The 142,290-nt window shown below is 39.8% G+C and overlaps 11 protein-coding genes and 1 long non-coding RNA gene across 12 annotated transcripts in view; 7 read left to right on the top strand and 5 right to left on the bottom strand.

Annotated features, from left to right (window-relative positions):
* The window catches only part of LOC115799924 (vascular cell adhesion protein 1-like), a 24,776-nt gene extending 10,338 nt beyond the window's left edge, over positions 1–14,438 (bottom strand). The window contains exons 1-6 of the mRNA XM_030757212.1: positions 14,420–14,438; positions 14,226–14,301; positions 13,988–14,055; positions 13,423–13,794; positions 12,642–12,947; positions 12,270–12,530 (exon numbers count right to left, since the gene is read on the bottom strand). Of these exons, the coding sequence (XP_030613072.1) occupies positions 12,270–12,530; positions 12,642–12,947; positions 13,423–13,794; positions 13,988–14,055; positions 14,226–14,301; positions 14,420–14,438 (1,102 nt within the window). The remainder of the gene's footprint in view (positions 1–12,269; positions 12,531–12,641; positions 12,948–13,422; positions 13,795–13,987; positions 14,056–14,225; positions 14,302–14,419) is intronic.
* LOC115799744 (vascular cell adhesion protein 1-like) lies at positions 3,047–8,391 on the top strand. The gene is given in 8 exon segments (XM_030757017.1): positions 3,047–3,119; positions 3,308–3,646; positions 3,649–3,675; positions 4,153–4,458; positions 4,566–4,766; positions 7,922–7,990; positions 8,114–8,150; positions 8,298–8,391. Coding segments are annotated over 7 exon segments (1,023 nt in total). The 3' UTR covers positions 8,122–8,150; positions 8,298–8,391.
* A 1,587-nt stretch (positions 14,439–16,025) lies between the features above and the next one.
* Positions 16,026–20,181, top strand: LOC115799922 (sialoadhesin-like). The gene is made up of 7 exons (XM_030757211.1): positions 16,026–16,099; positions 16,542–16,609; positions 16,803–17,186; positions 18,405–18,710; positions 18,817–19,077; positions 19,256–19,346; positions 19,439–20,181. The coding sequence occupies exons 1-7, from the start codon at positions 16,026–16,028 to the stop codon at positions 19,518–19,520; spliced, it is 1,266 nt and encodes a 421-aa protein (XP_030613071.1). The 3' UTR covers positions 19,521–20,181.
* A 1,077-nt stretch (positions 20,182–21,258) lies between these two features.
* On the bottom strand, positions 21,259–25,176 carry LOC115799739 (vascular cell adhesion protein 1-like). The gene is made up of 9 exons (XM_030757013.1): positions 25,043–25,176; positions 24,692–24,897; positions 24,450–24,517; positions 23,903–24,274; positions 22,577–22,882; positions 22,247–22,507; positions 21,976–22,063; positions 21,856–21,892; positions 21,259–21,700 (listed from the first exon to the last, which is right to left on the bottom strand). The coding sequence occupies exons 3-9, from the start codon at positions 24,487–24,489 to the stop codon at positions 21,467–21,469; spliced, it is 1,338 nt and encodes a 445-aa protein (XP_030612873.1). The 5' UTR covers positions 24,490–24,517; positions 24,692–24,897; positions 25,043–25,176; the 3' UTR covers positions 21,259–21,466.
* A 13,225-nt stretch (positions 25,177–38,401) lies between these two features.
* On the top strand, positions 38,402–42,154 carry LOC115799741 (vascular cell adhesion protein 1-like). Its single transcript, XM_030757014.1, has 7 exons — positions 38,402–38,561; positions 38,733–38,800; positions 38,994–39,377; positions 40,945–41,250; positions 41,358–41,618; positions 41,797–41,887; positions 41,980–42,154. The coding sequence occupies exons 2-7, from the start codon at positions 38,761–38,763 to the stop codon at positions 42,059–42,061; spliced, it is 1,164 nt and encodes a 387-aa protein (XP_030612874.1). The 5' UTR covers positions 38,402–38,561; positions 38,733–38,760; the 3' UTR covers positions 42,062–42,154.
* A 6,269-nt stretch (positions 42,155–48,423) lies between these two features.
* On the top strand, positions 48,424–57,964 carry LOC115799738 (vascular cell adhesion protein 1-like). Its single transcript, XM_030757012.1, has 9 exons — positions 48,424–48,463; positions 48,714–48,781; positions 48,975–49,346; positions 49,850–50,155; positions 50,267–50,527; positions 51,135–51,395; positions 56,314–56,401; positions 56,540–56,579; positions 56,710–57,964. Exons 2-9 carry the CDS (start codon positions 48,742–48,744, stop codon positions 56,962–56,964), a joined length of 1,623 nt encoding a protein of 540 aa, XP_030612872.1. The 5' UTR covers positions 48,424–48,463; positions 48,714–48,741; the 3' UTR covers positions 56,965–57,964.
* Positions 57,965–59,293: 1,329 nt separating this feature from the next.
* LOC115799745 (uncharacterized) lies at positions 59,294–60,096 on the top strand. The gene is made up of 4 exons (XR_004021619.1): positions 59,294–59,321; positions 59,500–59,590; positions 59,683–59,817; positions 59,919–60,096. It is a non-coding gene; the product is annotated as an uncharacterized LOC115799745 (long non-coding RNA).
* Positions 60,097–63,946: 3,850 nt separating this feature from the next.
* Positions 63,947–68,557, bottom strand: LOC115799921 (vascular cell adhesion protein 1-like). The gene is made up of 9 exons (XM_030757210.1): positions 68,494–68,557; positions 66,937–67,084; positions 66,698–66,765; positions 66,133–66,504; positions 65,098–65,403; positions 64,731–64,991; positions 64,460–64,547; positions 64,340–64,376; positions 63,947–64,180 (listed from the first exon to the last, which is right to left on the bottom strand). The coding sequence occupies exons 1-9, from the start codon at positions 68,555–68,557 to the stop codon at positions 63,947–63,949; spliced, it is 1,578 nt and encodes a 525-aa protein (XP_030613070.1).
* Positions 68,558–76,856: 8,299 nt separating this feature from the next.
* On the top strand, positions 76,857–79,714 carry LOC115799742 (sialoadhesin-like). The gene is made up of 8 exons (XM_030757015.1): positions 76,857–76,990; positions 77,163–77,230; positions 77,424–77,795; positions 78,304–78,600; positions 78,670–78,930; positions 79,109–79,199; positions 79,292–79,426; positions 79,528–79,714. Exons 2-7 carry the CDS (start codon positions 77,191–77,193, stop codon positions 79,371–79,373), a joined length of 1,143 nt encoding a protein of 380 aa, XP_030612875.1. The 5' UTR covers positions 76,857–76,990; positions 77,163–77,190; the 3' UTR covers positions 79,374–79,426; positions 79,528–79,714.
* A 3,772-nt stretch (positions 79,715–83,486) lies between these two features.
* On the bottom strand, positions 83,487–88,050 carry LOC115799920 (sialic acid-binding Ig-like lectin 7). Its single transcript, XM_030757209.1, has 9 exons — positions 87,987–88,050; positions 86,436–86,583; positions 86,196–86,263; positions 85,631–86,002; positions 84,603–84,908; positions 84,271–84,531; positions 84,000–84,087; positions 83,880–83,916; positions 83,487–83,720 (listed from the first exon to the last, which is right to left on the bottom strand). Exons 1-9 carry the CDS (start codon positions 88,048–88,050, stop codon positions 83,487–83,489), a joined length of 1,578 nt encoding a protein of 525 aa, XP_030613069.1.
* Positions 88,051–96,288: 8,238 nt separating this feature from the next.
* On the top strand, positions 96,289–125,689 carry LOC115799919 (vascular cell adhesion protein 1-like). The gene is made up of 10 exons (XM_030757208.1): positions 96,289–96,422; positions 96,595–96,662; positions 96,856–97,239; positions 97,748–98,053; positions 98,123–98,383; positions 124,262–124,567; positions 124,674–124,934; positions 125,042–125,129; positions 125,268–125,307; positions 125,438–125,689. Exons 2-10 carry the CDS (start codon positions 96,623–96,625, stop codon positions 125,687–125,689), a joined length of 1,938 nt encoding a protein of 645 aa, XP_030613068.1. The 5' UTR covers positions 96,289–96,422; positions 96,595–96,622.
* A 1,500-nt stretch (positions 125,690–127,189) lies between these two features.
* On the bottom strand, positions 127,190–137,833 carry pck2 (phosphoenolpyruvate carboxykinase 2 (mitochondrial)). The gene is made up of 11 exons (XM_030757070.1): positions 137,466–137,833; positions 132,932–133,144; positions 132,668–132,852; positions 131,311–131,381; positions 131,028–131,163; positions 130,743–130,930; positions 130,419–130,581; positions 130,072–130,287; positions 129,494–129,631; positions 128,746–128,841; positions 127,190–128,612 (listed from the first exon to the last, which is right to left on the bottom strand). The coding sequence occupies exons 1-11, from the start codon at positions 137,495–137,497 to the stop codon at positions 128,143–128,145; spliced, it is 1,908 nt and encodes a 635-aa protein (XP_030612930.1). The 5' UTR covers positions 137,498–137,833; the 3' UTR covers positions 127,190–128,142.
* Between the last annotated feature and the right edge of the window lie 4,457 nt (positions 137,834–142,290).

The raw sequence follows: 142,290 nt of genomic DNA, 5'->3' as shown, positions 1-142,290 counted from the left end.
ACTACACCAAACAGAAATTGGCTAAGAGGGCTGCAGAAATCGCAACAAACATCACAATTCTATGAAGATATTTTAAGTGCCCAAAAAGCACTGGATTGGTAGGTAATTTCTTCAATTTATAAGCCCTCCATAAATCATGCTGAATGCACTACTAATATAAGCAAAACTGCTACATCCCCAACAGAGGTCTAGGGGTGAGTGGAGTAACATGGCTGGATGGACGAACATGAGGAGGCCTTTTAAAGTGGTTTAAAACTTTATTGCCCAGATAACATTGGGGAAGCAAGAATATGACTTCAAGGCCAACATAAACAAAACAGCCCTAAATTAGGAAAAGAAAAATCCCATCAACTACCTAACTAAATAAAATAAAAACATACACTTCAGCTCCCTGACAAACAAACAAAAACAGGAGAAAAAGGTGGGTCGTCAAAAGAAAATAGCAGTTCTCCCCTACCAGCCTCCACAGGACACTAAAACAGACAAGGATCAAAGAAAGATTAACAAACAAGGCAAACAGTTAACCAAAAACACAAGATAAGCAAACAGAGACACTTCCAACGCAAATGGTGCACTAATCACCACCACATGGCCAAAGGCCCTATGGTACAACTGCAGCCAGTTTATATAGACCATGCAGGGCAGCGATTGGCTGCAGGTCCCAGACTCCAGCCAATGACAGCCTGACAGCAGGAGACAGGGCTGGGGAAGGGCGGATCCCACAGCATAGCAGTTAACACAATGTTAACAAGGGAATATAACACCCCCACCTATAAGAGCAAACTTGTTTGTTAACCATAGCACACAAATCACACTCGTGAGACGGCGTCTGCCACTACATTGTCACATCGCTTTTTATGTTTAATGAGGAGATTATAGTTCTGACAAATTAGTGCCCACCTCATCAGACGCAGGGTACTGTACATACATGACAGGAACACGAGGGGGTTGTGACGCTGAACCCACATAGCCCTTAAACTGTTGAAGTGCAAGAAGCATGGCCAAGGTTTCCTTCTCAATTGTTGACTACTTCTGTTGATGCTTGTTGAACTTACGGGAGAAATAACATACAGCATGGTTCACTTCAAAGGCATGCTGACATTCACTGTTCCAGTCAAACGGCTGCTTTGGGCTACACAGGCTAGTTAACGGTGCCACCACTTGAGAGAAATTTCTACAGAAACAGCAGTAGTAGCAAGCCATTCCTACGCAGCTCTCTTCTAGTGGTAGGTACAGGAAAGGCAACAATAGCAGATACTTTAGCATCAATTGGGCAAACCTAGCCACGACCAACCTCCTTCCCAAGGTAGGTGACAGTGGCCTTGCCAAACTCACATTTTGCTAAGTTCAGTGTCAGGGAAGCCTCTGCTAAACAATCAAAGACATCATTCAGTGTGGCAACATGTTCTACCCAGCTAGAAGAATAAACGACTACATCATCCAGATAAATGTTGCAGTTGGACACATTACCCAGGACAGTGGTCATCAGCCTCTGAAAGGTTGCAGAGGCATTCTTCATCCCAAATGCCATCATGGTGTACTGCAAAAAATGGTCAGGTGTAACAAATGCCGAGATGTCAGAGGTTCTTTTAGTCAGTGGAACTTGTCAGTATCTTTTAAGGAGGTCCAACTTACTGACATGTGTGGCTGAGCCAATACTGTCTATACAGTCTTCAATACGGGGTAGTACAAAACATTACACACAAAAGCACATACAGTAGAAACATCAGAATCACTTTTTTGGCAGACGATCACTTTTTGGCACAACACTGGCAGCAGCCCCTGCTGCCTCAACATAAAAATGACATCCACAAAATGAGGGTAAGTCAACCGTGTTTAAGGGCAGCATTTCCTCTACTACATACTGTCCGACCAACTTCTTCAGCTCTCCCCCCCTTACTGGTTTTGCACCGAAGTCCACAGCTCTCTGCTTCGAACCACCTGCTGGGACTTGCTCTGCAACTCCAAATGTTTCTTCAAATTTGGCGTAGTGTTTTTGAAGCTAGATAGCACTTTGTCACTAGCACAGAGTGCACAACTAATCTTGATGTTGCCATCTTTAGCTGACACAAACTCAAAATAGTGCCTGTATTTTCAGTTAGAAAACGTGTATCTTCTTTCCTTCTGTTGTTTACGTTTGTGTCGCTGTGTGCTATAATTGTCCTCATGCTGAAAATGGGACTTAATTGTCGCATCGGCCAGACGTCAAAGCAAAAAAATGTCTTTTTACTAAGAAAAATGACAAAAATAGTAACGCAGAGTGACTTGGAAAAGTAACTTTAATCTGATTACTGGACTGCAAATAGTAACGCATTAAACTACTCGTTACCGAAAAAGTAGTCCGATTAGACATCACTGGTCCTGGGTTCCTTCTGGTGCACAGCAGTGCCTGGTCTCATGTGGCAAGCGTATCCAGGCAGTTCGTGGAGCATGAAGTAATACCGGATACCAGTAACCGTCGTCTCATTAGGCACATGCCCCAACATTGTCGGGCATGTACAGTATACAAGCACATGGGGGGCATACAAACTACTGAATACCATTTTGAGTTGCTGCAATGAAATTTCAGCAAAATGGACTAACCTGCTGCATCATTTCTTGTCACTTTGAATTAAGCCCTCTGGAGGTTCATAATGTTCATTTCCATCAAATGATGTGGCATCCTTAAATTCCCAAGACATTACCGAATCATATCAGTATAGATATTGAACAACTTTTTATTTTTTATTTTTTAACAGTGTATGGATGAGGGGACTAATGAGAGAATGAGGAAAGGGTTCACATGTGAATCTAGAGGCAGGAAGGTGGGAGTGAGAGCAGAGTGCATGATTGGAACTTAAAAAGCAGACTGAGTGAATAAAGAAAGACAGAAAACCAAAAGCATCACAGGTCTGTTTGCACTAAAAGATAACTGCTGGATTTGTTCTGTTTCAAATTTTATTGATATGTTGATTTAATTAGGGCTTTACAATACAAGGCATCTTCCTGGTTCAAACATTTATTTATGTAATTATGTTTTTGGGGCGTTTTGTCTGTTTTTCAGGTGATGAGTTTTGTGATGGTCCAATCTGTGAACATCATGACAGCCATCATGTTACTGAGTCTCCTCTTTATTCCAAGTGAGCGTCTCATTTCAGTCATTTACAATCTGACAAATCAGTGCAGATAGAGATACTTTACAAAGTCAGACACTTTATACTGAAGCTGCTGATGGCACAAAGGAAAAATACCAGAAATGATCATGGCTGCTGAAATCAATTTATCATTTTCATGTAGATTTTTATCTTTTAATGTTATTTTTTTCCAGGCATTTTGGATGCTTTTAATACATTAGTTTCATTCATATCCATTACTGCACCACCACAGATGGAAGCTCTGAGTGGATCTTGTTTACAAATCCCATGTAACTTTAATGCTACTGGATCACCAGCATTTAACAGCACAAGACCTGTTTTTGGGGTGTGGATTAAATCATTTCTAAATAGTGTGATGTTCAACAGCAGTGGGACAGTTAAAATCTATCCAATGAATATTACAGGAAACCTGAAACAGAAAAACTGCACAACTCTGTTTTCAAATTTAACCACAACTTATACAAACACATACTACTTCAGGATTATGAACTGGCCGTTCAGAGCAACTGCTGTTTTGATCCTCTTCAAATAACAGTTAAAGGTAAGACAGTTTTCTTTTCATCATCAGGGTTTTATCAAAACTAAAATGTCTGATCAGTTGCAGCTTTGGTTTATTCAACAAAGATTTATTAACAGGTCAAATGTTACAGAAATCAGACTCTTAATTATTTTGTATTTATGTTATCCCCAAATGTCTGCACTACCATGATGGTAATATTAGAAACAATACTACGTACTGTATGTTCTGACTTTGACAGTTAAAACAGGGAAGTGCTGATTAGTGTCCGAGTTTCTCCTTTCTAACATTAGTGAGAATGAAAAATCAAGTTAACATTTTGCTTTCTGTGCTGATTCCAACACGTAAACATTTTTACTACATGGAAGAAATTTTAAAATGATGATTTTATGTTATGTTACCTGATTATAGAGCAAAGACATGGAATATGAAAACTATCTGTTTCATGACTGTATTTACTGTATCATCAGTGTACAACCTGTGTTTGATGTGAAACCACAGATTCTCCTTGGAGGCCCAATATTACAGTCTCAGGTGATCTGATGGAGAAGGAGTCTGTCACTATAACCTGCTCAGCTTTCACTCCCTGTCCACACTCCCCTCCTGAACTCACCTGGAATCTCCAACAAGACTCTCACAACAAAATAGAGGAAAACACAGATGGAAGCTTTACAACTAAAATCCAGCAGACCATCACTCTGTCAGACACACATGATGGAAAGAAGATCAACTGCTCTGCCAGATATCCTGTGAACCAAGGAGAAGAAACCAAGACAGCAGAGACAGTAGAGACTCTCAGTGTTTCATGTAAGACTGAATTTTTTGAAGTTGGAAAATTGATAATTGTTTAAAAAAATATTTATGGGATGTCAGCTGTAATGATCAAATGTAGTTCCTGTCACACTTTTCTTCCGATGCTCCTAAAAACACCTCAGCATCCATCAGTCCATCAGGTTTGGTGTCAGCAGGCAGCTGGGTGAACCTGACCTGCTCCAGCAGAGCCAAACCTCCAGTCAGCAGCTTCACCTGGTTCAAGAAGAGCACAGATGGACCTGTGAACGTATCTGAAGGACAGATTTACAGCTTCAATGTAACAGATGGAGGAGTTTATTAGTGTGGCCACTAATGATCTGGGTAATCAGACATCAACAGCGATTCATGTGAATATTGAAGGTAAAGTTAGCCATCAGTTATTTTACTGAATTCAGTCGTTCTTTTCTTTGTGGTATACCTTACAAGACAGCAGAAACAGCAGAGACTCTCAGTGTGACATCAAAGTCTTAATTTTTAAGTTTCTTGAAGTTTAAGATCAAACTTCATTTCCTTTGTTGCATTACAGGTGAACAGGCAGAAATATTATTTGGTGTCCTCGCTATACTGAAGACTGTGGGAATCATAATGCTTGTGAGCACACTGGTCATCTTTGAGTGGTGAGACAAAAGTTTCTATCAAACTCATTTTCATGGACAGACTAACTGGTCTGTAATAAAACAAGAAGGATTTTGTTCTGTGTTTCTTACAGACCGCTGGTGGGGTCTGTTTCACACAGAAAGAAATAGAGACAGGAGACATCAGTTGCATTCGGTCTGCAGGCTCTTCCTCGTCTGAAGCCCGGAAGCCCCACAGCGCCGAATACCACTCGCACTACTTCCCCCTTGTGGCAAAACTACACAATTACATCTCCTCAAATTCAACATAATACCGCCATTACCATTGGCCTTTCCACAAATAACTTCTAAAACAAATTACAATTGTGACCATACACTTGTAGGTGTCACACACTCCCCAACAAAATGAAAATGGCTACTGACATTTGACCTCTTAAACTTTAACATATAACATTTACTCAAAATATTCAGATCACCTTGTACCTTCCCTCCTACTAACATCAGTAAATGAACTCTTTAGTATACCAGGAGGATATATCTCTGTGTACCATGAGATGGTGGAATGGACTGTGGTGTCCAAATGAAATAAGATACTGAGTGATACAGTGGCATACTGGAGGATACTGCGTTTGGTGATTCATGTACATCTGCGAAACTAACTGATGAATGCAACTGGAGAGAAGGCTGGCCAAGTGTTTCATAGGTGAACCGTGCAGCTGGTCACCTTTCTCTCGTTGACCTTCTCAACCCTGGTACCTCAGCAGGAGGGGTCAGGTCATATGCAGACTGCATTTGCTTTTCAGGCGACAGTTCAATCCCCCCCTCTGTCTTCTGTGAGAGCCGCTTCCAGGTCGATTGCTCCCCCCTGTTCTTCTATTACCATGCGTTCCTCCAGTGGCGTTCCCTCTGCCTCCAGCGGCATCCCTTCGCTGACCTCTGGATCCGACTCAGCCAGGACTACACGCCTTGAGGGTACATTAGCAGAGTCAAAGGTATCCACAGCACTGTCTCCATGTCCACCTCTCAGATCGTATCCTAGTCCATAATAAATGGAACGCCCATCCTCATCCGAACTTGACTCGTCGTCTCGTTGCGCCTTTGTCTCTTGTCGAGTTGGTTTAGATTCTTTTCTTTTGACCCCTGAGGGCTTACTTCCTTGGTTTGTGGCTGGTAAGTCCCTGGAGAGCTCATTGACAAGATGCAAGATGTTGCAATGCAACACACACTCCTTCTTTCCATCCATCTCTGAAGCCACCCTATAGACTGGGCTTTCTCCAATCTGCTGCTTCACCACATAGATGGTGTTTTCCCAATAGGACCGCAACTCCCCTGGACCACCTCTTTCAGTCAAGTTCCGTACCAGTACCCGATCTCCGGGTTGTAGCACAATTCCCCTTACATGTCGGTCATAGTACTTCTTCCCACGAGCACTTGACTTTTGACTTTTTTCAGATGCAATCCGGTAAGCTTCAGTCATCCGTTCCTTCCATTGTTTCACGTAGTTCCTTGCTGTCTGTGACTTTTCTCCAGTCTCCAGTTGGAATAGGAGGTCTACTGGCAGCCACGTATGCTGACCAAACAGCAGGAAGAAAGGTGAGTAGCCAGTTGCTTCATGGCGTGTGCAATTATATGCATGTACCATCTGTGGAAGGTAATCCTTCCACCTTTCCTTCTGTTCGTCCCCCAGGGTCCGCAGCATCTGCAAGATGGTGCGATTGAAACGCTCAGCTGGGTTGCCTTGGAGGTGGTACGGAGTCGTGCGGGAGTGTCTAACTTTGCCCAGCTGCCTGCAGAGCTCGGAACAGTTCATTTTCAAACTCCCGCCCTGTGTCATGATGTAGCTTCAAGGGATAGCCAAACCTCAAAATATAGTCATTAAAGATCCTTTCAGCGGCAGTTTTGCCACTCTTGTTGCAGGTCGGATAGGACTGAGCATACCTAGTGAAGTGGTCTACCACAACTAAGATGTACTGGTATCCACCCCTACTCAGTTCTAAATGCAGGTAGTCAATCGAGACCAATTCCATGGGTGAGCTCGTGACAATGCTGGCCATGGGAGCTCGGATACGTGCCACCGGCTTCTTTTGCTTGATGCATGGGCACTGCCAGGTGACATAAGCTTCAATGTCTCGTTTCATATACAGCCAATAGAACCGAGGTCTCACCAAACTGAGAACTCTCTCGACTCCGACATGCCCCACATCATCATGTAGATGTTTGAGGACGACGGATCTGAAAAATGCCATTCTCTGTGCTCAGTCTTGTCCACTCATGCATTATTTTCCTAACGGGTCCTCTTACCTTCTCCTTCATTTCAGGGGTGAGTACTTGACTCTTTCATTCTCAAAATGACACCAATTATGGGATCTGATCTTTGAGCTCGCCTTAGTTCAGCTAACTCGATGGGCGGACCCACCTCTTGGATGCCTGGTTTGCCCTGGCTGTGCTGTGCTAGAGTCAGAGCAGCAATCCAGGCTACATCCCCCCGCTCGCCTGCTCCACAGTGACTCTACAGCATCTTTAACACCTGTTACAGTTGTTTTTAATTATTCAGTGTTGTCACTGATCTCCATCTGTTTCATGACTGTATTTACTGTAAATTTTTAAATGATTTTTATGTTATGTTACCTGATTATAGAGCAAAGACATGGAATATGAAAACTATCTGTTTCATGACTGTATTTACTGTATCATCAGTGTACAACCTGTGTTTGATGTGAAACCACAGATTCTCCTTGGAGGCCCAATATTACAGTCTCAGGTGATCTGAAGGAGAAGGAGTCTGTCACTATAACCTGCTCAGCTTTCACTCCCTGTCCACACTCCCCTCCTGAACTCATCTGAAGGACAGATTTACAGCTTCAGTGTAACAGATGGAGGAGTTTATTACTGTGTGGCAACTAATGATCTGGGTACTCAGACATCAGCAGAGATTCATGTGAATATTGAAGGTAAAGTTTGGCTGAAGCCACTGATGTTTATCTTTGTTTGGTAAGTGTCACATGTCAAATCAGACAGCATATAACTAAAAGCACATAATTCTAGTTAATTTAATTACCTCTTATGTCTTCCAGGTGTTTAAAATCAAAGCATCAAATTCAACAGACTCAGGTAAACAAATGAAAAAATTAAAACAAACAAAAATCTCTGTGATGAAACTGTTCAGGTGATTACTTACTGTACTACCTCTGCCAGAGCACTCTGTTCATTTAATATATAATAACTGAAGAAGAACTCCCTGTTGTTTTAATTCTATAGATTCAAATACATGAAGAGCTGGTTAGTAAAAGAGAAGGAGAGGAAGAAAACATCCATTATGGAGAGATCAGCTTCTCTGTGCTGGGATATGAAGCGTCCTCTGACTCAGTGCAGGACAGAGGACAGCAGCAGGATATGGTGTACGCACAGGTGAAGGTCAACAGGCCAGAAAACAGTTTAACACAGAGAGCTCACGGCCAAGAGGAACTCTACGCTGAGGTCAAAAAGTGTTAAACAAAGAAATACACACACGGAGCCTGTAAATGAATCATTTTCACAGTTCAGTGAAGCTCAAAAAGCAAAACAATTTCCTGCAGCTTTTGTTTCCTTCAGCTTTCTGTGCTAACTTCACACAGCTGTTTTCAGGGGATTTCTTTTGTTCATGACAAGGACCTGGGTTCTACAACAGCAGAGGCAGTACTGCAAAACTGAACCGCAACACACTGTAGGTTTTTTTTTTTGAGTATTTGCATGTTGTATTGTGCAGCCATCTGTCCATCCATTCTCTTCCTCTTATACTGTCCAGAGTTGCTTTTGCTTTTTGTCATAAAAAAAAAGGCAGGGTTCAGGGTGAGGACACAGTGCTGACCACCACACCACCATGCTCCCCACGTTGTGCTGTAAAAAAAAGAAATCAGTTATAAAAAGTAATATAATGGTAGCTGTGTTACCATAAAAATATCATTAAATAACAGAAACTTAACTTTATGTAAAATTACATATTTTAGTGATGAAAAATATCTTTGTTTCTGTGGGACTATAAATTTAAAATACAGATTTTGTAGCTTAAATAAAATTTTGTGTGTATATATATATATATATATATATATATATATATATATATATATATATATATATATATATATATATATATATATATATATATATATATATATATATATATATATATATATATATATATATATATTGTTACATGTGTAACAATATGTTCAACTAGTAACTGGGTTTAAATAATCTACTGTTTCTACTGTTTTGATTATACTAAATATAAAATGAGGTTTTGTGTTACAAAAAAAAAAGAGAAGGAAACAATTACTGAGACTTGAATTGCATATGTGTATCTGATATTTGTATTATTGTATTTTATCAATTATCAAGACCACCTGTTTATACCTGAGTATCAAATTTCATCGCGATAGATGAAAATTTTCACAGGCTTTTAACATTTTTTATTCAAACATGTTCAATTTGTTTATAATCTTAAGAATAATGTAGACATTTCTACTTTTATTACTTTTCTGCAATTTTACCATTTTTGTTCAAAAACTTTAAAGGAAGCACAAATAATATGAAATACAACATGTGTGAAATTACCATAATTATACTTTTTGACTGCTGACTTATACTTGCAGATGTTGTGTACAATAATAAAATGTTTTTCACCATTATTAGACAGCACATCTGTTAACAAAGAAATCCCTGTAAAATGACACAAACTATCCTTTTGTGTCATTTTCACTGGGTTCATAAAATTTTAGATAAATATTTCCAGCATGAAACTAGAATCGAAGTGTTTCATCTTTTAAATAAACATTGAATATTTGTGGATAGAGTGGATTGAGCGCTGTATTGCAATATTTTGCATGGTGATATTGCATCTATACAGGGACACCAAATAATTTGAGCTTCCTCCTAATTCAGAGCAACCTAATGGCTCAGTCACATGAGTGAAAATAGGACAGCAGCCTCCTTGCATCTACAAATAAATAAATAATTATAAAATAAAAAGTCAGTGGCTGCCTGGTGATTGTACTACATTTTTCACATTCTGCAACTGATTTCAACTTGTGGTGAATAATTTGTTGTCCACAGCTTGAGAGTATTGCACACTCAGGGCCACTTTTGATTGCAAGGTGATGGCACAGGTCACCTGATAGTAGGCAGCCTTTCTGCAAACAGTTGCAGTCTGACTGGGACTGACTGCAATCACTCTGAGCGAGATTGTTGAAGGTTTGTGAATAATTGCTGTCTAATTTATAAATGCAGACAGATTGCCAGCATGTTGACATCATTCTGAATGAGTCAATGTCAACGGGCACAGTTTGAGGTGAGTCGACTCAACTGGCTGTCAGCTGGTTGTATTCTGGTTATTTTCCTATAGAACAGGAAGCTTGCTGAGCAACAATGTAATAGTTAAATGTGAATTTTTGTATGTAGACGACAGCATATATGTGACTTTCAATAATTTATCACAGTTAATTACTGTATGATCCCAAACAGATTGTATGTAATTGCCAACTTGAGCCCTTTCAAACACAGTCTGATATCAGACTGACTGTCTTATGGCAACATTTTAGTTGCAGTTTCAGTGACAGTGTTGGTATGATGAGGCTCATTTTGCAGCAAATTCAAGAAAATCAAAACTGAAATGAGAATTTTATCATATTAGATAAAACATACTGACAAAGTTTATCTTTGAGGACATAATTTGCTGTTGAAAAAATGTGACAAATAGTAAAATAAGTTATTGGAGTACTCCATATGTTGCAAAACGTTCAAAATGTTAAAATTGTACTGTGAGTTGGTGCCTATCCCAGCTGTCACAGGGTGAGTGGCAGGGTACACCCTGTACAGGTCACCAGCCCATCACAGGACTAACACAGAGAGACAGATGGATGATCTACCTGTATGCCAGGAGTGAGTGAGTCCACCTCACCACAATACAGTGATTCTTCAGAAATGCTGATATTGTGTTTTCATTTTATACAACAAAAATGAGTAACACATGCATAAGCTTTGTACAGACTTACTGACGTATTGGAAAACTTCAATTTGATTTGTGCTTTTTTTTCTTCCCAAACATGCTAACATTCATCCCTTAATGTGATCTCTGAGTGATTGAATCAGCCTTTTATTCAGTCAGCAGCATGAATATAAATGTGCTCTTTTTTCTGGTTCCTCTTCACAGACTGAAGGAAGAACTGAAGCAGAGCCTGAAGGAGCCTGAAGATGGCGCTGAAATCCAAAAAGTGAGATTAGAGCAATGATGATGAAGTTTATTCAACACTAAAACCAGAATACGAAAGAATAAATTACTGTGTGTATATTATTGGCATTTAATCACCAAATATAAACAAACGATGTGACAATAATAAGTCTGCTGGAAAAAAATGTTTACCCATAGATTAAACTCCAGCAGTGAAAGTACTACACAAAATAATGCAGTTATTAAAAGAAAGAAACTACAATTTTCTACTGTTGGAGTTGATAACTTGACTGGACTCTGGGACAGAAGAGCTCAAGAAACCAAGAACACAGAGGACACTGAATGAGACCCAGAGTTTCTTTGTGGAGATGGAGGAACCTCACAGGAGGACGACCATCACACTGAGCATCATCTCATTAACACCATCACTGCAGTCAAACAAGACGAGTGGAGAAGAAACAAGTCGTGTATAATTGAAGAACTCTACAAACACTTTAAGTTCTCACTAACTAATCCTTCAGTTCTTCACAGTGAATGAAGTGATATTTTGAGGCAGTTTGTCCTCCTGGACTTGCAGACACTTTAGTTGTTGGGCTGTGATGTAACTCTGCTCATCTGACAGCTTTCTGTCTCTGGTTTGTTGGAGCGTTTTGATCTGAACCAGCTGAAAGAAACAAAGAACAAAATCCTTCTTGTTTTATTACAGACCAGTTAGTCTGCCCATGAAAATGAGTTTGATAGAAACTTTTGTCTCACCACTCAAAGATGACCAGTGTGCTCACAAGTATTATGATTCCCACAGTCTTCAGTATAGCGAGGACACCAAATAATATTTCTGCCTGTTCACCTGTAATGCAACAAAGGAAATGAAGTTTGAACTTAAACTTAATGAAACTTAAAAGTTACAACTTTGATGTCACACTGAAAGTCACTGCTGTTTCTGCTGTCTTGTAAGGTATACCACAAAGAAAAGAAGAAAAGATGCAACGACTGAATTCAGTAAAATAACTGATGGCTAACTTTACCTTCAATATTCACATGAATCTCTGCTGATGTCTGATTACCCAGCTCATTAGTGGCCACACAGTAATAAACTCCTCCATCTGTTACATTGAAGCTGTAAATCTGTCCTTCAGATACATTCACAGGTCCATCTGTGCTCTTCTTGAACCAGGTGAAGCTGCTGACTGGAGGTTTGGCTCTGCTGGAGCAGGTCAGGTTCACCCAGCTGCCTGCTGACACCAAACCTGATGGACTGATGGATGCTGAGGTGTTTTTAGGAGCATCTGAAGAAAAGTGTGAAAGGAATTACATTTGTTCATTACAGCTGACAACCCATAAATATTTTTAAAAACAATTATCAATCTCCCAAATTCATAAACTAAATTCAGTCTTACATGAAACACTGAGAGTCTCTTCTGTCTCTGCTGTCTTGGTGTCTTCTCCTTGGTTCACAGGATATCTGGCAGAGCAGTTGATCTTCTTTCCATCATGTGTGTCTGACAGAGTGATGGTCTCCTGGATTTTAGTTGTAAAGCTTCCATCTGTGTTTTCCTCTATTTTGTTGTGAGAGTCTTGTTGGAGATTCCAGGTGAGTTCAGGAGGGGAGTGTGGACAGGGAGTGAAAGCTGAGCAGGTTATAGTGACAGACTCCTTCTCCTTCAGATCACCTGAGACTGTAATCTTGGGCCTCCAAGGAGAATCTGTGGTTTCACATCAAACACAGGTTGTACACTGATGATACAGTAAATACAGTCATGAAACTGATAGTTTCTATATTCCATGTCTTTGCTCTATAATCAGGTAACATAACATAAAATCATCATTTTAAAATTTCTTCCATGTAGTAAAAATGTTTACATGTTGGAATCAGCACAGAAAGCAAAATGTTATCTTGATTTTTCATTCTCACTAATGTTAGAAAGGAGAAACTCGGACACTAATCAGCACTTCCCTGTTTTAACTGTCAAAGTCAGAACATACAGTATGTAGTATTTTTTCTAATATTACCATCATGGTAGTGCAGACATTTTGAGATAACAAATACAAAATAATTAAGAGTCTGATTTCTGTAACATTTGACCTGTTAATAAATCTTTGTTGAATAAACCAAAGCTGCAACTGATCAGACATTTTAGTTTTGATAAAACCCTGATGATGAAAAGAAAACTGTCTTACCTTTAACTGTTATTGTAAGAGGATCACAAACAGCTGTTCCCCTGACGGGCCAGTTCATAATCCTGAAGTAGTATGTGTTTGTATAAGCTGTGGTTAAATTGGAAAACAGAGTTGTGCAGTTTTTCTGTTTCAGGTTTCCTGTAATATTCATTGGATAGATGTTAACTGTCCCACTGCTGTTGAAGATCACATTTTTAATACTGGGATCATTTTTGATCCATGATCCAAAGACAGGTCTTGTGCTGTCAAATGGTTCTGGTCCAGTAACAATAAAGTTACATGGGATTTGTAAACAAGATCCACTCAGAGCTTCCATCTCTGTTGGTGCAGTAATGAACAAGTATGCATCTTGAGGACAAGCAGCCAAAGCTCCTGGAAAACCAGAGATTAACATTAAAAGATAAAAATCGACATGAAAATGATAAATTGATTTCAGCAGCCATGATCATTTCTGGTATTTTTCCTTTGTGCCATCAGCAGCTTCAGTATAAAGTGTCTGACTTTGTAAAGTATCTCTATCTGCACTGATCTGTCAGACTGTAAATGACTGAAATGAGACGCTCACTTGGAATAAAGAGGAGACTCAGTAACATGATGGCTGTCATGATGTTCACAGATTGGACCGTCACAAAACTGAAAAACAAAACACACAATTACATAAATGTTTGATCAAATCAGGAACTTGCCTCATTTGATGAAGCAACAAAAAAGCAAAGTGTCATTGAAATTAGAAACATATTACAATAAAATCCAGCAGTTATCTTTTAGTGCAAATTTAGTAAAGTGTAAAAATGTTTTCTTACCAAATGAGCAGACTGCTACAGAGGAGAGACCACAAAGTAAAAATGTTTAGATGTTGTGATGTCAAAGCAAACAGACCTGTGATGCTTTTGATTTTCTGTCTTTCTTTATACAGTCTGCTTTTTAAGTTCCCATCATGCACTCTGCTGCCACTCCCACCTTCCTGCCTCTAGATTCACCTGACAGCTCCACTCACATGTGAACCTGTTCCTCATTTGTTTATTAGATTTCCAGTACATATACTGTCTGTCTGCTACTTTGTATCTCAACTTTCATGTGTTCTGCTTTTTGAATCTGTGTTCTGATCTTAATCATATTTTTGTGACCTCATATATTTATAATTTTATATTTTTTGTACTTGCCACTTTATATATATGTGTGCTAGTGTTTGTCTGAAATAAAGACTCTTTGCATTTCATATCCAACTCCTGATTTGTGCTCTTGGTTCACAGACCCGCCCTCTCAAGACTGTAAAAACAGTCACATTTCTCACCTTCCTGTGAAGAGAAGTCAGCTCAGTCTGATCAGACTGTAAATCCAGGCCTTACAGGCTGTATTCTACTGTTCTGTTGTATTAATCAGTATTACAGAATTACAAATATATAGTGCAATTATCAACTTGCCTTAAATTTAATTTTCAATTTTGTATGGAAATAAAGCTGAACAGATGCAGCCTTAATACATAGAAATGTTTTCTGAAATGAGATTTTTCTTTTGGTTCTTTTTACAAGAGTTCAGATGGTTCAGCATCTACACAACTGTAGTATTTGAGTCATAGTTACAGATGTAGTTATAGTGAATCAATGAACAACACTGATCAACTTTTTTAATGCTCTTGGTTCACAGACCCGCCCTTTCAAGACTGTAAAAATATGCAAATTTCTTCTCTTTCTGTAAAGAAGGAAGTTTCAGATCTGAACTATTTATATTTTCAGTTTTAAATGTTTTCATTCAGGCCTCCAAGCTGTATTCTACTGTCCTGTTGTATTAATCAGCATTACAGCATTACAAATTTACAGTGCAATTATCAACTCGCCTGAAATTGAATTTTCAATCTTATATAAAAATAAAGCTGAACAGATGCAGCCTTAATACATAGAATTTTTTTCTGAAATTAGTTTTATTCTTCTGGTAGTTTTTACTAGAGTTCAAATGGTTCAGCATCTACACAGCTGTAGTATTTGAGTCATAGTTACAGATGTAGTTATAGTGAATCAATGAACAACACTGATCATCTTGTTACAGTGTAATGCTCTGCTGGGTCTTCACATCCATGTTGGTGTTTCAGACCAAGCAAACAACCCCAAATATGACTGATGCAGGTTGTCAGAGGCACTAATACACAGAATGGCAGATCACATGTTTGAGAAACTTCTGCAGAAATTTTCATGTCTGTACTCACACTGGCAGCAGAAATTGTGTTTGCAGCTTCCTGTGACCAACTTCCTCAGTGTGTTTAAATGTTTCTGCTTTTATTTAAAGACTCATTTATCAGTTGAATCAATCAGCCAAACACAAACATTTAGATGTATTTCTTCATTTCTGGAGTGATTCCTTAATCAGCAAAAATTAGATCGTAAGAAACTTCACAGTAACACCACAGCGAGCACAGTTTGTTGTGACAACTGGTTCTTAAATGTTAACTCACTTCAGCTTTGAATATTTGAAAGTAACTTAACTTAGAAAGTTTATATAATACACGTTTCAAGTTTATATTCTGTTAATAGTTTGAGAATCATCCAGGTGAGCATGTCAGCATTTTGCAGCTCAAAGGACTTTTTCCACCTCACAGAGCTCCTTGCATGGCTGCAGACTCTATTCTTATTGGAGAAAAAGAGAAAAAGCAGAACACTGTGGTGCTGAGAAACAAAGATAAGTGAGGTGTTAATGAGTTGCTGTATTTATGATGGAACCAATGAGAGAATGAGAAACAGGTTCACATGTGAGTGAAGGGGTAGGTCTGGTGAATCTAGAGGCAGGAAGGTGGCAGTGAGAAAAGAGACAGAAAACAGAAAGCATCACAGGTCTGTTTGCTTTGACATCACAAATTCTAAACAGAGAAGTGGTTCACTGGGTCTGTTTCTGCTCAAATCACACATTGATTTTTACTTTGTGGTCTCTCCTCTGTAGCAGTCTGCTCATTTGGTAAGAAAACATTTTTACATTTTACTACATTTGCACTAAAAGATAACTGCTGGATTTGTTCTGTTTCAAATTTTATTGACATGTTGATTCAATTAGTGCTTTATAAAACAAGGCATGTTCCTGGTTTAAACATTTATGTAATTATGTTTTGGTGGGCTTTGTTTGTTTTTCAGTTTTGTGACGGTCCAATCTGTGAACATCATGACAGCCATCATGTTACTGAGTCTCCTCTTTATTCCAAGTGAGCGTCTCATTTCAGTCATTTACAGTCTGACAGATCAGTGCAGATAGAGATACTTTACAAAGTCAGACACTTTATACTGAAGCTGCTGATGGCACAAAGAAAAAATACCAGAAATGATCATGGCTGCTGAAATCAATTTATCATTTTCATGTCGATTTTTATCTTTTAATGTTAATCTCTGGTTTTCCAGGAGCTTTGGCTGCTTGTCCTCCAAATGCACACTTGTTCATTACTGCACCAACAGAGATGGAAGCTCTGAGTGGATCTTGTTTACAAATCCCATGTAACTTTAATGCTACTGGGCCAGAACCATTTAACGGCACAAGACCTGTTTTTGGATCATGGACGACCAAAAAAGAAAGTGGTGACGACTTTCCACACAACATGGTTTACAACAGCAGTGAAACAGTTAACATCTATCCAATGAATATTACAGGAAACCTGAAACAGAAAAACTGCACAACTCTGTTTTCAAATTTAACCACAGCTTATACAAACACATACTACTTCAGGATTGTGAACTGGCCCGTCAGAGCAACTGCTGTTTGTGATCCTCTTACAATAACAATTACAGGTAAGACAGTTTTCTTTTCATCATCAGGGTTTTATCAAAACTAAAATGTCTGATCAGTTGCAGCTTTGGTTTATTCAACAAAGAGTTATTACGGTTTTTCTCAATTGCCAAAACACTAAACCCTGTTGTCTGAAACAAATGCTCAGTGCCCTGAACCCATTTATTGAAATGGTCATATTTTTGGCAGAACCTTAAGCACTTTTCACCATGTTAGACAAAACTTGCAAACATATTTTCACCCACTAAAACACAAATTGCACTGTGATGCACTTGGCTTACATAGTTTTAAGCACAGGTAGCAAAACTGAAACTCAGTGAAAGCACAGGTGTCTCAACTTAAACACAGCAACTCAAAATTGATCACACATGTGGCTAATGATGTGAAGAAACCAGTATAAGCCAGTACAAGGAGCCCTGGCTGTTGAGGTTCCACAATGGACAGAAACTATCAGAGAGGCAGAGGAGAAAGAGGAGTAGATACTGTATTCACTTTTGTTGTTGTAAAGTTTAAAAATAAATAAATATGTATATTATAAACTACTACAATTGCTAGACAGGACTTTTGTTTTGAAAAAGCATTTTTGTGATCAGTAAAGATTATCTCTAAAGACTTTATGATCTGATCGTTGTGTTTTCCTTTTTTCTATGTTGTGCATAATGACTTCAGTAGTGTTTTTCATTTTGATTGACTCGAGGTTTGATCTAACATTGTTTGCTTTTGAGCACTGTTTGAACTTTTTTGAGGCAATAGTTTGTTTTTGTAGGAAGAGTCAGAGGTTTCGTGAAAATAGTTTGAAAACTGAGTTTTGTGTTTACAGTTTAGAGACATGGAGGGATGGTTTCAAGAGGTGTGTCTTGGCAATTGAGAAAAACTGTAACAGGTCAAATGTTACAGAAATCAGACTCTGATTTATTTTTTATTTATGTTATCCCAAAATATCTGCACTAGTGCTGATTAGTGTCCTAGTTTCTCCTTTCTAACATTAGTGAGAATGAAAAATCAAGATAACATTTTGCTTTCTGTGCTGATTCCAACATGTAAACATTTTTACTACATGGAAGAAATTTTAAAATGATGATTTTATGTTATGTTACCTGATTATAGAGCAAAGACATGGAATATGAAAACTATCAGGAACCCACACTGATCTCCATCTGTTTCATGACTGTATTTACTGTGTCATCAGTGTACAACCTGTGTTTGATGTGAAACCACAGATTCTGCTTGGAGGCCCAAGATTACAGTCTCAGGTGATCTGAAGGAGAAGGAGTCTGTCACTATAACCTGCTCAGCTTTCACTCCCTGTCCACACTCCCCTCCTGAACTCACCTGGAATCTCCAACAAGACTCTCACAACAAAATAGAGGAAAACACAGATGGAAGCTTTACAACTAAAATCCAGCAGACCATCACTCTGTCAGACACACATGATGGAAAGAAGATCAACTGCTCTGCCAGATATCCTGTGAACCAAGGAGAAGACACCAAGACAGCAGAGACAGAAGAGACTCTCAGTGTTTCATGTAAGACTGAATTTAGTTTATGAATTTGGGAGATTGATAATTGTTTTAAAAAATATTTAAGGCATATCAGCTGATCAAATGTAATTCCTGTCACACTTTTCTTCAGATGCTCCTAAAAGCACCTCAGCATCCATCAGTCCATCAGGTTTGGTGTCAGCAGGCAGCTGGGTGAACCTGATCTGCTCCAGCAGAGCCAAACCTCCAGTCAGCAGCTTCTTCTGGTTCAAGAAGAGCACAGATGGACCTGTGAACGTATCTGAAGGACAGATTTACAGCTTCAATGTAACAGATGGAGGAGTTTATTACTGTGTGGCCACTAATGATCTGGGTAATCAGACATCAGGAGAGATTCATGTAAATATTGAAGGTAAAGTTAGCCCTCAGTTATTTTACTGAATTCAGTCGTTGCAGCTTTTCTTCTTTTCTTTGTGGTATACCTTACAAGACAGCAGAAACAGCAGTGACTCTCAGTGTGACATCAAAGTTGTAATTTTTAAGTTTCATTAAGTTTAAGTTCAAACTTTATTTCCTTTGTTGCATTACAGGTGAACAGGCAGAAATATTATTTGGTGTCCTCGCTATACTGAAGACTGTGGGAATCATAATGCTTGTGAGCACACTGGTCATCTTTGAGTGGTGAGACAAAAGTTTCTATCAAACTCATTTTCATGGACAGACTAACTGGTCTGTAATAAAACAAGAAGGATTTTGTTCTTTGTTTCTTTCAGCTGGTTCAGATCAAAACACTCCAACAAACCAGAGACAGAAAGCTGTCAGATGAGCAGAGTTACATCACAGCCCAACAACTAAAGTGTCTGCAAGTCCAGGAGGACAAACTGCCTCAAAATATCACTTCATTCACTGTGAAGAACTGAAGGATTAGTTAGTGAGAACTTAAAGTGTTTGTAGAGTTCTTCAATTATACACGACTTGTTTCTTCTCCACTCGTCTTGTTTGACTGCAGTGATGGTGTTAATGAGATGATGCTCAGTGTGATGGTCGTCCTCCTGTGAGGTTCCTCCATCTCCACAAAGAAACTCTGGGTCTCATTCAGTGTCCTCTGTGTTCTTGGTTTCTTGAGCTCTTCTGTCCCAGAGTCCAGTCAAGTTATCAACTCCAACAGCAGAAAATTTTAGTTTCTTTCTTTTAATAACTGCATTATTTTGCATAATATTTTCACTGCTGGAGTTTAATCTATGGGTAAACTTTTTTTTCCAGCAGATTTATTATTGTCACATCGTCTGTTTATATCTGGTGAGGAAATGCCAATAATATTCACACAGTAATTTATTCTTTCGTATTCTGGTTTTAGTGTTGAATAAACTTCATCATCATTGCTCTAATCTCACTTTTTGGATTTCAGCGCCATCTTCAGGCTCCTTCAGGCTCTGCTTCAGTTCTTCCTTCAGTCTGTGAAGAGGAACCAGAAAAAAGAGCACATTTATATTCATGCTGCTGACTGAATAAAAGGCTGATTCAATCACTCAGAGATCACATTAAGGGATGAATGTTAGCATGTTTGGGAAGAAAAAAAAGCACAAATCAAATTGAAGTTTTCCAATACGTCAGTAAGTCTGTACAAAGCTTATGCATGTGTTACTCATTTTTGTTTTATAAAATGAAAACACAATATCAGCATTTCTGAAGAATCACTGTATTGTGGTGAGGTGGACTCACTCACTCCTGGCATACAGGTAGATCATCCATCTGTAGGAGGTGACTGATTGTTACTCCACTCCTGTGTCTGGATTTGGATCCACTCTTTGCAGCTGAGGGGTTCAGGCCCATGCAGAACAGCAGCAGGGACAGCGCATCACCTCATTATATGACACAGCTGATTGTGACTTAGGTTTGACTTCCAGTGCTGTTTTATTTTTAAGCTGAACTTTGTTCCTGATGAAGGTTGTCAGCAGAACTGGGAGATATGAACAAAAAAAAAAGCCAGTATCCATTCAACAGTGGAATCTTTAAACAGCAAGTTAAAGTAAACATTACTAATAACTAATAATATTAATGTTCAACAAATGAGACAAAATAATTACACAAGTCCCTTCAACATTATGGGACATTATTGGTTCTCAAGTATTAAATATAAAGTTCTCAAATGACCTAAAATCCTACAAAAACAGTGCATTACTGTTTAACAGCAAATCTGTTTAAGTACAAGCACAAAACAATGCAAATCAATTCTACATTAGTGGCTGAAATCTCCTCTGCATCTCATAAAAATCTGCAAATAAAAAGTCTCCAAAATAACATGGACTTTCTTCCTGTTACATAAATGAAGCTTCTTTATCCCGAATCCTTTCTGAGGGTGAACTGGGATACTGAGGTAATGCATGCTGCTGCCATCAAATTCATTTGTTTCTTGAAATGTTACATTTCCTCAGTTCAGACATTTGAGCTTTTTTCTGTGTTTTCTCATGAATAAAATGGGTTAAAGATTTGCAAACTGATGCATTCTGTTTTGGGCAGCATGGTGGCGCTGTTGCCTCACAGCTACATCAGTGGGGTTAGGTTCATTGGTGATTTTAAATTGCCCATAGGTGTGAATGTTGTCTGTCTCTCTGTGTTAGTCCTGTGATGGGCTGTCTTTCTTCACAAAAAACCCGTTTACCTGTCAGTGTGAATGTGAATGGTTGTCTGTCTTGCTTTTTGAGCTTCACTGAACTGTGAAAATGATTCATTTACAGGCTCCATGTGTGTATTTCTTTGTTAACCCTTTTTGTTAATGTGATGTTATTTCACAACAGTTCTCATTTTTTCTTGACCTCAGCGTAGAGTTCCTCTTGGCCGTGAGCTCTCTGTGTTAAGCTGTTTTCTGGCCTGTTGACCTTCACCTGTGCGTACACCGTATCCTGCTGCTGTCCTCTGTCCTGCACTGAGTCAGAGGACGCTTCATATCTCAGGTTACAGAAGCTGATCTCTCCATAATGGATGTTTTCTTCCTCTCCTTCTCTTTTACTAACCAGCTCTTCGTGTATTTGAATCTATAGAATTAAAACAACAGGGAGTTCTTCTTCAGTTATTATATATTAAATGAACAGAGTGCTCTGGCAGAGGTACTACAGTAAGTAATCACCTGAACAGTTTCATCACAGAGATTTTTGTTTGTTTGTTTGTTATTGTTTTTTCATTTGTTTACCTGAGTCTGTTGAGTTTGATGCTTTGATTTTAAACACCTGGAAGACATAAGAGGTAATTAAATTAACTAGAATTATGTGCTTTTAGTTATATGCTGTCTGATTTGACATGTGACACTTACCAAACAAAGATAATCAAGCAGAGTAAGATTAAGATTAAGAGTACAATGATCCCGATGATTCCTCCAAGAAGTGGCCACAGTGTGACTCCTGATAGAATAATGAGACCAATAAAAGACATCAAGTAACAAAAACAACACATGATTTAATGGTGATACTAAAACAGCCTGTGTTTGGTTACTGCCTGAAGTTACTTTTAAAGTTTTTGTGGATACAAAAAAGTATGAAAAAAAAGCAGCACATAACACATCAGCGGCTTCAGCCCAACTTTACCTTCAATATTCACATGAATCTCTGCTGATGTCTGAGTACCCAGATCATTAGTGGCCACACAGTAATAAACTCCTCCATCTGTTACATTGAAGCTGTAAATCTGTCCTTCAGATACTCTCACAGGTCCATCTGTGCTCTTCTTGAACCAGGTGAAGCTGCTGACTGGAGGTTTGGCTCTGCTGGAGCAGGTCAGGTTCACCCAGCTGCCTGCTGACACCAAACCTGATGAACTGATGGATGCTGAGGTGTTTTTAGGAGCATCTGAAGAAAAGTGTGAAAAGAATTACATTTGATCAATCTTCCAACTTGATAAACGAAGTTCAGTCTTACATGAAACACTGAGAGTCTCTTCTGTCTCTGCTGTCTTGGTTTCTTCTCCTTGGTTCACAGGATATCTGGCAGAGCAGCTGATCTTCTTTCCATCATGTGTGTCTGACAGAGTGATGGTCTGCTGGATTTTAGTTGTAAAGCTTCCATCTGTGTTTTCCTCTATTTTGTTGTGAGAGTCTTGTTGGAGATTCCAGGTGAGTTCAGGAGGGGAGTGTGGACAGGGAGTGAAAGCTGAGCAGGTTATAGTGACAGACTCCTTCTCCTTCAGATCACCTGAGACTGTAATCTTGGGCCTCCAAGCAGAATCTGTGGTTTCACATTAAACACAGGTTGTACACTGATGATACAGTAAATACAGTCATGAAACAGATGGAGATCAGTGACAACACTGAATAATTAAAAACAACTGTAACAGGTGTTAAAGATGCTGCAGATTTTAATAAGTAGCAGACAGCACTGCTGCTTTGGGGCCTGTAAGTGCAGCGAATGTTGGGATGCAGACAGATTTGTGGCAGGATGCTAGTTTGTGTTGATGCAACATTAACTTGTGTTGTCTGCATGAAACACAGTTTGCGACTTAAACATAAATATGCATTCATCCTGTACAGTTCATGTTCATGATCTAACTGAGAGGTTTTATCAGGAGCCACGACTGTTTCTTCTATAGTGTTTGTTGTTTTTTGTGTTTTCTTGCACTTTTGCTAAAGTCTTGTTCATTTTTAAGGGATTTGCACCAGCAGCTTATGGTTCTGTGAGCAGGTTAGTATTGAACTCTCAGATGCTTGAATAATAAAACTATGGTAAATATGTGTTGGAATAGATAAACATGTAACTGTTTTTCTATGTATCACAATGTGTTCATCATAAACATGCACATGACCATCAGATTGTAAGCACAAAACATACTCTCATACACCTGGACCGTCCAGGTGAGGAAAGCAGGTAACGCCTGTTTCCTGACGTCACACACACATACACACACCCCCCACGCACCCACGTGATGCTAAAATAAAAGCGTCAGCAGAAAGAAGGAAGTCAGACTCTCTTTCAGAGGCACGTGAGTGTTAGCTGACTGAGACTCTCCCTGCAGGTAAAAAGACCAACTACGGGTTTCTGTGTCTTTTTTTATTTAACATGGTAATGGTATGAGAAAGAACCCAAAAGATAGTTTATGTTCTGGGCGGCTTCATTTCCCAAAGTTACATCTAAATACAAAACATTTAAACAGGCTGATTTCTGTAACATTTGATCACAACTGCTTTTTGTTGATTTAACCAAAACTTTGACTTTATATTCTTAATAAAAATGAAAAGAAAACTGTCTTACCTTTAATTGTTATTGTAAGAGGATCACAAACAGCAGTTGCTCTGACGGGCCAGTTCATAATCCTGAAGTAGTATGTGTTTGTATAAGCTGTGGTTAAATTGGAAAACAGAGTTGTGCAGTTTTTCTGTTTCAGGTTTCCTGTAATATTCATTGGATAGATGTTAACTGTCCCACTGCTGTTGAAGATCACATTTTTAATACTGGGATCATTTTTAATCCACAATCCAAAAACAAGTCTTGTGCTGTCAAACGGTGTTGGTCCAGTACCACTAAAGTTACATGGGATTTGTAAACAAGATCCACTCAGAGCTTCCATTTTTGTTGGTGCAGTAATGAACAAGTGTGCATCTTGAGGACAAGCAGCCAAAACTCCTGGAAAACCAGAGATTAACTTTTTGAATGTAGAAATTTAAATGAAAATTCATAAGGAAAAGTCTGACTTTTCCTCTGTAGTGTCAGCAGCTTCAGCATAAAGTGTCTGACTTTGTAAAGTATCTCTATCTGCACTGATCTGTCAGACTGTAAATGACTGAAATGAGACACTCACTTGGAATAAAGAGGAGACTCAGTAACATGATGGCTGTCATGATGTTCACAGATTGGACCGTCACAAAACTGAAAAACAAAAAAAGAACCCCAAAAACATAATTACATAAATGTTTAAACCAGGATCATGCCTTGTTTTATAAAGCACTAATTGAATAAACATGACAATAAAATTTGATACAGAACAAATCCAGCAGTTATCTTTTAGTGCAAATGTAGTAAAATGTAAAAATGTTTTCTTACCAAATGAGCAGACTGCTACAGAGGAGAGACCACAAAGTAAAAATCAATGTGTGATTCCAGCAGAAACAGACCCTGTCCTGGCCTCGCTAAGCACTGTGACTTTTAGCAGTAACTCAGCTATACAGGTAGCTAAACACTTTCCCATCCGTCCACCAAGAAGCACTCCATTTGGTTCTTTAGCAGGGTTTAATGAGAATCGTGTAAAACTGTAACACACAAAGGTACAGAAAATGAATGCCAGCTAGGCTAACACATTGGGCTAACACAAGTAAAAATGTCTATCTTCCCATAAACATGACAACGAGTTACAAATTATGATTTATATGACAAGCAAATTAGAACAGTACTTACAGCCGATGCCGTTTCTTCTTTTTTTGCACTTAGATTAAAGAAAACACAACAAAAAGGCTTCTTTCAGAGCACACGGATCAACCGGCCCTCTTCCTCTCTGGTAAACAAGCCACAGCAATAAAGGTAACCACAAGATGGCGTCAGCGAACTAGCAATAGACAAAGCTACAACATTTGCCACTAGGTGGCCCCCAGCAGATGAACCCAATACTGAACAACATTAAATTAAACAGGTTCCACTACACTCCCCGCCTGGCATCTTTAAGAGATGCCACTAATTCAAATGTCCACCTTACTAGGTGTCAACAGAAGAATCAATTCTGAGATTGGTCAGCTGAATGTCTTTACACCCTGATGTCTTGCAACTTTAACATCCACTTTCCTCACAAGCCCGTCCTTGCTGGGGTATGTCTTATCAACAAGTCCCATGGGCCACTCGTTGCGCTTTGCAGTGGAGTCCTTCAGGAGGACAACATCTCCTTCCTTGAGATTTGTTTTCTTTACGAGCCACTTTTGACGACCTTGAAGGGTGCAGAGATATTCTTTCCGCCATCTTGTCCAAAAGTTGTTGGCTAGTATCTGAACTCTCTTCCATTGACTCTTGAAGACGTCCTTCTCTGTCAGGTTGTCTGGAACTGGAGGAGGCGCTCCTATTTTCTGAGTAAGAAGCATAGCTGGAGTTAAGACCAGTGGAGCTTCAGGATCTGTGGAAACCGGCACAAGGGGTCTAGCATTAACAATAGCTGTGACCTCTGCCATGAAGGTCACCAAGACTTCGTGGGTGAGCTGAGGTTGCTTCACATCTAGGAGTAGAGCATCTAGAATGCGGCGAGAAACCCCAATCATTCTTTCCCAAGTCCCACCCATGTGGGACGCATAGGGCGGGTTGAATTTCCATGTGCACCTCTGTTCTGTTAGATAGTCTTTGATCGTGTTATTGGCATCTTGCGGTGATAGTTTCAGCTCATTACAGGCGCCAATAAAGTTGGTCCCTCTGTCAGACCTGAGTTGCTTGGCTGGTCCGCGGAGTGAAAAGAATCTCCGGAGAGCATTGATGAAGCTTGAGGCAGTCATTGTTTCCACAACCTCAATGTGGATGGCCCTGGTAGACATGCATGAGAACAACACTGCCCACCTCTTGGTGTTTACCTGGCCTCCTCTTGTACGTTTTGTCACAATCTCCCATGGGCCAAAGACATCCAGGCCCACATATGAGAATGGTGGGTCCACTTTGAGCCTTTCTTCAGGTAGGTCAGACATAAGCTGTTGTTCTGACAGTCCACGTAGTTTTCTGCAAAACACACACTTGTGAATGATGGTGCTTATGAGCCGCTTACCTCCAACCAACCACAGTCCACTGGTGCGAACGGCTCCTTCTGTTAGATGCCTTCCCTGGTGTTTCACTCTCTCGTGATGATGACGCACTAGCAGAGTTGCAATGTGGTGTTTGTTGGGTATTATGACCGGATTTGTCTCGTTTCCTTGTAACATAGAATGCTGCAAACGTCCTCCAACTCTCAGGAGCCCCTCATTGTCGATGAATGGATTGAGTCTGAGAATAGGGCTGTTCTTTGATAGACTTTGATCTTTCCTGACTGCAGAGATTTCCCGTGAGAAGCACTGTTGTTGCACTGTGTGAATGATCAGTCGCTCCGCTTTATCCATTTCTGAAGATGAGATGTTGTTGCAGTAATGCCAACCTCGACAGCTGTTACTGTTTTTGTTTGAGAAGCTTTGAGTGATGTGAATGAGTCTGGCAACCGCTTTCAGGAGAGATTTCCAATTGGAAAAATCTTCAAAACGACTTGAAAATGGTTTGTGAGCTGATGACTCTGTTACCACATTGGCGACGTTCACCCTGACCTCTGTGTCATCATCTGGATTGATAAGCAAGTATTGTTCGTCTGAACCAATCTTTGTCGAGTCCGTGTCTGTGAGGAATCTTGGTCCAGTTAACCAGAGGGTGTTGACAAGCTCTTCTGCTGCAACTGATCTCGAGCCACAATCTGCTGGATTGAGTTCAGTGGGCACAAATCTCCACTGATTAGGCTGAGACACTTGTCTGATGCGCTGCACTCTGTTACTGACAAAAACGTAAAATCTTCTTCTCTCATTGTGAATGTAGCCTAAAACTACCTTGCTATCTGAGAAGTACCTGACAGCATCCAGTTTTACATCTACCTCATGCATAATAGTTTCCGCAACTTCTACTGCTAGGACAGCTGCACAGAGCTCTAATCTTGGGACTGTTAGCTCAGGCTGGGGGGCGAGTTTTGATTTGCCAAAGATGAACCCCACTTCATGATGACCATCATCATGGGTGACTCTCAAGTATGCGACAGCTGAGATAGCCTGTACTGATGCGTCAGAAAAAACACAAAGCTCAATTGTCTTGGCTTGACTCACTGGAAATGTGACGTATGTTCTTGGAATATGAAGGTTTTTCAAAACTGAGAGGGACTCTTGCCAGCGTCTCCACTCTTCGTATTTACTTTGAGGCAGAGGAGCATCCCACTCAATATTGTCTGTAGTAATGTCTCTGAGAATCATTCTTCCTCTTATTGTGATAGGTGCTAAAAGCCCAACGGGTCAAACAAGCTATTTACCGTAGACAGCACACCGCGTCTGGTGAATGGTTTCTGATTCTCTGGGACCTTGAACGTAAAAGTGTCTGTCATGAGGTTCCAGATAACCCCCAGGCTGCGCTGTATGGGGAGATCATCTGTGAACAGGTCTAGATCTTTTATATCCTTGGCTCTGTCTTCAGCTGGGAAGTGGTTGATGACATCGACACTGTTTGACGCTACCTTGTGAAGTCGCAGGTTGGAAACGGATAGCATTTCTTGAAGCTGCTCTACTGTCTTTGTGGCCTCAGCTTCTGATGTGAAAGACAGCAGTGCATCATCCATGTAAAAATGTCTCTCCACTAACTCTGTTGTTTTGCTGCCATAGACTTGCTCCATTTCCTTTGCTGCCCTCCGTAGGCCATAAATGGCGATTGCAGGTGATGGACTGTTCCCAAATATGTGAACTCTCATGCGGTATTCGACCACTTCGTTTCCTGGCTGATTGTCGCGGTACCACAAAAACCTGAGCATGTCTCTGCACTCTTCTTGAACCACAAAGCAGTGGAACATCTGCTCTATATCTGCTAAAACTCCGATTGGGCCCACTCTGAATCTCATCAGAACTCCAAGTAGACTGTTATTTAGGTCTGGACCCTGCAGCAAAACGTCATTCAGTGAGACGCCGTCAAACTGTGCAGATGAATCAAACACAACACGTATTTGGCTGGGCTTTTGCGGATGATACACTCCAAAAGTGGGTAAGTACCACCTTTCCTTTTCTTCTTCGAGTGGTGGAGCAAGCTCGGCGTGATGATTATTAAACAGCCTTTGCATAAACTCGAAAAAGTGCCTTTTCATTTCAGGTTTCTTCTGAAGATTACGTTCTAGAGAGGCAAAACGTTTCTCTGCATATTCTCTGTTATTAGGCAGCTTGCGACGAGGATGTCGGAATGGGAGAGGGGCGACCCAGCTATTTGAATCATCTTGGAGAAAGCCTTTTTTCATTATTTCCAAGAAGCGTTTGTCTTCAATAGAGGGAGCTAACTGGTGATCATGAATTGTTCTGGAAAACACTGAAAGTGTGTCTGATGTTCCTGTGTACAAGTCTCTTACTTTTATTTTGTTCTCACACCCTAAAAATGTAGAAGGTCTGCCACTGTCAGATATGTATGTCTTCATGCTACTCACTGTTGGAGGCCCATGCATTCCATTGACACAGACATCACCTACTACCACCCAGCCGAGATCCAATTTTTGTGCAAATGGTTCATTATTCAGTCCGTTTATCTGCTTCCGTACTTTGTGCACTCTCAACAGGTCTCTTCCTATCAGCAGGAGAATCTCAGCATTGGGGTCGAGAGGAGGGATCTCTGAAGCTATTTTGTTCAGGTGCTTGTGGTGATAGGCCACTTCCGGTGTCGGGATTTCTTTCCTGTTGTTAGGGAGATTGTCACATTCAATCAATGTGGGAAGCTGCAGACATGTTTCCTTGTCTAGAGACTCTATGACATAACCATGGGCTCTTCTTCCATAGGCTTGTGTTGCACCCATACACGTTGTGATGCTGTAAGGAGCCTCAGTGCCATGTATGTCAAACTTATCAAAAAACTCACTTCTTGCCAGGGAGAGATTGCTCTGGTCATCCAGAACTGCATACATCCTCATACTCCTCTGCTGTTGGCCTGAGGGATACACATTAACCAGAATAATCTTGGAACACGATTTACCACTTTGTCCTATGCCACAGACTTTAGTGCAGTTTGAGCTTATTTCCTGTTTCGTCTCTTCCTCCCCGCCGTCCTCTGCACACGGTGGGGCCTGACTTGAGGATTGAACAGTGCTTGTTCCACTGAAATGCATGGCACTAACATGTTTGTCACTTGCACATTCCAAACATTTGATTGGAGCTTGACAGTTTTTGGCCGTATGACTTGTAGAAGCACAGCAGCGATAGCAGATCATGTGTTCTTTGAGAAGTTTTTTGCGTTCATCAAGAGTCATTTTAACAAATCCTCTGCACTTACTCAATGGGTGCGGTTTGTTATGGATAGGGCATTGTTTTTCTGGGTTAACAGGGATTTTCTCTGTTGATTTGACAGGAGTGCATATTTGATCTTGTGTGACATTTGTTTTATTGACAGCAACTGGGTGTCTGACTGGTGCACATTTTTCCTTTCTCTGAGGAGCACACGCGGATGAGAGAGTCTTAAAACTTGGATCATTCCTTATTTCAGCTTCTGCGCACACAAATTCTTGGAAGAAGGAGAATGGTGGGAAAGACACGTTATGTTCTCTTTTAAATCTAGAACCTTGGGACATCCAGCGTTCCTGTAGAGGGTAGGGGAGCTTCTCTACAATTGGCTGGACACCTCTAGCCGTGTCCAAATAGGCTAAACCACACAACTTATCACTTTGCTTTGCAATCTGGAGCTCTTGTAGAAGATCTGCTAGCTCTAGAAGTTTGCGGTTATCTTTGGATTGGATTTTAGGAAAGGCTTCAAGTCTTGAGAAAAGACCATTTTCAATTGCCTCTGGTGAGCCATATATTTTGTCCAGTCTTGCCCATATTGCTTTTAGTCCATCCATAGGCCGGTTAACATTAACTGCTCTTATTCTGGCCGCATGCTCACTTGACTCCTTGCCAAGCCATTTCACCATCAGATCGACTTCTTCACTAGGTGTCAGCCCTAGTGGTTCTATAGCACTGATGAATGAAGCTCGCCATGCTTGATAATGTTCTGCAGTGTCATCAAATTTGCCCAGACCAGATGTTATGACTTGGTTGCGTGCTAAAAACCTTGCCAGATCAAATGTGGGATTTCCTGAGTTTACATTAGAGGTAGGGACAGCAGTTTTCACATTAACATTGTGCATTGTGTCACCTCCATGGTTGGAGTTGAAGTTGGGGGATTGTTCGATGTGTCCTCCTGTCATGTTTAGCTGATGAATGGGAAGAGACTTGAATTCATCTGATGCTGCGTATTGTTGCGTAGTTACAGCAACGGGCATAGGTACTGTATATTGTTGCATGTTAACAGCACTGGGCATAGTGTTAGGTGGGTGTGAGTGAGTCCCCTCATCCTTGCAGTTGTACTGACTGAAGTAAGATGACTGCTCTTTTACATAGTCTTCTGTCCTTTTCAGTGTTTGTATGGCTACAGGGCTGCGCTCGGATGTCTCACTGTATTTTCCTTCTTCTATGTCTGCTGCTACTGCCTCAAATACTTTTGCTTCAGCATTAGCAGCTGTAACTTCCCTTTGGAGAGTGAGTGCATGCAGTGATGCCTCAAGTTTTACCTTCTCAATCTGAATATGTGTCTCTTTTTCATGAAACTCCAATTTAGCTTTAGCTGCTTCAGCCTTAGCTCTTGCTTTAGCTGCGGCCAAGCCGACTGAGGAGCATGTAGATGACCGTGAGGCTACGGAACGGATGTGGTACACTGTATTTTGATACATGTCCTTATTTGATTGCCCATCACTTGCCTTCTCTTCATCATCTTTGTTGTCCATGGCTCAGAAGTTGTCTTTTTCCTTTGTCTATTCTGCATGGGACGGCTTTTTACTGTCCTGGCCTCGCTAAGCACTGTGACTTTTAGCAGTAACTCAGCTATACAGGTAGCTAAACACTTTCCCATCCGTCCACCAAGAAGCACTCCATTTGGTTCTTTAGCAGGGTTTAATGAGAATCGTGTAAAACTGTAACACACAAAGGTACAGAAAATGAATGCCAGCTAGGCTAACACATTGGGCTAACACAAGTAAAAATGTCTATCTTCCCATAAACATGACAACGAGTTACAAATTATGATTTATATGACAAGCAAATTAGAACAGTACTTACAGCCGATGCCGTTTCTTCTTTTTTTGCACTTAGATTAAAGAAAACACAACAAAAAGGCTTCTTTCAGAGCACACGGATCAACCGGCCCTCTTCCTCTCTGGTAAACAAGCCACAGCCATAAAGGTAACCACAAGATGGCGTCAGCGAACTAGCAATAGACAAAGCTACAACATTTGCCACTAGGTGGCCCCAGCAGATGAACCCAATACTGAACAACATTAAATTAAACAGGTTCCACTACAGACCCAGTGAACCACTTCTCTGTTTAGATGTTGTGATGTCAAAGCAAACAGACCTGTGATGCTTTTGGTTTTCTGTCTTTCTTTATTCACTCAGTCTGCTTTTTAAGTTCCCATCATGCACTCTTTTCTCACTCCCTCCTTCCTGCCTCTAGATTCACCAGACCTACCCCTTCACTCACATGTGAACCTGTTCCTCATTCTCTCATTAGTTCCATCATAAATACAGTAACTCCTTACCACCTCACTTATCTTTGTTTCTCAGCACCACAGTGTTCTGCTTTTTCTGACAGTTCTAATCTTCATTTTTTGTGACCAGTGGCAGCTTTGGTCTCTGTATCCTTGTTTGCTACCTAAATAAAGACGCTTTGTATTTTATATCTCACTCCTGAATCCTGCTCTTGGTTCTCAGAGCTGCTCTCTCAAGACCATGAAATTACACAAAGGTCTGACTTTCCTGTGAATAAAGAAGTCAACTCAGAGTGCAAATAAACACCTCAAACAGTCTCTGACCCCTTTTTAAACAACTCGAATTGTTGAAGTTAAAGTGTTGATCAACGGTTTTTCTCTCTCTCTCTCTCTCTTTATTATTGCGATCATTAATAAAGTGTAACTTGATAATTATTGCACTGTAATGAATTATTATTTCATTGTTTTTAAACACTGAAATGTTAAGGTGTTCTGATATGTTCATGTCATTATTTTGTGCAATAACTGCCAAAAACCTTTTCAGGTATATATGTGGTGGTTATTGTGGCATGTATGGTTTCATGCCTGATAAGAAACATTTTGTAAAGACGGTTTCATTAATCAGTGACCTCCTTCGCATGTTTGCTGCATGAAATCCTGCTGTTTCATCAAAGCTGCTGACTTTCAGAGACACACGCAGGGTGTCTTCAAGGTTTGGATCCATGACACACATGTGGCAGCAATACTCACTAAACTAAAGTGAAAACAAACAAACAGTCAGTGAAACAAAAATAAACAGTGAGTGTCGCAGGACAGGTTCAATAACGTATATAAATGCAGTGTGTATTAAACACTTATAGACTTTTATAAACACAACACAAGACAAATAAACATAATTGATGGTTTACAAACCAACTATTAGCAGTTAGTGAACTCATATTTGATATAGCATATTTGACTATTTGTCTAGTAACTGTGGTTGGGGTTAGGTTTATCACTCTGTCACACACACATGCACATACACATGCACACACACACAAAGGGGTGGCAGACTCTGCAATGCATCATAAAATTGAATTGCAGCTGCACCTAAATAAACTCGTTACAGCCAATAATAATATTTAAATAGGAAACAGGCTGCTATAGTCCACATTTCAGTCTGAAGTTAGCTTACTTGTGAAAACAGTAGATGTCATTTGAAACTGTAACTGTATCATTGTCCCATAAAAAATACCCACAGACATTCTATAAACAGTTTCAACATTCCCTAAAACCACCATTTTTCCTTTTTTGTATCACATGGATATCTACTGATACCGATACAAATCTGATCTTTTTTTAAAAAAAAAAAAAAAGAACAGTTGATTTCAAATGCCTGCATACATTTTACATAAGTCAACAGTCTCTCACATAGTAAAATCAAAAAAAAAAAAAAATCAGTATAAGACTATGTTCAGCTGTTTTCTGGTTTGTTGAGCTTCAGCTATGCGTACACAGTATCCTGCTGCTGTCCTCTGTCCTGCGCTGAGTCAGAGGATGCTTCATATCCCAGCACAGAGAAGCTAATCATTCCATAAAGGATGTTTTCTCTCCTTCTCTTTTGCTTGCTGGCTCTTCAACAACCATCTCTTTGTGTGCTTGAATCTATAAAATTAAGTAAATAGCAAGTTATTGTCATGGAAGTTATTGTTTTCTCACTTGCTCTCAGCGGAGATGGACACATTTTTCTTCTCTACCCGACCCTTCATTATTCACTCTGCTTTGCTGCTTCGCTGCTTTAGAGCCTCTCTTCACACATCTTCCGAACTGGAAATTAAAATCATGGATCTGGTCAGCTGGTGTCTGAACGCTATTGATTGATCAAATTTTCACCATGTCCGATTGACATACCCAGCTGGCTACGTGATGGATTCCTGTGGAGGGTGGAAGATGACATGCCTGGCTGTACTCTCGATTGAGGACGTGGCATATATATTTGGCTTATTGATATCAGGATTTCTCCTGATTGGACTATGGGATACCTGACTTATCATGAAATTCGGGAAGTCAGTTCGGGCCTTGGTAAGGCTCGAATGGCTGATGGGAATGCAGAGCAGTACAAACTCAAATTCAGACTGGGTATATATCAGTATGTATCGGAACTGAATCGGAAGGGATTAGATCTTGGAGAAGTATCTGTTTCTGCACGCCAAGGAACGAACCAAGAAAATTCAGATGATTGGCTTTTTCACCATTGAGAGGTGCCAGAAAGACTATAAGGCTGTCAGCAAATTAACCATTGTCAGCCTGTACCAAAACAATTGTAGAATCAGAAATTTGGCTCCCTGACAGCCTTGGATTGATTGTTCTCATTTTTCTCCTGGATGTAATTAAAACAGATGCTCTACGCCCTCGCTGTCCCGTCCCCTGATCTGTGTGAACTGATATCCCTAGACCAAGCTACTGATGAACATTCCACCTCTTATCAGGAACAGTTAGATGAGGGGGGAGTTGAGTCAGCCCACAGTGACCCAAACCCACTCGCCTCCCTGGCTTCCTTCCATCCCTGCCTCTCCCCACCCTAGCACTCCCATGCTATATGTGCTTACTATGCAGAGGTTTTTCAACCTCATACTGTGCCCCCATTATGGGGTAAAATAGGAGATGATTTTTTTTTTCCTCATCTATCCTATTGTGTTAGACTTTATAACCATCACTGCTCCCAACAAAAACCACAATAGCCTACACAATGTAGGATAATATATAATATACTGTAAATAGTCCGACACATCATGCACATTGTATATAGTGTTATTATTATTAGTAGTATGTAGCCCGGATGGAAAAATGGGGATTAAATAAGCTTAATTCCTTTGGACATAAAAGCAAAGTTAACAGGAGTGTAATGTACTTTGCATATAATGTGTATTGTGTAATGGAAGAGGAATAATGTTATGTAAATATAATGTTTTCTTACAAAGTTGCTGAATGTAACAGAGCTAACACTCTTAGTTCGTATTTTCTGAGTGGTCAGTGAAGGTGGTCTGTGCATGTCTACCTGTTGTATTTGGCTGGGTGTGTGAGAGAGGAAGGAGAGGAGAAGAGAGAAAAACGGAGAACGGACGCAGCAGTGTTGGCTCGGAGCGCGCTAGCACACGATAAACTAACAGAAGAGAACTGACTAGTAAATACTATCCAGTGACTGTTAGTAGGAGGCGTTGGGAAACCACCTGCCCGACAGCTGTGCAGCCGCAGACGACGGTGATTCAGAGCGAGGCATCAGCATCGGCGGTTAGCAGCTAACGGCTAGCAGGAGCTCGTCGCGGTGACGAGCGCCATCTTCTTTGCCCTGTCGGTGGCGAGTGGTGAGCGGAAACAGACTGCAGACGAGAACTGGTTGACTGTCGTCCGGAGGGGACGAGAGGGTGAGCTGGTTCGCAACGCGGAACTGTAAGTCAGACGTTTCTGGTGCAGCTATCGGTGAGTGAAGAGGAGTTTCGCCACTGTGCTGCAGCACACAACAATCAGGCCTGCAACGTTTGTGTGAATGCGAGCGTGTGTGTGGGGCCCATGTATGAGTACTGTTAAGTGACTGTGTATATTTGAATGACGGAGTAGTCAGAATTAACCCTTATAAGCCTAATCCATTCGGACTGATTGGGAAAAGCTAAGGTTGAGTTCAATATTTTTACTGGTATTATAAGAATACAAGTGTTTTAGTGTTTCATTTGTGTCTTACATTTTGCATTTAAAAGTGTGGTTTTCTATCTTGTGTTCACGTTCAGTAAATGTTCAGTTTTGGAGTTAAAGAGTCATCTGAGTCAGTGTTATTTTAAATAGTGTGTGATTTAAGTTTCTTAATAGTCATCACATCATTGTCCACAAGTGAACCTTCGTGGTATCCACTTTGCATCGGACCCACACCCCACCTAGTTTGGTCAATCCTGGGGTTCCCGGTCAGAACACAATATAAAGCGGTGGGGTGCTACAAGTATTAAGGTTAATATTGTTTGTTGATTTTATATATATTCTTTTCTTAATAGTGTGAATTATTATATCTTTATTTATATTTATAATAACTGCGGCTGCCGTTACACCCAAATTTCCCCTCTGTGGGACAATAAAGGCTGTTTCTTCTTCTTCTTCTTCTTCTTCTTGTTTCCCTCTTCTCAAACACTTGTCTTATATGTTTGGCATGTAACAACAATAATTTGGTCCTAAATTGATTCTAAATTCTAAATTTATGTACAGCACTTTGGTCAACTTGTGTTGTTTTAAATGTGCTATATAAACAAGCGTGACTTGACTTGGAAGCTGTGGCAGGTAGGCTGGACCCCAAATGCAGGACTCAGACGGTAAACTGAACTTAAATGTGGTTTATTGAAAAAGATGACAACTCATACAAAATAAACTGGGCTGGACAGATGCCAGAACTAAAACTAAGAAACACAAGGAATAGAGTGACACACGGCAGGAACACTGATGACCACACAACAAGGAACAGATGCAGACTGAGCACTTAAATACACACACAAGGTAATCAGGGAACAGACAACGGGTGAGAGGCAAAGCTGGTGCGTAATTAACCAGATGAGACAAGAGAAATAAAACTAAACACAAAGCACCATGAACAAAAGACTATCAAAGTGAAACAGGAAACACACAGACACAGGACTGAGGCGCAGACTAGTTACAACACCGGGAACAAAACTCACTCACAAAAAAACCACAGGAGGCCAGAGACACAGTTATTTTACAAGGCCTACCACGTTGTGGCTGAGTTGCTGTTGTTCCCAATCGCTTCCACTTTGTTAAAATAACACTAACAGTGGACTCTGGAATATTTAGTATCGAGCAAATTTCAGGACTGGACTTGCTGCACAGATGGCATCCTATCACAGCTGCTGAGAGCGACCCATGTTTGTAGAAGCAGTCTGCATACTCTGGGCAGTATAATGTATTACACATAATATGCCTGTAAATAATGAAATATGTTACTACTACAATATTCACAAGTCTTTTTTTTTTTTTTTTTACAGTCCAAGGTGAAGTAGGATTAAACAACAGTCTGTGGGTATCATCTTTGCAGAGGTGCATATATCCAGGTCTATACAGGCTTGCTGTTGGATACTTTTACATCCCTGCTTTCTCAGTACCACGTGAAAGAGTTTTCCCCAAGGCCAGAGAGGTTATTTCCAAAAAGAGAAACCAAATGTGTCCAAGCACAGTGGAAAAAATATAATTTCTTAAAATGTACAGGACTCAAATTTCATCTCTGGTGGACTGGAGCAACACAAACAACCTGAAACTGAATGTTTCAAAAACTGAGGAAGTCACTGTGGAGTTTCCCCGGAAACACAAAGATCAGCTTACCCTCTGTCATCAACAACACAGAGGTGCAGAGAGTGAACAGCTATAAATTTAACATCTCCTCCTCCTTGAAATGGAAGGACAACACCAGACTTATTTTAAAGAAAGCCCGTCAGAGCCTGTTCCTTTTAAAACATCTAAATGTTTGTTTTTGGCTGATTGACACAACAGATCAATGACTTGAAAAGAAAAGAAATGAAAAGAAAAAAGCAGAAATATTTAAACACATTAAGGAAGTTGGTCACAGGAAGCTGCAGGCACAATTTTTGCAACCTGTGTGAGTACAGGCATGAAAATTTATGCAACAGAGTTTCTCAATCATGTGATCTGCCATTCTGTGTATTAGTGCCTCTGACAGCCTGCATCAGTCATATTTGGGGTTGTTTGCTTGGTCTGAAACACTGTTTAAATGTCTGATTCATTTCAAAGTAACACCAACATGGATGTCAGGACCCTGCAGAGCATTACACTATGATGACATAGTGTTATTCACTTCACTGTAACTATAACGTAAACAGTACAGTTGTGCTGATGCTGAACTCTCTGAGCTCAACCATAAGTAAGAAACTCTTTTCAGAAAGTATTTCTCTGTATTAAGGCTACATCTCTTAGACAAGTTTGTAATTGTATCATGAATTTGTAATGTTATATACAGTACTACTGATATAAATATAAAATATAAATATAAATATACTGATATAAAAAATATAAATACTTCATTTGCACCCTGATGAGACCGAGCTGACCTCCTTCTTCACAGGAAGGAGAGAAATTTGGTCTGATCACCACTCAGGACTCACCAGTTGGATTTACAGTGCTTGGCATATTTTTTTAAAACCACATGACATGAAAACACAAATATTTTAGAAATCTGTCAGAAACTAAAAATTACTGAGTTCAAAATTTTCCAACATGTTTGTGTTCAGAAGTGCAAAAAAAAACTGTAATTTAGCATCTTAGTACATAATAATAATAATAATAATGTCCTGCTTTTCTGAAGCAGTAAATTTGAAAACTGATGGATGACAACAATAGTGGACAGGAAATGTAATGAGCTAGTAGATGTAGAAAACTAAAGAAGGAATGAGGAACAGATTCAGATGCGAGTGGAGGAGCAAGTCAGGTGAATCTAGAGGCAGACAGCATCTGCATGATGGGAACTTAAAAAGCAAACTGAGTGAAGAAAGAAACATAGAAAACCAAAAGCATCACAGGTCTGTTTGCTTTGACATCACAACATCTAAACAGAGAAGTGGTTCACTGGGTCTGTTTCTGCTGGAATCACACATTGATTTTTACTTTGTGGTCTCTCCTCTGTAGCAGTCTGCTCATTTGGTAAGAAAACATTTTTACATTTTACTAAATTTGCACTAAAAGATAACTGCTGGATTTTATTGTAATATGTTTCTAATTTCAATGACACGTTGCTTTCTTTATTGCTTCATCAAATGAGGCAAGTTTCTGATTTGATCAAACATTTATGTAATTGTGTGTTTTGTTTTTCAGTTTTGTGACGGTCCAATCTGTGAACATCATGACAGCCATCATGTTACTGAGTCTCCTCTTTATTCCAAGTGAGCGTCTCATTTCAGTCATTTACAGTCTGACAGATCAGTGCAGATAGAGATACTTTACAAAGTCAGACACTTTATGCTGAAGCTGCTGATGGCACAAAGGAAACATACCAGAAATGATCATGGCTGCTGAAATCAATTTATCATTTTCATGTAGATTTTTATCTTTTAATGTTAATCTCTGGTTTTCCAGGAGCTTTGGCTGCTTGTACTCAGCGCTCAGACCTGTTCATTACTGCACCAACAGAGATGGAAGCTCTGAGTGGATCTTGTTTACAAATCCCATGTAACTTTAATGTTACTGGACCAGAACCATTTAACAGCACAAGACCTGTCATTGGAGGGTGGATGATCAAAAAAAACAGTGGTGATATTTTTCCTAAATACATTATTTACAACAGCAGTGGGACAGTTAACATCTATCCAATGAATATTACAGGAAACCTGAAACAGAAAAACTGCACAACTCTGTTTTTCAATTTAATTACAACTTATACAAACACATACTACTTCAGGATTGTGAACTGGCCGTTCAGGGGAACAGCTGTTTGTGATCCTCTTACAATAACAGTTAAAGGTAAGACAGTTTTCTTTTCATCATCAGGGTTTTATCAAAACTAAAATGTCTGATCAGTTGCAGCTTTGGTTTATTCAACAAAGAGTTATTAACAGGTCAAATGTTACAAAAATCATTATTTTGCATTTATGTTATCTCAAAATGTCTGCACTACCATGATGGTAATATTAGAAAAAATACTACATACTGTATGTTCTGACTTTGACAGTTAAAACAGGGAAGTGCTGAGTAGTGTCCGAGTTTCTCCTTTCTAACATTAGTGTGTGTCCTGATCCTGGGTCGGTGGCCCAGTGTCTTGTGTTCTTCTGGTTAAGTTTTGTTATATCTCTGATTGTTTTTATTAGTTTTCTTATTGTGTAGATTCTCAGTTTGTTACAGTTTTGAGGTTAGCTTAGTTATTGTATCCCGTTCTTGTCTTCCGGCATCTCTGTGTTCCAGTGTCTGTTAGTTCCCAGTCTCTTGTCTATTCTATTCCTCATGTTGTGTTTAGTCTGCAGTTGTGTCTTGTTTGGTTACTTCCTGTCTTAGTTTGACAGCCCTGTGTTCTCTGTGTGTTGTGTTGAATTTTGTTTCCTCTGTTGTTATTAGTGTGAATCTGTCCAGATGTTCTCTCCAGCTGTCTCCTGTTATCCCTCGTCATTCCCTGTGTATGTATTGTCTGCATTTCCCTCTGTTCTCTGTTGCATCCTCCCTCATGGAGGTGTGGTTTTGTTCCAGTTTTTGCTGTCTTTCAGTCAACCTCAGACTTGTTAAGTTTTCCTAGCTTTCATGTTTGTTATTTTGGATTATTCAGTAAATAAACTACCATCAACTAGTGATGAGTAAATGAAGCTTTTGTGAAGCACTGAACCACTTGAACAATTGTTTGGAAAATAGGTTCATTAAGCCTCAATTATAGCGCCCTCTCCTGGAAATGCTTTCATTTACACACCTGCATGCACACGCTCACACACCTCAATGAGCTGAAGCATCTTTGCATTGTTTGAGGCACACACGTTATGACCAAATATCATGATATCAGGTTCTATTTACAAATAAAGATGCATGAATGTGTTGTTGCATTGAGCAGAGTGCTGGGAAAACATGGCATTAACTGGGTGTGCTTGTGTAACTACCGCTTTAGCGTTAATCTTGATACGACAGCGTCCGTCATCACGTTCAAAGGATGAGCAAGAGATTGTCAGCAAAGGTTGTCTTTAAGTCATAATACAGCAGTAAGTGTTGGCCATAACAACGCTAAAACTGTGCGAGTATGAACCTGGCTGCCTGTCTCGTTCTCGCCCCTTCACTCGTAACCAGCGAATCACCTGAACCAGTCAGCTGATTCATTCCGAGAACGAAGCAGATGCTGCTTCGGACGTCATATGTCACGTGATTTTTTTCGTCCTGAAGCAAGCTCCGAAGCAGTGGATCTATTGAGCTGGAACATTTTTACTACATGAAAGAAATTTTAAAATGATGATTGTATGTTATGTTACTCTCAAGAACCCACACTGATCTCCATCTGTTTCATGACTGTATTTACTGTATCATCAGTGTACAACCTGTGTTTGATGTGAAACCACAGATTCTCCTTGGAGGCCCAAGATTACAGTCTCAGGTGATCTGAAGGAGAAGGAGTCTGTCACTATAACCTGCTCAGCTTTCACTCCCTGTCCACACTCCCCTCCTGAACTCACCTGGAATCTCCAACAAGACTCTCACAACAAAATAGAGGAAAACACAGATGGAAGCTTTACAACTAAAATCCAGCAGACCATCACTCTGTCAGACACACATGATGGAAAGAAGATCAACTGCTCTGCCAGATATCCTGTGAACCAAGGAGAAGACACCAAGACAGCAGAGACAGAAGAGACTCTCAGCGTTTCATGTAAGACTGAATTTTATGAGGTTGGAAGATTGATGATTGTTTTAAAAAATATTTATGGGATGTCAGCTGTAATGATCAAATGTAATTCCTGTCACACTTTTCTTCAGATGCTCCTAAAAACACCTCAGCATCCATCAGTCCATCAGGTTTGGTGTCAGCAGGCAGCTGGGTGAACCTGACCTGCTCCAGCAGAGCCAAACCTCCAGTCAGCAGCTTCACCTGGTTCAAGAAGAGCACAGATGGACCTGTGAACGTATCTGAAGGACAGATTTACAGCTTCAATGTAACAGATGGAGGAGTTTATTACTGTGTGGCCACTAATGATCTGGGTACTCAGACATCAGCAGAGATTCATGTGAATATTGAAGGTAAAGTTAGCCATCAGTTATTTTAGTGAATTCAGTCGTTGCATCTTTTCTTCTTTTCTTTGTGGTATACCTTACAAGACAGCAGAAACAGCAGTGACTCTCAGTGTGACATCAAAGTTGTAATTTTTAAGTTTCTTGAAGTTTAAGATCAAACTTCATTTCCTTTGTTGCATTACAGGTGAACAGGCAGAAATATTATTTGGTGTCCTCGCTATACTGAAGACTGTGGGAATCATAATGCTTGTGAGCACACTGGTCATCTTTGAGTGGTGAGACAAAAGTTTCTATCAAACTCATTTTCATGGACAGACTAACTGGTCTGTAATAAAACAAGAAGGATTTTGTTCTTTGTTTCTTTCAGCTGGTTCAGATCAAAACGCTCCAACAAACCAGAGACAGAAAGCTGTCAGATGAGCAGAGTTACATCACAGCCCAACAACTAAAGTGTCTGCAAGTCCAGGAGTAAACTTGAGTACAATGAGGAAACTGTCAGAAACTGTGTTTCTTGCAATCACGTGAATTTTTATTCATTACTTTGCACATTTATTTATGGATGAAATATATTTATTAAACAAAAGGATCACACAAAAATCAGGCATCGTAAGATTCCAACATGTACTTTAATATAATGTAGTGAGGCTGTCTGGTATTTTGTATTTTTCCAAATAAATATTTCCAATTAGCTGTCACTGAAAATGATCGCTGTTCTAAAGAAAAAGACCTGCTCCTGCTGGAGGTATTACTCACTCTGTAATGCTGTTTAGAGGAAATGGTTTAAAAAGTTGTAACTGATCTATATTTGAGGTATCTATTGATAGATATCATATCTTTATCACTGATGGTGGTGAAAACTTCCCTCGTCAGTATTTTGCTTCGCTTCGGTGAGCTCTGAGTTTGATTCGCCATTTCCCACATCTTCCCCTGATTGTCCTGTCTCTCTCCACTTCATACCATCGAATACAGCCGTGAAAGGCCAAAAAAATAATTAAAAAAACTAACCATTTATTTTCAACCTAAATACACAATTCCCTTAAATATTATGGGGCATTATTGGTTTTCAAGTCTTAAAAATACAGTTCTCAAATTATCTAAAATGATGCAACAAAGTGAAGTTTTTGAGTTTATTTTCAGTCGACTGTTGGTCTGTGAGTCCAGCTGCTGCAACAGAACTGTTCTCTGCCTGGTGCTCGTGTCCCTCCCCAGCCCCTGCTCTGAAGTCCCGTGGCTGAAATACTCTGGCTTTCAGACATTAGTTCAGCCACACCTCTGAATTTCAGAACATCTGTGTTACGTCCCCGGCCTAGGGGTAACCTAGACGTAACATGAGGCCCGACTCCCCGCTCCAAGCACTTCCAGGAAAAGCCAGTAACACAGAATATCTGAAGATGTGAAGCAGCAGTTTATTTTCTTCCGATGTGAGCAAAATAAATAGCAAAATAAAAAACAAAAGGTTCTACCTTCCCTAATCTGACCTATCTAAAAACAACAGGAAACAAAAGAAAAATTTCTAACCTGTGCTCCTACCAAATGATCAAGAGAAAAGTATTTTTAATTTTTAATCCACACTCCAAAGATAAATCTTGTGCTGTCAAATGGTTTTGTCCCAGTAGCATTAAAGTTAGATGGGATTTGTAAACAAGATCCATCACAGCTTTCATTTCTGTTGGTGCAGTAATGAACGAATGTGTTTGGAGGACAAGCAGCCAAAGCTGCTGGAAAAAAATAACATGTCAGACTGTAAATGACTGAAATGCGACGCTCACTTGGACTAGAGAGCAGCCTCAATAACATGATGGATGTCATGATGTTCACAGATTGGACCTTCACAAAACTCATCACCTTAAAAAAAATGAAAAAAATAAGTGATTAGATAACATGAATTAGACAATCAAAATAGGAACTTGCCTCATTTTTTAAAAGACTAAAAAAAGTAATGTGTCAGTTAAATTTGAAACATAACAAATAAAGCAAAACAGTTATTTTTTTTAAATGTATTATACAAATTTAGTAAAATTTTAAATTTTTTCTTACCAAATCAGCAGACTGCTACAGAGGAGAGACAGCAAAGTAAAAATCAACGTGTGATTTCAGCAGAAACAGACCTAAAAATCCTACCAAATTTTCTGGACAAAGCTGGACTGAAAGACAGCTCAGAGGCCCTAATCATGGCAGCACAGTAACAGGCTCTAAGCATCAGCATTAATAGAGGCCAATTCTATGATTGACTAGTTTGTTTTTGAATGTACTCACAAAAAGACTGAGGTTTTTGCTAATGAATTTTCCACTGAAGAGATGTGTGCTATGCTCCTGGGAGACACCCTACACCCACAACTGTCCAGCAGGTAGGCGTGGCCAAGGACCAGCCCGCTCCTGCAACCGTACTTGCGACGCGGGTGGGAGTGACCAAGGACAGGCTCATTCTTGCACCCATTCTGTTTCCGTGGGTGGGGGCGGCCATTGACCGGCCTGCCTCTGTACCTTCGCCTGCTCCATGGGTGGGAGTGGCCAGGGACTGGCTCACTCCTTCATCCATTCCTGTTCCTTGGGTGGGGGCGGCTGAGGCCCGGCTGGGTCATCAGCCTCGGAGAGCAGCAGTGGCCCCTCGAAAGCAGCCTGATCAAAGCCAGAAGCAATTCCTCTTCAGTCAATAGCGCCTACAGTCGATAGCGCCTGTGATGACTGATGCACCACATCAGTTATCACAGTCTTCAGAGTCAGCTGCTGCAGTGCTCCATCAGTCTTCAGAACAGCCTGCTGCTTCAGAGCTTCTGCAATCTTCAGCACCAGCAGCTGCAGCGCCTGCATGACCAGAGCATCCAGTGCTGCCTGCAAGGCCAGGATGTCCAGCAGGAACAGTCACTGCTGTGCCCCTGAGTCTTCATCCTCAGAGGGTCCGGCTCAGTCCGAGCCTCCAGAGTGTCCTCAGCCCAAGGGTCCCACTCTGTCCAAGCACCCGAGCCAGAGCCAGAGGATCTGGCTCAGTCCAATTGCCCCAAGTCAGAGGGTCCCACTCCTTCCAAGGGCCCTGAGCCAGAGGCAGAGGGTCCCGCTCCATTCGGCCTCCAGAACTGCTTCGTCTTTGTCACTTATCACGTGGCCAGTCCCCTTACCTGCTGTCTAATGATAATGTCGTGTAATGCCTTTAGCACCACTTGTGTTTTTGGGCATGTTTTTTATGTTTGGAGTCAATTCTGCCTTCCAGGGCGTCCCTCTGATGGCTTGTTTGTGGCCATCAGGAGCCGAGGGTGGGTACTGTCAGGGCAGCTGAGTCTTGGACCCAGGATTGTTGAGTTTTTGGGATATTAGGGGGATTCTCCCATTTTGTATGGTTTAAATTAGTTTTTTCCCCTTGTTCTCTCAGTCTTGTCATTGTCTGTCATGGTCCGGGGTCCTTTTGACCCTGTGTGTTTTGTTTTTTGCTTTATTTGGTCTGTTCTGGGTTCCTTTTCTTGTGGGGTTTAGTTTGTTGTTTCTAGTTGCTTGTGTTTTCCCAGTGTTCTGTGTCAGGTCTGCATCTTTATTTCCTCTTCTCACTTCCTGTTTTATTTTGATAGGCGTCTGGTCCCTGTGTGTTGTGTTCAGTTTTGCTTCCCCTTGTCTCATCAGTGTAATTGTGTTCAGTTGTGCTCCTCAGCTGTTTCCTCTTCCCTCATTATCCCTGGTGTATTTAAGTCCTGTGTTTTCTTTGGCTGTTGTTGTGTTCTTGTCATTGCTTCATCATCATTGTTCTCTGGCTGTGTGCTTCCTGTTTGTTTTATTTTTTTTTTTTTTTGTTTTCCTGAACTTGCTGCTGCTGGTTCCGTCCAGCTCTGCCTGCTGTTCTGCACTCGCAAATAAAGCTGAGTTTAAGTTTTACCTCTGCCTGGCGTATCCTGCGTTGAGGTCCTCTTCCTGTCTGTCACACAGCCGTTCCATGACGCTGTCAAGTTCACAAGGATGTTAACAGTCACTTCCTAGTTTGCTTTGGTAGCCCTGGCATTGTGAATGTTGTATTCAGTGTTGCTTCCCCATGTCTGGTTAGTGTGTTTCTGCTCACCTGTTCTCCCCGGCTGTTTCCACTTTCCTCATTACCTCTTGTGTATTTGTTATGTGTCCTCCTCTTGTTCTTTGTAGTGCTCTCCCTCATATTGTATGGATTCCTGGTAGAAAACCTCTTTTGTTATTTCTGGCTGATGCTCTGCCCAGTCATTTTTGTGTTTATTCTTTGTTCTGGGCATTTTCCAGCAGTAAAAGCTGTTTGAGTTACTTCCCATTTATTGAATCCTGCATTGGGGTCCTATTCCTGCGTGCCATACAGCAGTCATGTCACTTGGTTCCGTGACACATGTGTCACAGCAATACTCACTTAACCAAAGTGAAACCAAACAGCTAGTGAAAAGAACTAGACAGTGAGTGAAGCAGGACAGGTTCACAGTCTTGATTTAAGCCACAGCTGTGCCTTAATAATACCCATCCAAATAATGCATTTAAATGCAGTGTGGAAGCATGTGATGAGCACGTGACTTTGTGGACCAGGTTCATCACTGTACTCACAAATTCAAGTTAAAACTCTACCATGCAAAGAAAAAAATAAACATACAAACAGGATCATGACACTGCATTTTTCTCTCTTTCTGAACAAAGTTAAGCTGGACTGAGATGAAGAGGGAAAACTGTGTGATCGTGGCACATCCTGGACGGTTTCTTTTTTTTTTTTAATCCTTACATACTGTTCACATTTCTCACCTTCATGGTATAGTTTGGATCAGTTTTGACCAGGGCCAACAATTCCCTACATTTTGAACTCCAGATATATTTAGAATGTATAAATATAATTATAAAAATTGTTTTTGGAGAAAAACATCACACAGTGTCCTGTTTTACCTAAGACAAACATCGCATATTGCAAACAAGTCTGTGCACATGTATTTGCCCCAGTCACTGAAATGCAGCTCAGATGCTGATATAATCATATGACCCACCATCTCTGTTTTTGATCTGCTTTAGTCTCAGTTCACTCTCAGTTCAATAAGGAGAGATCATTAGGAAAAGCTGAACATTATTTATTGATATACAGAATTCAACTGAGTCAGTTAGCCTCTGATGACCCATCTAAGCAGAACAGAATCCCAGTGAATTAGGAATTAGGGCAGGACCCCCGGAGTCTAGACGCTGGCTGAGGTGAAGATAAAGATCGAGGCTTGGATAGTGCACTGAGTGATTTGGATGAGGTGGAGATGGGGAGGAGGTGGGCTGCACAAATGAGTCTGCAAGAAAGAATGACAGGTAAGCAGTGATATTTAAAGTGGAGACTGACTGGCTTGAAGTACGCAGGCAGAAAGACGATTGGTCAAGAAAGATGATGTCAGCTTTGAGTTTGACAGCATGGAAAAGCAGAAGTGACGAATAAACTAGCAGCCAAATACCCAGGACAGCAGACAGAGGAGTGAATACAAATCTTCATTTAGGGGCAGCAAGGTGGTGTGGTGTCACCTCATAGCAACAGTGTTGGGATTATTACTCAGAAAAAGTAATATATTACACATTACTCATTATGTTTCCAAAAGGTAATGTGTACTATATTACTCACTGGAGAGCATAACTACTATTAGACTACTATTATATTACATTTGCACTACTGTGGAAAAAGATCTGTAACACATTGTCACATAATTACATTGAACACCAATGCAAATCTGCATCCTAATGAGGACACACACACACAATCTTTCTTTTAGTTTTTATACATGAACTCAAAATAACAACATTTGAAGGTAAATTTAGAGTAATTTTGCTGATGTTAATCATTTATTACAAAGAATGCACAGACTGAACAGTAAGCTGATACGAAGTTAATATGATACAATCATTTTTATAGAGCAGGCAAAAATGACTTTAAAATAATTTAAACGCATCGATCAAACAATTTTACCTTATATGAGGAGCTCATAACTGGCATTATCTTTATTAACTGAGCAGCTGATAGATAGATAGATAGATAGATAGATAGATAGATAGATAGATAGATAGATAGATGGCTGATTGAACTGATAAATGCCTCTTTACATACAAGCAGAAATATTTAAACACACTGAGGAAGTTAGTCAACAGGACACTGCAAGCACAATTTCTGCAACCTGTGTGAGTACAGACATGAAACTTTATGCAACAAAGTTTCTCAATCATGTGATCTGTCATTCTGTGTTTTAATGCCTCTGACAACCTGCATCAGTCATATTTGGAGTTGTTTGCTTGGTCTGAAACACCAACACAGATGTGAGTACCCAGCAGAGCATTGCACTGTAAAATGATCTGTGTTTTTCATTTATCTGTAACTATAACTCAAATACTACAGTTGTGTAGATCCTGAACCATTTGAACTCTTGTAAAAACTAACAGAAGAAAAGAACTCGTTTCAGAAAATATTTCTATGTATTAAGACTATATCTATTCAGCTTTATTTTTTCATAAGATTGAAAATTAAATTAAAGGCAAGTTTATAAATACATTATATATTTGTAATGCTGTGATACTAAAACAAGACAGAAGAATACAGCTTGCAGACCTGTATGAAAATGTTCTAAACTGAAATTATAAATACTTCATTTGTACCCTGATGAGACTGAGCTGCTTCCTTCTTCACAGGAAAGGGAGAAATTTGACTGTTTTTACATTCTTGCGAGGGCGGGTCTGTGAACCAAGAGCATAAAAAATATGCAAGGTCACAAACATGATTAAGAACCCATATAAAAGCAGAACACTGGAAAGCTGAGATAAAAAGTAGCAGTCAGAAAGCTAATAATCAAACGAGGAACAGGTTCACATTTGAATGAAGGAGCAAATCAGGTGAATCAAGAGGCAGGAAGGTAGCAGTCTGCTCATTATGTATATGTGTATAGTGTTTTTCTATTTAATTTTATTCTATTCTATTTTTAGTTTTCTGTACTGAGCTGCTGTAACGCGCAAATTTCCCCGTCGTGGGATCATTAAAGTTTTATCTTATCTTATCTTATGTTTCTAATTTCAATGACACGTTGCTTTCTTTATTGCTTCATCAAATGAGGCAAGTTCCTGATTTGATCAAACATTTATGTAATTGTGTGTTTTGTTTTTCAGTTTTGTGACGGTCCAATCTGTGAACATCATGACAGCCATCATGTTACTGAGTCTCCTCTTTATTCCAAGTGAGCGTCTCATTTCAGTCATTTACAGTCTGACAGATCAGTGCAGATAGAGATACTTTACAAAGTCAGACACTTTATACTGAAGCTGCTGATGGCACAAAGGAAACATACCAGAAATGATCATGGCTGCTGAAATCAATTTATCATTTTCATGTAGATTTTTATCTTTTAATGTTAATCTCTGGTTTTCCAGGAGCTTTGGCTGCTTGTCCTCCATATGCATACTTGTTCATTACTGCACCAACAGAGATGGAAGCTCTGAGTGGATCTTGTTTACAAATCCCATGTAACTTTAATGCTACTGGACCAGAACCATTTGACAGCACAAGACCTGTCTTTGGATCATGGATCAAAAATGATCCCAGTATTAAAAATGTGATCTTCAACAGCAGTGAGACAGTTAACATCTATCCAATGAATATTACAGGAAACCTGAAACAGAAAAACTGCACAACTCTGTTTTCAAATTTAACCACAACTTATACAAACACATACTACTTCAGGATTATGAACTGGCCGTTCAGAGCAACTGCTGTTTGTGATCCTCTTACAATAACAGTTAAAGGTAAGACAGTTTTCTTTTCATCATCAGGGTTTTATCAAAACTAAAATGTCTGATCAGTTGCAGCTTTGGTTTATTCAACAAAGAGTTATTAACAGGTCAAATGTTACAGAAATCAGGCTCTTAATTATTTTGTATTTATGTTATCCCAAAATGTCTGCACTACCATGATGGTAATATTAGAAACAATACTACATAACAATACTACATATGTTCTGACTTTGACAGTTAAAACAGGGAAGTGCTGATTAGTGTCCGAGTTCCTCCTTTCTAACATTAGTGAGAATGAAAAGTTAACATTTTGCTTTCTGTGCTGATTCCAACACGTAGACATTTTTACTACATGGAAGAAATTTTAAAATGATGATTTTATGTTATGTTACCTGATTATAGAGCAAAGACATGGAATATAAAAACTATCAGGAACCCACACTGATCTCCATCTGTTTCATGACTGTATTTACTGTATCATCAGTGTACAACCTGTGTTTGATGTGAAACCACAGATTCTCCTTGGAGGCCCAAGATTACAGTCTCAGGTGATCTGAAGGAGAAGGAGTCTGTCACTATAACCTGCTCAGCTTTCACTCCCTGTCCACACTCCCCTCCTGAACTCACCTGGAATCTCCAACAAGACTCTCACAACAAAATAGAGGAAAACACAGATGGAAGCTTTACAACTAAAATCCAGCAGACCATCACTCTGTCAGACACACATGATGGAAAGAAGATCAGCTGCTCTGCCAGATATCCTGTGAACCAAGGAGAAGACACCAAGACAGCAGAGACAGTAGAGACTCTCAGTGTTTCATGTAAGACTGAATTTAGCTTATGAAGTTGGGAGATTGATAATTGTTTTTAAAAATATTTATGGGTTGTCAGCTGTAATGAACAAATGTAATTCCTTTCACACTTTTCTTCAGATGCTCCTAAAAACACCTCAGCATCCATCAGTCCATCAGGTTTGGTGTCAGCAGGCAGCTGGGTGAACCTGACCTGCTCCAGCAGAGCCAAACCTCCAGTCAGCAGCTTCACCTGGTTCAAGAAGAGCACAGATGGACCTGTGAACGTATCTGAAGGACAGATTTACAGCTTCAATGTAACAGATGGAGGAATTTATTACTGTGTGGCCACTAATGATCTGGGTAATCAGACATCAGCAGAGATTCATGTGAATATTAAAGGTAAAGTTAGCCATCAGTTATTTTAGTGAATTCAGTCGTTGCATCTTTTCTTCTTTTCTTTGTGGTATACCTTACAAGACAGCAGAAACAGCAGTGACTCTCAGTGTGACATCAAAGTCTTAATTTCTTTTTTTTTTAAATATTTATGGCATATCAGCTGTCCATCCATCCATTCGCTTCCGCTCATCCTATTCAGGGTCGCGGGGGGGCTGGAGCCTATCCCAACTGTCATAGGGCAAGAGGTAGGGTACACCCTGAACAGGTCGCCAGCCTGTCGCAGGGCCAACACAGAGAAACAAACAACCTTTCACACTCACATTCACACCTATGGGCAATTTAGTGTATCCAATTAACCTAACCCCAGTAAGTGCATGTCTTTGGAATGTGGGAGGAAACCGGAGTACCCGGAGGAAACCCACGTAAGCACGGGGAGAACATGCAAACTCCACACAGAGAGAGGGAGAGGCCTGGGCCAAGGTGGAATCCAACCCAGGCCTTCTAGATGGTATTCTAACTGTGAAGCAGCAGTGCTAACCACTGTACCACCATGCTGCCAGCATATCAGCTGTAATGATCAAAATGTAATTCTTGTCACTCTTTTCTTCAGATGCTCCTAAAAACACCTCAGCATCCATCAGTCCATCAGGTTTGGTGTCAGCAGGCAGCTGGGTGAACCTGACCTGCTCCAGCAGAGCCAAACCTCCAGTCAGCAGCTTCACCTGGTTCAAGAAGAGCACAGACGGACCTGTGAGAGTATCTGAAGGACAGATTTACAGCTTCAGTGTAACAGATGGAGGAGTTTATTACTGTGTGGCCACTAATGAGCTGGGTAATCAGACATCAGCAGAGATTCATGTGAATATTGAAGGTAAAGACAAACTAAAGCCTACAATGTGTCACATGCACGATGTCCACATTAAATCATGTCTAGTTTTACTCACATGCAGTTTCATATTTGTAATGTTCTTGTCTTATTTATAATAAAAGAGCTTGAAGAACATTGGGCTAGCTTCAGCTAGCCATTTATTAAAAGACTCAGACTTGACATGTAACATGAACTGCCATCTTAACTCTTTGTCTTCTTCTCCACACCTCCCCTACGTGGGCTCTCGTACAACACTGACACCTGCTGGTGACACCTTAGTTAACACTTATCATTACATCCCCCTTTTTTTTTCAGCTGCTTAAAAGATTACCTCAGTGTCACAGCAGTTATTCCTCATTCACATAGTCTTCACTAGCACTTACATATTAAACAGAATGCAACAACATACATGTTTCAGTAATGAACTTTCCTTATGTCTTGTAACTCAATGTATGCATATGGCTCAAAAGAAATATATTCAAGCTTGGTATTTTCAACACATTTCAACAAACAAACTAGCATTGGTCTTTAAAATTACACTATGACTCTTTCACTTCCTGTAACTGTAACCATTAGGAACACATTTTAACACATTAAAGTCAGCAACGCTTTACCACTTTCTTTACACAGTTAACCCGTTACTTCATTCATATTTGTTCTATGAGCCTCTCAGATGGTTTCTTAGGTCGAGTGGACCTTCTGAGTGTTACAGTCACTGGCAATGATGAAGAAGATTCACTGTGTTGCACTTCTGTCGCAACATTCTCTTGTTCCCATCCTGTCTCTTTCTCTTGACTCTCACCATTCTGAATCTTTAACAGACTCCTCCTGTTTCTCCTTAAAACTTGACCATTCTCTGTCTCGACAACAAACGATCTGGGTCCTACCTCTTGCAGTACAGTTGCTTTTCTGTCCCACAGCTCAGGACCATCAATCCTCACAACATCCTTTTCCTGCAGAGGCACCAGATTCCTTGCTGTTTTATCATAGTTCCTCTTCTGTCTTTGCTTGAGCTTCATTCTTTTGTCAGCCCACTTGTTGTCACTCCTGTAGCCATCCTTCCTTGGCATGTGAGGAAGTGTGGTGCGCAGTTTGCGACCCATGAGCAACTCAGCAGGAGATGCTCCACATTCCATGGCAGTGGCTCTGTAACTCAATAAAGCCAGGTAAGGGTCAGCATTACATTCTCTCGCTTTTTTAAACAATCGTTTCACAACCTGGACCCCTTTCTCTGCCTGTCCATTAGCCTGCTGATACAAAGGGCTAGAGGTGACATGTTCAAATCCGTACTGAACTGCAAAATCACGAAACTCACTGCAGTCAAATTGTGGACCATTGTCACTCACCACACAATGGGGAATCCCATGTCTTGAGAAAAAACTTTTCATGTGTGTGATGACAGACTGTGCTGATGTACTGGAAAGCTGCGCTACTTCAGGATAATTAGAGTAGTAGTCAACCACTAGAAGATAGTCCTTTCCATGTAGATGAAACAAATCAGTACCTACTTTTTGCCATGGTGCAGTGGGAATATCTGCAATCAGCATCGGCTCTTTCTGTTGCTTGTACCGATGTTTAAGACATGTTTCACACTTTTGAACCATCTCCTCTATATCTCTGTTGATTCCTGGCCAGTACACAGCTTCTCGCGCTCTCCTTTTGCATTTCTCCACTCCTAAGTGTCCCTCATGAATGCGTTGTAGCATGTCTCGACGCATAGACTGTGGAATGAGAATCCTGTTTTGTCTCAGAAGCAGACCATTAGCCACACACAAATCTGCACGCACAGGATACCAACCCGGACAAACACCTCGTGACCATCCATTCTGGCTCAGGTGAATTACCTTTTGCAGTTGCGGGTCTTTCGTCGTCTCCTGCGCAATTTGCTGTAGCATTACATCTGATGCCGGGAGAGAAGCAGTCACCATGTTTATGTGCATTTCAACATCAACAGACACAGGGCTACACTGTGTGTCATCACTTGGAGCTGGTGCTCGTGACAGTGCATCCGCCAGAACAATGTATTTGCCTGGTGTATAAATCAGTTCAAAGTCATACCTTTGTAGAAACATCATCAGGTGTTGAATCCTGGGTGACATGTCATTGAGGTTCTTTTTTCTGATTGCTATGAGCGGTTTGTGGTCAGTTTCTACTGCAAACGTTGGCAAGCCATAGACATAACTGTGAAATTTTCCACAACCAAACACTAAGCCCAAAGTCTCTTTTTCAATCTGAGCATAACGTTGTTCAGTCTCTGTCATTGACCTTGATGCATACGCTACCGGCTGCCAACTGTCCTCTTGCATCTGTAGCAAGACAGCTCCTAAGCCATCTTTTGAGGCATCAGTGGAAATTTTCGTTGGCCTTGTTGGATCAAAGAACGTGAGCACTGGCTCAACAGCAACAGTCTGCTTTAATCTCTGCCATTCGTCCTCATGTCGCCTTGTCCATTCAAACACCGTGTCGTGACGTAGCAACTCTCTAAGGCATGTAGTCTTGACAGCTAGGTTAGGAATGAACTTACCTAGGAAATTAATCATTCCCATGGCTCGCAGTACATCTTTCTTATCAGTAGGGGCTGGCATGTCAAGTACAGCTTGCACTTTTGACTGATCAGGTTCCACCCCTGCACTTGTGATCTTGTCACCCAAAAAGGTCATTTGCGTGACCCCAAAAAGGCATTTGTCCCTGTTCAGTTTGAGTCCATTCTTTTTGACCCTCCCCAAGAGTTTTTTCAACCTTTCATCATGCTGCTGCCTTGTTGTTCCCCAAACGACCAAGTCATCAATATAGACTCTGGTACCTTCAAGACCCTCAATTACAGATTCCATAGCTCTGTGAAAGATCTCTGGAGCAGATTTGATGCCAAATGGAAGCCTCAGAAAACAGTAACGCCCAAATGGTGTGTTAAAGGTGGTATATTTGCTGCTTTCTGGGTCCAGTCTCAGTTGCCAGAATCCATGTGAGGCATCAAGTTTACTGAAGAACTTAGCTCCAGCCATCTCACTCATGATTTCTTCTCGTTTTGGAATCTGATAATGTTCTCTTTTGATGTTTTCATTGAGATCTTTAGGGTCAAGGCACACTCTAATGTCACCTGTATTTTTTTTGACACATGTGATAGAGTTGACCCAGTCTGTAGGCTCTTCCACACGCTCAATGACACCCATTTGCATCATTCTTTCCAGTTCTTTTTTTAAAGCTGGTCTAAGTGGCGCTGGTACTCTCCTTGGAGCATGCACTACAGGCTTGGCATTTTCTTTCAGCTGAATTTTGTAAGTTTGGGGCAATGTTCCATGTCCTTGAAACACAGAGGTAAACTTTTCCACTATAGCAGAAGTCCCTTCACAGTGCTGCGGTGTACCACTTTTATTTTGTTCAGCTATCTCCAGGCTGTCTGTGTTTATCTGGTAAATCCTTTTAACCAGACCTAAGTCTTCTGATGCTTTGTCTCCTAGCAGCGATTCATGTCCAGCAGGCACAATGGTGAACAGCAGGTTGTGCTGTTTGCCTTTAGCTGTCACCTTTAGTTTACATCCCCCTTTTGTTTGAATCGGCTGATTATTATAAGCTTTCAAAGGAGCGATTTTTTCTGCAAACCTTTTAGGCTTCTCTTTCAATGTCTGGAAATCTGTTTCACTAATCAAGTTAGCTTTGGCTCCAGTATCAATTTTGAATGTCACCACCGTCCCATTAACTAGCAAAGGAACAGTCCATTTATCATTAGCTGCTACATTAACCATTTGGCTTACATCAGCTAAGGACTGCACAGTCACATTTTCACCATGTGACACCGTCTTTATGAAAAAGGTTTCACTCAAGTTATCACTGTCATCAATGTCTTCCTGGACTGTATGCACGCTTTGTTCCTTCCCCTTTGAGAAACACATTTTGGTGAAGTGATTCAGTCCCTTGCACTTCATGCACCGTTTACCAAAGGCAGGACACCTTCTAGCTTCATGTTTTTCACCACATCGCTTGCAAGCGAACATCCCTTTATTATTCATTTTATTCCTGTCGGCACTGTCATTAAACTTGCTCCGCTGCGTCCTTTTTGGCGCCACAGCGTTCACTACGCCATTTTGTTGGTGCTTTTCTCCTAGCACAGGGCCTTGAAATGTCTGCATCTGGCATCGTGCTAACTCAGCGGCTTGACATATTTTAACAGCCTCGGCCAATGTGAGGTCTGACTCCCTCAATAATCTCTCTCGGAGCTTCTTTTCATTAGTCCCAAAAACTATTTGATCTCTTATCATGGAGTCTTTCAGATCGCCAAAGTTACATGACTGAGCTTTAATCTTGAGGTCTGTGAGAAAATTATCAAATGACTCACCCTGTTGCTGTAGGCGTGAGCGAAACACGTATCTTTCACACGTTTCATTTTTTTTGTCAGGCAGTGTTCATCAAACTTCTTTACGACCTCGTCAAACTTGTCTTTGTCGGCAGGTTCAGCAAACACAAAAGGGTTGAAGACTTCTATCGCTTCTGGGCCGGCAACGGTGAGGAGCACGGCGATTTTTCTTTCCTCTGCTCGTCGATCTATTCCGACTGCCGCCATGTACAGCTGCAAATGCTGTTTGAAAGCTCTCCAACTTGCATCCACATTTCCAGTCAGCTTCAGCGGACCCGGCGGTTTTACTGCATCCATCTTGTTGTGTTGCTTCCTTTACTCGACCCCACTCCTGGTACCATGTAATGTTCTTGTCTTATTTATAATAAAAGAGCTTGAAGAACATTGGGCTAGCTTCAGCTAGCCATTTATTAAAAGACTCAGACTTGACATGTAACATGAACTGCCATCTTAACTCTTTGTCTTCTTCTCCACACCTCCCCTACGTGGGCTCTCGTACAACACTGACACCTGCTGGTGACACCTTAGTTAACACTTATCATTACAATATTGATCTGGTTTTTCTAACAGGACAGAATAGTGACTCCTTCCTACTGTGGTCAGTTCTTGGAGGAATCACTGGGTTCATCTTATTGATCTGTTTTATTATCTTTGTTTGGTAAGTATCACATATCAAAGCAGAAAACATGAACACTTACTGTCACTGATATTTTAGTTGCACATTAAAAATATCTGTTCACTCAAACATATATTTAACATAAACAGAGTTCATTTAACTGCTTCTTCTGTCTTCCAGGAGGTTAAAGTCAAAGCATCAAACTCAACAACAGACTCAGGTAAGAAAACACTAAACTTCTCTGCAGTTTACCGACTGTTCAGATGGTTATTTACTGTAGTACCTCCATCAGAGCAGTCTGCTTACTAGATTTAAATGTCACAGAACTTCATATTTGCTTAATTTTATAGATTCAAACCAAAGAGGTGGTTGCTGAAGAACCAGCAAGTAAAATAGAGGCAAAGGAAATAGAGGGAGAAAACATCCATTATGGAGAGATCAGCTTCTGTAACCTGAGATATGAAGCGTCCTCTGACTCAGTGCAGGACAGAGGACAGCAGCAGGATACGGTGTACGCACAGGTGAATATCAACAGGCCAGAAAACAGCTTAACACAGAGAGCTCACGGCCAAGAGGAACTCTATGCTGAGGTCAAGAAAAAATGAAAACTGTTTGGCGTCATTGTGCAGAAATGACCAAAATATTCATGATAAACTGTTAACACTCTGTGAACAAAGAAATATAAATGTGGAGCTTGTATAGAAAAATGTCTCATTTTTACCTCCAACAGTTCAATGAAGTAAAACAAACTACTCTGTGAAGCCTTTTTAATGTTCAGCTTCCTGTGCTAACTTCCAGCAGCTGTTTTCAGGTCATTTCTTATTAAATGTGTGAACAGAAGTTGCAGCACTTCAATAAGGAGCCAGTTTGCATGACAGTGGAGGCATTTCTTAAGAGGAGAACCTCAGAACCTCCACATATAGTATCATTTTGTAGTAGGACTTCATATTACGGCCCATACCTTATTACCCAAGTTCCCAACATTTACTGTGTAACCTTTATGAATTTTGGGCATAATTTTTAATATTTAGAAGAACTTTCCAGTAGGTGCAGAAGAACAAGGAAGTACTAACTGGAGGCTTTAAAAGAATTTAAAAAACACTATATTTATACTATTTTTAACCATTTTTGGGGTATTTTAGTGGAATGGACAAGTTTCCGATTTTTTAATTGTAATTGCGCAGTATTATCAGGGGTGTAGACTTTAATCTGCTTCAGCTGTGTTTACAGGTGAAGATGGTTTCTGAAGTGAGGATCTTTGGAGCACCAGAGTCATTCAAAATCTTCCCACCTTTAATTGAATAATAGTTCTCATGAATTATTATTCAACACTTGCATATTCTTGCTTTTGTTAATGGATGAAATAGCTTTATTAAAATAAAAGATCACAAAATTCAGGCACTATGTATTTGCATGCATTTTGTATTGCTTCCAAATAAATATTTTCAACTTGCTGTCACTGAAAATGATTCCTGTTCTAAAGAAAAAGACCTGCTCCTGCTGGAGGTATTACTCACTGTGTAATGTTGTTTAGAGAAACTGCTTCAATAAAGTTGTAACTGATTTATATCTGAAGTATCTATTGATTTATAAATATCATACCTTTATCACTGATGGTGCTGAAAAACTTCCCTCTTCAGTATTTTGCTTCTCTTCAGTGACCTCTGAGTTTGATTGCAGCATTCATATATGCACATGAAATGCTGATTCAATCACTCAGAGATCACATTAAGACCTAAATGTTACCCTGTTTACTTTATTTTCCCATTAATTATTATGAAACCTTGTAGAGATGGATTCATCACAGCCAAGTACATGAAATTTACTCAACAATTAAAACCAGAAGACAGAAGAAAATATAACTTGGATTATTTTTTTTTAGTGTTTGCTCATCACATAAAAACAACAGCTCTGACAATAATATGTTAATTTATTGTAATAAATAAATAATAATAATAGTAATAATAATAAAAATACATTTTGCATTTATCTATAGATTAAACTTCAGCTGACAGACTAATTTTCAGGGATGTGCATGATAATATTTACAAAAGTACTGACACCAAACCAGAAGATAAACATAAGAAGAAAACTCCTGCAGTGAAAAATGCAAAATAAAATATGTAATTATTAAAAGTTAAAAGCTAAAGGGCTCAAATTTTTCCAATTTATACAAAACGAGTGAAGAAACCAAGAACCCAGATTACGCTGAAATCAGATTAGTTTAAGTTCTCATCCTTTTATATATATATATATATATATATATATATATGTGTGTGTGTGTGTGTGTGTGTGTGTGTGTGTGTGTGTGTGTGTGTGTGTGTGTGTGTGTACATATATATATATATATACATTTTGTGGTCCAGAAGGTGCACCACAAAATGTGCATCTTACTTCACCCATGTGTCATTTCAGGCACGTTCCTGGTGGTCCGTCTTCAGGCTCCTACAGGCTCTGCTTCACTTCTTCCTTCAGTCTCTGAAGAGGAACCACAAACTAGAAATAGAGCACATTTATACTTAATGCAGATGATTTAAATAAACAGCATTTTGATAAAGTAGATTTATGTTGAGTTTGATTCTTATGAACTCAGGACAGTTTCTGAGAATCAGGTTGAATCATCACGTCATCTTTCTCAAAGGTAACAACCAAGAGGAGATAAGATGCGATCAAATGTAATTCTTTTCACACTTTTCTTCAGATGCTCCTAAAAACACCTCAGCATCCATCAGTCCATCAGGTTTGGTGTCAGCAGGCAGCTGGGTGAACCTGACCTGCTCCAGCAGAGCCAAACCTCCAGTCAGCAGCTTCACCTGGTTCAAGAAGAGCACAGATGGACCTGTGAGAGTATCTGAAGGACAGATTTACAGCTTCAGTGTAACAGATGGAGGAGTTTATTACTGTGTGGCCACTAATGAGCTGGGTACTCAGACATCAGCAGAGATTCATGTGAATATTGAAGGTAAAGTTAGCCATCAGTTATTTTAGTGAATTCAGTCGTTGCATCTTTTCTTCTTTTCTTTGTGGTATACCTTACAAGACAGCAGAAACAGCAGTGACTCTCAGTGTGACATCAAAGTCTTAATTTTTAAGTTTCATTAAGTTTAAGATCAAACTTCATTTCCTTTGTTGCATTACAGGTGAACAGGCAGAAATATTATTTGGTGTCCTCGCTATACTGAAGACTGTGGGAATCATAATGCTTGTGAGCACACTGGTCATCTTTGAGTGGTGAGACAAAAGTTTCTATCAAACTCATTTTCATGGACAGACTAACTGGTCTGTAATAAAACAAGAAGGATTTTGTTCTTTGTTTCTTTCAGCTGGTTCAGATCAAAACGCTCCAACAAACCAGAGACAGAAAGCTGTCAGATGAGCAGAGTTACATCACAGCCCAACAACTAAAGTGTCTGCAAGTCCAGGAGGACAAACTGCCTCAAAATATCACTTCATTCACTGTGAAGAACTGAAGGATTAGTTAGTGAGAACTTAAAGTGTTTGTAGAGTTCTTCAATTATACACGACTTTTTTCTTCTCCACTCGTCTTGTTTGACTGCAGTGATGGTGTTAATGAGATGATGCTCAGTGTGATGGTCGTCCTCCTGTGAGGTTCCTCCATCTCCACAAAGAAACTCTGGGTCTCATTCAGTGTCCTCTGTGTTCTTGGTTTCTTGAGCTCTTCTGTCCCAGAGTCCAGTCAAGTTATCAACTCCAACAGTAGAAAATTGTAGTTTCTTTCTTTTAATAACTGCATTATTTTGCATAATATTTTCACTGCTGGAGTTTAAATCTATGGGTAAACATTTTTTTTCCAGCAGATTTATTATTGTCACATCGTCTGTTTATATGTGGTGAGGAAATGCCAATAATATTCACACAGTAATTTATTCTTTCGTATTCTGGTTTTAGTGTTGAATAAACTTCATCATCATTGCTCTAACCTCACTTTTTGGATTTCAGCGCCATCTTCAGGCTCCTTCAGGCTCTGCTTCACTTCTTCCTTCAGTCTGTGAAGAGGAACCAGAAAAAAGAGCACATTTATATTCATGCTGCTGACTGAATAAAAGGCTGATTCAATCACCCAGAGATCACATTAAGGGATGAATGTTAGCATGTTTGGGAAGAAAAAAAAGCACAAATCAAATTGAAGTTTTCCAATACGTCAGTAAGTCTGTACAAAGCTTATGCATGTGTTACTCATTTTTGTTGTATAAAATGAAAACACAATATCAGCATTTCTGAAGAATCACTGTATTGTGGTGAGGTGGACTCACTCACTCCTGGCATACAGATAGATCATCCATCTGTAGGAGGTGACTGATTGTTACTCCACTCCTGTGTCTGGATTTGGATCCACTCTTTGCAGCTGAGGGGTTCAGGCCCATGCAGAACAGCAGCAGGGACAGCGCATCACCTCATTATATGACACAGCTGATTGTGACTTAGGTTTGACTTCCAGTGCTGTTTTATTTTTAAGCTGAACTTTGTTCCTGATGAAGGTTGTCAGCAGAACTGGGAGATATGAACAAAAAAAAAAAAAGCCAGTATCCATTCAACAGTGGAATCTTTAAACAGCAAGTTAAAGTAAACATTATTAATAACTAATAATATTTATGTTCAACAAATGAGACAAAATAATTACACAAGTCCCTTCAACATTATGGGACATTATTGGTTCTCAAGTATTAAATATAAAGTTCTCAAATGACCTAAAATCCTACAAAAACAGTGCATTACTGTTAAACAGCAAATCTGTTTAAGTACAAGCACAAAACAATGCAAATCAATTCTACATTAGTGGCTGAAATCTCCTCTCCATCTCATAAAAATCTGCAAATAAAAAGTCTCCAAAATAACATGGACTTTCTTCCTGTTACATAAATGAATCTTCTTTATCCCGAATCCTTTCTGAGGGTGAACTGGGATACTGAGGTAATGCATGCTGCTGCCATCAAATTCATTTGTTTCTTGAAATGTTACATTTCCTCAGTTCAGACATTTGAGCTGTTTTCTGTGTTTTCTCATGAATAAAATGGGTTAAAGATTTACAAACTGATGCATTCTGTTTTGGGCAGCATGGTGGCGCTGTTGCCTCACAGCTACATCAGTGGGGTTAGGTTCATTGGTGATTCTAAATTGCCCATAGGTGTGAATGTTGTCTGTCTCTCTGTGTTAGTCCTGTGATGGGCTGGTGACCTGTACACAATGTACCCTGCCTCTCACCCTGTGACACCTGGAATAGGCACCAACTCACAGTACAATATTAACATTTTTAACATTTTGCAACATGTGGAGTATTGCAATAACATATTTTACTATTTGTCACATTTTTTTCAACAGCAAATTATGTCCTCAAAGTTAAACTTTGTCAGTATGTTTTATCTAATATGATAAAGTTCTCATTTCAGTTTTGATTTTGTTTAACTTGCTGCAAAATGAGCCCCAGCATACCAACACTGTCACTGAATTCACATTTAACTATTACATTGTTGCTCAGCAAGCTTCCTGTTCTATAGGAAAATAACCAGAATACAACCAGCTGACAGCCAGTTGAGTCGACTCACCTCAAACTGTGCCCGTTGACAATGACTCATTCAGAATGATGTCAACATGCTGGCAATCTGTCTGCAATTATAAATTAGACAGCAATTATTCACAAACCTTCAACAATCTCGTTCAGAGTGATTGCAGTCAGTCCCAGTCAGACTGCAGCTGTTTGCAGAAAGGCTGCCTACTATCAGGTGACCTGTGCCATCGCCTTGCAATCAAAAGTGGCCGTGAGTGTGCAATACTCTCAAGCTGTGGACAACAAATTATTCACCACAAGTTGAAATCAGTTGCAGAATGTGAAAAATGTAGTACAATCACCAGGCAGCCACTGACTGTTTATTTTATAATTATTTATTTGTAGATGCAAGGAGGCTGCTGTCCTATTTTCACTCATGTGACTGAGCCATTAGGTTGCTCTGAATTAGGAGGAAGCTCAAATTATTTGGTGTCCCTGTATAGATGCAATATCACCATGCAAAATATTGCAATACAGCGCTCAATCCACTCTATCCACAAATATTCAATGTTTATTTAAAAGATGAAACACTTCGATTCTAGTTTCATGCTGTAAATTTTTATCTAAAAATTGATGAACTGAGTGAAAAATGACACAAAAGGATAGTTTGTGTCATTTTACAGGGATTTCTTTGTTAACAGATGTGCTGTCTAATAATGGAAGTTTACATCAAAAATATGGTGAAAAACATTTTTATTATTGTACACAACATCTGCAAGTATAAGTCAGCAGTCAAAAAGTATAATTATGGTAATTTCACACATGTTGTATTTATTTTACCATTTTACCAAAAATGGTAAAATTGCTTAAAAGTAATAACAATAGAAATGTCTACATTATTCTTGAGATTATAAACAAATTGAACATGTTTGAATAAAAAATGTTAAAAGTTTTCGTCTATCGTGATGAAATTTGATACTCAGGTATAAACAGGTGGTCTTGATAACTGATAAAATACTCACAATAATACAAAGTGACTACAAACTGTACACAAAAATCAGATACACATATGCAATTCATATCTCAGTAAATGTTTGTTTTTCAATTTTTTTTGTAACACAAAACCTAATTTTACAGTTAATAAAATCAAAAATGAACAGTAGATTATTTAAACCCAGTTACTCATTGAACAACAGCATTTTGTTACATTAATTGTGGTGCAAATAAAATTACACAACTAATAACAGAACTTTTCAGCAACTTAAAGCCTGATTAATTGTATTATAAAAGTGTTTGACCAACACTTTTATAATGTGTGTGTGTGTGTGTGTGTATACAAGATTTCTTTTAAGCTACAACAGCTGTATTTTAAATTTACAGTCCCATAAAAATAAAAACATTTTTCATCACTAAAATATGTAATTTTACATAAAGTTAAGTTTCTGTTATTTAATGATATTTTTATGGTAACACAGCTACCATTATATTACTTTTTATAACTGATTTCTTTTTTTTACAGTACAACGTGGGCAGCATGGTGGTGTGGTGGTCAGCACTGTGTCCTCACCTTGGCCCGGGCCTTTCTGTGTGGAGTTTGCATGTTCTCCCCGTGTTTGTGTGGGTTTCCTCCCACATTTCAAACACATGCAGTCAGTGGGGTTAGGTTAATTGGTGATTCTAAATTGGCCATAGGTGTGAATGTGAATGGTTGTCTGTCTCTCTGTGTTAGCCCTGTGACAGGCGACCTGTACATGGTGAACCCTGTACAGGATGGATGGACAGATGGCTGCACAATACAACATGCAAATACTCAAAAAAAAAAAAAGCTACAGTGTGTTGCAGTTCAGTTTTGCAGTACTGCCTCTGCTGTTGTAGAACCCAGGTCCTTGTTATGAACAAAAGAAATCCCCTGAAAACAGCTGTGTGAAGTTAGCACAGAAAGCTGAAGGAAAAAAAAGCTGCAGGAATTTGTTTTGCTTTTTGAGCTTCACTGAACTGTGAAAATGATTCATTTACAGGCTCCTTGTGTGTATTTCTTTGTTAATGCTTTTTGTTAATGTGATGTTATTTCACAACAGTTCTCATTTTTTCTTGACCTCAGCGTAGAGTTCCTCTTGGCTGCGAGCTCTCTGTGTTAAGCTGTTTTCTGGCCTGTTGACCTTCACCTGTGCGTACACCGTATCCTGCTGCTGTCCTCTGTCCTGCACTGAGTCAGAGGACGCTTCATATCTCAGGTTACAGAAGCTGATCTCTCCATAATGGATGTTTTCTTCCTCTCCTTCTCTTTTACTAACCAGCTCTTCATGTATTTGAATCTATAGAATTAAAACAACAGGGAGTTCTTCTTCAGTTATTATATATTAAATGAACAGAGTGCTCTGGCAGAGGTACTACAGTAAGTAATCACCTGAACAGTTTCATCACAGAGATTTTTGTTTGTTTGTTTGTTTGTTATTGTTTTTTCATTTGTTTACCTGAGTCTGTTGAGTTTGATGCTTTGATTTTAAACACCTGGAAGACATAAGAGGTAATTAAATTAACAATAATTATGTGCTTTTAGTTATATGCTGTCTGATTTGACATGTGACACTTACCAAACAAAGATAATCAAGCAGAGTAAGATTAAGATTAAGAGTACAATGATCCCGATGATTCCTCCAAGAAGTGGCCACAGTGTGACTCCTGATAGAATAATAAGACCAATAAAAGACATCAAGTAACAAAAACAACACATGATTTAATGGTGATACTAAAACAGCCTGTGTTTGGTTACTGCCTGAAGTTACTTTTAAAGTTTTTGTGGATACAAAAAAGTATGAAAAAAAAGCAGCACATAACACATCAGCGGCTTCAGCCCAACTTTACCTTCAATATTCACATGAAACTCTGCAGATGTCTGATTACCCAGATCATTAGTGGCCACACAGTAATAAACTCCTCCATCTGTTACATTGAAGCTGTAAATCTGTCCTTCAGATACTCTCACAGGTCCATCTGTGCTCTTCTTGAACCAGGTGAAGCTGCTGACTGGAGGTTTGGCTCTGCTGGAGCAGGTCAGGTTCACCCAGCTGCCTGCTGACACCAAACCTGATGGACTGATGGATGCTGAGGTGTTTTTAGGAGCATCTGAAGAAAAGGGTGACAGGAATTACATTTGATCAGCTGATATGCCTTAAATATTTTTTAAAACAATCATCAATCTCCCAACTTCATAAACTAAATTCAGTCTTACATGAAACATTGAGAGTCTCTTCTGTCTCTGCTGTCTTGGTGTCTTCTCCTTGGTTCACAGGATATCTGGCAGAGCAGTTGATCTTCTTTCCATCATGTGTGTCTGACAGAGTGATGGTCTGCTGGATTTTAGTTGTAAAGCTTCCATCTGTGTTTTCCTCTATTTTGTTGTGAGAGTCTTGTTGGAGATTCCAGGTGAGTTCAGGAGGGGAGTGTGGACAGGGAGTGAAAGCTGAGCAGGTTATAGTGACAGACTCCTTCTCCTTCAGATCACCTGAGACTGTAATCTTGGGCCTCCAAGGAGAATCTGTGGTTTCACATCAAACACAGGTTGTACACTGATGATACAGTAAATACAGTCATGAAACAGATGGAGATCAGTGACAACACCGAATAATTAAAAACAACTGTAACAGGTGTTAAAGATGCTGCAGATTTTAATAAGTAGCAGACAGCACTGCTGCTTTGGGGCCTGTAAGTGCAGCGAATGTTGGGATGCAGACAGATTTGTGGCAGGATGCTAGTTTGTGTTGATGCAACATTAACTTGTGTTGTCTGCATGAAACACAGTTTGCGACTTAAATTAGTGTTTGTTTTTTTTTTGTGTTTTCTTGCACTTTTGCTAAAGTCTTGTTAATTTTTAAGGGATTTGCACCAGCAGCTTATGGTTCTGTGAGCAGGTTAGTATTGAACTCTCAGATGCTTGAATAATAAAACTATGGTAAATATGTCTGTGTGTTAACAGTGTGCAGTGCAGTTTGTGTTTTTATATATTTGTAATAACTGTGTTTACTGCAGAGCGCTGTCACACATTTAATACTTTTTATTTTTGACTGAATCCCAATTTTATTGTTCACACTAAAGAACCCAAAAGATAGTTTATGTTCTGGGCGGCTTCATTTCCCAAAGTTACATCTAAATACAAAACATTTAAACAGGCTGATTTCTGTAACATTTGATCACAACTGCTTTTTGTTGATTTAACCAAAACTTTGACTTTATATTCTTAATAAAAATGAAAAGAAAACTGTCTTACCTTTAACTGTTATTGTAAGAGGATCACAAACAGCAGTTGCTCTGACGGGCCAGTTCACAATCCTGAAGTAGTATGTGTTTGTATAAGCTGTGGTTAAATTTGAAAACAGAGTTGTGCAGTTTTTCTGTTTCAGGTTTCCTGTAATATTCATTGGATAGATGTTAACTGTCTCACTGCTGTTGAAGATCACATTTTTAATACTGGGATCATTTTTGATCCATGATCCAAAGACAGGTCTTGTGCTGTTAAATGGTTCTGGTCCAGTAGCATTAAAGTTACATTGGATTCGTAAACAAGATCCACTCAGAGCTTCCATCTCTGTTGGTGCAGTAATGAACAGGTCTGAGCGCTGAGTACAAGCAGCCAAAGCTCCTGGAAAACCAGAGATTAACATTAAAAGATAAAAATTGACATGAAAATGATAAATTGATTTCAGCAGCCATGATCATTTCTGGTATTTTTCCTTTGTGCCATCAGCAGCTTCAGTATAAAGTGTCTGACTTTGTAAAGTATCTCTATCTGCACTGATCTGTCAGACTGTAAATGACTGAAATGAGACACTCACTTGGAATAAAGAGGAGACTCAGTAACATGATGGCTGTCATGATGTTCACAGATTGGACCGTCACAAAACTGAAAAACAAAACACACAATTACATAAATGTTTGATCAAATCAGGAACTTGCCTCATTTGATGAAGCAACAAAAAAAGCAACGTGCCATTGAAATTAGAAACATATTACAATAAAATCCAGCAGTTATCTTTTAGTGCAAATTTAGTAAAGTGTAAAAATGTTTTCGTACCAAATGAGCAGACTGCTACAGAGGAGAGACCACAAAGTAAAAATCAATGTGTGATTCCAGCAGAAACAGACCCAGTGAACCACTTCTCTGTTTAGATGTTGTGATGTCAAAGCAAACAGACCTGTGATGCTTTTGGTTTTCTGTCTTTCTTTATTCACTCAGTCTGCTTTTTAAGTTCCCATCATGCACTCTGCTCTCACTCCCACCTTCCTGCCTCTAGATTCACCTGACAGCTCCACTCACATGTGAACCTGTTCCTCATTCATTTATTAACTTTTCAGTACATATACTGTCTGTCTGCTACTTTGTATCCAGTGTTCTGCTTTTATATGTGTTCTTAATAATTTTTGTGACCTTCCAAATTTGTTTTTACTTTTTTAATGCTTCTCAAGACTGTAAAAATATGCACATTTCTTCTCTTCCTGTGAAGAAGGAAGTATCACATCTGAACTACTTATGTTTTCACTTTTAAATGTTTTCATTCAGGCCTCCAAGCTGTATTCTACTGTCCTGTTGTATTAATCAGCATTACAGCATTACAAATATATAGTGCAATTATCAACGTGCCTGAAATTGAATTTTCAATCTTATATAGAAATAAAGCTGAACAGATGCAGCCTTATACATAGAAATGTTTTCTGAAATTAGTTTTATTCTTCTGGTAGTTTTTACAAGAGTTCAAATGGTTCAGCATCTACACAACTGTAGTATTTGAGTCATAGTTACAGATGTAGTTATAGTGAATCAATGAACAACACTGATCATCTTGTTACAGTGTAATGCTCTGCTGGGTCTTCACATCCATGTTGGTGTTTCAGACCAAGCAAACAACCCCAAATATGACTGATGCAGGTTGTCAGAGGCACTAATACACAGAATGGCAGATCACATGTTTGAGAAACTTCTGCAGAAATTTTCATGTCTGTACTCACACTGGCAGCAGAAATTGTGTTTGCAGCTTCCTGTGACCAACTTCCTCAGTGTGTTTAAATGTTTCTGCTTTTATTTAAAGACTCATTTATCAGTTGAGTCAATCAGCCAATTGCAAACATTTAGATGTATTTCTTCATGTCTGGAGTGATTCCTTCATCACCCAAAATTAGATCGTGAGAAACTTCACAGTAACACCACAGCGAGCACAGTTTGTTGTGATGACTGGTTCTTAATGTTTAGTCACTTCAGCTTTGAATGTTCAAATGTAAGTTAACTTAAAAAGTTTATATAATACACGTTTCAAGTTTATATTCTGTTAATAGTTTGAGAATCATCCAGGTGAGCATGTCAGCATTTTGCAGCTCAAAGGACTTTTTCCACCTCACAGAGCTCCTTGCATGGCTGCAGACTCTATTCTTATTGGAGAAAACATCCATCCATTCATCCATCCATCCATTTTCTTAGGTGTATCCAGGTCTGGGTTGCACGGTCGCAGCCTGAGCAGAGAAGCCCAGACCTCACCCCCCCCACCCCCACCCCCCAGTCCCCTCCTCCAGCTTATCCAGAAGAATATCGAGGCATTCCCAGGCCAGCCGAAAGTCTTTCCAGCATGTACTGGTCTACCTTGGGGCCTCCTCCTGGTGGGACCTACCCCTAACACCTCATTCCAGAGGTGCCCAGGAGGCATCCTAGTTAGATGCCCAAACCACCTCAACTGCCTCCTTTTGATGTGGAGGAGCGGCGAATCTTCTCTGAGTCTGTGAATGGACTGCACTCATCACCCTGTTTCTAAGAGAGAGTCCAGCCTTTGGAGGAACCTCATTTGTGCTGCTTAGCTTGTGACTGTAGGTGAGGGTAGGGATGTAGATCGACCAAGAAATCAACAGCTTTGCTTTCATCCAACATTCACACTCCAGTTGATGGGAGAAACTTAGGGTTCAGTATCTTGCCCAAGGATACTTTGGCACACAGGCCAGAGCAGCCAGGAATTAAACCACCAACCTTTCAAGTAGTACTGTAGATGACCTGCTCTACCTCCTGAGCCACAGCCACCCCAACTAGGTAACCAGTACTGTGTGTGTGTGTGTGTGTGTGTGTGTGTGTGTGTGTGTGTGTGTGTGTGTGTGTGTGTGTGTGTGTGTGTGTGTGTGTGTGTGTGTGTGTGTGTGAGAGAGAGAGAGAGAGAGCGCTTCAGTCGCCTGTCAAACCCGACACAATCTGCATTCTTTATTTAAAATGTCTCATCCTCCCAAACCTGCACTAAAATATTTAAAACCTATAAAGCTGAGAGATTCATTATAATCTTTTTGCCTTTATTGCTAAAACTTTACATTAATTACATACTTGGAAAGCTGCTCTGAATGTTTCCAGCTAAATATGAAACTGTGACTGACCTCTGACCTTTAACAGTAACTCAGTGAAACGTCTCTGCTGTGGCCATCAGAGAACTGTCTTCTATCAGTGAAGCTGATCTTAGATCAGATTAGAAACATTAAAGCAGAAGCATTTTTATCCAGTAATGGCAGAAATAATGAAATTCTCCTTTAAAAAATGAATAAAGTGAGGTTATTATTCCATTAATAGATTCCTTTTTTAATGTTATTATTATTTAACCAGGAAAACACACTGAGATTGAAATCTCTTTTTCAAGAGTGTCCTGGGCCTGACAGCTGTAACAAACACACACACAAAAAAAATGTAAACAGAAAACAGCCATACGAGTCAACAGGATAATTAAGTAAAAGAAAAAAAAAAAGCATGTCATCAAAAATCAAACAAAACATCTACAGCTCAGTGTGGCCACTTGCAGGTTATTTAAAAGTCCCTTAAACTCACATATTGAGACCATGTAGAAGGAGCAATGCATTGGAACGCTTTTTTGCCTGTCTCAGTCCTGACCTTAGGAACAGACAACAAACAATCCTGAGACCTCAGAGTGTAAGGACCTGAACTCTTCTGTTGCAAGTGGGTCTGAAGGTAGGAGGGAAGCAGACCTAGTACACACTTTTAAGTAAGAACGCACCAATAAATCTTAATGCTCCATGAAACACAGTGTCCAGAGCATGTAGACTCTTTGATGAAGCATGCATGTACAGAACATCCTCATAGTCACGCACAGAAAGAAATGTTGCAGCAACCATTTTTTTCCTTGCCTCAACTGAAAGGCATGATTTAATTCTAAAATAAAAACTTCAGGTTTAGTCTCTTGATTAACTGTTGAATATGAGGAGTTAAAGAAAGAGATGTATCTATTAAGATCCCAAGACATCTGTACTCTGATACACATTCGATTTGGGTACCCTGAGATGTAGATATCACGGGCAGGCTCACAGATTTAGATTTGGAATTGGTGTTAGAAAACAACATGACTTTTGTTTTGTCCGCATTTAAAACAAATTGTAAAGATTTTGTTGTACAGGGTCAAAAACCAGCTGTTGTTGTACTGCGCATTTTTCTAAAACCTGATTAAAATTCTGATAAAACATTATTAAAATTTATAAAATCCTTCATTTGGTCACTAATAAAGGATTCCAAAACCTTAGTTAAAACTGACAATTTGGAGATTGGCCTGTAATTATTAAAAACAGTAGGGTCACCACCCTTGTGGAGGGAAAAACAGGCAGATTTCCAAACCTGTGGAATATCATTTGTGTCAAGTGAGAGATTCAAAATATGAGTAAGTGGAAGGGCAGTACACTGCATGAAAAGTGGGTTTTTCGACAGTTTCTTGTATGTAATATTGCCGCGCACCTTGAGTTTTAGGGCTCTCAGCAGGAGGCTTTGGCCAGAACAGTAAACTGTAGGGAAACTGCCGTGGACTCTCTGTGTCAGTGCTCCCTCAGCTCCCCCCTCTCCTCAGGTCTAGGGCAGGTTCTCATATGTAAAGGAGGTTTCTGTGAGTCATACAAATGCAAATCAAGTACTCACCAGGGGTCACCAGTACTCACCAGTGGTCTACCCCTCCCAAGTTGTAACCAACATATTTTTATTTCTACAGCAAAACATTCAAACAAGACTAATCTCACAAGAAATCATTCTAATTTATAAATTTGAATTATCTAGTTGGAAATATATTTTTGGAGGTTTTCAGCTTTTGTCCCTTTTTCCAATAAGGCTGTGAGCTTCTGTCTGTGAGCCTTTGTCATGGAGTTTTTTGTGAACCCTGAACTTTAGTGGACTGAGGGAGATAAACAAAGGCTATATCTTGATTTTGGTGACACCACAAGCATTATTTTCATTGAAAAGCATACTCAGTTTTCAGTCTAATTCACTGTAACAAAAAGTCTGTCACACCATCATCCTCTCCTGTGCAGTGGCTTCCCAGCTAGCATTGAACATTCAGACAACATCCCATGAACGCTGCTATAAACGTTCAGTGAATGTTCACATGCATTAATGACATTAAAGACTACCAAGGCAGATGGAATACGAAAATGTATAAACTTTTATTTTGCTATACATGGATGTACATAAGAGATATCAGCAAAACCTTCATGAGAAAAATGTAAATGTAAAAAGGTAAATAAAAAAAAAAATAAGGAAAATTTTAATGCAACAGTCACCTTCTCAGTTGTCCTGCTTAAACAGACAGTTGATGTGTGAACAACACATCTTCCAGCTCATAAGGGGTCATTTTGACTGTTGGGTTTTCTCTGTATTATTGTAGGGTCTTTATCCACAATACAAAGCGCCTTGAGGCGACTGTTTGTTGTGATTTGCTGCTATATAAATAAAATTGAATTCACTTGAAATGAAATGAATTTAATTTCCGTGTGGCAGCTTCCTCGCCTGTGATTGGACAATACAGATCACGTGCGGGATCACGCTGAAGGTCTGTAGGACCAATCAGTGCCTTCCTTCTCTTCCGTTCAAACTGAATGGCGGTTTTTGTCTACGCTGCTTTCCCAGTACGACAATGGAGGACGTCGTCTATATTTCAACACCCCAGAATCTCCCGGTGAAAGCGGGCCTCTCTACCGGCCAGCCTCAACCAGCCCCGCTGCAGACGAGAAGATGCTGCTGGCTGCAGTGAGTGGGTTATCGACTCAGTTACTCAAGTTTGTACGAGCGCGACTGAAAGACAACATGGCGTCTATTGTGTAGAGACTCCATGCTCTAAACAAAGCCTCACCTACAGAAGGACTCGAGGAAAAGACGGCAGCACGATCCGAAAACTGCGGTAAGACTTGGTCGTTTCTAAAACAAAAATACTAAGAGTGGCGGAATGGTCACAGTAAGCTGACAGACGTATTGTGATTTGGTTTCTTATTTTTATTTCATCTTACAGGAAGCAGTTCGCGGCCTGCACAACTCTGAATCCAATAAAAGCCGGTATGATCCTCTGCAGAGGTAAGAATCAGAAACAAAGCAGCAGTATTCAATGTGTGGAGGAGAGAAGAACTTCAAATGTTTTTACTCTTATTTATTTTCAAGTTTTTTTCCACAGACTGTTCGCCTCGCAACGCGAGTGGGTTTCTAATGCGTGGACAGTGATATAATTGTGTGTAAGTATCTTTTTTTGCCTGAATATTGTTTATGTATGCACTGTGTTTACACTGTGTTTATTTACAATGTACAAAAATGTTTTTCAGCTTCTTGAAAAACCTACAGACGGTTCGCCGAACTTCTGCTACAGTCAGCCTCACGGTCTGGAAAGGGCGGCAGCCATTAAAAACTCTGCCCAGTGTCGTGCAAGAAGGAAGCCAGTAAGACGTATTGGATTGTTTTGTTGGTCTGCTGTATTTGTGTAGTTAGCTTGGAAATGCAGTTTTATTTTTGGAAAATATTACTTATTGTTTTTTTTTCTTTATATAAAATCTGGCTTCTTCTGAACAACCCAAAATGTATATAAAAAGCAGTGGCGGCCGTGCATTTCACACCTAGGCCTTCAGTAGTGATCCGCCTGAATCACTCCACCCTCAATAACTATTTTATGGCAATAAAAACATCTTTTTATGCAGAAATGCAGTAGAAAGAGCTGTTGCATCGCAGATTGAGAGCTCATGTAGCCAGAATAAAAGCATTTACCGAAGAAACAAACCCAGTTCACAAGTCTGCTTTTACTGCCGCTACAGCTGCGACACATATAAAAATGCATTGATAACAACCTCATAAAATTATTAAGAGAGAAACATTTTAGTCATCGTGACCCCGAAATGAAAGTTCCTGCTTGCCCCCCCCCCCCCAAAAAAGCCAATCTAACAGTCTCTTTAAGATTTCCCTATTATTCTTCACCTTAACGTCGTGGAGCTCCGCTTCCCTGCGCACTTGCTCGCTCAGCTGATCCGCTCTGGTGTCCCCGAATGTTCACTGAAGTACTTTTATCAGTGTTAAATTTTTTCAAAGTACTTGTTCATTTGTCTTTTATTCACAGGATGCAGGAGTTGGTACTTTGTCACACAACCATTGTTTCTGATGACAAAGATGGGCTGATTAATTTTTTTTTTTTTGCATTCAGGGTCTTATCTGCTATGTGTACATTCAAACTCAAGAGACTCAAACTTTCAGTGTAGTTTCCTGATTTTTCACAATATTTCATATTATTTCATAATGACTTAATGTGTGCTCTGTGTCAACAGCTGCTGGAGGCGAGGACGAGTGACCTGGCAGTGAAGGAGGTTGCCTTCTGGGACGGTGTCACCACTGACCTCATGTTGGATGAGGAGGATGGCGTCTCAGAGGGCGTGTCGGGCTGGATTAAGACCCCCAAGCTTCCCCAGCCAGGAGCTCAGTGACCTCTGAGCCAAACTGCAAGACAGACTAGAAGCTCACCCTAAATACAACACTGTGCACCATAAGTGTTTGTATGCTGGAGCATGCTCTGAGAGAAAGCCACCACCACAAGGCCCAGAAGTAGCAAAGCATTATATGTCATAATGTTTTTGTTTTCTTTATATATATAGATTATATGTGTGTGTGTGTGTGTGTGTGTGTGTGTGTGTGTGTGTGTGTGTGTGTGTGTGTGTGTGTGTGTGTGTGTGTGTGTGTGTGTGTGTATGTTTATAATACCTTGTGGGGACAATTTTCCTGACATATACTACGTTGTGGGGACCAATTGCTCCTTGTGGGGACTGGAACCTTGTCCCCACAAGGGGAAACCCTGTTTTTGGGTCAGGGGTCAGAGTTAGGGCTAAGGTATGAATTGAGTTTAGGTTAGGGTTAGGGTTAGGTATGTGATGGTTAGGGTTAGGAAAAGGGTAAAGGTAAGGTTTAGGCTGTAGAAATGAATGGAAGTCAATGGAAATTCCCCACAAAGATAGCAAAACACACTTGTGTGTGTGTGTGTGTGTGTGTGTGTGTGTGTGTGTGTGTGTGTGTGTGTGTGTGTGTGTGTGTGTGTGTGTGTGTGTGTGTGTGTGTGTGTGTGTGTATGTGCATATTGCTTTATAAATAAAACAAAAAAAAATATTCAAACTTGTGCCTCACAATTTGTTTCTCTTAATTGAATTCCTTTTAGTTGAGGTTATTAGCATGGCATGAATACAACATAACATACAAGGTATATCACAGAAATAATAATTAAAAATAATTTTTATTACTGGGTTATTATTTATTAGGGAGGGGCTTACCCAGGCCTGTCTTTATAAAGGCCAATGGGGGGACAGATCTACCAACCAATCACATGTGAATACTGAATTGTGATGTCATTTTTATCATCCAATGACTGAGAAGCCACGTGGGTCTCTTGCCGCTGCTTCGGCTTGAGGCGCTGCTATTCATATGTAAAATGGAGTCGTTAACACCTCGCGCCTGCCGGCTCCCCCCGTACCTTTACCCCCCGCTGATTCTAGTGGTACGTAAACGACCATATCCGTCTCAGGCGAACGAATATGCGCATCCCCCTATGCTGACGAAAGCTGCCGTTTACTAGCGGCGCCCGCGTCAGTATACGGGGACGGATATGCCTCTTTTCGTGCAGTTCAAAACATGAATAAAAATCAGATTTTATCACAGCACTGTGATGTTCAGAGTTCACCTGTGGGGAGAAAATCTGACCAGCTCTCATTAAGGCTGCCAGTCAGATACTTCCAGGTCACCTCACTCAGTCAGGAACCTTCCTATACGCAAATGTGACTATTTGACCACAACTGATGTTTTGTAGCAGCAGAAAAAGTTCCTGGTGGTCCGTCTTCAGGCTCCTACAGGCTCTGCTTCACTTCTTCCTTCAGTCTCTGAAGAGGAACCACAAACTAGAAATAGAGCACATTTATACTTAATGCAGATGATTTAAATAAACAGCATTTTGATAAAGTAGATTTATGTTGAGTTTGATTCTTATGAACTCAGGACAGTTTCTGAGAATCAGGTTGAATCATCACGTCATCTTTCTCAAAGGTAACAACCAAGAGGAGATAAGATGCTCTCACATTAAAAAAACAAAAAAACAGAGCTCTCAGAAACATAATACATAACCACCAACTGAGTGGTTTCTGTCATATTTCAGACCTGCTTATACAGCAAAAAGGACTGTGTGTGTATAGATGTTAATCAGGGTGGTCTCTGCCTATGCAGTTACACTTATAAAAAAAAAACAGAAACTATTCTGATGGTTGTCAAACCACATCTTTACTGATCTATACTGAAGTGTCAAAACTCATCATTAATGGTACAGAGGAGGTCATCAAATGTTGTCTTTATGGGGTAGAGAGATAATGAACCTATAAGCAGGCAGGTGGGTGATGGAGGCATAAATCCAGACTGTGAAGCTGTCCTTCTTCACTCACTGTTTAGTTTTGTTTTCACTGGTTCTTTATTTTCACTTTAGTCAGGTTAGGCTGTTTGTCTCAGTTTATTGCTGTCACACATGCTTAATGGGACCGAGGCTAAAAGACGCTTCATGGGTGGCGGCTTTGACTAAACATCAATATTTGATTTGCACGAGAATGGACTCACTGATCAATGAAACCTTTATTATCAAATGTCTCATCAGCAATGGTTAAAATGAAGTGTTAGAAAGTATTAGAGGATGGGTGGATGGATGTGTGTGTGTGTGTGTGTGTGTGTGTGTGTGTGTGTGTGTGTGTGTGTGTGTGTGTGTGTGTATTTTCTCCAATAAGACTAGAGTCTGCAGCCATGCAAGGTGCTCTGTGACGCAGGAAAAGTGCTCTGAGCTGCAAAATGCTGACAAGGTCACCTGGATGATTCCCAAACACTAATATTAACATAGAATATAAACCTGACGCATGCATTATATTAACTTTTTAGGTTAACTAACATTTGAATATGCAAAGCTGATGTGACTTAACATTCAAGAATGACTTTTCTGTTAACACAACAAACCGCACTTGCTGTGGTGTTACTGTGAAGTTTCTCACGATCTTATTTCTGCTGATGAAGGAACCACTCTAGAAATGAAGAAATGTTTGCTTTTGGCTGATTGACTCAACTGATAAACAACTTTTTTAAAAATAAAAGCAGAAACTTTTAAACACACTGAGGAAGTTGGTCACCAGAAAGATGCAGACACAATTTCTGCTGCCTGTGTGAGTACAGACATGAAAATTTCTGCACCAAAGTTTCTCAATCATGTGATCTGCCACTCTGTGTATTAGTGCCTCTGATAACCTGCATCAGTCATATTTGAGTTATTTTACAGGAAGGGGAGCAATTTGAATATTTTTACAGCCCTGAGAGGGCGGGTCTGTGAACCAAGAGCACAAATCAGGAGTTGGATATGAAATGCAAAGAGTCTTTATTTCAATAAAACACAAGTGCACATAAATCTAAGAGCGGATAGTACAAAATATGTGCAAAAACACAAAAATATGATTAAGCTCAGAACACAGATTCAAAAAGCAGAACACTGTAAAGCATAGAGACAAAGTAGCAGACAGACAGTGTATGTACTGGAAATTTAATGAATGATGAACAGGTTCACATGTGAGTGGAGCTGTCAGGAGAATCTAGAGGCAGGAAGGTTGGAGTGAGAGCAGAGTGCATGATGGGAACTTAAAAAGCAGACAGTGAATAAAGAAAGACAGAAAACCAAAAGCATCACAGGTCTGTTTGCTTTGACATCACAACATCTAAACAGAGAAGTGGTTCACTGGGTCTGTTTCTGCTGGAATCACACATTGATTTTTACTTTGTGGTCTCTCCTCTGTAGCAGTCTGCTCATTTGGTACGAAAACATTTTTACATTTTACTAAATTTGCACTAAAAGATAACTGCTGCATTTTATTGTAATATGTTTCTAATTTCAATGACACTTTGCTTTTTTTTATTGCTTCATCAAATGAGGCAAGTTCCTGATTTGATCAAACATTTATGTAATTGTGTGTTTTGTTTTTCAGTTTTGTGACGGTCCAATCTGTGAACATCATGACAGCCATCATGTTACTGAGTCTCCTCTTTATTCCAAGTGAGCGTCTCATTTCAGTCATTTACAGTCTGACAGATCAGTGCAGATAGAGATACTTTACAAAGTCAGACACTTTATACTGAAGCTGCTGATGGCACAAAGGAAACATACCAGAAATGATCATGGCTGCTGAAATCAATTTATCATTTTCATGTCGATTTTTATCTTTTAATGTTAATCTCTGGTTTTCCAGGAGCTTTGGCTGCTTGTCCTCCATATGCATACTTGTTCATTACTGCACCAACAGAGATGGAAGCTCTGAGTGGATCTTGTTTACGAATCCCATGTAACTTTAATGTTACTGGACCAGAACCATTTGACAGCACAAGACCTGTCTTTGGATCATGGATCAAAAATGATCCCAGTATTAAAAATGTGATCTTCAACAGCAGTGGGACAGTTCACATCTATCCAATGAATATTACAGGAAACCTGAAACAGAAAAACTGCACAACTCTGTTTTCAAATTTAACCACAACTTATACAAACACATACTACTTCAGGATTATGAACTGGCCCGTCAGGGGAACTGCTGTTTGTGATCCTCTTACAATAACAGTTAAAGGTAAGACAGTTTTCTTTTCATCATCAGGGTTTTATCAAAACTAAAATGTCTGATCAGTTGCAGCTTTGGTTTATTCAACAAAGAGTTATTAACAGGTCAAATGTTACAGAAATCAGACTCTTAATTATTTTGTATTTATGTTATCCCCAAATGTCTGCACTACCATGATGGTAATATTAGAAACAATACTACATAACAATACTACATATGTTCTGACTTTGACAGTTAAAACAGGGAAGTGCTGATTAGTGTCCGAGTTCCTCCTTTCTAACATTAGTGAGAATGAAAAATCAAGATAACATTTTGCTTTCTGTGCTGATTCCAACATGTAAACATTTTTACTACATGGAAGAAATTTTAAAATGATGATTTTATGTTATGTTACCTGATTATAGAGCAAAGACATGGAATATAAAAACTATCAGGAACCCACACTGATCTCCATCTGTTTCATGACTGTATTTACTGTATCATCAGTGTACAACCTGTGTTTGATGTGAAACCACAGATTCTCCTTGGAGGCCCAAGATTACAGTCTCAGGTGATCTGAAGGAGAAGGAGTCTGTCACTATAACCTGCTCAGCTTTCACTCCCTGTCCACACTCCCCTCCTGAACTCACCTGGAATCTCCAACAAGACTCTCACAACAAAATAGAGGAAAACACAGATGGAAGCTTTACAACTAAAATCCAGCAGACCATCACTCTGTCAGACACACATGATGGAAAGAAGATCAACTGCTCTGCCAGATATCCTGTGAACCAAGGAGAAGAAACCAAGACAGAAGAGACTCTCAGTGTTACATGTAAGACTGAATTTAGTTTATGAAGTTGGAAGATTGATCAAATGTAATTCTTGTCACCCTTTTCTTCAGATGCTCCTAAAAGCACCTCAGCATCCATCAGTCCATCAGGTTTGGTGTCAGCAGGCAGCTGGGTGAACCTGACCTGCTCCAGCAGAGCCAAACCTCCAGTCAGCAGCTTCACCTGGTTCAAGAAGAGCACAGATGGACCTGTGAGAGTATCTGAAGGACAGATTTACAGCTTCAATGTAACAGATGGAGGAGTTTATTACTGTGTGGCCACTAATGATCTGGGTAATCAGACATCAGCAGAGATTCATGTGAATATTGAAGGTAAAGTTAGCCATCAGTTATTTTACTGAATTCAGTCGTTGCATCTTTTCTTCTTTTCTTTGTGGTATACCTTACAAGACAGCAGAAACAGCAGTGACTTTCAGTGTGACATCAAAGTCTTAATTTTTAAGTTTGTTGAAGTTTAAGATCAAACTTTATTTCCTTTGTTGCATTACAGGTGAACAGGCAGAAATATTATTTGGTGTCCTCGCTATACTGAAGACTGTGGGAATCATAATGCTTGTGAGCACACTGGTCATCTTTGAGTGGTGAGACAAAAGTTTCTATCAAACTCATTTTCATGGACAGACTAACTGGTCTGTAATAAAACAAGAAGGATTTTGTTCTTTGTTTCTTTCAGCTGGTTCAGATCAAAACGCTCCAACAAACCAGAGACAGAAAGCTGTCAGATGAGCAGAGTTACATCACAGCCCAACAACTAAAGTGTCTGCAAGTCCAGGAGGACAAACTGCCTCAAAATATCACTTCATTCACTGGGAAGAACTGAAGGATTAGTTAGTGAGAACTTAAAGTGTTTGTAGAGTTCTTCAATTATACACGACTTGTTTCTTCTCCACTCGTCTTGTTTGACTGCAGTGATGGTGTTAATGAGATGATGCTCAGTGTGATGGTCGTCCTCCTGTGAGGTTCCTCCATCTCCACAAAGAAACTCTGGGTCTCATTCAGTGTCCTCTGTGTTCTTGGTTTCTTGAGCTCTTCTGTCCCAGAGTCCAGTCAAGTTATCAACTCCAACAGTAGAAAATTGTAGTTTCTTTCTTTTAATTCCAGCAGACTTATTATTGTCACATCGTCTGTTTATATTTGGTGATTAAATGCCAATAATACTCTCACAGTAATTTATTCTTTCGTATTCTGGTTTTTTTGTTGAATAAACTTCATCATCATTGCTCTGATCTCACTTTTTGGATTTCAGCGCCATCTTCAGGCTCCTTCAGGCTCTGCTTCACTTCTTCCTTCAGTCTGTGAAGAGGAACCAGAAAAAAGAGCACATTTATATTCATGCTGCTGACTGAATAAAAGGCTGATTCAATCACCCAGAGATCACATTAAGGGATGAATGTTAGCATGTTTGGGAAGAAAAAAAAAGCACAAATCAAATTGAAGTTTTCCAATACGTCAGTAAGTCTGTACAAAGCATATGCATGTGTTACTCATTTTTGTTGTATAAAATGAAAACACAATATCAGCATTTCTGAAGAATCACTGTATTGTGGTGAGGTGGACTCACTCACTCCTGGCATACAGATTGATCATCCATCTGTAGGAGGTGACTGATTGTTACTCCACTCCTGTATCTGTATTTGGATCCACTCTTCGCAGCTGAGGGGTTCAGGCCCATGCAGAACAGCAGCAGGGACAGCGCATCACCTCATTATATGACACAGCTGATTGTGACTTAGGTTTGACTTCCAGTGCTGTTTTATTTTTAAGCTGAACTTTGTTCCTGATGAAGGTTGTCAGCAGAACTGGGAGATATGAACAAAAAAAAAAAAAGCCAGTATCCATTCAACAGTGGAAACTTGAAAGAGCAAGTTAAAGTAAACATTATTAATAACTAATAATATTTATGTTCAACAAATGAGACAAAATAATTACACAAGTCCCTTCAACATTATTGGACATTATTGGTTCTCAAGTATTAAATATAAAGTTCTCAAATGACCTAAAATCCTACAAAAACAGTGCATTACTGTTAAACAGCAAATCTGTTTAAGTAAAAGCACAAAACAATGCAAATCAATTCTACATTAGTGGCTGAAATCTCCTCTCCATCTCATAAAAATCTGCAAATAAAAGTCTCCAAAATAACATGGACTTTCTTCCTGTTACATAAATGAATCTTCTTTATCCCGAATCCTTTCTGAGGGTGAACTGGGATACTGAGGTAATGCATGCTGCTGCCATCAAATTCATTTTTTTCTTGAAATGTTACATTTCCTCAGTTCAGACATTTGAGCTGTTTTCTGTGTTTTCTCATGAATAAAATGGGTTAAAGATTTACAAACTGATGCATTCTGTTTTGGGCAGCATGGTGGCGCTGTTGCCTCACAGCTACATCAGTGGGGTTAGGTTCATTGGTGATTCTAAATTGCCCATAGGTGTGAATGTTGTCTGTCTCTCTGTGTTAGTCCTGTGATGGGCTGGTGACCTGTACACAATGTACCCTGCCTCTCACCCTGTGACAGCTGGAATAGGCACCAACTCACAGTACAATATTAACATTTTTAACATTTTGCAACATGTGGAGTACTGCAATAACATATTTTACTATTTGTCACATTTTTTTCAACAGCAAATTATGTCCTCAAAGTTAAACTTTGTCAGTATGTTTTATCTAATATGATAAAGTTCTCATTTCAGTTTTGATTTTGTTTAACTTGCTGCAAAATGAGCCCCAGCATACCAACACTGTCACTGAATTCACATTTAACTATTACATTGTTGCTCAGGAAGCTTCCTGTTCTATAGGAAAATAACCAGAATACAACCAGCTGACAGCCAGTTGAGTCGACTCACCTCAAACTGTGCCCGTTGACATTGACTCATTCAGAATGATGTCAACATGCTGGCAATCTGTCTGCATTTATAAATTAGACAGCAATTATTCACAAACCTTCAACAATCTCGCTCAGAGTGATTGCAGTCAGTCCCAGTCAGACTGCAACTGTTTGCAGAAAGGCTGCCTACTATCAGGTGACCTGTGCCATCGCCTTGCAATCAAAAGTGGCCGTGAGTGTGCAATACTCTCAAGCTGTGGACAACAAATTATTCACCACAAGTTGAAATCAGTTGCAGAATGTGAAAAATGTAGTACAATCACCAGGCAGCCACTGACTGTTTATTTTATAATTATTTATTTGTAGATGCAAGGAGGCTGCTGTCCTATTTTCACTCATGTGACTGAGCCATTAGGTTGCTCTGAATTAGGAGGAAGCTCAAATTATTTGGTGTCCCTGTATAGATGCAATATCACCATGCAAAATATTGCAATACAGCGCTCAATCCACTCTATCCACAAATATTCAATGTTTATTTAAAAGATGAAACAGTTAGATTCTAGTTTCATGCTGTAAATTTTTATCTAAAAATTGATGAACTGAGTGAAAATGACACAAAAGGATAGTTTGTGTCATTTTACAGGGATTTCTTTGTTAACAGATGTGTTGTCTAATAATGGAAGTTTACATCAAAAATATGGTGAAAAACATTTTTATTATTGTACACAACATCTGCAAGTATAAGTCAGCAGTCAAAAAGTATAATTATGGTAATTTCACACATGTATTTATTTTACCATTTTACCAAAAATGGTAAAATTGCTTAAAAGTAATAACAATAGAAATGTCTACATTATTCTTGAGATTATAAACAAATTGAACATGTTTGAATAAAAAATGTTAAAAGTTTTCGTCTATCGTGATGAAATTTGATACTCAGGTATAAACAGGTGGTCTTGATAATTGATAAAATACTCACAATAATACAAAGTGACTACAAACTGTACACAAAAATCAGATACACATATGCAATTCATATCTCAGTAAATGTTTGCTTTTCAATTTTTTTTGTAACACAAAACCTCATTTTACAGTTAATAAAATCAAAAATGAACAGTAGATTATTTAAACCCAGTTACTCATTGAACGACAGCATTTTGTTACATTAATTGTGGTGCAAATAAAATTACACAACTAATAACAGAACTTTTCAGCAACTTAAAGCCTGATTAATTGTATTATAAAAGTGTTTGACCAACACTTTTATAATGTGTGTGTGTGTGTGTGTATACAAGATTTCTTTTAAGCTACAACAGCTGTATTTTAAATTTACAGTCCCATAAAAATAAAAACATTTTTCATCACTAAAATATGTAATTTTACATAAAGTTAAGTTTCTGTTATTTAATGATATTTTTATGGTAACACAGCTACCATTATATTACTTTTTATAACTGATTTCTTTTTTTTACAGTACAACGTGGGCAGCATGGTGGTGTGGTGGTCAGCACTGTGTCCTCACCTTGGCCCGGGCCTTTCTGTGTGGAGTTTGCATGTTCTCCCCGTGTTTGTGTGGGTTTCCTCCCACATTTCAAACACATGCAGTCAGTGGGGTTAGGTTAATTGGTGATTCTAAATTGGCCATAGGTGTGAATGTGAATGGTTGTCTGTCTCTCTGTGTTAGCCCTGTGACAGGCGACCTGTACATGGTGAACCCTGTACAGGATGGATGGACAGATGGCTGCACAATACAACATGCAAATACTCAAAAAAAAAAAAAAAGCTACAGTGTGTTGCGGTTCAGTTTTGCAGTACTGCCTCTGCTGTTGTAGAACCCAGGTCCTTGTTATGAACAAAAGAAATCCCCTGAAAACAGCTGTGTGAAGTTAGCACAGAAAGCTGAAGGAAAAAAAAGCTGCAGGAATTTGTTTTGCTTTTGAGCTTCACTGAACTGTGAAAATGATTCATTTACAGGCTCCATGTGTGTATTTCTTTGTTAATGCTTTTTGTTAATGTGATGTTATTTCACAACAGTTCTCATTTTTTCTTGACCTCAGCGTAGAGTTCCTCTTGGCTGCGAGCTCTCTGTGTTAAGCTGTTTTCTGGCCTGTTGACCTTCACCTGTGCGTACACCGTATCCTGCTGCTGTCCTCTGTCCTGCACTGAGTCAGAGGACGCTTCATATCTCAGGTTACAGAAGCTGATCTCTCCATAATGGATGTTTTCTTCCTCTCCTTCTCTTTTACTAACCAGCTCTTCATGTATTTGAATCTATAGAATTAAAACAACAGGGAGTTCTTCTTCAGTTATTATATATTAAATGAACAGAGTGCTCTGGCAGAGGTACTACAGTAAGTAATCACCTGAACAGTTTCATCACAAAGATTTTTGTTTGTTTGTTTGTTTGTTATTGTTTTTTCATTTGTTTACCTGAGTCTGTTGAGTTTGATGCTTTGATTTTAAACACCTGGAAGACATAAGAGGTAATTAAATTAACAATAATTATGTGCTTTTAGTTATATGCTGTCTGATTTGACATGTGACACTTACCAAACAAAGATAATCAAGCAGAGTAAGATTAAGATTAAGAGTACAACGATCCCGATGATTCCTCCAAGAAGTGGCCACAGTGTGACTCCTGATAGAATAATAAGACCAATAAAAGACATCAAGTAACAAAAACAACACATGATTTAATGGTGATACTAAAACAGCCTGTGTTTGGTTACTGCCTGAAGTTACTTTTAAAGTTTGTCTGGATACAAAAAAATATGAAAAAAAAGCAGCACATAACACATCAGCGGCTTCAGCCCAACTTTACCTTCAATATTCACATGAAACTCTGCAGATGTCTGATTACCCAGATCATTAGTGGCCACACAGTAATAAACTCCTCCATCTGTTACATTGAAGCTGTAAATCTGTCCTTCAGATACTCTCACAGGTCCATCTGTGCTCTTCTTGAACCAGGTGAAGCTGCTGACTGGAGGTTTGGCTCTGCTGGAGCAGGTCAGGTTCACCCAGCTGCCTGCTGACACCAAACCTGATGGACTGATGGATGCTGAGGTTTGTTTGGGGACATCTGAATGAAAAACAGTCAAATTGAATCATGATGTGCTGACAAGATCCACCAACAAACTCTGATTGTCTTACATGAAACACTGAGAGTCTCTTCTGTCTCTGCTGTCTTGGTTTCTTCTCCTTGGTTCACAGGATATCTGGCAGAGCAGTTGATCTTCTTTTCATCATGTGTGTCTGACAGAGTGATGGTCTGCTGGATTTTAGTTGTAAAGCTTCCATCTGTGTTTTCCTCTATTTTGTTGTGAGAGTCTTGTTGGAGATTCCAGGTGAGTTCAGGAGGGGAGTGTGGACAGGGAGTGAAAGCTGAGCAGGTTATAGTGACAGACTCCTTCTCCTTCAGATCACCTGAGACTGTAATCTTGGGCCTCCAAGGAGAATCTGTGGTTTCACATCAAACACAGGTTGTACACTGATGATACAGTAAATACAGTCATGAAACAGATGGAGATCAGTGACAACACTGAATAATTAAAAACAACTGTAACAGGTGTTAAAGATGCTGCAGATTTTAGCAGACAGCACTGCTGCTTTGGGGCCTGTAAGTGCAGCGAATGTTGGGATGCAGACAGATTTGTGGCAGGATGCTAGTTTGTGTTGATGCAACATTAACTTGTGTTGTCTGCATGAAACACAGTTTGCGACTTAAATTAGTGTTTGTTTGTTTTTTGTGTTTTCTTGCACTTTTGCTAAAGTCTTGTTCATTTTTAAGGGATTTGCACCAGCAGCTTATGGTTCTGTGAGCAGATTAGTATTGAACTCTCAGATGCTTGAATAATAAAACTATGGTAAATATGTCTGTGTGTTAACAGTGTGCAGTGCAGTTTGTGTTTTTATATATTTGTAATAACTGTGTTTACTGCAGAGCGCTGTCACACATTTAATACTTTTTATTTTTGATTGAATCCCAATTTTATTGTTCACACTAAAGAACCCAAAAGATAGTTTATGTTCTGGGCGGCTTCATTTCCCAAAGTTACATCTAAATACAAAACATTTAAACAGGCTGATTTCTGTAACATTTGATCACAACTGCTTTTTGTTGATTTAACCAAAACTTTGACTTTATATTCTTAATAAAAATGAAAAGAAAACTGTCTTACCTGTAATTGTTATTGTAAGAGGATCACAAACAGCAGTTGCTCTGACGGGCCAGTTCATAATCCTGAAGTAGTATGTGTTTGTATAAGCTGTGGTTAAATTTGAAAACAGAGTTGTGCAGTTTTTCTGTTTCAGGTTTCCTGTAATATTCATTGGATAGATGTTAACTGTCTCACTGCTGTTGAAGATCACATTTTTAATACTGGGATCATTTTTGATCCATGATCCAAAAACAGGTCTTGTGCTGTCAAATGGTTCTGGTCCAGTAGCATTAAAGTTACATGGGATTCGTAAACAAGATCCACTCAGAGCTTCCATCTCTGTTGGTGCAGTAATGAACAAGTGTGCATTTGGAGGACAAGCAGCCAAAGCTCCTGGAAAACCAGAGATTAACATTAAAAGATAAAAATCGACATGAAAATGATAAATTGATTTCAGCAGCCATGATCATTTCTGGTATTTTTCCTTTGGGCCATCAGCAGCTTCAGTATAAAGTGTCTGACTTTGTAAAGTATCTCTATCTGCACTGATCTGTCAGACTGTAAATGACTGAAATGAGACGCTCACTTGGAATAAAGAGGAGACTCAGTAACATGATGGCTGTCATGATGTTCACAGATTGGACCGTCACAAAACTGAAAAACAAAACACACAATTACATAAATGTTTGATCAAATCAGGAACTTGCCTCATTTGATGAAGCAATAAAGAAAAGCAAAGTGTCATTGAAATTAGAAACATATTACAATAAAATCCAGCAGTTATCTTTTAGTGCAAATTTAGTAAAGTGTAAAAATGTTTTCTTACCAAATGAGCAGACTGCTACAGAGGAGAGACCACAAAGTAAAAATCAATGTGTGATTCCAGCAGAAACAGACCCAGTGAACCACTTCTCTGTTTAGATGTTGTGATGTCAAAGCAAACAGACCTGTGATGCTTTTGGTTTTCTGTCTTTCTTCATTCACTCAGTCTGCTTTTTAAGTTCCCATCATGCACTCTGCTCTCACTCCCACCTTCCTGCCTCCAGATTCACCTGACAGCTCCACTCACATGTGAACCTGTTCCTCATTCATTTATTAACTTTTCAGTACATATACTGTCTGTCTGCTACTTTGTATCCAGTGTTCTGCTTTTATATGTGTTCTTAATAATTTTTGTGACCTTCCAAATTTGTTTTTACTTTTTTAATGCTTCTCAAGACTGTAAAAATATGCACATTTCTTCTCTTCCTGTGAAGAAGGAAGTATCACATCTGAACTACTTATGTTTTCACTTTTAAATGTTTTCATTCAGGCTTCCAAGCTGTATTCTACTGTCCTGTTGTATTAATCAGCATTACAGCATTACAAATATATAGTGCAATTATCAACGTGCCTGAAATTGAATTTTCAATCTTATATAGAAATAAAGCTGAACAGATGCAGCCTTAATACATAGAAATGTTTTCTGAAATTAGTTTTATTCTTCTGGTAGTTTTTACAAGAGTTCAAATGGTTCAGCATCTACACAACTGTAGTATTTGAGTCATAGTTACAGATGTAGTTATAGTGAATCAATGAACAACACTGATCATCTTGTTACAGTGTAATGCTCTGCTGGGTCTTCACATCCATGTTGGTGTTTCAGACCAAGCAAACAACCCCAAATATGACTGATGCAGGTTGTCAGAGGCACTAATACACAGAATGGCAGATCACATGTTTGAGAAACTTCTGCAGAAATTTTCATGTCTGTACTCACACTGGCAGCAGAAATTGTGTTTGCAGCTTCCTGTGACCAACTTCCTCAGTGTGTTTAAATGTTTCTGCTTTTATTTAAAGACTCATTTATCAGTTGAGTCAATCAGCCAATTGCAAACATTTAGATGTATTTCTTCATGTCTGGAGTGATTCCTTCATCACCCAAAATTAGATCGTGAGAAACTTCACAGTAACACCACAGCGAGCACAGTTTGTTGTGATGACTGGTTCTTAATGTTTAGTCACTTCAGCTTTGAATGTTCAAATGTAAGTTAACTTAAAAAGTTTATATAATACACGTTTCAAGTTTATATTCTGTTAATAGTTTGAGAATCATCCAGGTGAGCATGTCAGCATTTTGCAGCTCAAAGGACTTTTTCCACCTCACAGAGCTCCTTGCATGGCTGCAGACTCTATTCTTATTGGAGAAAACATCCATCCATTCATCCATCCATCCATTTTCTTAGGTGTATCCAGGTCTGGGTTGCACGGTCGCAGCCTGAGCAGAGAAGCCCAGACCTCACCCCCCCACCCCCCAGTCCCCTCCTCCAGCTTATCCAGAAGAATATCGAGGCATTCCCAGGCCAGCCGAAAGTCTTTCCAGCATGTACTGGTCTACCTTGGGGCCTCCTCCTGGTGGGACCTACCCCTAACACCTCATTCCAGAGGTGCCCAGGAGGCATCCTAGTTAGATGCCCAAACCACCTCAACTGCCTCCTTTTGATGTGGAGGAGCGGCGAATCTTCTCTGAGTCTGTGAATGACTGCACTCATCACCCTGTTTCTAAGAGAGAGTCCAGCCTTTGGAGGAACCTCATTTGTGCTGCTTAGCTTGTGACTGTAGGTGAGGGTAGGGATGTAGATCGACCAAGAAATCAACAGCTTTGCTTTCATCCAACATTCACACTCCAGTTGATGGGAGAAACTTAGGGTTCAGTATCTTGCCCAAGGATACTTTGGCACACAGGCCAGAGCAGCCAGGAATTAAACCACCAACCTTTCAAGTAGTACTGTAGATGACCTGCTCTACCTCCTGAGCCACAGCCACCCCAACTAGGTAACCAGTACTGTGTGTGTGTGTGTGTGTGTGTGTGTGTGTGTGTGTGTGTGTGTGTGTGTGTGTGTGTGTGTGTGTGTGTGTGTGTGTGTGTGTGTGTGTGTGTGTGAGAGAGAGAGAGAGAGAGCGCTTCAGTCGCCTGTCAAACCCGACACAATCTGCATTCTTTATTTAAAATGTCTCATCCTCCCAAACCTGCACTAAAATATTTAAAACCTATAAAGCTGAGAGATTCATTATAATCTTTTTGCCTTTATTGCTAAAACTTTACATTAATTACATACTTGGAAAGCTGCTCTGAATGTTTCCAGCTAAATATGAAACTGTGACTGACCTCTGACCTTTAACAGTAACTCAGTGAAACGTCTCTGCTGTGGCCATCAGAGAACTGTCTTCTATCAGTGAAGCTGATCTTAGATCAGATTAGAAACATTAAAGCAGAAGCATTTTTATCCAGTAATGGCAGAAATAATGAAATTCTCCTTTAAAAAAATGAATAAAGTGAGGTTATTATTCCATTAATAGATTCCTTTTTTATTGTTATTATTATTTAACCAGGAAAACACACTGAGATTGAAATCTCTTTTTCAAGAGTGTCCTGGGCCTGACAGCTGTAACAAACACACACACAAAAAAAATGTAAACAGAAAACAGCCATACGAGTCAACAGGATAATTAAGTAAAAGAAAAAAAAAAAGCATGTCATCAAAAATCAAACAAAACATCTACAGCTCAGTGTGGCCACTTGCAGGTTATTTAAAAGTCCCTTAAACTCACATATTGAGACCATGTAGAAGGAGCAATGCATTGGAACGCTTTTTTGCCTGTCTCAGTCCTGACCTTAGGAACAGACAACAAACAATCCTGAGACCTCAGAGTGTAAGGACCTGAACTCTTCTGTTGCAAGTGGGTCTGAAGGTAGGAGGGAAGCAGACCTAGTACACACTTTTAAGTAAGAACGCACCAATAAATCTTAATGCTCCATGAAACACAGTGTCCAGAGCATGTAGACTCTTTGATGAAGCATGCATGTACAGAACATCCTCATAGTCACGCACAGAAAGAAATGTTGCAGCAACCATTTTTTTCCTTGCCTCAACTGAAAGGCATGATTTAATTCTAAAATAAAAACTTCAGGTTTAGTCTCTTGGTTAACTGTTGAATATGAGGAGTTAAAGAAAGAGATGTATCTATTAAGATCCCAAGACATCTGTACTCTGATACACATTCGATTTGGGTACCCTGAGATGTAGATATCACGGGCAGGCTCACAGATTTAGATTTGGAATTGGTGTTAGAAAACAACATGACTTTTGTTTTGTCCGCATTTAAAACAAATTGTAAAGATTTTGTTGTACAGGGTCAAAAACCAGCTGTTGTTGTACTGCGCATTTTTCTAAAACCTGATTAAAATTCTGATAAAACATTATTAAGATTTATAAAATCCTTCATTTGGTCACTAATAAAGGATTCCAAAACCTTAGTTAAAACTGACAATTTGGAGATTGGCCTGTAATTATTAAAAACAGTAGGGTCACCACCCTTGTGGAGGGAAAAACAGGCAGATTTCCAAACCTGTGGAATATCATTTGTGTCAAGTGAGAGATTCAAAATATGAGTAAGTGGAAGGGCAGTACACTGCATGAAAAGTGGGTTTTTCGACAGTTTCTTGTATGTAATATTGCCGCGCGCCTTGAGTTTTAGGGCTCTCAGCAGGAGGCTTTGGCCAGAACAGTAAACTGTAGGGAAACTGCCGTGGACTCTCTGTGTCAGTGCTCCCTCAGCTCCCCCCTCTCCTCAGGTCTAGGGCAGGTTCTCATATGTAAAGGAGGTTTCTGTGAGTCATACAAATGCAAATCAAGTACTCACCAGGGGTCACCAGTACTCACCAGTGGTCTACCCCTCCCAAGTTGTAACCAACATATTTTTATTTCTACAGCAAAACATTCAAACAAGACTAATCTCACAAGAAATCATTCTAATTTATAAATTTGAATTATCTAGTTGGAAATATATTTTTGGAGGTTTTCAGCTTTTGTCCCTTTTTCCAATAAGGCTGTGAGCTTCTGTCTGTGAGCTTCTGTCTGTGAGCCTTTGTCATGGAGTTTTTTGTGAACCCTGAACTTTAGTGGACTGAGGGAGATAAACAAAGGCTATATCTTGATTTTGGTGACACCACAAGCATTATTTTCATTGAAAAGCATACTCAGTTTTCAGTCTAATTCACTGTAACAAAAAGTCTGTCACACCATCATCCTCTCCTGTGCAGTGGCTTCCCAGCTAGCATTGAACATTCAGACAACATCCCATGAACGCTGCTATAAACGTTCAGTGAATGTTCACATGCATTAATGACATTAAAGACTACCAAGGCAGATGGAATACGAAAATGTATAAACTTTTATTTTGCTATACATGGATGTACATAAGAGATATCAGCAAAACCTTCATGAGAAAAATGTAAATGTAAAAAGGTAAATAAAAAAAAAAATAAGGAAAATTTTAATGCAACAGTCACCTTCTCAGTTGTCCTGCTTAAACAGACAGTTGATGTGTGAACAACACATCTTCCAGCTCATAAGGGGTCATTTTGACTGTTGGGTTTTCTCTGTATTATTGTAGGGTCTTTACCCACAATACAAAGCGCCTTGAGGCGACTGTTTGTTGTGATTTGCTGCTATATAAATAAAATTGAATTCACTTGAAATGAAATGAATTTAATTTCCGTGTGGCAGCTTCCTCGCCTGTGATTGGACAATACAGATCACGTGCGGGATCACGCTGAAGGTCTGTAGGACCAATCAGTGCCTTCCTTCTCTTCCGTTCAAACTGAATGGCGGTTTTTGTCTACGCTGCTTTCCCGGTACGACAATGGAGGACGTCGTCTATATTTCAACACCCCAGAATCTCCCGGTGAAAGCGGGCCTCTCTACCGGCCAGCCTCAACCAGCCCCGCTGCAGACGAGAAGACGCTGCTGGCTGCAGTGAGTGGGTTATCGACTCAGTTACTCAAGTTTGTACGAGCGCGACTGAAAGACAGCATGGCGTCTATTGTGTAGAGACTCCATGCTCTAAACAAAGCCTCACCTACAGAAGGACTCGAGGAAAAGACGGCAGCACGATCCGAAAACTGCGGTAAGACTTGGTCGTTTCTAAAACAAAAATACTAAGAGTGGAGGAATGGTCACAGTAAGCTGACAGACGTATTGTGATTTGGTTTCTTATTTTTATTTCATCTTACAGGAAGCAGTTCGCGGCCTGCACAACTCTGAATCCAATAAAAGCCGGTATGATCCTCTGCAGAGGTAAGAATCAGAAACAAAGCAGCAGTATTCAATGTGTGGAGGAGAGAAGAACTTCAAATGTTTTTACTCTTATTTATTTTCACGTTTTTTTCCACAGACTGTTCGCCTCGCAACGCGAGTGGGTTTCTAATGCGTGGACAGTGATATAATTGTGTGTAAGTATCTTTTTTTGCCTGAATATTGTTTATGTATGCACTGTGTTTACACTGTGTTTATTTACAATGTACAAAAATGTTTTTCAGCTTCTTGAAAAACCTACAGACGGTTCGCCGAACTTCTGCTACAGTCAGCCTCACGGTCTGGAAAGGGCGGCAGCCATTAAAAACTCTGCCCGGTGTCGTGCAAGAAGGAAGCCGGTAAAACGTATTGGATTGTTTTGTTGGTCTGCTGTATTTGTGTAGTTAGCTTGGAAATGCAGTTTTATTTTTGGAAAATATTACTTATTGTTTTTTTTTTCTTTATATAAAATCTGGCTTCTTCTGAACAACCCAAAATGTATATAAAAAGCAGTGGCGGGCCGTGCACTTCACACCTAGGCCTTCAGTAGTGATCCGCCTGAATCACTCCACCCTCAATAACTATTTTATGGCAATAAAAACATCTTTTTATGCAGAAATGCAGTAGAAAGAGCTGTTGCATCGCAGATTGAGAGCTCATGTAGCCAGAATAAAAGCATTTACCGAAGAAACAAACCCAAGGTTCACAAGTCTGCTTTTACTGCCGCTACAGCTGCGACACATATAAAAATGCATTGATAACAACCTCATAAAATTATTAAGAGAGAAACATTTTAGTCATCGTGACCCCGAAATGAAAGTTCCTGCTTGCCCCCCCCCCCCTAAAAAAGCCAATCTAACAGTCTCTTTAAGATTTCCCTATTATTCTTCACCTTAACGTCGTGGAGCTTCGCTTCCCTGCGCACTTGCTCGCTCAGCTGATCCGCTCTGGTGTCCCCGAATGTTCACTGAAGTACTTTTATCAGTGTTAAATTTTTTCAAAGTACTTGTTCATTTGTCTTTTATTCACAGGATGCAGGAGTTGGTACTTTGTCACATAACCATTGTTTCTGATGACAAAGATGGGCTGATTAATTTTTTTTTTTTTTGCATTCAGGGTCTTATCTGCTATGTGTACATTCAAACTCAAGAGACTCAAACTTTCAGTGTAGTTTCCTGATTTTTCACAATATTTCATATTATTTCATAATGACTTAATGTGTGCTCTGTGTCAACAGCTGCTGGAGGCGAGGACGAGTGACCTGGCAGTGAAGGAGGTTGCCTGCTGGGACGGTGTCACCACTGACCTCATGTTGGATGAGGAGGATGGCGTCTCAGAGGGCGTGTCGGGCTGGATTAAGACCCCCAAGCTTCCCCAGCCAGGAGCTCAGTGACCTCTGAGCCAAACTGCAAGACAGACTAGAAGCTCACCCTAAATACAACACTGTGCACCATAAGTGTTTGTATGCTGGAGCATGCTCTGAGAGAAAGCCACCACCACATGGCCCAGAAGTAGCAAAGCATTATATGTCATAATGTTTTTGTTTTCTTTATATATATAGATTATATGTGTGTGTGTGTGTGTGTGTGTGTGTGTGTGTGTGTGTGTGTGTGTGTGTGTGTGTGTGTGTGTGTGTGCGTGTGTGTGTGTGTGTGTATGTTTATAATACCTTGTGGGGACAATTTTCCTGACATATACTACGTTGTGGGGACCAATTGCTCCTTGTGGGGACTGGAACCGTGTCCCCACAAGGGGAAACCCTGTTTTTGGGTCAGGGGTCAGAGTTAGGGCTAAGGTATGAATTGAGTTTAGGTTAGGGTTAGGGTTAGGGATGTGATGGTTAGGGTTAGGAAAAGGGTAAAGGTAAGGTTTAGGCTGTAGAAATGAATGGAAGTCAATGGAAATTCCCCACAAAGATAGCAAAACACACTTGTGTGTGTGTGTGTGTGTGTGTGTGTGTGTGTGTGTGTGTGTGTATGTGCATATTGCTTTATAAATAAAACAAAAAAAAATATTCAAACTTGTGCCTCACAATTTGTTTCTCTTAATTGAATTCCTTTTAGTTGAGGTTATTAGCATGGCATGAATACAACATAACATACAAGGTATATCACAGAAATAATAATTAAAAATAATTTTTATTACTGGGTTATTATTTATTAGGGAGGGGCTTACCCAGGCCTGTCTTTATAAAGGCCAATGGGGGGACAGATCTACCAACCAATCACATGTGAATACTGAATTGTGATGTCATTTTTATCATCCAATGACTGAGAAGCCACGTGGGTCTCTTGCCGCTGCTTCGGCTTGAGGCGCTGCTATTCATATGTAAAATGGAGTCGTTAACACCTCGCGCCTGCCGGCTCCCCCCGTACCTTTACCCCCCGCTGATTCTAGTGGTACGTAAACGACCATATCCGTCTCAGGCGAACGAATATGCGCATCCCCCTATGCTGACGAAAGCTGCCGTTTACTAGCGGCGCCCGCGTCAGTATACGGGGACGGATATGCCTCTTTTCGTGCAGTTCAAAACATGAATAAAAATCAGATTTTATCACAGCAGTGTGATGTTCAGAGTTCACCTGTGGGGAGAAAATCTGACCAGCTCTCATTAAGGCTGCCAGTCAGATACTTCCAGGTCACCTCACTCAGTCAGGAACCTTCCTATAAGCAAATGTGACTATTTGACCACAACTGATGTTTTGTAGCAGCAGAAAAAGTTCCTGGTGGTCCGTCTTCAGGCTCCTACAGGCTCTGCTTCACTTCTTCCTTCAGTCTCTGAAGAGGAACCACAAACTAGAAATAGAGCACATTTATACTTAATGCAGATGATTTAAATAAACAGCATTTTGATAAAGTAGATTTATGTTGAGTTTGATTCTTATGAACTCAGGACAGTTTCTGAGAATCAGGTTGAATCATCACGTCATCTTTCTCAAAGGTAACAACCAAGAGGAGATAAGATGCTCTCACATTAAAAAAACAAAAAAACAGAGCTCTCAGAAACATAATACATAACCACCAACTGAGTGGTTTCTGTCATATTTCAGACCTGCTTATACAGCAAAAAGGACTGTGTGTGTATAGATGTTAATCAGGGTGGTCTCTGCCTATGCAGTTACACTTAGAAAAAAAAACCAGAAACTATTCTGATGGTTGTCAAACCACATCTTTACTGATCTATACTGAAGTGTCAAAACTCATCATTAATGGTACAGAGGAGGTCATCAAATGTTGTCTTTATGGGGTAGAGAGATAATGAACCTATAAGCAGGCAGGTGGGTGATGGAGGCATAAATCCAGACTGTGAAGCTGTCCTTCTTCACTCACTGTTTAGTTTTGTTTTCACTGGTTCTTTATTTTCACTTTAGTCAGGTTAGGCTGTTTGTCTCAGTTTATTGCTGTCACACATGCTTAATGGGACCGAGGCTAAAAGACGCTTCATGGGTGGCGGCTTTGACTAAACATCAATATTTGATTTGCACGAGAATGGACTCACTGATCAATGAAACCTTTATTATCAAATGTCTCATCAGCAATGGTTAAAATGAAGTGTTAGAAAGTATTAGAGGATGGGTGGATGGATGTGTGTGTGTGTGTGTGTGTGTGTGTGTGTATTTTCTCCAATAAGACTAGAGTCTGCAGCCATGCAAGGTGCTCTGTGACGCAGGAAAAGTGCTCTGAGCTGCAAAATGCTGACAAGGTCACCTGGATGATTCCCAAACACTAATATTAACATAGAATATAAACCTGACGCATGCATTATATTAACTTTTTAGGTTAACTAACATTTGAATATGCAAAGCTGATGTGACTTAACATTCAAGAATGACTTTTCTGTTAACACAACAAACCGCACTTGCTGTGGTGTTACTGTGAAGTTTCTCACGATCTTATTTCTGCTGATGAAGGAACCACTCTAGAAATGAAGAAATGTTTGCTTTTGGCTGATTGACTCAACTGATAAACAACTTTTTTAAAAATAAAAGCAGAAACTTTTAAACACACTGAGGAAGTTGGTCACCAGAAAGATGCAGACACAATTTCTGCTGCCTGTGTGAGTACAGACATGAAAATTTCTGCACCAAAGTTTCTCAATCATGTGATCTGCCACTCTGTGTATTAGTGCCTCTGATAACCTGCATCAGTCATATTTGAGTTATTTTACAGGAAGGGGAGCAATTTGAATATTTTTACAGCCCTGAGAGGGCGGGTCTGTGAACCAAGAGCACAAATCAGGAGTTGGATATGAAATGCAAAGAGTCTTTATTTCAATAAAACACAAGTGCACATAAATCTAAGAGTGGATAGTACAAAATATGTGCAAAAACACAAAAATATGATTAAGCTCAGAACACAGATTCAAAAAGCAGAACACTGTAAAGCATAGAGACAAAGTAGCAGACAGACAGTGTATGTACTGGAAATTTAATGAATGATGAACAGGTTCACATGTGAGTGGAGCTGTCAGGAGAATCTAGAGGCAGGAAGGTTGGAGTGAGAGCAGAGTGCATGATGGGAACTTAAAAAGCAGACTGAGTGAATAAAGAAAGACAGAAAACCAAAAGCATCACAGGTCTGTTTGCTTTGACATCACAACATCTAAACAGAGAAGTGGTTCACTGGGTCTGTTTCTGCTGGAATCACACATTGATTTTTACTTTGTGGTCTCTCCTCTGTAGCAGTCTGCTCATTTGGTACGAAAACATTTTTACACTTTACTAAATTTGCACTAAAAGATAACTGCTGCATTTTATTGTAATATGTTTCTAATTTCAATGACACTTTGCTTTTTTTTATTGCTTCATCAAATGAGGCAAGTTCCTGATTTGATCAAACATTTATGTAATTGTGTGTTTTGTTTTTCAGTTTTGTGACGGTCCAATCTGTGAACATCATGACAGCCATCATGTTACTGAGTCTCCTCTTTATTCCAAGTGAGCGTCTCATTTCAGTCATTTACAGTCTGACAGATCAGTGCAGATAGAGATACTTTACAAAGTCAGACACTTTATACTGAAGCTGCTGATGGCACAAAGGAAACATACCAGAAATGACCATGGCTGCTGAAATCAATTTATCATTTTCATGTCGATTTTTATCTTTTAATGTTAATCTCTGGTTTTCCAGGAGCTTTGGCTGCTTGTCCTCCATATGCATACTTGTTCATTACTGCACCAACAGAGATGGAAGCTCTGAGTGGATCTTGTTTACGAATCCCATGTAACTTTATTGTTACTGGACCAGAACCATTTAACAGCACAAGACCTGTCTTTGGATCATGGATGACCAAAATTAACAGTAATGAAAACTTTCCCAAAAACATGGTTTACAACAGCAGTGAAACAGTTAACATCTATCCAATGAATATTACAGGAAACCTGAAACAGAAAAACTGCACAACTCTGTTTTCAAATTTAACCACAACTTATACAAACACATACTACTTCAGGATTGTGAACTGGCCGTTCAGAGCAACTGCTGTTTGTGATCCTCTTACAATAACAATTAAAGGTAAGACAGTTTTCTTTTCATCATCAGGGTTTTATCAAAACTAAAATGTCTGATCAGTTGCAGCTTTGGTTTATTCAACAAAGAGTTATTAACAGGTCAAATGTTACAGAAATCAGACTCTTAATTATTTTGTATTTATGTTATCCCCAAATGTCTGCACTACCATGATGGTAATATTAGAAACAATACTACATAACAATACTACATATGTTCTGACTTTGACAGTTAAAACAGGGAAGTGCTGATTAGTGTCCGAGTTCCTCCTTTCTAACATTAGTGAGAATGAAAAATCAAGTTAACATTTTGCTTTCTGTGCTGATTCCAACATGTAAACATTTTTACTACATGGAAGAAATTTTAAAATGATGATTTTATGTTATGTTACCTGATTATAGAGCAAAGACATGGAATATAAAAACTATCAGGAACCCACACTGATCTCCATCTGTTTCATGACTGTATTTACTGTATCATCAGTGTACAACCTGTGTTTGATGTGAAACCACAGATTCTCCTTGGAGGCCCAATATTACAGTCTCAGGTGATCTGAAGGAGAAGGAGTCTGTCACTATAACCTGCTCAGCTTTCACTCCCTGTCCACACTCCCCTCCTGAACTCACCTGGAATCTCCAACAAGACTCTCACAACAAAATAGAGGAAAACACAGATGGAAGCTTTACAACTAAAATCCAGCAGACCATCACTCTGTCAGACACACATGATGGAAAGAAGATCAACTGCTCTGCCAGATATCCTGTGAACCAAGGAGAAGAAACCAAGACAGCAGAGACAGAAGAGACTCTCAGTGTTTCATGTAAGACTGAATTTAGTTTATGAAGTTGGAAGATTGATCAAATGTAATTCTTGTCACCCTTTTCTTCAGATGCTCCTAAAAGCACCTCAGCATCCATCAGTCCATCAGGTTTGGTGTCAGCAGGCAGCTGGGTGAACCTGACCTGCTCCAGCAGAGCCAAACCTCCAGTCAGCAGCTTCACCTGGTTCAAGAAGAGCACAGATGGACCTGTGAACGTATCTGAAGGACAGATTTACAGCTTCAATGTAACAGATGGAGGAGTTTATTACTGTGTGGCCACTAATGAGCTGGGTAATCAGACATCAGCAGAGATTCATGTGATTATTAAAGGTAAAGTTAGCCATCAGTTATTTTACTGAATTCAGTCGTTGCAGCTTTTCTTCTTTTCTTTGTGGTATACCTTACAAGACAGCAGAAACAGCAGTGACTCTCAGTGTGACATCAAAGTTGTAATTTTTAAGTTTCATTAAGTTTAAGTTCAAACTTCATTTCCTTTGTTGCATTACAGGTGAACAGGCAGAAATATTATTTGGTGTCCTCGCTATACTGAAGACTGTGGGAATCATAATGCTTGTGAGCACACTGGTCATCTTTGAGTGGTGAGACAAAAGTTTCTATCAAACTCATTTTCATGGACAGACTAACTGGTCTGTAATAAAACAAGAAGGATTTTGTTCTTTGTTTCTTTCAGCTGGTTCAGATCAAAACGCTCCAACAAACCAGAGACAGAAAGCTGTCAGATGAGCAGAGTTACATCACAGCCCAACAACTAAAGTGTCTGCAAGTCCAGGAGGACAAACTGCCTCAAAATATCACTTCATTCACTGTGAAGAACTGAAGGATTAGTTAGTGAGAACTTAAAGTGTTTGTAGAGTTCTTCAATTATACACGACTTGTTTCTTCTCCACTCGTCTTGTTTGACTGCAGTGATGGTGTTAATGAGATGATGCTCAGTGTGATGGTCGTCCTCCTGTGAGGTTCCTCCATCTCCACAAAGAAACTCTGGGTCTCATTCAGTGTCCTCTGTGTTCTTGGTTTCTTGAGCTCTTCTGTCCCAGAGTCCAGTCAAGTTATCAACTCCAACAGCAGAAAATTTTAGTTTCTTTCTTTTAATTCCAGCAGACTTATTATTGTCACATCGTCTGTTTATATTTGGTGATTAAATGCCAATAATATTCTCACAGTAATTTATTCTTTCGTATTCTGGTTTTAGTGTTGAATAAACTTCATCATCATTGCGCTAACCTCACTTTTTGGATTTCAGCGCCATCTTCAGGCTCCTTCAGGCTCTGCTTCACTTCTTCCTTCAGTCTGTGAAGAGGAACCAGAAAAAAGAGCACATTTATATTCATGCTGCTGACTGAATAAAAGGCTGATTCAATCACCCAGAGATCACATTAAGGGATGAATGTTAGCATGTTTGGGAAGAAAAAAAAGCACAAATCAAATTGAAGTTTTCCAATACCTCAGTAAGTCTGTACAAAGCTTATGCATGTGTTACTCATTTTTATTGTATAAAATGAAAACACAATATCAGCATTTCTGAAGAATCACTGTATTGTGGTGAGGTGGACTCACTCACTCCTGGCATACAGGTTGATCATCCATCTGTAGGAGGTGACTGATTGTTACTCCACTCCTGTGTCTGTATTTGGATCCACTCTTCGCAGCTGAGGGGTTCAGGCCCATGCAGAACAGCAGCAGGGACAGCGCATCACCTCATTATATGACACAGCTGATTGTGACTTAGGTTTGACTTCCAGTGCTGTTTTATTTTTAAGCTGAACTTTGTTCCTGATGAAGGTTGTCAGCAGAACTGGGAGATATGAACAAAAAAAAAAAAAGCCAGTATCCATTCAACAGTGGAATCTTTAAACAGCAAGTTAAAGTAAACATTATTAATAACTAATAATATTTATGTTCAACAAATGAGACAAAATAATTACACAAGTCCCTTCAACATTATGGGACATTATTGGTTCTCAAGTATTAAATATAAAGTTCTCAAATGACCTAAAATCCTACAAAAACAGTGCATTACTGTTAAACAGCAAATCTGTTTAAGTACAAGCACAAAACAATGCAAATCAATTCTACATTAGTGGCTGAAATCTCCTCTGCATCTCATAAAAATCTGCAAATAAAAAGTCTCCAAAATAACATGGACTTTCTTCCTGTTACATAAATGAAGCTTCTTTATCCCGAATCCTTTCTGAGGGTGAACTGGGATACTGAGGTAATGCATGCTGCTGCCATCAAATTCATTTTTTTCTTGAAATGTTACATTTCCTCAGTTCAGACATTTGAGCTTTTTTCTGTGTTTTCTCATGAATAAAATGGGTTAAAGATTTACAAACTGATGCATTCTGTTTTGGGCAGCATGGTGGCGCTGTTGCCTCACAGCTACATCAGTGGGGTTAGGTTCATTGGTGATTCTAAATTGCCCATAGGTGTGAATGTTGTCTGTCTCTCTGTGTTAGTCCTGTGATGGGCTGGTGACCTGTACACAATGTACCCTGCCTCTCACCCTGTGACAGCTGGAATAGGCACCAACTCACAGTACAATATTAACATTTTTAACATTTTGCAACATGCGGAGTATTGCAATAACATATTTTACTATTTGTCACATTTTTTTCAACAGCAAATTATGTCCTCAAAGTTAAACTTTGTCAGTATGTTTTATCCAATATGATAAAGTTCTCATTTCAGTTTTGATTTTGTTTAACTTGCTGCAAAATGAGCCCCAGCATACCAACACTGTCACTGAATTCACATTTAACTATTACATTGTTGCTCAGCAAGCTTCCTGTTCTATAGGAAAATAACCAGAATACAACCAGCTGACAGCCAGTTGAGTCGACTCACCTCAAACTGTGCCCGTTGACATTGACTCATTCAGAATGATGTCAACATGCTGGCAATCTGTCTGCATTTATAAATTAGACAGCAATTATTCACAAACCTTCAACAATCTCGTTCAGAGTGATTGCAGTCAGTCCCAGTCAGACTGCAACTGTTTGCAGAAAGGCTGCCTACTATCAGGTGACCTGTGCCATCGCCTTGCAATCAAAAGTGGCCGTGAGTGTGCAATACTCTCAAGCTGTGGACAACAGTTTATTCACCACAAGTTGAAATCAGTTGCAGAATGTGAAAAATGTAGTACAATCACCAGGCAGCCACTGACTGTTTATTTTATAATTATTTATTTGTAGATGCAAGGAGGCTGCTGTCCTATTTTCACTCATGTGACTGAGCCATTAGGTTGCTTTGAATTAGGATGAAACTCAAATTATTTGGTGTCCCTGTATAGATGCAATATCACCATGAAAATATTGCAATACAGTGCTCAATCCACTCTATCCACAAATATTCAATGTTTATTTAAAAGATGAAACAGTTCGATTCTAGTTTTATGCTGTAAATATTTATCTAAAAATTGATGAACTGAGTGAAAAATGACACAAAAGGATAGTTTGTGTCATTTTACAGGGATTTCTTTGTTAACAGATGTGTTGTCTAATAATGGAAGTTTACATCAAAAATATGGTGAAAAACATTTTTATTATTGTACACAACATCTGCAAGTATAAGTCAGCAGTCAAAAAGTATAATTATGGTAATTTCACACATGTTGTATTTATTTTACCATTTTACCAAAAATTGTAAAATTGCTTAAAAGTAATAACAATAGAAATGTCTACATTATTCTTGAGATTATAAACAAATTGAACATGTTTGAATAAAAAATGTTAAAAGTTTTCATCTATCGCGATGAAATTTGATACTCAGGTATAAACAGGTGGTCTTGATAATTGATAAAATACTCACAATAATACAAAGTGACTACAAACTGTACACAAAAATCAGATACACATATGCAATTCATATCTCAGTAAATGTTTGCTTTTCATTTTTTTTGTAACACAAAACCTCATTTTACAGTTAATAAAATCAAAAATGAACAGTAGATTATTTAAACCCAGTTACTAGTTGAACGACAGCATTTTGTTACATTAATTGTGGTGCAAATAAAATTACACAACTAGTAACAGAACTTTTCAGCAACTTAAAGCCTGATTAATTGTATTATAAAAGTGTTTGACCATAACATTGGGTAATTTTATTGTTCTTACACATTTAAAAAAATATTTAATATGAAAAACATTGGTTACAAAATATATATATATATATATATATATATATACATATTATGGAATGCCGTTTAGGAAATATTATATATATATATTAAAATGAGAGTCTGAATATATTGAATGAAAGTCTGTGTTGGGGAAATTAATCTTACACCGTCTTTCCCCCTCCCGGGTTCGTGATGAAAGAGCAGAGATCGGACTTTCCCTTTCATTTTTAACAATTTATTAATCACCACACATATTACATAAGGTCAAAAATAATGCAGATTTTAACACAAGCATGCTTGGAGATTGCAAAATAATATCCCTTACCGCATTCATGCTGTTGTCTCCCCCTAAGCACCCTGCAATCTGACTGTCTGTGCGCGCCCCCGTTCTTTATGGTTCGGGGCCATAAAACCCATATAAGGATATATGTTTACCTCTCAGGCCAGCTCTGCTCGCTTAGTTATGTGACCCCCCCACTCCTACACTCCTGTCTGCACCTCTCCAACTTCTTAAGATAAACACAGTGTGCTCCCCAATAAGCCTTACATTCCTTAAATCTGCAATAATTAATTCCCTCAATTCCCCCTTTTGAGCTCTTCTAGAGCTCACAATCAGTTGTAGTTGCTTCTGGGAGCTCCCACTCCAGTCCTCTGAATCCACTCTCAGCAACGGCATCTGATATGCCTGTGGTGGACCCTTACCCCTCCTTTAATAGTTCTGGTAATACACCGAATACAGAGGAACTGGATGCAGGGCACCCAACAGCATCCACAAGTGACCAAAATCCTGCAAAAGTCAAACAATTCCTATGCTAAGTGCCCCAAGCATAGTCATCAATTTCCAGTTATCATACCTTTTGCCAAAGATAATGAGTTATGTGTGGTGAAATTTATCTGTTATTCTGATGTTATTTGCAATTATCTTTACATTGATCTTCTATCTTCTGTCTTCAGATCCCTCCTGTCGGAGGAGATCACGTTGCTGACTGAGGGTGGACTACCTCAGCCAGAGGCTCTCCCTGGGGATTATTCTGCCCCGTGATTGAAAGAGCCTTGTTGGGGTCGCCAGCAGATGACCCTTTCAATGCGCTCTGAATTTACTGAACCTTTTTTTCTGGTTTTTCTGCTGGAGCCCACTGGCTCCAGTGGTACCAGGTGTCTCCTTTCCCTTATAGGCGCACACATGCGACGTTCTCTCGACCACCTGGTGGGGTCCTGTCCACCTGGGCTCTGACCATCTCCTCTTAATGACCTTCAGAAGGACCCACTCTGCTGTGTGTGGGTCCCCCTTTTGGCCTCCCGTCACTCCGTCCTGCACCTGTGAGACAAAAACTGACAACAAAGCTTTGAGTTCATCAAAATATGATTTATACTGAAAATTGGTTATATGTTGCCCTTCCCCAGGGATAGCTGCTGGGGACTGGGAACTGGGGACTGGGAACTGTTTACCTGTCAACAGTTCAAATGGTGTAAACCCCGTCATCTTATTTAATGAGCTCCTTACCTGCAACAATGCCACTGGGAGGGCTGTAACCCAATAAATTTTGGTCTGTGCACAGATTTTAGCCAATTTGATTTTTAGATTCCAGTTCATGCGCTCACCTTTACCCTGAGATTCTGGATGATACACCATACCAAATTTGTGCTTTAAGCCTAAGGCTAATTCCACTGCCTGTAGGTCTCTGTTTTTAAAATGCCTTTGTTGTCAGATCTCACTCTTCTTGGAAACCCATGTATCAGACATTTGATCACTGTTTTACTGTCTTCATTTTTCTTTTGCGGGGTACGCTTCGGGCCATCCTGTGATCGATTCGACCATCACCAGGAGGTAGCGATACCCTCGAACTCTGTCAATCATATCAGTATAGTCAATCACAATCTCTTCCCCGGGTCTTACCTGCAATGGAAACGCTCCCATGTGGGGTTTCACCCTTGGCTTTGGGTTATACTGCCCACAAATCTTACAGTCTCTTACCCATTTTTTTTTTTACCATGTCAACCAGATAGGGGTGCCACCAGTGGCTCAAATCTCTCATAATTTGTTGTGCTCCCACATGTCCCGGCCTATTAAACCTAATGTTAATTCTGGGGGAAGAATAGGTCGACCATCTGGTCCTCTCCACACACCTTCAGTTTCGATGCCTCCTCGTTGTTTCCAAACAGTCTTCTCCTGTAGTGATGCTCTCTTTTGACTATCTTTGATCATATCCATGTCAATCCTCGGGAGTAGATCACTTACCCGTGGGTGGCTCCACATCATTTAATATCTAGAGGTGTATCCTGCTGCTTCTTTGGCTCGCTGATCAGCCTCCTCGTTTCCTTTTGCCACCCTACTCCCTTCTCTGTCATGTCCTTTACATTTTATGACTGCCACTCTGGTTGGTCCCTGAATGGCATGAGCCAAGATCACCATTTCTTCTGCATGTTTACAGGGGTCATATTGGCCGTTCGATATCCTGCTCTTATAACTGTCTTATAATTGTCCATATAATTGTCTTATTGTGGAATGGGTTGCTCCTGTGTCAACCAAAAATGGCATCATCTTGTCTGCCACCATCACTGGGAGAAGTGGTTCTGCCGTTCCCTCTTCTCCGTGGCCTCCCTGTGGGATGTGTCAATACTGTCCTGGATCCAAACCCCAGGTGTCCTCCCACAGGGGTACTGGCCCCCTAAAGCCTGGTACTGCACTCCTGGTGCAAACTGATGATCGGGTGCGGCCTGTGCATTAGGCGCTGTCCACCCTCCTGGGCGTTGTAGTGGTGCCCATGTGTTTGGGGGAGGGTTGCTACACGCTCTCCCACGGCTTGCTGGTCCTTGTCTGTTCCTAGGGCAGCTCTTGGCCCAGTGATCCATCTGACCACACAGAAAACAGGCTAATATAGGAGGTGGTCCCCCTGGTCCGCCAAACGGTCTCAACAGTCTCCCCCTCGGAACCCCCCACCCACGCTGTGGGTTCCTCTGTGGGAATGGTAACCGATGACCAGCAGGATCCGAATCCGGATCCAAATCCAGCCAATTCGGTTCTTCTGGGTTCACCATACAAACCACCATTTGTTTTGTGGTCCATTTACTATTTTTCTTTAACTCAGTCATTTTTTGTCTTGCTTTGCCGAGTTGGAGTTTCAACAATTGAATCTGTAAATCCTTCACCTTACTGGATTCTTCATCTTTTGTGTCTTTGTGTCACTGCATGTGATGTACTAAATGTCTTTCCTGTTTGGTGTCTTCACACCCTGGTATATCAGAATTGTTTTGCATCAGTGTCTTAATTTCCCCTGGCATTCCCTCCAGTACCGCCTTCCTGAACCACTCTTTGTTCGCTCCTTCTTTATAAGGATGAACACCTGTCTCTTGGAGCTAGGTGTCTTTAACCTTATCCAGATAAACTCTAGGGGCCTCAGATGAGTCCCACATGAGTTTAGGAATGGCTAGAGCTACATTCCTAGGGAAAACTTCCCTCATAGGTGCACCCATGGCAACTCCTCTGTGGTGCAGGGGAGTATTGTCTGGGTCAGTCTCCATTTGGGCCAATTCTTGGACCTCTTTAAGGTCCCTTCTCGACATCTGTTGTGCTGCCACAGCCCTGAAATCACCCAGTGCGACTACATAGCCTGGTGTAAGGCAATCTAGCGCATGTAGAAATTTAGCTCCTCCTTCAGGTGGGGGAGGTAGCTGATCTGCCAATGTTTGAATGTCACCTAAACCAAAAGGTTTATACTGCAGGGGACCTCCTTTTATTCTAGCTAATAATGGCATTTGTGTGGGCAACGTTTTACTTCAGGTCCCACTGGACGGTTGATTTGCCTTTTACCCCTTTCCCTCTCTGGGTCCTTTATTTTCTCTGTTTCCTTTTTCTTACCTTTCTTTCTCCGTCTCCGCTCCATCGGAGACTCTCCCTCTGTTAAGTGGGCTACTCCAAACAGGAACTGGTCATCTTCCATCTCCTTTTCCTTAGGAGAGCTGTCAAAATCCTCTACTGGTGGTGCAGATTGTTCTGGAGTTCCATTCCCCATCTCTTTTGGATCTTTATTTTCAATTTCTCTCTCCATTCCTTTTTCCCAGAGAGTGAGCCCCTCTTTCTCTTCTGGGCTGCTGTTTTTGATCTCTCACAGTGACGGTTCAACTCGTCACTTATCACCTCCTTCAAGGGGGCGCCTCTCACTACCACTGACGCCTTCTGTTTTTGAGGGGTATACCTACCTGTTCCCTCACTCGTTTTTCAACCCTCTTTTTGTCCCTTATGGTCTCTTTCTGTTTTTTCACCACCGTTACCAATTCCTCAATTTGCTCATGGACCGTTTTCCACTCTTTCTCCATGTTATCCTGCTTTCCTTCTCGGTCCTTAATCTATTTCCAATTACTCTAATGTAAGTTTTATTTATTATTTTATTTATTTGTTTATTTTATATATTGTTTATTTTATTCTATTTTATTTATTTTTTATTTTTACTTTATTTTATTTTACTACTTATTTTATATTCCTCTGCTTTTCTGAGTTCTCCACCAATGCATGTGTATGTGTGTGTGGATGAGTGTGTGTGTGTAAGTCCCCTTCGTGACTCCTCCTCCAGCACCCACCCTCAGAGACTTCCGCCTCTGAGAATCACTTTGCTTTGTCTGTTGAGGAGTTCACTTCCTGTTTTGAGCGGCCGACCGCGCCCAAGTCCGCTGGTTCTCCTTTGTTCTTTGCACAGTCAAAAATTTTACTCTCGACGTCTTCTCCTACGTTTTCTCCTTTTTTTTTTCTTTTTTTCTTTTTTCTTTTTAACGCATCTGGCTCCCGAGACGTCTTTCAACAGGCCAAGATCGCCCTTTTGCTGCGATCTTGCTGTTGATTCCACACTCATGCACCAGCATTCATACCACGGTCGCGCGCATTCACAATTTTCCCTCGAATGGTTTATTTTTATGATGCTTGAGGTCCTTTTATCAATTAAACCTCGGGCCTTCCACCCTTCTTTTAATATGCTAAGAAATTTTTATTAATAATCATTGCGAAATGCACTATTATTTTAATATGCTGAGAATGATTATCAATAATTTTCTAGGACTTTCACCCTTATTTTTAATATGTTTAGAAATTTTTATTAACAATCATTCCGAAACGCGCAGTCATTTTGATATACTGAGAATAATTGTGAATAATTTTTCGGGGCCTCTCACCCTTATGCTTGGAGGCTTTAATTAATAATTATTCCAAGGTTTGAACGTGCTTGGAATCCTTAATAATACTGCTCCTGGCCTTTCACCATTATTTTAATATTTTATCTTCGAGAGCGCCTCAATCCTCTCAGGAATTTCACCTGGTCTCCCACCGGTCCAACCGCGTGGACCGCGATTACGTCTAATCGCAGCTGGCCTCGACCACTTGCTAGGCAAAACTATTTCTTCTTCTAATCTTCGGGAATGCCTCAATTTTCCCAGGCATTTCACCTAGTCTCCCACCGGTCCGACCGCGTGGACCGTAACCACGTCTAATTACGGCTGGCTCGACCACCTGCTAGGCAAAACTATTTCTTCTTCTTATTTCACTTTTTCCTTTATACTAAAACCATTCGTTAAATAACACAATATTTCCCCCGAACTTTCTGCATTATTAATGTCCTGTTTAATTTAGAAACACGGGAGTTAAACGTGATCTGACCACTATTTTACAATACTCAATCAGCAGAAATTCGATCAAACAGGTTTTCTGCCTACCTTTAATTTTTTCCGCGCGGGGTCAGATCAGCTGTTTTCCCGGTTCGTCTGAGTCAAACAGACCTATCCAATTCTGTCATATCTCTCCCTCTTTCATCCCGGACGAGCACCCCAAATTGTTGGGGAAATTAATCTTACACCGTCTTTCCCCCTCCCGGGTTCGTGATGAAAGAGCAGAGATCGGACTTTCCCTTTCATTTTTAACAATTTATTAATCACCACACATATTACATAAGGTCAAAAATAATGCAGATTTTAACACAAGCATGCTTGGAGATTGCAAAATAATATCCCTTACTGCATTCATGCTGTTGTCTCCCCCTAAGCACCCTGCAATCTGACTGTGCGCGCCCCCGTTCTTTATGGTTCGGAGCCATAAAACCCACATAAGGATATATGTTTACCTCTCAGGCCAGCTCTGCTCGCTCAGTTATGCGACCCCCCACTCCTACACTCCTGTCTGCACCTCTCCAACTTCTTAAGATAAACACAGTGTGCTCCCCAATAAGCCTTACATTCCTTAAATCTGCAATAATTAATTCCCTCATCTGAAAATATAGAATGAACTCTGAATATATAGAATGAACTCTGGATATATTGAATGAACTCTGAATATATTGAACGAAAGTCTGAATATATAGAATGAACTCTGAATATATTGAATGAACTCTGGATATATTGAATGAACTCTGAATATATTGAACGAAAGTCTGAATATATAGAATGAAAGCTGTGGTCACGGAAGCGCCATCTAGTGTTTTCGTTACGTTAAGCGCATAATGTCGCTACAAGAAGCGGCGCTATGAGTCAATCTGCAGTTCATCTTCACTGTTTCATCGTGGAAGACCAAATGCAGCGAACCTCTCAGGTCAGACAGCTCCTGCATGCAAGCTAACATTACGCAGAACACGCACAGGCACCCTCCACAACAACAGGCCCTGTCTAGAATCTGAGATGTGGATGTGGAAGGCATGTTCTGCTTGTTGTTAGCTTGATACGCAGGAGCTGTCTGACCTGAGAGATTCACTGAATAAAACTCTTCATCAGTAGCATGATTAGGAACACTGCTGCTAGCATTATGTTGGCCAGTTCATGCATTTGCCAGGGTGTTAATTAGCTACTCATTATTTGGGATTTCTGCCACTAAATTCCCTGCAGATTGACTCATAGTGCCATTTCTTGTAGCGACATAATGTGCTTTACGTAACGAAAACACTAGATGGCGCAAGAGCTTCCATGACGTCAGTTTTCATTCAATATATTCAGACTTTCATTCAATATATTCAAGTTTCGTTCCATATATTCAGACTTTCATTCAATATATTCAGAGTTCATTCAATATATTCAGATTCTCATTTTAATATATATATATATTATATTTCCTAAATGGCATACCATAATATATATATATATATATATATATATATATATATATATATATATATATATATATATATATATATATATATATACTGTATTTTGTGGACCATATGGCACACCGCATTATAAGGCGCAATATTAACAAACAGGTCTATTTTCATACATAAGGCGTACTGCCGATTTTTGAGAAAATTTAAGGATTTTAAGTTCGCCTTATAGTCCAACAAATATGGTGTGTGTGTGTGTGTGTGTGTGTGTGTGTGTGTGTGTGTGTGTGTGTGTGTGTGTGTGTGTGTGGGTGTACAAGATTTCTTTTAAGCTACAACAGCTGTATTTTAAATTTACAGTCCCATAAAAATAAAAACATTTTTCACCACTAAAATATGTAATTTTAAGTTTAAGTTTCTGTTTTTTAATGGTATTTTTATGGTAACACAGCTACTACTTTTTATAACTGATTTCCTTTTTTTACAGTACAACGTGGGCAGCATGGTGGTGTGGTGGTCAGCACTGTGTCCTCACCTTGGCCCGGGCCTTTCTGTGTGGAGTTTGCATGTTCTCCCCGTGTTTGTGTGGGTTTCCTCCCACAGTCTAAACACATGCAGTCAGTGGGGTTAGGTTAATTGGTGATTCTAAATTGGCCATAGGTGTGAATGTGAATGGTTGTCTGTCTCTCTGTGTTAGCCCTGTGACAGGTGACCTGTACATGGTGAACCCTGCCTTTTGCTTTATGACAGCTGGAATAGGCTCCAGCTCCCCCCCCCCTCGCGACCCTGGACAGTATAAGAGGAAGAGAATGGATGGACAGATGGCTGCACAATACAACATGCAAATACTCAAAAAAAAAAAAGCTACAGTGTGTTGCAGTTCAGTTTTGCAGTACTGCCTCTGCTGTTGTAGAACCCAGGTCCTTGTTATGAACAAAAGAAATCCCCTGAAAACAGCTGTGTGAAGTTAGCACAGAAAGCTGAAGGAAACAAAAGCTGCAGGAAATTGTTTTGCTTTTTGAGCTTCACTGAACTGTGAAAATGATTCATTTACAGGCTCCTTGTGTGTATTTCTTTGTTAATGCTTTTTGTTAATGTGATGTTATTTCACAACAGTTCTCATTTTTTCTTGACCTCAGCGTAGAGTTCCTCTTGGCTGCGAGCTCTCTGTGTTAAGCTGTTTTCTGGCCTGTTGACCTTCACCTGTGCGTACACCGTATCCTGCTGCTGTCCTCTGTCCTGCACTGAGTCAGAGGACGCTTCATATCTCAGGTTACAGAAGCTGATCTCTCCATAATGGATGTTTTCTTCCTCTCCTTCTCTTTTACTAACCAGCTCTTCATGTATTTGAATCTATAGAATTAAAACAACAGGGAGTTCTTCTTCAGTTATTATATATTTAATGAACAGAGTGCTCTGGCAGAGGTAGTACAGTAAGTAATCACCTGAACAGTTTCATCACAAAGATTTTTGTTTGTTTGTTTGTTTGTTATTGTTTTTTCATTTGTTTACCTGAGTCTGTTGAGTTTGATGCTTTGATTTTAAACACCTGGAAGACATAAGAGGTAATTAAATTAACTAGAATTATGTGCTTTTAGTTATATGCTGTCTGATTTGACATGTGACACTTACCAAACAAAGATAATCAAGCAGAGTAAGATTAAGATTAAGAGTACAACGATCCCGATGATTCCTCCAAGAAGTGGCCACAGTGTGACTCCTGATAGAATAATAAGACCAATAAAAGACATCAAGTAACAAAAACAACACATGATTTAATGGTGATACTAAAACAGCCTGTGTTTGGTTACTGCCTGAAGTTACTTTTAAAGTTTTTGTGGATACAAAAAAGTATGAAAAAAAAGCAGCACATAACACATCAGCGGCTTCAGCCCAACTTTACCTTCAATATTCACATGAATCTCTGCTGATGTCTGAGTACCCAGATCATTAGTGGCCACACAGTAATAAACTCCTCCATCTGTTACATTGAAGCTGTAAATCTGTCCTTCAGATACGTTCACAGGTCCATCTGTGCTCTTCTTGAACCAGGTGAAGCTGCTGACTGGAGGTTTGGCTCTGCTGGAGCAGGTCAGGTTCACCCAGCCGCCTGCTGACACCAAATCTGATGGACTGATGGATGCTGAGGTGTTTTTAGGAGCATCTGAAGAAAAGTGTGACAGGAATTACATTTGATCATTACAGCTGACATCCCATAAATATTTTTTAAAACAATTATCAATCTTCCAACTTGATAAACGAAATTCAGTCTTACATGAAACACTGAGAGTCTCTTCTGTCTCTGCTGTCTTGGTTTCTTCTCCTTGGTTCACAGGATATCTGGCAGAGCAGTTGATCTTCTTTCCATCATGTGTGTCTGACAGAGTGATGGTCTGCTGGATTTTAGTTGTAAAGCTTCCATCTGTGTTTTCCTCTATTTTGTTGTGAGAGTCTTGTTGGAGATTCCAGGTGAGTTCAGGAGGGGAGTGTGGACAGGGAGTGAAAGCTGAGCAGGTTATAGTGACAGACTCCTTCTCCTTCAGATCACCTGGGACTGTAATATTGGGCCTCCAAGCAGAATCTGTGGTTTCACATCAAACACAGGTTGTACACTGATGATACAGTAAATACAGTCATGAAACAGATGGAGATCAGTGACAACACCGAATAATTAAAAACAACTGTAACAGGTGTTAAAGATGCTGCAGATTTTAGCGGACAGCACTGCTGCTTTGGGGCCTGTAAGTGCAGCGAATGTTGGGATGCAGACAGATTTGTGGCAGGATGTTAGTTTGTGTTGATGGAACATTAACTTGTGTTGTCTGCATGAAACACAGTTTGCGACTTAAACATAAATATGCATTCATCCTGTACAGTTCATGTTCATGATCTAACTGAGAGATTTTATCAGGAGCCACGACTGTTTCTTCTATAGTGTTTGTTGTTTTTTGTGTTTTCTTGCAGTTTTGCTCGATTCTTGTTCATTTTTAAGGGATTTGCACCAGCAGCTTATGGTTCTGTGAGCAGATTAGTATTGAACTCTCAGATGCTTGAATAATAAAGACTATGGTAAATATGTCTGTGTGTTAACAGTGTGCAGTGCAGTTTGAGTTTTTATATATTTGTAATAACTGTGTTTACTGCAGAGCGCTGTCACACATTTAATACTTTTTATTTTTGACTGAATCCCAATTTTATTGTTCACACTAAAGAACCCAAAAGATAGTTTATGTTCTGGGCGGCTTCATTTCCCAAAGTTACATCTAAATACAAAACATTTAAACAGGCTGATTTCTGTAACATTTGATCACAACTGCTTTTTGTTGGTTTAACCAAAACTTTGACTTTATATTCTTAAAATGAAAAGAAAACTGTCTTACCTTTAACTGTTATTGTAAGAGGATCACAAACAGCAGTTGCTCTGACGGGCCAGTTCATAATCCTGAAGTAGTATGTGTTTGTATAAGCTGTGGTTAAATTGGAAAACAGAGTTGTGCAGTTTTTCTGTTTCAGGTTTCCTGTAATATTCATTGGATAGATGTTAACTGTCTCACTGCTGTTGTAAACCATGTTTTCGGGAAAGTTGTCATTACTGTTAATTTTGGTCATCCATGATCCAAAGACAGGTCTTGTGCTGTTAAATGGTTCTGGTCCAGTAACATTAAAGTTACATGGGATTCGTAAACAAGATCCACTCAGAGCTTCCATCTCTGTTGGTGCAGTAATGAACAGGTCTGAGTGCTGAGTACAAGCAGCCAAAGCTCCTGGAAAACCAGAGATTAACATTAAAAGATAAAAATCGACATGAAAATGATAAATTGATTTCAGCAGCCATGATCATTTCTGGTATTTTTCCTTTGTGCCATCAGCAGCTTCAGTATAAAGTGTCTGACTTTGTAAAGTATCTCTATCTGCACTGATCTGTCAGACTGTAAATGACTGAAATGAGACGCTCACTTGGAATAAAGAGGAGACTCAGTAACATGATGGCTGTCATGATGTTCACAGATTGGACCGTCACAAAACTGAAAAACAAAACACACAATTACATAAATGTTTGATCAAATCAGGAACTTGCCTCATTTGATGAAGCAATAAAGAAAGCAACGTGTCATTGAAATTAGAAACATATTACAATAAAATCCAGCAGTTATCTTTTAGTGCAAATGTAGTAAAATGTAAAAATGTTTTCTTACCAAATGAGCAGACTGCTACAGAGGAGAGACCACAAAGTAAAAATCAATGTGTGATTTCAGCAGAAACAGACCCAGTGAACCACTTCTCTGTTTAGATGTTGTGATGTCAAAGCAAACAGACCTGTGATGCTTTTGGTTTTCTGTCTTTCTTTATTCACTCAGTCTGCTTTTTAAGTTCCCATCATGCACTCTGCTCTCACTCCCACCTTCCTGCCTCCAGATTCACCTGACAGCTCCACTCACATGTGAACCTGTTCCTCATTCATTTATTAACTTTTCAGTACATATACTGTCTGTCTGCTACTTTGTATCCAGTGTTCTGCTTTTATATGTGTTCTTAATAATTTTTGTGACCTTCCATATTTGTTTTTACTTTTTTAATGCTTCTCAAGACTGTAAAAATATGCAAATTTCTTCTCTTCCTGTGAAGAAGGAAGTATCACATCTGAACTACTTATGTTTTCACTTTTAAATGTTTTCATTCAGGCCTCCAAGCTGTATTCTACTGTCCTGTTGTATTAATCAGTATTACAGAATTACAAATATATAGTGCAATTATCAACTTGCCTTAAATTTAATTTTCAATTTTGTATAGAAATAAAGCTGAACAGATGCAGCCTTAATACATAGAAATGTTTTCTGAAATGAGATTTTTCTTTTGGTTCTTTTTACAAGAGTTCAGATGGTTCAGCATCTACACAGCTGTAGTATTTGAGTCATAGTTACAGATGTAGTTATAGTGAATCAATGAACAACACTTATCAACTTTTTTAATGCTCTTGGTTCACAGACCCGCCCTTTCAAGACTGTAAAAATATGCAAATTTCTTCTCTTTCTGTAAAGAAGGAAGTTTCAGATCTGAACTATTTATATTTTCAGTTTTAAATGTTTTCATTCAGGCCTCCAAGCTGTATTCTACTGTCCTGTTGTATTAATCAGCATTACAGCATTACAAATTTACAGTGCAATTATCAACTCGCCTGAAATTGAATTTTCAATCTTATATAGAAATAAAGCTGAACAGATGCAGCCTTAATACATAGAAATATTTTCTGAAATTAGTTTTATTCTTCTGGTAGTTTTTACTAGAGTTCAAATGGTTCAGCATCTACATAACTGTAGTATTTGAGTCATAGTTACAGATGTAGTTATAGTGAATCAATGAACAACACTGATCATCTTTTTTTTTTTTTTTTTTTTTTTTTTTTCTCAGCTCTCAGAGGAGACGGTCGCACTTTTCTTCTCTCCCCAGCCCTTCCTTTTTCCCCTGCTTTGCTGCTTGCTGCTTTAGAGCCTCTCTTCACACAACTTCCGAACTGGAATTTATAATTATCGATGTGGTCAGCTGGTCTCTCAACGCCATTGTTTTTGATCAATTTTTCACCATGAGGAGATTTAGGGAAGGAGAACCTTATTCCCTCTTATCAATTGACATTCCAGCTGGCTACGTTATGGATTCCTGTGTGGTGTGGAAGATGACGTGCCTGGCCATATTGTCAATGGAATACACACACATTTGGCTTACTGACACTGGGGTTTCTCCGAATTGGACCGGGAGATACCTGGTTTGTCGTTGCAATTCAGGAAGTCTAGGCAGCTGTCTGGCCTTGGTAAGGCTGCTTATGACGAGAACGTGGGAAAGGTACAGACTCAAACTCAGACTCTGTATATCTGGAGCTGATTCTGAGGGGTAAGATCTTGGAGATGTATGTATCTGTTTCTGCACGGCGAAGGAACGAACCAAGAAGATTCGGATGAATTGGATTTTTCGCCACAGAGAGGTGCCAGTAAGACTGAAGGCTGTCAACAATTTAATCAGTACAGTCTGTACCAAAACAAGTCGCAGAATCAGGAATTTGGCTCCCTGGCGGCCTTGGACTGCCGCTTATCAAATTGTCTCCGGGATGTTTGTAAACAGATGCTCTACGCCCCCGCTGTCCTGTCTTCTTCTGACCTGTGTTGGACTGATCTCCCTGACCTAGCCACTGATGAACTCTACATCTTATCAGAACTGTTAGCTGAGGAGGGAGTTTGAGTCAGCCCCACAGTAGCCCGACCACCCCCCCTCACCCCCCGCCTCCGCTGGCTCCCCTGTCCATCCCTCCCCACCCTAGTGCTCCCATGCTATATGTTTCTGCTCTGTCGCAGAGGTTTTTGTAACCTTATACTGTGTATGTGTGAAAGTATACAAAGTATGAGATGATTTTTTTCCTCACTCATCCCTATATGTTTTCACTATTGTTTCTGTCTTTTTAATGGCAGCGCCTCCAGAAGGGGGGCAGCATGGCCACAGTTCACCTATCTCCCCATGTTTGTTCTGTTTGTCTTCTTGGATGGGTGTTCTGTTAACTGTAATTTCCCCATTGTGGGATCAATAAAGTATCATCATCTTGTTACAGTGTAATGCTCTGCTGGGTCTTCACATCCATGTTGGTGTTTCAGACCAAGCAAACAACCCCAAATATGACTGATGCAGGTTGTCAGAGGCACTAATACACAGAATGGCAGATCACATGTTTGAGAAACTTCTGCAGAAATTTTCATGTCTGTACTCACACTGGCAGCAGAAATTGTGTTTGCAGCTTCCTGTGACCAACTTCCTCAGTGTGTTTAAATGTTTCTGCTTTTATTTAAAGCCTCATTTATCAGTTGAATCAGCCAAACACAAACATTTAGATGTATTTCTTCATTTCTGGAGTGATTCCTTCATCACCCAAAATTAGATCGTGAGAAACTTCACAGTAACACCACAGCGAGCACAGTTTGTTGTGACGACTGGTTCGTAAATGTTTAGTCACTTCAGCTTTGAATGTTCAAATGTAAGTTGACTTAAAAAGTTTATATAATACACGTTTCAAGTTTATATTCTGTTAATAGTTTGAGAATCATCCAGGTGAGCATGTCAGCATTTTGCAGCTCAAAGGACTTTTTCCACCTCACAGAGCTCCTTGCATGGCTGCAGACTCTATTCTTATTGGAGAAAACATCCATCCATCCATCCATCCATCCATCCATCCATCCATTTTCCTTGGTGTATCCAGGTCTGGGTTGCACGGTCACAGCCTGAGCAGAGAAGCCCAGACCTCAGACTTTTGTTTTGTCCGCATTTAAAACAAATTGTAAAGATTTTGTTGTACAGGGTCAAAAACCAGCTGTTGTTGTACTGCGCATTTTTCTAAAACCTGATTCAAATTCAGATAAAACATTATTAAGATTTATAAAATCCTTCATTTGGTCACTAATAAAGGATTCTAAAACCTTAGTTAAAACTGACAATTTGGAGATTGGCCTGTAATTATTAAAAACAGTAGGGTCACCACCCTTGTGGAGGGAAAAACAGGCAGATTTCCAAACCTGTGCAATATCATTTGTGTCAAGTGAGAGATTCAAAATATGAATAAGTGGAAGGGCAGTAAAGTCTGCAGATAGCTTTAAGAAGCAGGACTCTAACTTGTCTGGGACAGCTGATTCTGTAACAAGAGCTTCAGGGCTTCATGTACCTCAGATTCACAGACAGAGGAAAAACTAAACTCATCATTTGTTAGAGCAGGACAGTCAGAGCTGAGAGTAGATGAACTCTGAGTTAGGTGTTGTAAGTCAAACAATGTCCCAGAATTTTTTACATGCTCATTAAACCAATCTAGTATTTCAACCTTGTCTGTGATTGTTTGGGAATCCTAAACAAAACATGGAGGAAGCTCTAAGCTACAGTTATATTCAGAAAGAGTATTAATTGTTTTTACTTTAAACAATGAAATGGTCATAAACTGAACTGCCATAAACTGCAGCAAAAATAGTTTTGATTAAATAGAAACGGACCTGAGGTCAGCTCCCCCGGGGTCTGCTGCTGTTTCAGTCACTAACACACAGGTCGGTCAGTAAACTCAGTCTGAGCTGTTTCTCCACATCTTCACTTTCTGTCTCCTGCATTTTGTCCGTCAGGCTGCAGCTGAATAATTAGATTTTATAAATTAAATGTGAAATGAGGATTCAGCTTCATCTGATGGAGATTCAGGTTGTGTAAATGATGACAGCAGACATTATAAAGGAATTATCTATTTTATGACAAACTTTTATTCTGTCTGTGATGATGACAGAGTGGGTCAGGCTGATTAAAGTGACTCATCATGCTCCACACTGACACGTGCGATTGAACCAACTCTGATCAGCTGTTCTGGAACAGGAAACTCAGAGTTGATCAACTCAGAGTCTGTTTTTAAACTCAGTTTGTTGCTTCCTGGAACAGACCCCAACTCTTTTTGCTTTTTACTTTCAATACTTTAAGTACATTTTCATGATATTAATAAGTTTGTGTGACAAGTAGTTTAATCTGTGGTTAAACTTTTTTTTGTGTTGTGGTTTTTTTTTGTTGTTGTTGTTTTTTGCTGTTTCCAACAACTATATTATTGTGACAGCCTTTGTTTATTTATGGTTAGGAAGTGCCAATAATGTTCACACAGTAATTTCTTATTTTTAATCGTTGAATAAACTTCATGTTGAAATGTCTCATTTAAACGTTGCTCTGATCTCACTTTTTGGATTTTAGCGCCATCTTCAGGCTCCTTCAGGCTCTGCTTCAGTTCTTCCTTCAGTCTGTGAAGAGGAACCAGAAAAACTGAATCAGAGCACATTTATATTCATGCTGCTGACTGAAAAGTAGAAAGTGGTTGTAGATAGAGTAGATTAATTTTCTGTTAGAATCAGAGGATATAGGTTTGAGTGTTAGGAGGAGCATTAAGCAGGGGTCTGGAGCTTCAGAGGAAATTCTCTCAGAAACTGGATTTCCTGCATTCTTGTGAATTATTATTCACCACTTTGCATATTTTTGTTTATGGAGGAAATATCTTTATTAAAGTAAAAGATCACACAAAAATCAGACACTATGTATTTGCATGCATTTTGTATTGCTTCCAAATAAATATTTTCATTTTATTATGACTGAAAATGATCCCTGTTCTAAAGAAAAAGACCTGCTCCTGTTGGAGGTATTACTCCCTCTGTGTTGTTGTTTAGAGAAACTGCTTTAATAAAGCTGTAACTAGTTTATATTTGAGGTATCTACTGATTTATAGATATTATACCTTTATTACTGATGGTGGTGAAAACTTCCCTCCTCAGTATTTTGCTTCTCGTCAGTGAGCTCTGAGTTTGATTGGATCACATTAAGGCCTGAATGTTACCATGTGTGGGGAATAAAAGCAAACGATACCTAATTAAACAAATAATTGCACCCAAAATACCTCAAATTAACAGGGAAATGTGAACATTTAAAACACATTTTAAATAAAGGTGATAAAATACTTTTTATATGTCTTCTTAATCAGGAATTTTTGATTTTTCAAGTTTTAAGAATATTTGAACCTGTATTACCATTAACAAGGAAATGTAAACATGTTTTAAATCCTGAAAATTCAACAGCCTAAATATGTTACAGAGAAAAAAACTATGCAGGCCAAATCAAGCCATAGAGCTCTACCATTATTCTCTTAAAACTCTGAGGAAAGTGTCTACAATAATGTGGTCTTTCTTCCTGTTACATAAATGAAGCTCCCTTTAATTTTACACCAGCCTGTGATAGTTGCTGGTGAAAGTCCTGCCTCCTGTACTGAAAATCCTTTCTGAGGGTGAACTGGTGACAGGGATGCAGGTAATGCTTAGTGAGAAGGCTCACATCAGGAAAGGCAGTTGTGTGGACTTTCCACCCTTCCAGAGGACTAGTGTCACTGTCCACACTGGACCACAGCTTGGAGGTAGTATTCAAATTCATTTTCAGGCACCTGTTGGTCTGTGAGTCCAGCTGCTGCAACAGAATGGGGTTTATTGAAAAAGTCAATCAGAGTTTGTTGTTGGATCCTGTCAGCATATCATCATTCATGGGTCATTAGCTGTTTTAATCAATAAGGGTAAACCTCAGCATCCATCAGTCCATCAGGTTTGGTGTCAGCTGGGTGAACCTGACCTGCTCCAGCAGAGCCAAACCTCCAGTCAGCAGCTTCACCTGGTTCAAGAAGAGCACAGATGGACCTGTGAACGTATCTGAAGGAGAGATTTACAGCTTCAGTGCAACAGATGGAGGAGTGATGTCTATAAGCATGGACCAAAGGAGAGAAGTCCATCAAGCACAGGTCCTCACAGACTGACTGGATGGGTTCACCAAACAAACACATTCATTTATAGAATTTCTCATTCAACAATCATTTCTAACTGAACAACTTTGAGATATATCACTCACACATATTACAGTGTAAGTACATATTTTCAACATATATGTGATACAAACAGGATTGAAACATTTCTTGTGAGTCTTGTTATCAGACTGGGCAAATTAAGTTATTTTTATCACTCTATGTTTTATATCCATTTATTTCATGCATTCATTTCTTTTTAGTAAACTCTCCCCTGGTTGCAGTGTAACTATGGGAGGGTTCAGGGTCACCTGATCCAGCCCTAACTAGAAGCTTTATCAAAGAGGAACGTTTTAAGCCTACTCCTAAAGGTAGAGAGGGTGTCTGTCTCCTGAACCCAAACTGGGAGCTGGTTCCAAAGCAGAAGGGCCTGAAAGGTGAACCTCTGACTGGTGAGACAAATGTTTCAAAAACACGAGAGTTTTATCTTCAGAATAACTGCTCTCATTTTAAATTTGTCTTTTTCCTTCTGCTGGTTCAGATAAAGATGCTGTGTCTGTGTGAGAGGACAGCTGATGTTATTATGCACAGGACTGTTCATGTGGAATATTTCTGATTTTATTCCGTTGAGATTTGTTTAATATTTTAAATTGGATACAGACCAGTGGGCTGCTTTCATTACTCTCCGAGCTACAGTGGTTCGAGGAGGACTGCGCAGTTTCTACCACCAGGGTGTGCTATTGAGTAAGTGGTCAACTTCTCATTCAGAAGTGGCAGAAGGAGAAAGAAGCTTTTCCTTCTCGTTCCGTCTTGATGTGCGCTGTTGTGGGATAACCAATGGCTGTGGTTGGTAGGACTCAGGAATAGAGAAGAACAGTGGTCAGAGAACAAGACTGCACAAAACTACTTCATAATATGAGGAAGTCTACTATGTCCAGAAGGTGCACCACGAAATGTGCATCTTACTTCACCCATGTGTCATTTCAGGCACGTCACACAAACAAGAAGCACCGTGATAACTATCACTGCATGACAAAGGACGGCTTTTAAAGACAAAGGAACTTATACCTTGATGTAAAATAATGAAAGTCCTAAAAGCTGAAGCAACAGTAACAGGCAGAACTACTACAAACTGAATTGTGGTAAAAACTTAAACACATTTTTACATGTATGTTCATGCAGTTCAAAACATGAGTAAAAATCAGATTTTATCACAGCACTGTGATGTTCAGAGTTCACCTGTGGGGAGAAAATCTGACCAGCTCTCATTAAGGCTGCCAGTCAGATACTTCCAGGTCACCTCACTCAGTCAGGAACCTTCCTATAAGCAAATGTGACTATTTGACCACAACTGATGTTTTGTAGCAGCAGAAAAAGTTCCTGGTGGTCCGTCTTCAGGCTCCTACAGGCTCTGCTTCACTTCTTCCTTCAGTCTCTGAAGAGGAACCACAAACTAGAAATAGAGCACATTTATACTTAATGCAGATGATTTAAATAAACAGCATTTTGATAAAGTAGATTTATGTTGAGTTTGATTCTTATGAACTCAGGACAGTTTCTGAGAATCAGGTTGAATCATCACGTCATCTTTCTCAAAGGTAACAACCAAGAGGAGATAAGATGCTCTCACATTAAAAAAACAAAAAAACAGAGCTCTCAGAAACATAATACATAACCACCAACTGAGTGGTTTCTGTCATATTTCAGACCTGCTTATACAGCAAAAAGGACTGTGTGTGTATAGATGTTAATCAGGGTGGTCTCTGCCTATGCAGTTACACTTAGAAAAAAAAACCAGAAACTATTCTGATGGTTGTCAAACCACATCTTTACTGATCTATACTGAAGTGTCAAAACTCATCATTAATGGTACAGAGGAGGTCATCAAATGTTGTCTTTATGGGGTAGAGAGATAATGAACCTATAAGCAGGCAGGTGGGTGATGGAGGCATAAATCCAGACTGTGAAGCTGTCCTTCTTCACTCACTGTTTAGTTTTGTTTTCACTGGTTCTTTATTTTCACTTTAGTCAGGTTAGGCTGTTTGTCTCAGTTTATTGCTGTCACACATGCTTAATGGGACCGAGGCTAAAAGACGCTTCATGGGTGGCGGCTTTGACTAAACATCAATATTTGATTTGCACGAGAATGGACTCACTGATCAATGAAACCTTTATTATCAAATGTCTCATCAGCAATGGTTAAAATGAAGTGTTAGAAAGTATTAGAGGATGGGTGGATGGATGTGTGTGTGTGTGTGTGTGTGTGTGTGTGTATTTTCTCCAATAAGACTAGAGTCTGCAGCCATGCAAGGTGCTCTGTGACGCAGGAAAAGTGCTCTGAGCTGCAAAATGCTGACAAGGTCACCTGGATGATTCCCAAACACTAATATTAACATAGAATATAAACCTGACGCATGCATTATATTAACTTTTTAGGTTAACTAACATTTGAATATGCAAAGCTGATGTGACTTAACATTCAAGAATGACTTTTCTGTTAACACAACAAACCGCACTTGCTGTGGTGTTACTGTGAAGTTTCTCACGATCTTATTTCTGCTGATGAAGGAACCACTCTAGAAATGAAGAAATGTTTGCTTTTGGCTGATTGACTCAACTGATAAACAACTTTTTTAAAAATAAAAGCAGAAACTTTTAAACACACTGAGGAAGTTGGTCACCAGAAAGATGCAGACACAATTTCTGCTGCCTGTGTGAGTACAGACATGAAAATTTCTGCACCAAAGTTTCTCAATCATGTGATCTGCCACTCTGTGTATTAGTGCCTCTGATAACCTGCATCAGTCATATTTGAGTTATTTTACAGGAAGGGGAGCAATTTGAATATTTTTACAGCCCTGAGAGGGCGGGTCTGTGAACCAAGAGCACAAATCAGGAGTTGGATATGAAATGCAAAGAGTCTTTATTTCAATAAAACACAAGTGCACATAAATCTAAGAGCGGATAGTACAAAATATGTGCAAAAACACAAAAATATGATTAAGCTCAGAACACAGATTCAAAAAGCAGAACACTGTAAAGCATAGAGACAAAGTAGCAGACAGACAGTGTATGTACTGGAAATTTAATGAATGATGAACAGGTTCACATGTGAGTGGAGCTGTCAGGAGAATCTAGAGGCAGGAAGGTTGGAGTGAGAGCAGAGTGCATGATGGGAACTTAAAAAGCAGACTGAGTGAATAAAGAAAGACAGAAAACCAAAAGCATCACAGGTCTGTTTGCTTTGACATCACAACATCTAAACAGAGAAGTGGTTCACTGGGTCTGTTTCTGCTGGAATCGCACATTGATTTTTACTTTGTGGTCTCTCCTCTGTAGCAGTCTGCTCATTTGGTACGAAAACATTTTTACATTTTACTAAATTTGCACTAAAAGATAACTGCTGCATTTTATTGTAATATGTTTCTAATTTCAATGACACTTTGCTTTTTTTTATTGCTTCATCAAATGAGGCAAGTTCCTGATTTGATCAAACATTTATGTAATTGTGTGTTTTGTTTTTCAGTTTTGTGACGGTCCAATCTGTGAACATCATGACAGCCATCATGTTACTGAGTCTCCTCTTTATTCCAAGTGAGCGTCTCATTTCAGTCATTTACAGTCTGACAGATCAGTGCAGATAGAGATACTTTACAAAGTCAGACACTTTATACTGAAGCTGCTGATGGCACAAAGGAAACATACCAGAAATGACCATGGCTGCTGAAATCAATTTATCATTTTCATGTCGATTTTTATCTTTTAATGTTAATCTCTGGTTTTCCAGGAGCTTTGGCTGCTTGTCCTCCATATGCATACTTGTTCATTACTGCACCAACAGAGATGGAAGCTCTGAGTGGATCTTGTTTACGAATCCCATGTAACTTTATTGTTACTGGACCAGAACCATTTGACAGCACAAGACCTGTCTTTGGATCATGGATGACCAAAATTAACAGTAATGAAAACTTTCCCAAAAACATGGTTTACAACAGCAGTGAAACAGTTAACATCTATCCAATGAATATTACAGGAAACCTGAAACAGAAAAACTGCACAACTCTGTTTTCCAATTTAACCATAACTTATACAAACACATACTACTTCAGGATTGTGAACTGGCCGTTCAGAGCAACTGCTGTTTGTGATCCTCTTACAATAACAGTTAAAGGTAAGACAGTTTTCTTTTCATCATCGGGGTTTTATCAAAACTAAAATGTCTGATCAGTTGCAGCTTTGGTTTATTCAACAAAGAGTTATTAACAGGTCAAATGTTACAGAAATCAGACTCTTAATTATTTTGTATTTATGTTATCCCCAAATGTCTGCACTACCATGATGGTAATATTAGAAACAATACTACATAACAATACTACATATGTTCTGACTTTGACAGTTAAAACAGGGAAGTGCTGATTAGTGTCCGAGTTTCTCCTTTCTAACATTAGTGAGAATGAAAAATCAAGTTAACATTTTGCTTTCTGTGCTGATTCCAACATGTAAACATTTTTACTACATGGAAGAAATTTTAAAATGATGATTTTATGTTATGTTACCTGATTATAGAGCAAAGACATGGAATATAGAAACTATCAGGAACCCACACTGATCTCCATCTGTTTCATGACTGTATTTACTGTATCATCAGTGTACAACCTGTGTTTGATGTGAAACCACAGATTCTCCTTGGAGGCCCAATATTACAGTCTCAGGTGATCTGAAGGAGAAGGAGTCTGTCACTATAACCTGCTCAGCTTTCACTCCCTGTCCACACTCCCCTCCTGAACTCACCTGGAATCTCCAACAAGACTCTCACAACAAAATAGAGGAAAACACAGATGGAAGCTTTACAACTAAAATCCAGCAGACCATCACTCTGTCAGACACACATGATGGAAAGAAGATCAACTGCTCTGCCAGATATCCTGTGAACCAAGGAGAAGAAACCAAGACAGCAGAGACAGAAGAGACTCTCAATGTTTCATGTAAGACTGAATTTAGTTTATGAAGTTGGGAGATTGATGATTGTTTTAAAAAATATTTAAGGCATATCAGCTGATCAAATGTAATTCTTGTCACCCTTTTCTTCAGATGCTCCTAAAAACACCTCAGCATCCATCAGTCCATCAGGTTTGGTGTCAGCAGGCAGCTGGGTGAACCTGACCTGCTCCAGCAGAGCCAAACCTCCAGTCAGCAGCTTCTTCTGGTTCAAGAAGAGCACAGATGGACCTGTGAACGTATCTGAAGGACAGATTTACAGCTTCAATGTAACAGATGGAGGAGTTTATTACTGTGTGGCCACTAATGAGCTGGGTAATCAGACATCAGCAGAGATTCGTGTGAATATTGAAGGTAAAGACAAACTAAAGCCTACAATGTGTCACATGCACGATGTCCACATTAAATCATGTCTAGTTTTACTCACATGCAGTTTCATATTGATCTGGTTTTTCTAACAGGACAGAATAGTGACTCCTTCCTACTGTGGTCAGTTCTTGGAGGAATCACTGGGTTCATCTTATTGATCTGTTTTATTATCTTTGTTTGGTAAGTATCACATATCAAAGCAGAAAACATGAACACTTACTGTCACTGATATTTTAGTTGCACATTAAAAATATCTGTTCACTCAAACATATATTTAACATAAACAGAGTTCATTTAACTGCTTCTTCTGTCTTCCAGGAGGTTAAAGTCAAAGCATCAAACTCAACAACAGACTCAGGTAAGAAAACACTAAACTTCTCTGCAGTTTACCGACTGTTCAGATGGTTATTTACTGTAGTACCTCCATCAGAGCAGTCTGCTTACTAGATTTAAATGTCACAGAACTTCATATTTGCTTAATTTTATAGATTCAAACCAAAGAGGTGGTTGCTGAAGAGCCAGCAAGTAAAATAGAGGGAAAGGAAATAGAGGGAAACATCCATTATGGAGAGATCAGCTTCTGTAACCTGGGATATGAAGCGTCCTCTGACTCAGTGCAGGACAGAGGACAGCAGCAGGATACGGTGTACGCACAGGTGAAGGTCAACAGGCCAGAAAACAGTTTAACACAGAGAGCTCACGGCCAAGAGGAACTCTACGCTGAGGTCAAGAAAAAATGAGAACTGTTTGCTTTTTCAGGAAAATGTCATTTTTACCTCCAACAGTTCAATGAAGTAAAACAAACTACTCTGTGAAGGCTTTTTAATGTTCAGCTTCCTGTGCTAACTTCCTGCAGCTGTTTTCAGGTCATTTCTTATTAAACATGTGAACAGAAGCTGCAGCACTTCAATAAGGAGCCAGTTTGCATGACAGTGGAGGCATTTCTTAAGAGGAGAACCTCAGAACCTCCACATATAGTATCATTTTGTAGTAGGACTTCATATTACAGCTCATACTTTATTACCTAAATTCTCAACATTTCTTCCCAGTAGGTGCAGCAGAACAAGGAAGTAAAAATGGGAGGTTTTAAAGGAATTTAAAAAAAATGTAAATATATTATATTAATTATTTTTAACCATCTTTGGGGTACTTTACTGGAATGGATAAATTTCCAATCCTTTCATTGTAATTACACATAATTATCAGGGGTGTAGACTTTAATTTGCTTCAGCTGTTATTTTTATATATATATATATATATATATATATATATATATATATATACAGTATATATATACAGTATATATATACAGTATATATACAGTATATATATATACTGTATATATACTGTATATATATACTGTATATATATACTGTATATATACTGTATATATATACTGTATATATATACTGTATATATACTGTATATATATATTGTATATATACTGTATATATATATATATATATATATATATTGTGTATATATATATATATATATATATTGTGTATATATATATATATATATATATACTGTATATATACTGTATATATATATTGTATATACTGTATATATATATATATATATATATATATATATATATATATATATATATATATATATATATATATATATATAATATGCATGCTTTTCTTGGTTCCTGCTTTGTTGTTCGGGCTATGTTGTCTGTTATTTTGAGCTCATTGTTATGTAACTGAAATGTTCAGTGTAAAGCGTTGTTTGCTGCCTGTTTATGATAATTGGCTGACACAGCAGGATCGTCAGCTAATGCAGCTCACCTGTGTCTTCCAAGCCCAGCTGAGCTGCTTAGTCTCTCTTCCACTCCACCTTGTATCAATCCATTGGTGATGTTTGTCTTTTGGACAGGCTATGTTTAATAAATGACCTTTTATTCAAGTGTGGACTCCCTCCTTGTCACCTACTCTGAGACAGTAACAGTTTAGTCTGCTGCAAAGATGATGCTGCGTTGGGCTGTGATTATTTTTGTCAGGTCTGAAGTGCATGCATTCAGGGATTTCCAGGTTTTCTTCTGCTGCTCACAGCTCAATGACAAACCTTTCTGCATCTCACATTGTTTTGCCACTTCTGTTATTATCAGACTAAAGTATCTGAGCTGACATCATGCGATTATGGTGTGAAATATGCTGTATGTAATATTTGTCAGTGTTTGCGACATTTTCCAAGTCACCTACTGAGGGGGAAAAAAAATTAACAACTCATTGTTTCTGCCTTTGAAGAGGTTTATTCATTGCAATGTAATAAAAACCTCAGTGTGCACCTTCTAAAAATACCCGATAATCTCAGTTGCTTGCTTTGGTCCAACATTTCACAGACTGCATGCCTGAAATCATACAGCTTCATCACAAATATGTCTAAAGTGGCGAGATGAATAATGCATAGTGATCTTTGGCCTCAGTGGAAACCTGCTACACTTTTAAAAAGTTTATAGACCTGTTTTTTTTTTTTTCTTATATCAAGCTCAAATTCACATAAATTTTATGAGAGCTGGTCAACAATGTGTTTAACACTGACCCCACCAACCATGAAATATTCTAGCAATCAGTGTTTTCACATCACTGAAAACACTGATTGCTGAAAAAAAAAAAAAAAAACTAACCTACTGCTTTTTCTTTTTTGATATATACATAATTCATTTATATATTTTAAAAATATTCTGGGAGGCCATGAATGACAATAAATGATGGTAAGTTTTGAATAATATTCTGGTGGGACAAGTTTTAAAGATTAATAATTAAAAACCTTGTAATCAGTAAAAATGTTCCAACTGTATCCTCTCTTTCTAAAAGAGAAGATCTTTGGGCTTCAGCCTGTAAACACTAGCAGCCTGAACTCTTTACTGTTAAAATCTTAAAGGCACTGCAAGGGACTGTTGATTGTACTCCACTACAATGTTCCTCCTACCAACCCAGCACCAGCCTCCAGTGTTGCAGGAGTCACTGACCGTGTTTTCATGCACAGGGAAAGTTAGATATTCATATTATTATTATTATTGGTTTTATGACTGAACCCTCAAAGTAAGACACAGTCTACCCATTTTTTTTTAACTCATCCATAAATCTGCTGTGTATGTAAACCCAGTCAGTAGCTCTGATTACAATTTCATGATGTGAATCCTGCTTCCCTGCTTCTGTGTTTCTTCTTGTCAGGAGGCTTTTTAATTGTGCACTCTGTCCTCCAGCGCCTTCAGCTCAGCCTCCACCTGCCCTGGCAGATCAGCTCCAACTTGCTGATTGAAGTAGGCTCTCAGCTCCTGGGTCTCCTTCTGCCAGAAAGGCTTGGGCACGTCAAACAGGGCGCCCATATCCACCTTGCTGCCCAGACCTTTAGTGTCGATGGCGCCATCTTGTGGCACCCAGCCGATGATGCTCTTCTTGGCTGCCTCGTCCTCCCTCTCCCTGCTGCAGCGTTTGAAGACCCACTCCAGCACGCGGGCGTTCTCACCGAAGCCAGGCCAGAGGAAGGCACCGGTTGCCGGGTCCTTTCTGAACCAGTTGACATGGAAGATCTTGGGCAGCTGAGTGGGGGCCTTACGGCTCTGCATGCTCAGCCAGTGAGCGAGGTAGTCACCAAAGTTGTAGCCGAAGAACGGCCGCATGGCAAAGGGGTCGTGCATGATCACCTTGCCTGGAGAAGAATTAAAAAGCAACGTCCTTGTTATTTCATTATATTAAAAACAGCAAAGGTAAACAGCTCAGGAGAGCTGAAGCAAGCATTTTTTCACAGAACATGCGTATCTCAGGAAACTGAGGATTTGTACCTTTATGCTCAGCAGCTGCTGTGGCCTCAGACCTCATTGCAGCTCCAATAAACACTCCATGCTGCCAGTTGAAAGACTCATAGACCAGAGGGACTCCTGACAACATCAAGATCATGTTCACTGCAAGGCTACTTTCTGGAACATGCATTATATTCTGCTCCTCCTTTTTAGTTTAACTTTGCACTGTTGCAATACATTAAAGAAAGAAAGAAAATACAAGGATTGTATTGCATCAGGCATGCCTTGCATGCTACACTTGATGATTTCAAGCTTTCAACCTTTTTGGTCAGATACCCACACAGATGTGACCCAAGTACCCAAGGCACTATTTTCTATTCCATTTAGCATTACAATTAATGTAAACAATACTGACCATTTAGACAATATTCCCCTACATATTTAAAGCATTAATCATTCCTTAAAAATGAATCCTTCTTAATTCAACCATTTATTCATTCATTGTTACCTGGTTTTTGTGACCCAGTTCAGATTATTTTTAATCAAATTGTAATTTCTGATTTCTTTTTAAGTTAAGCTAATGTTTTCATATGTTGTACTGTAGGTACCACCTTCAGTACCTTTAACAGCATAAGACTACATTATTCATGACTGCAGTTATCTGCAATACAACAAAATAAATGTTTAAGAAGAGAAAAGAACAGCGTTTACTTAATATAATAACATATCTAAATGATAGATACCTGTTTTCAACTTGTGTTCATGTGTATATTATTAGAGTGGTACCAACCTTCAGGCCTCCTGCCACCAAAGATGATGGCATCAATGGGGACGCCCTCCTCACTCTCCCACTTTGGGTCAATGATGGGACACTGAGCCGCTGGTGCGCAGAAGCGGGAGTTGGGGTGGGCGCAGGGTGTCGAGCTTCCTGTGAAGAAAGAGGAAATAGCAGTATTTGTTTTAAACAGCTCACATTGTTAATGTCACAGTAATTCAGTTCTTCTTTATATCACGGTTCATAACGTCACCCATTTCTGAATTTTGGTATGCAGACTGGTTCTTATTTAGCACTGTTCTATACTCAAAGCAACAGGTCTCATTGACCCATTTTCTACATCATAACTGCTTCTATCCAACATTCACACTTCAGTGAAGACATGGGGAACAACTCGGGGTTCAGTATCTTGCCCAAGGATACTGTGGCACACAGGCCTGAGCAGCCGGGGATTAAACCACCAACCTTCTAGTTAGTACTGTAGAAAACCTGCTCTACCTCTTGAGCCACAGCCACCCCAACTGGGTTACCAGTAGATGGTGCTGTACACTTTTTGACCATTAAATACACTCATACAGAACAGATGATGTCACCTTGCTTCCAGGTTTTGCCATGCCAGTCTGTGAGTGTGATGCCAGCAGGAGGGGGGTCGAGCCCTTCCCACCACACTCCCCCATCGCTGGTCTCACCAACGTTGGTGAACACAGTGTTTTTAGCAATAGTAGCCATGGCGTAGGGGTTGGTCTTGTTGGAAGTGCCCGGGGCCACGCCAAAGAAACCGTTCTCTGGGTTGATGGCTCTCAGTTTACCTACAGAGAGATTAGAGAGATGAGCAATGAGCCTCTGTGTGTGTGTGTGTGTGTGTGTGTGTGTGTGTGTGTGTGTGTGTGTGTGTGTGTGTGTGTGTGTGTGTGTGTGTGTGTGTGAGCGCTTCACTCGCCTTGGCTGTCAAACTTCATCCAGGCAATGTCATCACCCACGCACTCAACCTTCCAGCCTGCTAGAGCCGGTTTCATCATGGCCAAGTTGGTTTTACCGCAGGCGCTGGGGAAGGCAGCTGCGATGTAACGCTTCACCCCCTGAGGGCTGGTGATTCCTAGGATCTGAGGAGAGAAGAGAGCAGGAAATAAAAATATTAGAAGCAATGTAACTCAAAATGTTTTGATCAAATATGAACAATGTATGCTTATAATTAAAAGTTATTATTTTGATTTTTTTTTTTTTAAATCAGACTCAGGTCACAGTTACTACGTAGCATTCTAACCAGCATGTGCTCAGCCAGCCAGCCTTCATCCTTGGCGATGCGGGATGCAATGCGGAGCGCGAAACACTTTTTCCCAAGGAGAGAGTTTCCTCCATAGCCACTGCCAAAGGACAGGATCTGCCTGGTGTCCGGCAGGTGAGATATCAGCACTTTTTCTGGATTGCAGGGCCAGGAGTTGACCAGAGGAGCTGGAAGGAAAACATAGGAAAAAGATAAAGGTAAGAAAGTTTATAAAATGTATACAAATCACAAATAAAACTCGATTCAGGCTCTTGGAATCTGCACCTGTAAGTGGTAAAGGTCGCCCCACGGAGTGCTGACAGCGTACAAACTCCACTCCCTCAGATAGTTTATTGAGAACAGGAGTGCCCATACGCGTCATGACACCCATACTGGCCACAACGTACGGTGAGTCGGTCACCTTGAAGAAAAAGCAAACGGTTTTCTCTGACCTACAACTTAGAAACTCCAGTGATAAATCACTGCAACAAATTACAGCAATTCACTGGAAGAAAGCAGCACAGCAGGCTTATCGAGTATGAAGCATTTAGAGCACAAGAGCTGTTACCTGGACCCCATATTTAGTCAGAGTTGAACCTACAGGACCCATGCTGAAGGGAATCACATACATAGTCCGACCTACAGAGAGGACACAGAGTAAAAATAACACACTGATACAGATTCTTTAGCCACTGTAGCCTATTTTCTACAGTTCAAAAGCTGAAGGTCATGTGGACTCTGACCTCCAGCAGCACTGGGTAAAAAATTTCCACCAGCTGACAGGCAGTACAGGTAATGACTTAAAAAGCTATATTCCTTGATAACTGCATTAAAAATTCTCCAAAAAGGAGCCAAGACCACTGGCACAATGGAGAGGTTCAGTTCAGTCACTTAGATTAGTTGCAGACAACTGGCAGTCAATAGGAGACAACACCTATGTATTGCTCAAGTAATACATAACTTTAGGTTCAAACAGGCGAGTTACAACACATCACCCCACAGGACCTACAGTTATGAAGGGACGGGTGGGAGTAGTCGAAGAGACCAAAACTGTTTTTTCTACCAGACTGTAAACATGCTTTCGGCTCCGTGGCTCAGCATTTTAGCACGAGACTCTCCGGGGACTGACTTTACATTGGAAACAACCTCAAGTGGCCATTAAAGGAACTGCGAGTTTTGGCATAACAGAAGTTAAATCAACACATAAATTATCTTTTGGTTTTACTCAAAAACACATGAAGAGATTTTTGTGACAATAGTTATTTATGCAAACAGCATGTCTAATATGATCAATAAGGTTGTTTTTAATACCACAAACATCTAAGTGTACAAGCGTCGAAAGAGGACAACATGTTTTAGGTGGTCTCCAGGGGTTTACAGTCGCTCCTCCCCTTAGGCTGCTGCTCCCGCAACCCGACCCCGGATAAGCGGAAGAAAATGGATGGACAGAGGATAAATAAATATAAGACATGGATGTTTGACCTTTACCTCACAGAATGATGAATGCTTCTCTAAGCTCACCTAAACTTTGAGGTAAGGCATGCACCTACAAACAGGATTTTGTAACAATGCAATAAATGTGGAAGCTAATCCCTTTGTAACAGGCGACAAACTGAAAAGCGGTGTGAAAAATAAAAAGCATGCACCACAATAAACTGGATTTCAGGAGATATCTTGCACCAGTTACTGTTCAAAACATATTTTTTGTATTTTCATATAACTTTAAATATGCTGAGGTGGGTTTTGAAAGTCACTGCAGTGATTCAGAAGTGCAACATTTTCAAAGCATTTTGTTCACATTCAATTTAAAATATTACATTTTAAATACTTTCAAAAGGTGAAAGCGACAGCCAATTAAAACAGAGGAAAGGTGAAAAGGTTTGGTTACATTTAATAAAAACATTTTATTTCCACCCCCTACGTACCAGCCATGCAGCCAGGGAAACGCTCCTCTCTGGCTTTCTGCCAGTCAGACTCACTCATCCAGTTACCCAGCTGGCTTTTCACGCCTGCAGCAGGGATGGGGATTGTGTCTCTCTGCTTCTTGGTCACTATCACAGTTTTGCTCTCCACTCGAGCCACATCTTTTGGGTCTGTACGTGCCAACCAACTGCCAAAAAATAGAATTGTCACGGTATGTTTCAGAATAACTACTTGCTTTGCTTGGCGCGCTCGTCCGTTGCCTTTACCAGTTGTCAAATTTGGGAAGCTTCTTGACCATGCCATCCCGCTCCAGACCTGCCAGGATGTTGGCTGTTTCTTCCGGTGTCCCAGTCACCACATGTACATTGGTAGGCTTACACTCCTCCACCGCCCCCTTCACAAAGTCGGCCACTGCCGGTGGCAGTGAGGGGATGGAGGCCAGAGATCGAATCCCGACACTCGCCCCAACACCACCCTGCCTGAAAGAGAGGGAGAATTAAAAATTGCTTTCCTGGTGACTGGAAGAAAAATCCAACATTGCAGACTTAAACGCAACCAATACATCTGAAGAGATTAGAGCTTTTAATAACAGTATTTGTTGGACTGGACTTGAATGGTTTTTCCATACAAAGCACAATAAGGTGAAATGTGGATGTAACTATGCAGAGAGACCAGAGACGTGCCTGTAAGGCAAACAAACTATCTTCTTTATATTCACTGTTTATAGTACATTCATGTGCAGAAATATTTTCCTGAAAGACCTGCCACAAGAAACTCTGCCAGCATAACCATACAACCGTGTAATCTAGCTATTCATCCATCCATCATTTTCTTCTGCTTATCCAGTTTGTGGTCTGGGGGATTTGGAGGGGGTGGACTATCCCAGCTGTCACAGGGAGTAAGACAGGGTACACCCTGGACAGATCACCTGTCTGTCTGTCTGTCTGTCTGTCACAGGGCTAACACAAAGAGACAGGCAGCCATTCACGCTCACATTCACGCCTATGGGCAATTTAGAACGACCAGTTAACCTAACCCAAAATGTGGACTGTGGGAGGAAGCTGGAGTCCCCACAGAGAATCAACAGGCATAAGGAGAACGTCCAAAGGCCTGGATTTTAACCCAGGATTTTCTTGCGGTGAGGGAATGGTGCGAACCACCACCACACTGCCCTCCCGGTCTAAATAAACAGCAATACTGGTCTGTATGAAGCTCTTTGTCTGATAGCAGTAATTAAGTATCTGATTCTAATTTCTGGTCTTTAGTCATTACACTGTCGCTCCATATAAAGCTGAGTTTCCACCTGAACCCCCTCATACAAAATACAGTAACACTGACATATGTTACTGTACATAAAAACGAGTTGATTCTACTCGTTTTTATGTACAGTAACATGTCAGTGTTACTGTATTTTCTGTTTCTGTTGTCACGTGAGCAATATGCCGCAATGCTGTCCCTGGTTGTTTTAACCGATCAACACACTCAGCTGTCGCTTTACCGATGAGAAAGAGAAGCGGAAATGGCTGCAGTTGATATATTACAATCATCTTTAATAGTGAACAGTCATTGGTTATGCCATTGCTGTTTATTTAGGAGCATTTGGACCCGGAAATGACGTCAGACCTAAAGACCGGATAAAGCTATTACTTACTACGCACGCTTTGACGAGGGCGCCACTGCCACCTACTGTAGTGGATGTGCAATTACACTATTTTAGTAAGGCAAAAAAAAAAAAAAAAAAAGCATGTTCCCCGGAGTCTGACGTGCCCCCCTGGTAGGGCAGCACACCCCCCACTATTTGAGAAGGAGCCTTCAAAATACAGAGGGCTGGGTTTGAAGTTGATGCTAGAAAAAAAACAAACAAGTCTAATTAAAAAGTGTCAAAGTTCAACCCACATCCATGGACTTTAAGTACCCACTTCTTGGAAACGAAAACAGTAAAAAAAAATCTGCTGATTGTCAGTAAAGCATGACTGCACTTATTGCAGGGACTCAGAAAACACCTACAAACTTTATTATGGGTTTCAATGTTATTGTTTTTTTACCCATTACTTTGTGACAGAGCTGTAAAAGCCATAAACAAGCTAAAATAGTTTAAATACATTTTTATAAAATGTTCAGTCTTCTCCTTTTAATGTGGCAGCAGTGATAATGAGATGGCTTTGTTGTGGTTATTAGAGAAACCTAAAAGCCTCACAAGATGACCTTTTCACATATTCAGACAGGCCTGCGAGTGGGCGTGGGGACTTTTGTTTGTTAGCAGCATGATCCTCACAGACATAAGCCACTGAGAGTCATCGTGTATGCTGTTACAACACAAGCCTGTGTGTGTCTGCATGTGGTGTCTCCTGCCTGTCTCTGACAATGGAACATACAATGCATGTGCTTTGTGTTTGTCCGTGGACACTATGGGTGAACCCCATGACCTCTTTAGAAAAATGTGAAATTCATATTCTTTAGAGTCACATGAGAGGCCCTGAGCAACTTTGAATAAACATTTTTAGTTGTAGTAAAGTAGCAGCTTATAGCACTCAATATGAGTCACGCCCTTTAACTTTGTTTCAAATACTGCCATGTAGTCAGCTGAAGTGTCATTATACACACATCATGCAAACACACACACACACACACATGCAGATATTCACATTAGTCTGGTCTGTATATACAAAGGGTGCAAGCAGCAGGCGTGTTGAGAAGCTCACAGTGAGCTAGACTGCATGACCTAGCAGTGTGAGGGCACAGTGTGAGGAAAAATAACTGTCACCCTCAGGGCTAACTTTAAGATTTTGAGTTTTTCATATCACTTGAATGTACATCTTGCAAGTAAACTGGACTTCACACCCACAGTTTGGGGCAGATGTAGCTCAGGCGATAGTAAGCATGAAGTTGAACCCTTGCCATGAACCTTACCTGAGCTAACAGCCACCGATTGCGTAAATGCTGCGTTTGAGAATGACACTGAACCCACAGCACAATGAGATCATCATCTGCAAATAACACTCTCTGTGGCTGCAACTTTTGAAGACTATGACTCTACAGCAACAGTAAGCGTTAACTACTGTTTTCCACATCCACCCTTTTATTTTAGCACCACAGGGTGATTCTGCAGGATTTACCTTAGGACTACACACAGGGGAGGTCAGTGGAGAGGTTAATTTTGCAGGTATTTTGCTGCCCATCAGATTGACCTTTGACCCGCATATGACAACACTTTGTTCAGGCTTATCTGTGATTTTCGATAAACTGCCTTTGGTCAGCTCTGCAGACTTTTAGACCCTTTACCCCTCCACAGTAAATCAATTACTTGCACTTCCAAACGTCACCCTCGTCACGCTGCTGACGGCAGTAACCACGAGGATGGTGCTGGATATTATCTCCAGTGTGACAGAGATTAGGAAAGGAGATGAGCTGGATTGAATTTGAAATTAATTAACAGGAGCAAAGAGTTTATTTTCTTGCTTAGGAACTTGCTCTTCTTTGGCTGCAGAGAAGCCGTGATTGTTTTTAAGAAACTTGCAAAGACTTTGATGACTTTTGCTCCCAGTTTTCCCTGCAGTCACCCATCTCATCATGTCTTTGTCTTTCCCACCTTCCCCTCCACCCCAATCCTCAACACCTGATATGGACAAGCACGCTGCTGCTTGATACATTTAGCACAGATTTATCCAGACATAAGCCATCAAGGGAATAACTACTCAGCAGTGCCCTGTCTAATGTTTAAGGATGAATATTTTCTAGACCAAACACTTAGAAAGAACACATAACCCAGTTCTGTTATTGATTATCCTAGAATCTAGGACCTAGATGAACAACTTGTCCCCATAGCACACCTCCAGTTCAGCAAGCCAATCCTCACACACCACGGACTGACACGCCTGCACTGCCCTTTCTACGCCTGGACAGATCCTGGTCAAAGGCCTCTTTAGGGAGGAGTTTAATCATGAAGCAGAGACAAGCCGATGTATCACTTCAGGGAGCATGCACACACACCGCATACATCAGCCTCCCTCCTGCTATAGTGAGCACACAGTAACACACAGAGAGAGATCGCGCCAGGACACTCTGTGATGGGTCCGGGCATTAGGGATCTCTCAAGTGGAAATACAAACAAAATGCACAGTAGGACGGCCCCTCTGTCACTAATTCACCCACTGTCTCACATGCATCCATGATGGGAAAATAAAAGCACACGTACACACACACACAATGCTCACTTTGAGTCCTGTGTGATGTGGCCTCATCACAAATCCTGGAGGGGTAAAAGTAGTAAAGATTAGATGGCAAACTATCCTGATGTGTTATTTAATTGAGAAAGACCTCAGAATGTATTTGCTCAGTCTCATGACTGTGAGCAAATAATTTACTCAGACTCATGCTGATTCAGTTATCAGGTCTGACCAGATTTTTCAGTTGCAACAGCAGCTGTCAAACAGGAAAACAGAAAGGTGAAACTTTTTCCTGGAACACCTTAAAATAACTTGCATGCAAGTCTATTATAATAAATGAATAGTGCCCAACTCTTGCTTCAAAATGATATAGTTTTTTTTTAGTCGCTTTTAATACAAAAATGGACCAAATGAATTCAAGTTTACGTTTATTGTGATTTCCTTTTCAAAATAAAAGCATCGAAAGTACAGTGACAAAACATTAACTTAGCCAGGAAAACTTTCCAAACTGAAACAGTAAACAAAAACAGAACTGACCAAAGAAAAAAAGGGGGAAAAAAGAATAAAATTAACGCACAGATAACGTATACGCGCATGTAAATCCCGAAGACACACAAAAACCGCGATAACTCACCTTCGTATGACTCCCAGTAAAAGGCACGACATCTTTGGGTTAAAAGTTAAACTAGCTTATTAAAAAAAAAAACTAACAGCGTAAAAAGGCACACATAAGTTAGCTGAGGAGGTAAAGCGAGAAGCAGCAGTCGCTAGAGTCGGTCGCAGCTCATATCTGTATGTGCTCTGAGGGGACCTTGCACTTTGACCAACGTGTACATTCACACGGAGACACCTAACCGGCGAACCGGACCACAGCGAACCCTCCGCCTGTTTACGGCTTCGTACAGTCAACCCTGACCGGCCGGCTGTAGTAGGGGGAGGCGCCTCTGCTTGCAAAATGAAATATCCTGTAAGTCACTTGTTCGCAGGTCGTGCCCATTGATGTTTGGCTGCGTTGTCTCCCCCCCCCCCCTGGATGATGCAAGTTTCCACAATGCTTGAGCACAAACAGGGACCGAGAACCAGCGTGGCGGGGAGAAACCGGAAGGACGAACAAGGGCGTGGAAATGGAGTCTCGTCGGGGGCGACTCAGAGGCTACAGATGGGGGCTCATAGGAAACTGCTCGCATGAAGACTTTTCCCTTCTGTTGGAGGGACTCTGGAGCCGTGCTGAAAGGGTGTAGCAGCCTTGTTGCCTACAGCAAACTGAGACTTAGCACTGAAACAGCATAAAGGGAAATAACTCCAGAAAGCCCTAAAGGCAAACTTCTCCCTCTAACCACATGATGGGGAAAACAGTTTTCAAGTAGCACAACTTTAGCTTTCCTACAAATGTAATTTGTTCCAGCAGAATAAAGACTGCAGCAAATTACCGCCAGACTAACACAAGTTAGTTGAAAGTTTTCTCATTTCCATCTCCATGTTTTATTCTTGGACTTTTCTAGAGTAGCTTTGCATGAGTCACAGTTCAAAATAATCTTTATATATCTTGTGTTTGGCCTTGGTGCTGCAGCCTCAAGACCAAGCAATTTTAGTTCCTCTGCCGTTATTGCTGCCCTCCCGTTCCTCTGATTGGCTGTCCCTCATAAACAGAAGGTCCGATGGCACAGTCTGTTTACGTCACATTTTCGGCTTGGCTCAGCTCACTTACAACCGTGGCTGAGTATGTACTAAAAAATTTACCTGGTACGAGGTGCTACCACCTAATGGTGAACCCTAAAAGGGAGTACTTCACATCTCTTTGTTTGAAACTTTGACTTAATGAATGCATGTTCACCGCTGCAACAGTGTATACATATATAAGAGGAAACAGAGGAAGCATAATAGGTCCACTTTAAAGCATCACAGCAGACAAAGAAAATCCACAGCTTTTCACAGTGAAAACCTGATAGCAGGTAATTAATTTTCTGTCATCATTTCAGCACTCGTGAATACAAAAAGGAGTTAGCAGATTCCAGGTTCAAAACCGGATCTCATTCAAGCCAAGAAGAGAAAATCATCACATCATCTGGCTCTGAAAGAAACGCGAATGAAGGCTTTGCAGATGTGACGTAATAATAAATGTCATTTGTGTAGTAACGCAAATTTAAAGCTGCTGAGTCTTCAAATTAAGTTTTATTGATAATCTTTTAAGGGAATATTACTGTAGTTATTACTTTGACAGCACTGGTAACTTTTATAAGACACGGCCGGTCTGTGGTCTTTATTTTAATGCTACAGGCCAATAATTTGCCTGTGTTTGATTTTCAAGGGTTTAAATTTACTTTTACTTTTCTCTGGGAACTCTCACACATACAAACAAAGCTGAGAGAGGGGCAAGTGAAAGGCTGGGGTTGGACAGAGGACTACACTACCATCGGTCGGAGATAAAGACAGCGACAACAGTCCAGTATGTCTGGCTAAACTTTGCCGCTCCTGTCTCGTGTTGCCTGATAGGGCCTGCAGAGTCAGCATGCTACTACAAGTGTATGGGCAACACACACACACATTCACACACACATTTCCTATGAATTAATGCATGCATGCTCCACCCATAACTGCAGTCCATGAAAGAGGACATTGAGAAACGAATCAGCACCAAGATTATAAGCAGCCATTCGAAGCTGTGACATCTTTAACTGTGTGCGCTGTATGAGACCTCGGAGCTGCAGGGGACACGAGTGCGATGTGACTTTTTTCTCGTCCTGTTTTTGTGGAACAAAAGCCACACCAGCAAACTCAAAGTCCAAAATAACAAGGACAGGATCATTTACCCTTCTCGTTCTGCACGCTCTCTTTCTAACACATACACACCGTCACTGCTAACATGATAGGTCTGTAAATAAAATTTACATTCACGCCCATAAACCATAAAGTCCTCTCTCTCTTTCAGCCTCTTTCTTTCTGCACTTTTGTTCAGATGCATGACCTTTGCCCGGAGTATTTCTCAACAGCCCCCTTGAACTGAATAACACTGCAGATTTTTAATCACTCGCCCAATCAAATCAAAGAACGCTTCAACAGTTAATGGAGTTGAAACGAGTACAGCAGTTGCCCTTTGCTCTGAGCTATCACCTCATGTCTGCTGAGTGATTGTTTTTTTTTAGTGGCTAAGCCATTAAAACGTGTGTAGTGGCACTCAAGAGAGGAAAAAAACAATCCTTCTGGTCCAACACTGATAAAAGTGGCCAGTAAACAACAGTAGGATTTATGGCAACCACTCATTAACAAAGTGGTTTAAACTGTGTTGGGTTTTCACCCTCCATGACATGATAAATTCACCTGATACTATCCCAGCACAGAGTGTGCTGACGTATAATAGTGAGATAGTCTGCAGATGACAGTATCCTGTTTGCAGTGGGAGGCCCCGACGTGTCTTCTCTTCACTCAGGAATCTTTATTTGTTCTGTGCTTTAAACAGACTGGATCAGGCTCAGTCCACACAGCTCCTGATGAGCCTTTGTGACAGTAGAATATTAGCAGTAGTGATCAGCGCTCTTTTCTTGCCCACATTTGTCACTTATTTTTGTTATTGGCATTGTTTAATCCAGCAAAGATTTAAAAATGTAAAAATTAAAATGCTTGTTAGAGACATCTTTCAGCCCGTGGGGCTAACAGGTTCATCCATGCTCTAGTCTGTGATATGATTTAGATAGGCCATGTTTACTCGGAGGCTGTTAATCATTATCTGTAGTTTCATAATCCTCTAGTTTCATGAGTTTTCATAATCCCTTTTTTTTTTACTCCACACTGAGCAACAGCTCCAACCAGTGGAAGCACTCATAACTTATAGAATCAGCTCATATACAGGATAGAGTTTGTTCAGTGGCTTGCAAAAGTATTCATACTCCTTGAACTTTTCCATGTTTTGCCACATTACAACCACAAACATAAATATATTTCACTGGCATTTAATGTGAAAGACCAACACAAAGTGGTATACAAATGTGAAGTGGAAAGAAAATTATACATGATTCAAAACATTTTTTACAAATAAAAAACTGAAAAATGCAGTGTGCAAAAGTATTCAGCCCCCTTTTCTCTGAGTGCAACCAATTACATTCAGAAGTTGCCTGATGACTGCTAATGACTAAAAAGAGTCCACCTGTGTGTGATCTAATCTCAGTACAAATACAGCTCCTCCGTGACAGCCTCAGAGGTTGGTTAAGAGAATATTGGGGAGTAAACACCATCATGAAGTCCAAAGAACACACCAGACAGGTCAGGAATAAGGTTGTGGAGAAGTTTAAAGCAGGCTAAGGCTATAAAAAGATTTCCCAAGCTTTGAACATCTCATGGAGCACTGTTCAATCCATTATCCAGACATGGAAAGAGTATGGCACAACTGTAAACCTACCAAGACAAAGCCATCCACCTAAACTTACAGGCCGAACAAGGAGAGCACTGCTCAGAGATGCAGCCAAGAGGCCCGTGGTGACTCTGGACAAAATGCAGAGATCCACAGCTCAGGTGGGGGAATCTGTCCACAGGACAAGTAACTTTAGAGATGAGTTTTATGATCATTTCTTTTTTTATAAAGCAGTAGTAACATTTGTTGTATTTATTAAGGTTTTAAATGATCTAATTTTGTTGAGTAGCCATATCTTACATGAAGCCTTAATTCATCATATCCTGCCCGTCTTGAGCCACCACTCATTTCTTTATATTTTGCTAGCAAAATGGGAAATGGGTGCAGCGAGTTACTGAAACATCTGCAAACATACATGGGAATACAGTAAAAAAAGGCAAATAGAGTTTGTATGATTCTAACAGGCTTGAAAGTCAGTATTTCTATGACCACCTTCATCCTTCAGTGCAGCCTGAACTCTCAGGCAGCTTTCTTGTAGTTTCTTTAGAAGTCTTCAGGATTAGTTCTCCAGGCTTCTTGAAGGTCATTCCACTGTGTTTTACAGTTGGCTGTAGGCACTCACTGCTGTGGCTCTCATGACCTCCTACAGCTTGAACCAAAGAAATTCAAATGTGGATTCATCACTCAATCACACCTCAGTCCTCTTCTTGCGTAAGTTAGCCTTTTCTAGCCTTAAGAATGGCTTCTTGACAGCCCCCCTTCCACTGAGACCATTTCTGATCAGGTTTCAGTGAACAGTAGATGACGGCTCAGATGCATCTCTCAGGTCCTGTGTCAGGTCTTTGCCGGTTTTTTCCAATTTCTTAAGGAGATGACTTTCAGATATCGTTCATCTGTAGGCCTGCCCACTTCTTCTTTCAGCCTCTTCTTGACTAGTTTCCTCAATTTTTAAGGACACGCTGCACGCCATGCCCAAATATGCCTACTACAGCTCTTTGAGAATCACCTTGTCAAACTTTTATCATTGCTATTTTTGCAGATTTTTGAGACAGGCTGCTAGTAACAAAGAATTTAAAATTGATTCTTTGCTAAGTTGTCTGCCATGTGTAAACAC

The sequence above is a fragment of the Archocentrus centrarchus genome, chromosome 20, assembly GCF_007364275.1.
Source record: "Archocentrus centrarchus isolate MPI-CPG fArcCen1 chromosome 20, fArcCen1, whole genome shotgun sequence".
Taxonomy (NCBI): Eukaryota; Metazoa; Chordata; class Actinopteri; order Cichliformes; family Cichlidae; genus Archocentrus; species Archocentrus centrarchus.
The sequence above is the reverse complement of the archived record's forward strand: the minus strand, read 5'-3'. Positions and strand labels throughout refer to the sequence as shown.

Excerpts from the sequence above, each read along its gene's own strand:
- LOC115799919 (XM_030757208.1), top strand. The coding sequence starts at position 96,623 with ATGACAGCCATCATGTTACTGAGTCTCCTCTTTATTCCAA. Across the intron at positions 98,384-124,261 it reads GATTCATGTGATTATTAAAG|ATTCTCCTTGGAGGCCCAAT; the intron begins GTAAAGTTAGCC and ends GTGAAACCACAG. Across the intron at positions 124,935-125,041 it reads GATTCGTGTGAATATTGAAG|GACAGAATAGTGACTCCTTC; the intron begins GTAAAGACAAAC and ends TTTTTCTAACAG.
- LOC115799742 (XM_030757015.1), top strand. The coding sequence starts at position 77,191 with ATGACAGCCATCATGTTACTGAGTCTCCTCTTTATTCCAA. Across the intron at positions 77,796-78,303 it reads TCTTACAATAACAGTTAAAG|ATTCTCCTTGGAGGCCCAAG; the intron begins GTAAGACAGTTT and ends GTGAAACCACAG. Across the intron at positions 79,200-79,291 it reads ACACTGGTCATCTTTGAGTG|CTGGTTCAGATCAAAACGCT; the intron begins GTGAGACAAAAG and ends TGTTTCTTTCAG.
- pck2 (XM_030757070.1), bottom strand. The coding sequence starts at position 137,497 with ATGTCGTGCCTTTTACTGGGAGTCATACGAAG. Across the intron at positions 130,931-131,027 it reads GCGACCTTTACCACTTACAG|CTCCTCTGGTCAACTCCTGG; the intron begins GTGCAGATTCCA and ends TTTTCCTTCCAG. Across the intron at positions 128,842-129,493 it reads TGGTGGCAGGAGGCCTGAAG|GAGTCCCTCTGGTCTATGAG; the intron begins GTTGGTACCACT and ends TGATGTTGTCAG.
- LOC115799920 (XM_030757209.1), bottom strand. The coding sequence starts at position 88,050 with ATGCCTCCTGGGCACCTCTGGAATGAGGTGTTAGGGGTAGGTCCCACC. Across the intron at positions 84,909-85,630 it reads TCTTACAATAACAATTACAG|ATTCTCCTTGGAGGCCCAAG; the intron begins GTAAGACAGTTT and ends GTGAAACCACAG. Across the intron at positions 84,088-84,270 it reads GTTTCATGTGAATATTGAAG|GAGTCACACTGTGGCCACTT; the intron begins GTAAAGTTGGGC and ends TTATTCTATCAG.
- LOC115799922 (XM_030757211.1), top strand. The coding sequence starts at position 16,026 with ATGGCTGCAGACTCTATTCTTATTGGAGAAAAAGAGAAAAAGCAGAAC. Across the intron at positions 17,187-18,404 it reads TCTTACAATAACAATTACAG|ATTCTGCTTGGAGGCCCAAG; the intron begins GTAAGACAGTTT and ends GTGAAACCACAG. Across the intron at positions 19,347-19,438 it reads ACACTGGTCATCTTTGAGTG|CTGGTTCAGATCAAAACACT; the intron begins GTGAGACAAAAG and ends TGTTTCTTTCAG.
- LOC115799739 (XM_030757013.1), bottom strand. The coding sequence starts at position 24,489 with ATGACAGCCATCATGTTACTGAGTCTCCTCTTTATTCCAA. Across the intron at positions 22,883-23,902 it reads TCTTACAATAACAATTAAAG|ATTCTGCTTGGAGGCCCAAG; the intron begins GTAAGACAGTTT and ends GTGAAACCACAG. Across the intron at positions 21,893-21,975 it reads TGCTTGATTATCTTTGTTTG|GTGTTTAAAATCAAAGCATC; the intron begins GTAAGTGTCACA and ends TATGTCTTCCAG.
- LOC115799741 (XM_030757014.1), top strand. The coding sequence starts at position 38,761 with ATGACAGCCATCATGTTACTGAGTCTCCTCTTTATTCCAA. Across the intron at positions 38,801-38,993 it reads GAGTCTCCTCTTTATTCCAA|GAGCTTTGGCTGCTTGTACT; the intron begins GTGAGCGTCTCA and ends CTGGTTTTCCAG. Across the intron at positions 41,251-41,357 it reads AGAGACTCTCAGCGTTTCAT|ATGCTCCTAAAAACACCTCA; the intron begins GTAAGACTGAAT and ends ACTTTTCTTCAG.
- LOC115799738 (XM_030757012.1), top strand. The coding sequence starts at position 48,742 with ATGACAGCCATCATGTTACTGAGTCTCCTCTTTATTCCAA. Across the intron at positions 49,347-49,849 it reads TCTTACAATAACAGTTAAAG|ATTCTCCTTGGAGGCCCAAG; the intron begins GTAAGACAGTTT and ends GTGAAACCACAG. Across the intron at positions 50,156-50,266 it reads AGAGACTCTCAGTGTTTCAT|ATGCTCCTAAAAACACCTCA; the intron begins GTAAGACTGAAT and ends ACTTTTCTTCAG.
- LOC115799921 (XM_030757210.1), bottom strand. The coding sequence starts at position 68,557 with ATGCCTCCTGGGCACCTCTGGAATGAGGTGTTAGGGGTAGGTCCCACC. Across the intron at positions 66,766-66,936 it reads TGTAGCAGTCTGCTCATTTG|TTTTGTGACGGTCCAATCTG; the intron begins GTACGAAAACAT and ends TTTGTTTTTCAG. Across the intron at positions 64,992-65,097 it reads AGAGACTCTCAATGTTTCAT|ATGCTCCTAAAAACACCTCA; the intron begins GTAAGACTGAAT and ends CCTTTTCTTCAG.